General features: G+C 44.4%; 2 protein-coding genes across 2 annotated transcripts; one reads left to right on the top strand and one right to left on the bottom strand.

The window, feature by feature from the left end:
- Positions 1–9,832: 9,832 nt before the first annotated feature.
- SHC4 (SHC adaptor protein 4) lies at positions 9,833–122,520 on the top strand. The gene is made up of 12 exons (XM_036300798.1): positions 9,833–10,417; positions 43,040–43,110; positions 65,440–65,503; positions 69,768–69,887; positions 80,850–80,903; positions 85,001–85,052; positions 95,513–95,636; positions 97,162–97,333; positions 99,342–99,402; positions 106,202–106,381; positions 118,179–118,432; positions 119,725–122,520. The coding sequence occupies exons 1-12, from the start codon at positions 9,833–9,835 to the stop codon at positions 119,878–119,880; spliced, it is 1,893 nt and encodes a 630-aa protein (XP_036156691.1). The 3' UTR covers positions 119,881–122,520.
- Positions 75,137–76,874, bottom strand: EID1 (EP300 interacting inhibitor of differentiation 1). Its single transcript, XM_036300808.1, has one exon. It carries the CDS (start codon positions 76,784–76,786, stop codon positions 76,220–76,222), a length of 567 nt encoding a protein of 188 aa, XP_036156701.1. The 5' UTR covers positions 76,787–76,874; the 3' UTR covers positions 75,137–76,219.
- Positions 122,521–122,959: the final 439 nt, after the last annotated feature.

Here is a 122,959-nt window from a genome sequence, read left to right as displayed (position 1 = left end):
AGAGACCTTGGTTAAAACACATAGTGCCAAGAAGGTGAACAAACATTAAGAACAGTATGCCATATATGCCAGGTCCCTTGAAACAGCAAGCATGGACCGGCTCCCGGTAGCAATGGTTGCACATCAGCCCTGCCCTGGATAGGTCCCTGGGTCTTTGTGTCCCTCGGCCCCACGCAGGAACAATGAACTCTGCAAGCACCTCAAGCCGCCCTTGTGTTCCGGCCTGATGCTAGACAGTCCAGTTTCTCCCCATATGGGTCTGGGCCCCAGAGTCTCACCCGGAACTGGAGTTCAGAGCAATCGGGAGTTTATATCTCCCTCCCAATTGAAAAAGACCACAGCGTACCCAGTTGCCAGCCTGTTTTGCATGCCTCCGTACCTCCACTCTTCTGCACCTCTGCACCTCCTCCCAGTCTAGATGTGCTTTTCTCTTTCCCTCTAGTTGTCAGACTTCCACCCAGCCAGCCTTCCTGTGGTTCTGGATGATGTCTGTTTTGTTGTTTAGTTGTAGTTTGGATGTGGTTGTGCAAGGCAGCAAGTTCAGGTGTTTACCTATGCCACCATCTTGGTTCCTCCCCTGCTAGATTATTTTAAAGTAAATCTCAATAATCACATCATTGCTTCACTAAGTACTGCCATATGTATCTCTAAAAGATAAGGGTTCTTTTAAAAATGCAATTTAGGGAAGTTTTTAAGTTGTTCTAGATTAGAATGTAAGAACACAATATCCATTCAACCTTGCTATTTTTTGGTTCTGCTCCTTCTTTGGATCTTGCTCCACCCATTTAGTCCTTACAGTAATGCCATATATAAGGTAGCATTGTTATCTTTCTTTTTAAATATATTTTTATTGATTTCAGAGAGGAAGGGAGAGGGAGAGAGAGAGAGATAGAAACATCAATGATGAGAGAAAATCCCCCATTGGCTGCCTCCAGAATGCCCTCTACTGGTGATTGAGCCTGCTACCTGGGCATAAGCCCTGACTGGGAATGGAACCAGTGACCTCCACAGATACTGTGAAAGGAAGACTCAGAGGCAGCATTTTGAACAGGACAATTGCTTACTGTCTAAGGAGGTTCTGTAGGGAACCAAACCTTTAGAAAGATTTGCCTGCAACATGGAAAATACAATGGTGATTTAAAGGAAAACACACACAGAATCACCAAGGCTACTGAGTTCTCAGCTAGCCTATTCAGGGAGGAAGAACAGCAGTGATTATCACATCTGCAGGGCCCCCATCATACCTCTCCACTCCCAGCACCTCCCAGGCTGTGCAGTGGGGAGTCCTTACGTTACAAGAAAGGCTCCAGCTATCATTTATTTGGGGACTGGAATTAGATGGGGCAAACCTTTACCCCCGTTTAATTATTTACTTTGGTTGTTGATGCTTATTTATCTCAGGGTGCAAAGATTCTTTTTCCTCAGCTCACAGTACAAAGTGTCTGTATTAGTTTCTAGTGTTGCCAAAAACAAACAAATAAACAAACAAAAATAAAACCACGAACTCAGCAGCTTAAACAACACAAATTTAATATTTTAACTTCCTATAGGTAAGTTCACCCTCAGGCCACCAAAGTTCACATCTGTCCCACGTGCAAAATACATTCACCTCATCCCAAGGTCCCCAGTGATGTTATAGCATCAACTCAGAGTCCCAAATCGCATCAGCTCAAAAGTCCCAAATCCATCATCTGTGTCAGGCATGGACCAAGTTGTGGGAAGGACCCATTCTGGGGGTATAGTGTCTTTCCATCTGTGGGCCTGTGAATGAAAGGAACAACATATAATGGTAGGACAAGCATAGGATAACAAATATAGGTATTCCAGAGCAAACAGGAAGAAAATTGAAAGCAAAAAAAGAGGCATTGGTCTCAAGTGGTTTCTAAATATAGCTGAGCGAATTCCGCTGGGTTTCATGGTCTTGGAATAATCCCTTTTGACCTGTGCCTCTGTCCCCTGGGCAGTGTTCTGCTGGCATGGCATTCTCAAGAACCTTGTGTGTCTCTCCTTTGTGTCATGGGGATTTACTTCATTAGACAAGAGTCTCATTCACAGACCTTCCCGAGATAATCCCAGCCCTATTTTTGGCTTTTGTTGACATGGCTGAGAGAACAGACCTTAAGCTCTCTGGTGTGATTGAGGGCATTTGTGAGGCACGTGCTTCATCTAAGAGCCTTTTCCATTGACTTTATTCTCCGACCTTTTGATCTTTCAGGTGGCACACCTTCAGCTCTTCTCGTAGCTCACACATTCCTGACAGTGGGTCTTTTCATTTTAGCATCTTTTGAAATCCAGATGGTCTGAGAGTCTTCAAAACTATCAAATCCTGGTTCTTCTTTTTTTGTTTGTTTCTTTAACGGTTCTTTCCTCAATTTATCTCTTTCCTCTCACATTTTACTCCCCCCTGCAGTTGCAAGGAAGCCTGAGAAATTAAGTATTTAGCTTTTCATGGTAGAGGTGGGCAAATGAACAGAGGATTGGAAATGAAGTTTGGATTAGCCAACTCATAGTGCTCGGGTTTAAACCTGTCCAGGGCCCTGCCTTTGTCTTTTGCTCTTGCCAGTCCACAGTTAGAATTGGAGTCCAGCTCCTGAGTCAGACACCTCCTGATGACTGTGCTCTGACCCCCTGTCCGACACCCACTCACGCCTTCTTGTATGCCATCCCTGAGCCCCTGAACCACTTGCAGGGCCATCTGCAGCACTGGCTGCCTGGGGCTGACCCTGGAAGTGTCTGACCCCTTTCAGAGGCCTACAGACTCCACCCGTCCCATTGCTATGCAGGGGAAAGCTGCGGTTCTGACAGCGGTTTTCACATGGGTCATTTGTCAGCTTCGTGTGTGTGTGTGTGTGTGTGTGTGTGTGTGTGTGTGTGAAAAAGAGGAAAATGGACCACACTGATCAAGGCCATGTTTATCCTATGCTAGCTTTACTACACTTAATCTTAGCCAAAAGGCTGAGAAGCGATATCTTATGCTAGCTTTGGAGTCTAGGTAGAAGCTCTTCTGAAAATATTACTATGGCAGAGCTGTTGTTGTCTACCACAATATCCATTGTCCGCTCCTTCCCCAGAAGCAGACTATGATTTTGTGTGCAGCAGCCACGCACTCAAACAAAAGACTTCATTCTCAGGTGAAGCGTTCATGTTCTCTTACAGCCAGGTGCAGCCCTGTGACTAAGTTCTGGCTAATGCGATGTACTGGAAACATTCTATTGCGCTTCCAGGATGTCTCATTAAAGAGAGCAGGCATGTCCTTGTTTGTCCTTTCATCCACTTTGTTGCCTGGAATGCAGATTGAGTGGCTGGAGTTCCATCCGCCACTATGGACTGTGAGGAGAAGAGATATACGTTCAGGATGGCCCAGAGTTGATGCTATGCCTGGACTTTCCACTTCCAGGGAAGTAAATATTTTGTTTAAGCCACTGTTCTTTTGATTTTTATGTTATTTGCAACTGAAGGTCACCCTAAGTAACTCATCTATTCTTTTTTATTTTTTTAATATACTTTTATTGATTTCAGAGAGGACAGGAGGGGGGGGGAGAGAGAGAGAGAGAAACATTAGTTATGAGAGAGAATCATTGATTGGCTGCTTCCTTCATGCCCCACACTGGGGATCAAGCCCACAACCCAGGCATATGCCCTAACCAGGAATCCTGGTTCATACGTCAACGCTCAACCACTAAGCCAAGCTTGCCAGGCTATTATTTATCTTCATGATGTCTAACTCTTTACACAGTGCTTCCAGGGACATTGTCTCATTTTCAACAGCTAGGAAAATATTGGGTTTCCTATGCCGTTTCTAGCTGGTCCTGGTTCCAGGAGAGCCAGTCAGGGCCAATAGCAACCATCATAGAGCTGTTTACCTACCAAGGTTGAAGAGTGGTAAAACTGTAAATGTTTTGATTAGGAGGCAAAAGGAAGATGTTGCTTTAATGGCAAATCTGGGGTGAATGGACCTGCTCCATTTTTGTGATACTAGGCCCTAACTCTCAGACTCAACTCTTCCACACCTCTCACATCCCCACCCTTAAAATGGTATTTTGATCTCTGGTATGAGCTTTATATAAATACTAGAGGCCCGGTGCATGAAATTCGTGCACTGGAGGGGGGGGGGTTCCCCTCAGCCTGGCCTGCGCCCTCTCACAGTTCAGGAGCCCTTGGGGGATGTCCGACTAACTGCTTAGGCCCACTCCTAAGCCGGCAGTTGGACATCCTTAGTGCTGCAGAGGTTCCTGCCACCTCCACTGTGCTCACCAGCCATGAGCCTGGTTTCTGGCTGAGCAGCACTTCTCCTGTGGGAGCGCACTGACCACCAGGGGGCAACTCCTGCATTGAGTGTCTGCCCCCTGGTGGTCAGTGAGCATCATAGTGACTGGTTGTTCTGCCGTCGGGCTGAAACTGGCTCTCTGACATCCCCTAAGGCAGCGGCTCTCAACCTGTGAGTCGCAAACAATGAAAATACATCCTGCATATCAGATATTTACATTATGATTCTTAACAGTAGCAAAATTACAGTTATGAAGTAGCAACGAAAATAATTTTATGGTTGGGGGTCACCATAACATGAGGAACTGTATTAAAGGGTCGCGGCATTAGGAAGGTTGAGAACCACTGCAGGGGTCCTGGATTGAGAGAGAGTGCAGGCCAGGCCGAGAGATCCCACCGGTGCACAATAGGGGCCAGGGAGGGACCACGGGAGGGCTCCAGGGCGTGACCAGCATGTCTTGCTCAGTCCCAATCAGCTGGACCCCAGCAGCAAGCTAACCTCACAGTCAGAGTGTCTGCCTCCTGGTGGTCAGTGCATGTCATAGCGAGCAGTTGAGTGGCCTTAGCATATCATTAGCATATTACACTTTGATTGGTTGAATGGCCAACCGGATGACTGGACACTTAGTATATTGGGTTTTATTATATAAGATTGTATTGCGGATTCCCCCCTGAAATAGAGCTTCCACAGTGTTTTCATTTCTCACTGATGGGCTGTTGGACTCATCCTCAGTGAAATTCTTTAGGAGTAGGTCTTGCCCAGTTACAGTTCTTCAGGAGTGGTCTGCTCTGTGATAGAGATGGATTTGGTGTCTGGAGTAGGAGTCTTTGTGCTTTAACACTCTGATCCTATCTGCTCCACTTGGTTCCAAAGAAGCAATTGGCCTATATTCCCTCAGAGTTATTTCTGTCTTGTTCTGTTTCCACCTCCTTACACTCCCTAGCACACCCTTTCCTTCACCCCAAATCCCACCTTGGGCAACCTTCCAAAGCTGGGCAGGCAATTCTGCCCAGGTCCTCTTCCCCCTTACTCCTCTGAGAAATCCTGGCGGGACCTGGCTAATTCTATGGTGGCCCAGCCTGACCCAACTCTTCCATGAACCTGCCTGTGCCACCCAAGAAGCTCAGCCACGGCAGGCTGTCCCTTAAAAAGCTGGCATTTTGACTCATAGCAGGTGCCCTTGGCATGGGGATGTCTCAAAGCAAAGGAGGCATACTGCAGTGGTCTGAGCAGAACCCTGAGTTCTGGGGCAGAGATGTGGGTTTATGGTACTCTGATGGTTTATTGACACTAATGGCTTTTCTTCTCTATTATTCATGCTTTTACTCTGGGCAATCCCGGGAAGTATTTAGGGTGAATGTTATAGATATAATCTCCAAGGATTCGGAGAGGGAGCAAGCACTAACATTTAGTGGGTGCTGAGTGGGAGGTAGGTTCTTGCTTGGCTGGCTGGTATCACAACGAGCAGGGACATGGCTGTTGGAGCGAATCAGCACTTGGTTCTACCCTAGATCCACCTCTAACTGGCTGTGGGGCTTAGATGAGCCAGTAAACCAGGGTGGCTTACTGTACACTCGGAGCCTAGGGTTCTGCAACGTGGAGGTGACAGGCCTGGGATGTAGGCTTGGGCTCCCTGGTGTCCATGAGGCAGCGAGTGCAGTGGCTACAGCACAGGCCTCGCAGCCAAGCAGAGCTGCTGGAGGGCCCCTGCATCATCGTTCAACCAGCAGGGACCCTGGTCCAGTCACTGAACCTGCTCTGAGACTCTTTTCCACATGTGTAAGATGGCGATGAAAGTAGTCCCAGCCCCCAAAAGTTATTATAATGATTAAATGAGAACGCAGGTGTTAAAGGGAAAAAAACCACAGGCCCCAAATGGCGTCACTCGAGTTAAAAGCCCATGATACCAAACCTAGATTTAAGACCTGATCTAATTGCAGTTTCAACCTCTCCCAGAAACAATCTTAATCAACCAGTAGGGAATTTTTTGGTCAAGGACCAGTAAGGTAATATGTCACATAGGCCCTCTCCATCCCCCATAGAAAGAAGAGGCTCCCTATATAATAAAGCCCTTCCCCTTCTCTTTCCTCCAAGGAAAAGGTGCCCCTCCCCCAAAGTAATCCTTCCTTTTCTTTCTGGCTAATAGCTCTCTTGCCCCCGACCCAGCTTCCTAAAAAGACCCTCCATTTTGTACAACCCCTTGGAGCACCCTTCCAATTGCTAGTTGGGATGCTTCCTGAATTGTTCAATAAAATCAACTAGGTATCCAGATTTACTTGGTTAAATTTTGCGGTTTTCTTTAAATATGTTTTTATAAATTGATATTTAGAGAGAGAGAGAGGAAGGGAGAGGGATAGAGAGATAGAAATACTGGGGATCTAGCCCGCAACCTCGGTATGTGCCATGACGGGGAATTGAACTGGTGACCTCTTGGTTCCTGGGTCTACACTGAACTGCTGAGCCACACCAGCTGGGCAAGTGCTGTGTGTTTTGTTTGTTGTTGTTTTAACACCAGTAGACTGCCTTGTGTTCCAAATAGTAGCGCTTCTTTTTTTTTTTTAAATATATTTTATTGATTTTTTACAGAGAGGAAGGGAGAGAGATAGAGAGTTAGAAACATCGATGAGAGAGAAACATCGATCAGCTGCCTCCAGCACATCTCCCACTGGGGATGTGCCCGCAACCCAGGTACATGCCCTTGACCGGAATCGAACCTGGGACCCTTCAGTCCACAGGCCGACACTCTATCCACTGAGCCAAACCGGTTTTGGCAATAGTAGCGCTTCTTAATATTAGTTTCATCATTATTGTTTGAAAAGGATATTCTAATGTCCTGGGAAAGAGGGAACGGTATGCTTTGCCTACGCACCTACCTGGAATGGAAATCCACTCAACTAATGAGCCTTTTCTTGGGCTGTTGGGGCAGCTTCTCAGCCCTGCCTTTGTGCTGAGAGCAGCCCAGCTGGGCTGGTGTGGTCTCTGAGGAGGTTCCCCCACCCCCAGTTGCCGGTCTGGTTTCTTTCACCCTCACAAAAGGCCTGGCAGAGCTGCCTAGCGGAGTCAGTATCTCCAGGGTCCCGTGGGACAGAAGCAGCCCACGGTGGCCATGGCTGCTTGTCCAGTCCCACCTGATGCCCCTCCCCTCCAACTCTCTCCTAGGACTCACTCCTCCTGAGCCATGTGGCTGGTCTGAGGCCCTGGAGTCTGACTGGCGAGGTGCGCACCTGGCCACCTGGCTCTCCTCCAGTCTGAAAGACCTCAGCAAGGGCCCACACAGCCAGGCGGGCTGCTATTGTTCTGGCCCACACCATTGTGAGGAAGCTGTTTCTTTGGACAGCGTTGGCTTTCTTGGCTTCCAATGTGTGCTAGTTTTTCTTCCCATTGCCCAGAAGGGAGTAGAGTGTAGGGGGAAGAGTACCAGCTTCAGGGGCAGGTGGCCTGGCGGGTACTCCTGGGCCAGGCACTGTATGAAGCATGGTGCCAAGTGCTTTGCAGAAATTAGAATTATCTCAGGAGCCCTCATAACATTGCCATTAGAGGCTCCTCCTAACACATGAGGGCACAGAGTGGTAAAGTAACTTTCTCAAGCAGCATAGCAAAAGGGGGCTGGGATAGCAAGGAGGGAGTCCGCGGGAGGGGAGGAGAGAAGGGGGAAAAGGAGAGAGGGAGATTGCTTCACAATCTTGCCCAGAGCCTGACTTACAACGGATTTAGCCACACCCTTCCCAGGGAGGAGGTCAGCAAGGACTGAATGGAAGGTTTAGGAAGATACAAGGGGGCCTTCCCAAGGAAAAACACATCCTAACGGGAGATGTGAAGAGGCATTATTTCCGTGGGGGAGCAGGAAGCCAGTGAGCATGCCTTTTTGGGTGGTCACAGCAACCATTTAATTCAGAGCCTGTGTTTGGATCCCAAAGGACCCCAGGCCTCTGAAGTCATGCACACCTGAGCCGAACGCAGCCTTATGAGCAATAAGACCATGAAGGGGGCGTCCCTGATTCCTGTGGTTGCCAGTGAGATTTATTTTTTAATTTTTGAATGAGTGAATGAACAGTTTCACACGCAAGAGCCTTGGCCCACCAGCAAATGTCACCTTCAGCAGAGGTTTTCTTGTTTCTTCTGGCCTGTGATTTCCACATCCTCCCAGTGTTTCAGCAGCTTCCTCTTCCCCATTCCTGAAAGAGCCAGCGTTTCCCTCCCCGGGCTTCCTTCCTGGCTTCCTGTGTTGCTAAGCCTCTTGCAGTTGTCATCATGTCTTCAGCAAGCAGTTGATAGGTACAGGAAGTTGCACCAGACGGGAGATGAAACCAGCAATCAATAAAAAAGGACTATGTTTCTAAGAAAAATGCATCACTGGCTTCCCGCAGGAGTTGTGTACCATATGTCCTAATATCCGTGGAACAATGCATCTCGTTTTTAGCTCTTCTGCTTGGTTTTCCTGACCATCTCAGCAAGAAAGAAACCGGACCTTTTAACCTGCTGCTGCCCAGCTTACCGGTGACTGATAGTAAACGATGGCCTCTCCTTTTAACCCTTTCATCAGAGATGGCAACAGAGACTCTCTCCCTCCAGCCTGCTTTCTCCTGGCTACTAGCTTTAGTATATTTATGGTGCATGAGTCACCAAGCTGCCGCCTGATTGGATAAAAACCAAGCACCCCTGAGACCATCAGTCAATTACAGCTATTCTCAGCCCCATTCACAGATTTATTAGCTTGCACACACAGAGAAATTCATTCAGCAAAGTTCATTCATAAAAATTTCAACACTCTGCGTACCATCCCGCACATCTCAGCCTTCCGCCGCCGCCGCCGCCGCGCTCCCGAAAGAAGCTCTGAGAGGGACGGATGCTCTGGGCCAGGGCGGGCCGGCAGGAGGGGATGCGAGGAACTCGGAGGGACCACAAGTCCCTGAAATAATGCCGAGCAGCTCCGGCCACTAGTTCTCCTGGCTTGTGGCCCAGACGGAATGCAAGACAAGATCTTCCAAGAGAGGGCAGCCATTAGAATCAAGAAACTCAGGCAGAAAGCCCTTTGGCTCCTATAGACCTTTTCTTTTTCTTTTTTAAATGGACAATCACTGGAACAAAGGGTTAATAGGCCAGTCATTGCCCCGCCCTGTGGGAGCCGGAGGGAGCAGGTTTGAAAGTTCCTGTGTGCCGCGGGGCGGCTGGGGGTGGGGGTGGGGGTGGGGGCGCTGAATATTTCTGCAACCTCCAGCACCGCAGGCGAGGCTGCGGGACCCGCGGGCCGGTGCGGGGCCGGGTTCTGCTCCCAAGAGTTGGCCTTGAGTGGTCCCCGCCGCCGCGAGCCGGGACCCAACCGAGGCTGACCCGGCGAGGAATCCAGGCGAGGACACCGGGTGCTGCCGCCCGGACCGGGGGAGGGCTGGGAGCTGGGGAGCCGTCTTCCCTCTCGGCTGTCACCCCCAAGGGCTCGGCCGCCCAGCCGAAGAGGTGGCCGCCGCGAGCCGCACGGGGCGTGGAGACATTTGCTTTCCGCACCGGTTATCTAGCAGACGAGCGGCGATTGATGCCACAGTGTCCAGTCTCAGCGCTGCCAAGGCTATGCGAGAACGCAGCCCGGACGGCTTGGCAGGACTCGCGCTGCATGTAGGACTCTTCGGGCACCCCGGGATGCTGCACAGGGCCAAGTACAGCCGCTTTCGGAACGAGTCCGTCACGTCCTTGGACGAAGGCAGCCCCGGAGGCTCCGTCGGGAACAAGGGCTCCCCGCAGCCTCCCTACCCCGCCCTGGCCCCTCACTTGCCGGCTGAAGATGCTCCCTCGCCGTCCCAGGAGAGCCCCACCCCACTGTGCACCTTGATCCCGCGGATGGCCAGCGTGAAGCTGGCCAACCCAGCCGCCTTGCTGAGTCTGAAAAACTTTTGCTTGGGGACCAAAGAGGTGCCCCGGCTGAAGCTCCAGGAAAGCCAGGATCCGGCTCCCAGCAGCCCGGCTTCACCCGAAAACAGTCTAAATAGGTCCGGGTCTGCACCTCCGCAGCAGCAGGACGTGGTGGGGCGCAGGGCAAGCGCCCTAACTCCCGATGCCTGCCCCCTCCCGGGCCCTGGGGACCCGACCCCCGGGAGCCGGCAGGACAGGCACTTCCTGCAGCACCTGTTGGGGATGGGCATGACCTACTGTGTGAAGGTGAGTCCGTTTCCGTCTCCCTCTCTGCACGCCCGAGGGCTCCTGGGCACAGACAGGGGCCTCTTCTCTGCTTTCTGCGGGGTGCCGCACATCACCGGGCTGTGGGCTAGGTTTGGACAGGACATTGTGCAACTGGACCCAGGGCAGGAGGGGAGCCGGGCTTACCCGCTCTGCAAATACCTGACTTGTGCTGGAGTCGCACAACTTTGGTTCAAGGGCATGAACTAGTGCTAACTTAGGGTAGTTGCCAGGTGTGGGGGCAACTTCTGATCGGGACAGGGAGATAGCGCCTTCTTGTCCCCACTGGACCTAGCATTCTGGCCAAGAAGAGTCCAGAATTTCAAATCTGATTAGTGATTGAGACCCGGTAGGTTATACCGGCCATTGTACTTCGGGAGAGATTTCTGTGCTAGAGGAATACATGCTGTGTAAGGAACTTGAATTATACTTTAAATTTCAATTTAGCATTTAACAAACATGTCTCAAAACATGGCCAAGTCTCTAGTCTTGTATGAGGAGCCAGTCTTAGGTCTTTGGTGCGCATTTTTGCATTTATTGCCTGCACTGAGGCAAGTGCGACTTGTCCAGGAGCTGTGTGCAAAGCCAAGGTCCTTGCTGGCTTTGCATCTGCTCTTGCCCAGTCCAGGTCTGGGTGAAAGAAGTAGATTTGGTCCTTGCCCTTCTGGAGCTCACCTTTCAATTGAGGAGATCAACGAGTGCATGTGAAATAAAAAGAGAGAGATACCTAGTAATAGATATCTAGTGTGAGAAGGCTGAGGGAAATCAGAAAGATGGACGGTTGTGATCTGGGATTTATTCATGAGGCCCCTTCAGGGGAAGGTGCATCTTGGAAGAGAGAACACATCTGGATTGGCAGAGGGGAGGAGATTCCTAGCAGGGCAAGAATATGAGCACAGCCTAAAGGTAGGCATGACTGTGGTGGCTGCAGGCCAGCATCACAGAGGCTGGGCTTTCCTGAGAGAAGGGGCTGTTAGGTCGGAGAGAGCCCAGGATCAGATACATGCAGACATGACAAGATAATGGACTTCCAGGCATGCTGTAATGAGGGGTGGTACATAGCTGGGGCTCAAACAAATACGAGTCAGAAAGAGGCCAGTATAGATCATGGATAGCTTAGGAAGAAGGGAGCAGTTGACCAAAGAAAGCTCTTAGATGTCGAATGAGGAGTTTTTAAACAATGACTAGATCCCTTGTAGGTTTGTAGGTAAACTGTGACTTCACCAAAATGGTTTCAAAAAGATCAACCTGTGGATTGTGATGAATTGAAGCCAGGAGAAATTGGAGATTGGAAGGTCAATAAGAAAGAAAGTTCAGGAAAGAAGGATGAAAACATGGGTGAAGGTAGCGATGAGAGAAAGGAGATGAGTGTGAGAGAAACTGTGAGAAACCTTCGCAGCTTTGGGTGATGGGTCAGATCATTTCAGGTCATAATACAAATCACGGAATGGTCAACATTTATTGAGCAGTGGGCAGATTGGTGAGTTTGTGCTTGCTGTTTATGGAAGTTGGGGGAAAGGCTGATGAAGGGGATTGTGAGGAGTGAAAAATACCTTCAGACTTAAGTCTCAGAATAAGAGTAGTGAAGCCAGTGATAGAAGCCGAGTGAATTGGGGAGACTCATGCTACGTTTGCCCTTGACATGTTACATTTAAAGTGATGTTATCCAAGTGGAACTTATTTGTAAGTAGGCTGTCACTTAAGACTAGCACTCAGGTGAGGAGTCTCATGTGAAGGTGTAAATTTCAGAGCTAGCCCGATCACTGTATTATAAATAGGCAATTAAAATCTCTAGGAAGACCAATAACGAACATTGAGGGGGTTACAAAGAGAGCAGGCTTGGGGCAGCCTTGGAAGATGGATAATTAAAACCTCTAAGGAAGATGAACTTATGGGACACTCAGCTCTTGCTCTCCTCCACAATGACATGACTCATACTGGAAATAGCTTCATGTATCTACTGAAAGTTCATGGGCACAGTCTCATTTGCCAAGCGTAAGTGTCTGCTCGGTCCTAAAAGGAAAATGACTGCCTCTCCAAACCCATGGTCTTGGCACCTGCCTTCCCATCACCGAGACATCCCCTACCTTCTGCTGTGCCTTTCCTCCCCTCTGGTACTGCCTTCCACCTCCCCACACCCAGGCACCACCTGTACCATTTTAAATGGCAAGAGTTGCTGTGTGCTCTCCATTGTCCCTGGTGAGTGCCTCCACTGGCATTTTGCATTTTTAATGAGAAGCCCATCTGTCTTTCCCTGGGATGACAACAGACCCCAGGAAGAGTGCTGACCCATGACCCATCCTATTTTGCCATTAGACAGTGATGTGAGGTACCAGTTGACACCTCTCTTAAGAAGTCGAAACACACAGAAGAGCTTACTTTAATAATTTTTATAGAATCCTAACTTTGAAAGATGGCAGGGGCTCAGAAGTGATCAAGTTCAATGTCCCTACAGAGAAACTGAAGCCCAGATAAGTGATTTTTTAAAGGTCACACAGAAGTTAAAAGGACAGATCCAGAACCCCAGTCCCTTGCGTGCCATTCTGGGCTCTTTTCACCACAGGTTTTCCTCGTGGTTGAGATTCTGTTCCTCAGGATTCTTTGAGATGTGAACCAATTTAAAAAAAAAAAATGAAATGGAAACCTATTAATTTACAGTGAAAAATACCGAACCAAAATTGTGATCCCTATATAGGAACAGGTACATAGGAAGACTTAAACCAAAGGTTACTCGGTGATGGTGGAAGCAAGGCATAGAAGTGACAGGGATATTCTTAATGGTGAGTCGCATAGGGACAGATTTTATAGACAAGAGGCGGCCACATATTTCACTTCCTCATCCGCATCATATGACTGCTCCCCTCCCCCCCAAAACTTACTTGTTTATTCATTCACTCATGTATTCAACGAATATGTATTGTGAACCAATTTATGTGACAGGCCCTGGGGATACATATGTGAATAAAAGAGACCAGGTCTGGGCCTTGGTGGGACTTACATTCTAGGAAGCAGAGATGGGCTCTGGTTGAATATTGAATAAACAAGTCAGTAGAATATGTCATGTGCAGTAGGTGTTAGGAGAGCAATACAGCAGGGGAAGTAAGAAAGGCAGTGGCCTGGGTGGGGATGGCAGGTATATTGTGCGGGGGCTAAAAATGGCATAGTTCATTATGTTTCCTTGCACATTTTATCTTTCCAATAGGAACTGTATTTGCCCTCTAAGTTACAGCTGACTTTGGGTTAAATATCCTTTTTAAAAATGACTCTTCTTTTGGTCTCTTGACGTAGACTCAGTTAGACAGCTGAAAATACTTAGAAATCCTGAGCACCTAATTTCGAGTCACTTTCATTTAAGCTCAGGCCTTGCACACCCTGGAGGTCACTCAAGGGAGATGGCCAGCAAGTCATCCTTTGAGAGGTGCTGGGCCAGAAACAGCCAGCCAGGTCTGAGCAAAGTAGTGAGGTGAGTAAAGTCTGCCCCACGATGCCAAATGGTTTATTTTCGCCGTAAGATTAAGTCTCATTTTTTCCTGAGGTCTCCCCACGTCACTTCACCCATCAGCAGACATCCACCTGGAGGCCTCCCAGGTGCCCCCCATGTCTGTGGTGAGTGTGGAAAACATACAACGTGACGGGTGTGCTCACCTCTGAAATGAGCGGCTTGGTCTTCATGGCCTTCGCGGTGCCCCCCAGCACCAGCGTTGAATGACTCCAGGCTCCTTTCTCCAGTGGGAAGTGTTTAAACTTTCCCGTCCCCAACCCCCCAAATTGCCTGTAATTTAGTTCAAAGACTACATAAAGCAAAGACAGAGAAACCCTGCTGCGACAGGTGAACATATTAGTTCTCACACTGACCCTCGGAGGGAGGCTGCCTTCTCCAAGTGAGGGCACTGAGACCCCAGAAGTCAGTTATCTGCCCTTTACAACCCAAGTAGCAGACAGGATTCAAACCCAGGCTTGTCTCCCTCCATTGCTCGTCTCCTTCCAGGCGTCCTGGAAGTGTGCGAGTGGAGTAGTGTGTGTGGAGGACCACACTGTGCAGGGGAGCTTTATTACAGGAACGACCCTTAGAGCTTGCTGGGTCGCATTCATTTGCATGATTTCAGTCTCCTCACTTCAGCCCAGCCCAGCCCAACCAATTCCTTAGACCGTGTTAGTGTCCTAGGGCGGTGGTGACAAATATCACAAACTGGGTGGCTTACAACAACAGATAGTTATTCTCTTGCAATTCCGGAGACTAGAACTCTGAAATCAGCAGTCCTTGGCATTCCTTGACTTGTGGATACATGACTCTAATCTCTGCCTCCTCTTCACGTGGCTTTCTCTCCTGTGTGTCCACGTTCAAATTTCCCTCATCTTATAAGGACACCAGACCCTGGGGTAGGGCCCATATGAATTCAGCATGACTGCATCTTAACCTGATTACATCTGCAAAGACTCTACCTCCAAATAAGGTTGCATTCACGGGTTCTTGGGGTTGACTTCAACCTACCTTTTTGGGCGATGTAATTCAATCATAACAGTTCCCCAGAACATTAACTGCGATGTGTTTGCCCACATAGACGTCCTTGGGTATTGGGCTCATCAGCTTTGTATGCAAATACAAATTTGTATTGAGGTATTTTCTTTACTTCCTTTGTAAATATCACAGCATACTCTTATTGTCTATCCTTCTGTGTCTAATATTGTGTCTTAACACTGAGCTACTAGGTTAGTGCTGTCTGTTGTCTAGATTAGATGTAGTCCACAGAGCTACAATGTTCTGTCTGCCCAAGTATCTTTTTCACAGGAGTGCACAGGTCTAGGTGTGACAAGATCTGGGTTAGAGTAATGGCCCTCACATTAAATAGCTGTGTGACCTTGGGTGAGTCACCTTACCTCTCTGCTTTTCTCAGATTTAAAACAAGAAGTTTGAACAAAATGCTGCCTGAGATCCGGAGACGCCAGGTCTCCTTTCCCACTGGTCTTAAGTATCCTTCTCTTAGGATCTCTTTTGGTTAGGAAACAGATTCAGGGCAGTTTCCTGAAGGAAATAACTTTTTACGTTTCTTTGTTAATAGAGAGGAGAAGGAATGCCCTTGGCACCCTCTTACTAACACTGAGCTGGCTTCACTAGTCAAGCAGAAAGGGGTATGTTATACTGGCATGGGCGCAGGTGGTCAATTTCAGAGAAATAGTGAGAGAGGAGTCAGGTTGTAGAATAGCATCTGCGTGTAGGATTATGGGGGGTGTAGGTGGGGGGCAGAGGGCAGGCTGGTCCAGGGCAGGCCAGGGTGAATGATGGTGGCTGGGATCCTGAGAACTTAGCATCACTCACGTGGTCTAATCAGCCAGGCCAGGTTGGGGCTCGGTGTTCAACCTGAGGACTGTAGAAGCAGCCGGAGTGAGTTAACCTTTCTCTATTTTCTATAGACAAAGTGCTAAGAGAAAAAGGCCCTGCTACACCACAGGCAGTCTGGTAACTCTAACCTTGAAAGAGGGAGATTTGTAACTCCAGGAAATCCCTGAAGAGACAGTCCCACGGTCCATGCAAAATAAAGGCAGACCTGAGAGGTGTGGGTCAGGCACGCACAGCCCACTGCTAATTTCTCTCTGTTCTAAGTCATTGGTGGTTAAAAAGGAGGTAGAAGGGGTGGGAGGAAATAATTCCAGCTAAAACTGACAATTTGGCCTTGAGAATATTGTGTTGTTTTTCCTCTTTCTTTCTTGGAGTAGATGTAGGACTTGATTTTGCTAGAGCTTAGGAAAACCCTGGCAGATTTGACCTGTTGTTCCTGTTATTCTCTCTCTTTAAAAAAAACCAAAAACATTTTTTTTTTTATTTCAGAGAGGAAGGGAGAGGGAGAGAGAGATAGAAACATCAATGATGAGAGAGAATCATTGATCGGCTGCCTCCTGCAAGCCCCACACTGGGGATTGAGCCCACATCCCAGGCATGTGCCCTGGCTGGGAATCGAACCGTGACCTCCTGGTTCATAGGTTGACACTGAGCCATGCCAGCCAGTCCTGTTATTCTCTTTAAACCCTCACACATGGTTTGATCTGTCCAGTCCTTGACCACCCCTGGCCACTAGAATGTTAACTAGAAGAAAAGAGTCTTAGAGATGACCAAGTTCAGAACCTTAGTTTTAGTTGAGGAAACAGGGTCAGAGATGTAAAGCGACTTGCCCCATGCACACAGCAGCTTAGTGGTGGAGCCCAGACATGAACTGTGTACAATGCTCTATTTTCTACCCGTATCTTGCTTCACCTTCCCCCACTCCCTGAACATGCAATGCAGATGTGTCTGCTTGATTAAAATGCTGCGCGTGTGCTTTTTAAAAGACCAGAATGAAAACATTTTTTCTAATAGGAAAACTGTATTTAAAAATCAGTGAGAAGGGAAAAGAGAGCAAGGAGGGAGCGGCAAGGAGCCCAAAGGGCATTGCTTTTACCAAGTCCACCTTTTTGTTTATGGGTGGTAACATGTCCTTGTTGGACCAGTACTTGTACAACATTTCATTCATCTTCCACAACCCTTTGGGCTTGTCTTCTCAGTATGGCTTGTCGTCTCATTTCCATTTTCATACCACTTTAAAGCCAATATCATGTCTCTGTGATTATATTGAATCAACCCTGTTCCCAATACAGTTCCCAATGTGACAGCCCCATCTCGAGGACAGTGATAAAATGTTGCACACAGCTCATGAAGCAAGGTGACTCCTCACCCCTTCCCACCAGCTGCAGGCATGTGAGGTAGCTGGCGTTTCCTCCCCTCTCCTAAAAGATACAAGCTTTGGGGCTCAGGGATCTGGTCATATTTGCATTGACATATTAAGATCATGGAGACCAAAAGATACAGGCCTCACTGCTGCCCACATATAGCTGGTACATGCGATGGGAGGGTTTTGCAAGGAGGTATTTGGAAAAGTCGACAGGTCTCAAAGAGCTGGAATGTTGATTGAGAACATTGGTTGAGGTCGGAATAACAGAAATTTATTGATATCATAGCAATGATGATAAGTATGTATAAATTTGCAACCATAAACTTAGGTGTACAAGATGACATTAAAAAAATATATATTTTTGTGTTAATCCTCACCTGAGCATATTTTTCCATTGATTGTTTTTTTAGAGAGAGTGGAAGGGAGGGAGAAAGACAGAGAGAGAAACATCTCTCACATCTCTCCCACTTACACCGCAGCAAGGGCTAGTGATCAAGCCTCCAACCAAGGTATGTCCCCTTGACTGGAATCAAACTCAGGACCCTTTGGTTCATGGGCTGGTGCTCTATCCACTGAGCCAAACCGGCTAGGGCCATTAAAAATATTATGAAATCTAACACCAAGTCATTTCCTGCTTTAATTTTGGTCATTATTCACCTCCAAACCTCTAACCGGTATCACATAGTGAACAGGGGGCTCATTTTATGTCCCCAAATGGGAAAATGGCCTCTGGCCATCAGTTCATTGTTGTTTTTTTTGTTTGTTTGTTTGTTTTTTTTTTTAAAGCTATCTGTTGCCTTCTGAGTTAAGAACCAATTTTTTTATATATATATTTTATTGATTTTTTACAGAGAGGAAGGGAGAGAGATAGAGAGAAACATCGATGAGAGAGAAACATCGATCAGCTGCCTCCTGCACATCTCCTATTGGGGATGTGCCCGCAACCCAGGTACATGCCCTTGACCGGAATCGAACCTGGGACCTTTCAGTCCGCAGGCCGACGCTCTATCCACTGAGCCAAACCGGTTTCGGCCAGTTCATTGTTAAGAATGTTGATAGTTACATGGGAGGCACCCCTGGATCTAGGCTCCATTTTCACACTAGAATCTCTCCCAATTCTGGGAGCCCTTTGCTGAGAATTTAGCCTGGCTAGCTGCCTCTCCAGCCCCTCCCCTTAGGAGGCCTGGCCACTTGCCTGGGACCTGGCCCCAGGGTACATACAGGTTGAGAGTTCATCATGGTCAGACACCACCAGTATCAGCTAGCCATCTTCTTCCCACTTCCTGCCCCTGAAGTTAGGGAGGACAGATGGCTTAAGCAAGTTAATGGGAAATCCAGAAGCAGCTGGCAAACAAAAGAAGTGACAATGGTAGGAGGACACAACAGGAAGACACAAAGGAAAGGACAGCCCACTCATGGAGACAGAACACAGAATTCTCAGGCCCAAAGTGTCAGTAGTACTACTGAGGCCGAGAAGCCCCGAGTCCGCGGGACGAAGTGCATAAGCCTGGGATGTGCATTAGGAGGAAACAATGAATAGAAGAATAGACAATTGATTAGTCTGAAAAATAAACCTAAGCTCCTTCTAATTTTCTCAAATTTTCTTCTTTAAACCCACAGATTCTCTAAATATTATAGTTCACTCTCTTACCCTGATCCAAACAATACTCCTCAGGCTTCCACATGGGGATCTCAAGTGATGGGAATGACCATGGGGCTAATTAGCCATGTGCTACTAGTGCTTACTTGTAGATCAGGTACTGGCAGCAGTTTCGACCTCAGGTGCTCTCTGGGCTAAAGGTCGTTTCCAGGCTAACTTGGTATCCTAACCATGGCATCCTACCATTGTCCAGACCTTCATTTCATAGGAAATGCATTAAGATTTTTAACAACTAACGTATAAGTAACTTTTTAGAAGGGTTTGTTTGGGGATTGGAAACGCCCTCTAGTTAGAAGGGAAGAAGTGATGGAAGGCAAGCAACCTGAGGAAAAAGCCCAAGGGCAATAAGGACAACCTCAGAAATTGGATTTTCCCCTCAGTGTCGTCAGATCATAATTTCTATGAATCATTCATTAGGAAATGGCGAGATGTATAATTCAAACTTGATTTTTTTTTTTTTTTTTTTTTTTTTTTTTTTTTTTTTTACCTCTGCCAACTCTAGGGCCTTGAAAAACATTGCCTCCTCCTTCCCCTCTCCTCAGCATGGTTCCTTTAACCCTGGACTTGGGACACAGACTGATATATTAGACTGCAAAGTTCTGTTTCATGGCAAGCTAAGCTATCCAAGGTCACAGGGCTCATCAGCGGCAGAGCAAGGACTAAGACTCAGGTCTCCTGACTCCCAGGCCAGGCTCTTTTAGTACCTTTTCTGAATAAGACATAATTCTTACATGAGGAGGTTCTAATATGAAAGGTGAGAGGAGAACAAAGATGGCCACACACATGTCTATGATATTGGCCAGTGTATAATAAATGACGCCAAAATGATGCAAGTAAAGCATGTGGGAGTTGAGGGAGGAAAGTGAACTCCTTCCATTTGAGGTGGTTAGAGAGGGTTTCATGAAGGAGGCGGCATCTTCACTGAGTCTTAACTAAATCATTTGTGTTTTCACAGGCAGAGATGGAGGAAGAGCATTCTGGGCAAAGACACTGACAGGAGGGGAGGCACGGAGGTGGGAAGTGGAGGATGCGTTTGGGAAGGAGTGAGCAATTTGACTTGGTGGGAGAGGGCATGGGGTATCTGTAGGAGGTCTGAGAAAAAATAAGATGAACGGATGCTATTACAAAGTTGTATAGCCGAAACCGGTTTGGCTCAGTGGATAGAGCGTTGGCTTGCGGACTGAAAGGTCCCAGGTTCGATTCCGGTCAAGGGCATGTACCTGGGTTGCAGGCACATCCCCAGTAGGAGATGTGCAGGAGGCAGCTGATCGATGTTCCTCTCTCATCGATGTTTCTAACTCTCTATCTCTCTCCCTTCCTCTCTGTAAAAATTCAATAAAATATATTTTTTTAAAAAAAGTTGTATAATGTCTGAAAAGTTGGGTTTTCCAACAGAAAACTATGGATTTTTTTTTTTTTAAATAGGGGAATGACAAACCAGAGGTATGTTTTAGAAAGATTATATGGGCTTCAGTGCTCAGAGAGGACCCAAAAGGAGAGTGACTGGGAAAAGGGAGCTCAGGGGCGAAGCCTTTGGGAACAAAGGCAGTGGCAATAACAATGGGGAAAGATGTGCGACCCATCAGAGGAGGGAGTGGGGAGCAGGAAGCATTTGGAGGTGAGTTCCGTTTTGCATGTGTTGCATTCAAGGTGACTTCAAAGCATCCAGGTGGGAATCTCCTGGAGGATGTCGAATAGGTAGGGCTGAAGAGAGATCATTTTTTGCTGCTGTGATCATCAAGACACCGGGAATGAACAAGGCTACCCAAATGAGGGTGTGGAGCAAGAAGAGGAGAGGCTTAGAGTGTGCCACCTTTAGGTATTTCATGGAGGCAGAGGAATAAAAGGCTTCAGGGACAGAACTAGCAGCGTGAGGAGCAGGATGGAGAGAAGATGGGGAAGGAGGGGAGAGTTTCGAGGAGAAAGAGGTTGGACAAAACTGTCAGAACTCGGGGATTATTCAAGGAAGATGAGAACCAAGAAAGCCATGGGTTTGGCCTTTTATCTTCTGACTGCCACTCTCCACTAAGATATTCAATTTAACTGTTGCAAGCCAGACATCATTAGACACTGGCACCTCCGCTCCCTCCTTTTGAGTTCTCAGTGAATGGCAGTTCCCAGCTGTTCAGGTCAGAAATCCAAATGTCATTCTAGACCAGCGGTCGCCCACCGGTGGTCAGCAGACCACTGGTGGTCTGTGAAGTCTGAAAGGTTGGCGACCGCTGTTCTAGACCACTCATTCTGTCTTACCCTCACAGCCTCCAGTTTTCAAGTCCTGCTAATTCCACCTTTAGACATTTATCATACACATTCATTTTTCTTCATCCTCACTGAAATTCCTAAGGTGGGCACTAGAGCAGGCAGCATTTTCAAATTTATTGTTCAGCTTCTGTCTGGAACTACTGTTTTGTCAAACACACTTTGTGAGACTCTCAGTTGAAACTGGGAGATGAGTAATCATAACACATGGTAGAAAATGATGTATACCTACAGCAAATAGTCAAATCCATCAGTGTAATAAACTCCAAGAGGTAGAGACAGCTTCTAGCTGGGCAATGAGAAAAGGCTTTCAGAGCAGATTATGGCATTTGAGATGGTCCCTGAAAATGGACAGCAGTTACACCAAAGGAAATATCTCTCTATATAAAAGCCTAAATGACCAGAATGACTGGAACGACTGGTCACTATGGTACGCACTGACCACCAGGGGGCAGACGCTCAATGCAGGAGCTGCCCCCTTGTGGTCAGTGGGTTCCCACAGCCAACCTCCCCTGGCTGGCCGACCTTCTGCGGTCCCTCCCCCCAGCCAAGAGCCCAGGGGTCCAAGGGCTGGCTGCCTCCTTGGGGCCAGCAGCCAACCTCCTGTGCCCCATCCTTCCCCGTGGCTGGCAGGCCCTGATCAGCCCACCACCTGCCTGTCACAGTGGCGGCATGGCAGCGAGGGAAGGAGGAGAGGGTGAGGCAGGGAATCGCATGGTAGTGGGTGTGCTGATGATGGTGGCATTAGTGTCTGTTCCTTCCGCGCCCGGCCCAGCCCTGATCAGCCTGGCCCTGATTGGCCCTGATCTCCAGTCAGGCCTAGGGACCCCACCCATGCACAAATTTTGTGCAGTGGGCCTCTAGTATATTTATAAAAGGGCATTCCACATGGAGGAAATATGGTTAACATACAAGGGAGAGCACTGATTTTAGTTTGGTTAGGGTAGAAGCTGCTTGGGAAAAAATGGTAGATAATAAACTAAGATATGAGCCAGATTATAGCAAGAAGTTTATTAGATATTTGAGAAGAGGCATCAGGATTCATTTGTGTAGAGAAGGGAGTGAGTGACTGGAGGTGGGGAATCTGTTCAAAGGCTGTTACAGCTATAGTCAAGTTGACAAGTGTCTATATCAGGGTCTTCATAGAGGAAGTGAAGTTAAGAAACATTGGTAGAGATATTAAGGAAGAAAAATTTGATGAAGAGGGCAAAGAGGAAGGGCAGATTCCAATCCAACCTGCCTGAGATTTTGAGTAAAAGGCCTGGGTTGGGGTGAGGAAACATGCCAGTAAAAGACCTGGAGGACCACAGGAGGAGAACAGTGTTGAGAAGATAAGATGTTTGATTTCTGATACATTGAACTTGATGTCGCAGAGAGTCACTGAAGAGAGGATGGTGTCCAGCAGGCCCGCAGAGTTAGGAGAGCCTTAGGCCTGTGTGCACTTTGTGCGCCAAGCCAGGCGATTGGGCATCTTTCCTAACCTGACAACTGTCCCAGTAAGGCAGGTAGATGTTAGGTGATTTTCGAGGGTAGAAGAATGGAACGTTACTTAATACAATATAGTGGAGGCCTCTTCTCTGATGAAGTTGTTCCATATGTTCTTTTGACACTTCAACGTATATAAATGTGCTTTTGTTTTGTAAAGTCAAGGCCTTTCTCTCAGTTTTGTAAATACAATGATTAATATCCCCTTTCATTGCTCTTGCACAAATTCTACCCATAGTTTCTTATCAACATTCCTCCTTTTAGTTTTTTTAAGGTGAGATCTTGGAGACATCCTCAAAGCAACCTGAGTGCAGAATCAGTTTTATTTTAAAAATCATTTTAGAGTCGTCTTATCCACACCTAACATTATTTTTTAAAGCAACTTGCCTTCATAAAGTCTTTCCAAAGTTTTTGACTTAATTTTTATGGAAATGACTACCTTTAAGAAATCCACACTCCTATTTTATCAGTTTGTTGAATATCTACCTAAATCATGTCATTTCATTGGCCATTACAATTGCCATATACTGGTACTGGTGTGGCACCAATACAGTGGGGTTCCTGGTACGTCCACAATTCAAATGGTGGCAGCAGAAGGTGTGGACATTCTAGCCGCCTGGTGGCCGAAGCAAATTGGTTAAATGGAAACCCAATCACAGCTTTTGTAGTATTGGGTGCTAACAGTTCAGCAACTTGGTTCTGTTGACATGTCTCACAATACATTTCTGATTTTTGGCATCACGTACAAAAGCTTTGCTGCATAGTTGTAATCAATGAGTGTGTTTTACATTCTACATATTTCCCCCGACTAAACTTGACAACAGCATCTAGCCCTTCAAGAGCAGACAGTGTTTAATGAATACTCTTGTTCTTAGTCTCCAGTTTCTGTTTGGAGAAAGTGCTATATAGAGTGTCCCCAGGCAAACTGGAAAATACAAAACACAGTTAGGGATACAGCAGGTATCCGACTGCCCTGCAGAATCCTGTCCAAGGCCCTGTTTTCAGAAGATGAAACTGAATCAGCTACTAGAGAGGTTTAAATTTAGAAACTCATCGATGACCCTAAGCCTTTCCCTTTGCAAAGAAAACCCACAGCCAACATAGTTCTACCAGCTTCGGACTAAGTGAAGACCCTCTGCTTTTTGTTTCTTTTAACACAGTCTGCGTTTTATAGGGTGCCATTTGTATCTTCACAACATTTTGTAAACATTAAACGAATAGATCAAGTTTGTTACAGGAGTAGATGTAGTGTGTTATCAGCAGCTTTTATTTGTCATTTGGAAAAAAATGCACATCTTTCTCAGATGGGATAACATTAACAATTGGAAATATGCTCTAGCCAAAACCGATTTTTACATATCGTCTGCCAAAAACCAAGGTACTTTACTCAAAAAAATGCATCCTCTCTCCCGCCCACTGACCTGCATGGCTTTGCCGGAGAGAACACAGGCGGGTGCTGCGGCCAAGATGGGACCTGTGGGTGGGATGGAGGAGAATGCTGACCAGAAGCGCGTCTATTTTCATTCTGTTTTCTTTTGGTTTCTGAAATGATGTTAAAGATACTAATTCTGGCTAGATGAAGAGATGCTTGGAAAGAGTGTTTGTTTTGAAAAGAAAATATTTTAAGCGTACTGAACGTTTTAAATAAATACCTAAAACTTTTCAGAATAGCTTTAACTGCACCCCACCCCCATTCCCCAGCATACACATCCTGGGTAGACAGCCCACGGGAGCTAATACCTGTCTGCATAATGCTGAACTCTCAGGACCTAAGTTATCTCACGGATCTCTTCGAAATCCCTTCAAATACAGAGATACGTTTTAAAAAATATGTTAACCTATCAGGAGTAGCTGTGAGCTGTTCACTTAGAAACAAAGAAACCCTTATTCAGCACCAGATCTTCAATTCTTTATCTCGTATGACAAGCAGTAATAAGTTGCAAAGTTCTGTGAAAAGAAAGATGAAGACTGCAAGCACCGTACTGCTGCACCAAGTTCAGTGACAGGGCTTTGAGGAGGGAATGTTCAGAAAGTATTGCACAGAGAGCAAAGATGATCATTGAGGAGGGAGAGCGCCAGGCAGCAAACCCCAACGGGAAACCAAGGAGAGATTCTGGGGAGGGAAGGAGGAGAGGGGGTGGGGGAAGGAAGAGGAAGGGTGGGTAGGATGTCGGCATTGCTGCCGGAGGCCCCTGGGTCTTGGCAAGGAGTGAGTATTGATCCTGGAGGCCTCCAGGAAGCGTAATGTACACACTCACGGATAATATATTTATTTATGATTTATAGCCTGCTGACTTCCAGAAAGGTTTGATGTGGCTCACCGGCTAGTGAGTTAATGTTTCCTGTACACACTGAGCAACTCTGAAAAAAGTGAAAGGGCAGAAGCTCTGTGAGTCATCACCCAACTGTTTAAGTGAGCTGAGAGGGCTGTTTCTCCTGAATGATGTGCCCACAGATGCTGTCAATACCCACTGGTAGGAATCCTGATGCAGTCAAGCTCATTGAGCTGACATCGCCAGGACATCATGGGGTTTCTCAGGTAATGGAAGCTTCCCCCTTTAGAAGTCAATCTTCTACAACTTAAATTTTTTACTGACATGGAAACCTCTGTGTAATGAAGATTATAGACTTCTTTCTCTTCAAAGATGTTTGATAACTGATTGGAAGGGAAATGCCAATTTTTTCTCTAGATCAGCGGTTCTCAACCTGTGGGTTGCGACCCCTTTGGCGGGCGAATGACCCTTTCACAGGGGTCGCCTAAGACCATCCTGCATATCAGATATTTACATTATGATTCATAACAGTAGCAACATTACAGTTATGAAGTAGCAACGAAAATAATTTTATGGTTGGGTCCCAACATGAGGAACTGTATTTAAAGGGCCGGAAGGTTGAGAACCACTGTAAATCTAGATCTATGTTTTATTTTTGTAACAGTTTTATTGAGATATAATTCACACACCATAAAATTCACCCTTATGGCTCTAACTGGTTTGGCTCAGTGGCTAGAGCGTCGGCCTGCGGACTCAAGGGTCCCAGGTTCGATTCCAGTCAAGGGCATGTACCTTGATTGTGGTCACATACACAGTAGGGAGTGTGCAGGAGGCAGCTGATCGATGTTTCTCTCTCATCGATGTTTCGGACTCTATACCCCTCTCCCTCTCTGTAAAAAATCAATAAAATATATTTAAAAAAAAATAAATAAAAAATATTCACCCTTACGGTGTATCATTTAGTGGTTTTAAGTATATTCTCAGAGTAGGGCAACCATAACCCCTAATTTTGGAACATCCTCAGCACTCCAAAAAGTAGCCAAGTACCCAATAGCAGTCACTCTCTAAGACTTACCCCTTCCACCCCTGGAAGCTACTAATCAACTTTCTGTCTCTGTGGATTCAATTATTTGGGACATTTTATATAAATGTAGTCATATAATATGTTGTTCTTTGGGCCTGGCTTCTTTTATTTAGCATAAATATTTCCAAGAACGATCCATGTGGTAGCATGTGTTATACTTCATTTCTTTTTTTTTTTTTTTAATATACTTTATTGATTTCAGAGAGGAAGGGAACGGGAGAGAGAGATGATGAGAGAGAATCATTGATCGACTGCCTCCTGCATGCCCCTTACTGGGGATCAAGCCCGAAATCCTTGCATGTGTCCTGAATCATGACCTCCTGGTCCATAGGTTGATGCTCAACCGCTGGGACCTTCATTTCTTTTTATGGCCGAATAATGGTCCATTGGGTGGATATCCCACATTTTGTTGATCCATTCACCAGTTGATAGACATTTGGGTTGTTTCTACTTTGGGGTTTTTATAAATAATGCTGCTCTGAACATTCATGTATAAGATTTTGTGTGGATGCATGCTCTCAACTTTCTTGGGTCTAGGAACTGCCTTTGAGTGAATACAGATTGAATGAGCTTTCACTCTTCAATGGTCATGGTGCTGTGCTGAGAGCAGGGCAGACTTTTGGGAGCTAATGAGTACGATGGGCTAGTTGCCCCTGAACTCTGGGTCCCCAAATAGGAGAGCTTGAAAAATGTATATGTCTATATTTGTGTAATTTTTTGTATTCCTTCTGCTCAGTCAGCTATCACTCCTTGCTTTTGACAGCGAGCCTATCCCAAGGAGAACCCAAAACTTCAATTTGGGCTTCTGAGTCCTGAGAAGACAACCTGTTAAAACCATATCTAAGTCTAGAGTGCATGGGCTCTGAATGAAGGACCAAGGTGCTCTCCTAGGGAAAAACACACGCATTCGCGTTAGTTAGAAAATCTGTTTGCGCAGTTACTTCTGAATTCTCAGTCATGGTTAGGACACTTGAAGTTGTCAAGTAGGAGACCTCCAGTTAAGGTGTTATGATATAAAATCTCTCTTTCAGGTAAAAGAGATTACTACTTTTAAGATGTTACTTTTGCTGGCATATAGGAAAATCAATGGAAGAACTGCTGAACTGATCCTAGTCTTAAACCTTTTCACAAAACTCATTTGGTAGGAAGGGAGCCACAGAGGAGCCCTGACTCCCAGACCATCATCTGCAAAACACAGGTTAAAAGGCCTCTGTATCCCTTCGGAATAGGTTTTTACAAAGACTCAAATAACTGGAGTTTAAACAAGACAGAGGTTTACTTTTTGGCTCACGTAAAAGAGGTCCATAGGTAGGTAGGCCAGAGCTACATTGTGGTGCCACAGTTATCAATAACCCAGGCTCCTCCCATCTTTTTGTTTGGCCATCCTTAACCCATAGCTCCCATCCTCAAGCTCACTCAAGATTGCAACCGGCCACTGGAGCTTCATCCCCCATCATGCCCGTTTTCCAGGCAGCAGGGGATGAGCAAGGACAAAAATGGTGCACTTCAGGGCTGAGTTAGCCCTGTTATGTGGCTTTCCTGGAATCCAGCGACATTCTTTACATCCCATTGGTCTCCTGGCTTCACGGGAAGCTAGGAAATGGTAGTTTTTAAGCTGGGTACATTGGAGATTCTATTAGTAAGGAACAAAAGAGGAAAGGAAATACAGGGAAAGAATAGAGGTAGGCAACCCAGAGCCTCTGCCCCGACCTCCTAGGAGCTCATGGTTTAAGATGGATGAGGCAAAGGCAGGTCATCACACAGTGTTACATCCCAGAGCTGTGCAGAGCCTTACAACAGCCCACCCCTGGACCACTAAAGCCCGCCAGCCTAGGTTGTGGAAAGGATGATTTTTGGTGATGGTTGAATTGTCTACCTCATTTCTTCAGTGGGAGGATCAGAGGAGTTTCTGGAGGATATGGAGTTTCAGAAGGATGTTAAAGGAAATGATGCTATGAGCAGAAACCATTAAATAGGATGGGAATGGCTGGTTCAGAGCCATCTGCGTGGTGTTACCTACTCTTGGTTTCCATTTGTGTTTTCAATGAATGCCATCGGTCAGGGGTATTCAGGGCAATGGTTGGAGGTATGGAGTATAGTCAGTGGCTGGAAAAGGAAAGAAGCTTATTAATTTCCATGAGAATCTCAAACCTGAGCTAGACTCCCATTAGTAGCTGTTACCACCAATTGACCTCTTCCTACCTTTGGCATTGTTCTTCACATGCCTGTCTTTCTGATTGCTTACATTAAACTACACATCCTTGTAGAAAGTCATTATTTAATGTAATAACCAAGAGTACTAATAACTTACCTCATGCAAATGGACTTTAAAGGAAATAGAGATCCTCCTTGTACTCTATTCCTTGCATTCAGTTAAAAATGCTGAGATTTTGAAAAAAGACTACAAGCTACAAAACTAGCAAATTAAACCTAAGATTCTATTTAAGTTGTTTTCTGAAGGTGTCACTTTAAGTAATGTACAGGCATCATTTGAGTTTGACTCACAAACCTAGGTTAGAATTCATTGACAACTTGAGGTCTGTGATAACGGGAACAGGTTAGCAATTTTCTACACTTTTTTAGAGCTTTGTGACGTTGCATGAACTTGTGAAAATATCATAAATGCTTCAAAAATAAGGGGGTTGGGGCAGATAGACCTTTCCAATGCAAAGGTTTTATGAGCAGGGTTTTGTATTTAAATATTGACTAGCAGGTCATTTCTTTCTAGCTCTGATCATTATGCCTCTTCGATTCAATTCTAAAGCAGCCCTGTGGTTGCTGAAGCCATAGGACTTTGCTGCTATTCACCATAACGTTTCCATTTGCACAGGTGATGATAAGAATATTTAAGAATCCCTAAATAGTATCCAGACAAAGGAAAAGGGCAAATGTTCCTTCCAACGTTGAAAGCTATTTGATTTGGGCACTTGGGAGAATCTGATTCATGATTAAAAGCATTTATTTGAATCAGGCCTTACACATTTCATGAACAGTGTCCACTTCTGCCTCCCCAGGGGCTGCGATCTCTCCATTCTCTCCCTCTCCTGTCATTGTCAACCTTTGTATCGTAGGAGCACGTGTAAGTCGGTTCCGTCCTTAAAGTAACCTCCTCCCCTTAGCTTTTCTTCCCTCTTTTGTTAAAATGTAAGTTCCTCAAAAGAAAAAGTAAAACAAAGCACTATGCTCACTGGTTTACTTCCTTGCCTGTATCGTACGCTCTAAACCACCGCTCTCTGGTTCTGCTCCCCTGCTCTACTGCCATTGCTCCACGAACTCCCATAGTCAAACTCAGCAGTTGCCAAATGCCAGTGGTCATTGTCTAGCCCTTCAGTACATTGATTCTCTCTGCTGCCCTCAATTCAGTTAACAACCTGTTCTCTTTGAAGCTCTGTGTGCCCTTGTCTTCCACTTCATCATACTCTCTGGTTCCCTTGTACATTTTTTTTCTTAAAAAAATGTTTTTATTGATTTCAGAGAGAGGAAGGGAGAGGAAGAGAGATAGAAACATCAATGATGAGAGAGAATCATTCATGGGCTGCCTCCTGGACGCTCCATACTGGGGATTGAGCCCACCACCCAGGCATGTGCCCTAACCGAGAATTGAACTGTGACCCCTTGGTTCATGGGTTGATGCTCAACCACTGAGCCACATTGGCCAGCCTCTCCGTGTACATTTCTGACTTCTGTTTCATGTCTTTAGTGGCTCTACTCTGCTTGCCCTTTAAGGGCCAAATGACATCAGACAAGCCACTTGATTCTTTAATCCATGAAAAGTAGACGGGTTGGACTGGATAATCTCCAGGGCCCTTCCAAGTCATAATAGGAGTCAGAATGCACTGACTTGAGCTACAGTAAACTCTTGTGTTTCATGTAAAAAGAAGTGTAATGAGAGATGAGTAACATTTGGACTGCAATTCTGCAAAGGCATATTGTTGGCCGCTTCTTTCAGAGATGTCATAGACGCTGAAAACCAGTACGACATCATTCAGCAGTTTATCACCAGTGGGAGACTGACTAATGTGAGTTGTGGTTTTAGTGTAACACAGAACAACGGACCATTCACGTAAAGCTCCAGTGCTGTGACTTGGAGGGGGGAGCGGTGTAAATGAGGTTCTTTGGCCACCATGACCTCCAGATATGACCACACACTGGGCATAATTACTGCCTTAGAGAGCAAAAGTTTAGAGGTGAAGTGATTGGCCCAGAGAGCTGGGAAGATTGAAACCACCATCATACAGATGTTCTCACTGGGACCTAGTGTTTGACTAAACATGGCAATGGCTGACAAAATGGCCCTTTCCAATTGGTCTTCTTCAGTGACAATGAAATGGTACCCAGTTTGTAATAGTAATTTAGTTCTATATACTGCTATCCAAGATTTCAGATTATTCCCAGAGAGTGGGATTTAACTTGACAGGCAGGGGCAGGAGCAAAAGTTTAAGGGTATTTGAATTTCCGAAGTGGGATGGGTGCAGACACTGCTGGTGGGGAGGGAAGAGAAGAGACAGATTGATGGAGCTGCTTGGTGTGCAGAAGCACTTGCCCACGCCCTCCTGTGTGATGCATGCTGGTCCTCCAATAAGTGTTTCATTCAACCAAAACCTTTAGGTCGTGGAACAACCCAAAATTCTGGGTACTCAAGGCTGAGTCAGATTTGTGTTATTTTGGGATGAAGGGTGTAATTTTATTTAATATTTTTGAGGATCTCAAATCTGAGAAGTAAGGTCATAGAACCCCAAAGATGTAGGATTTTAATTGCATTATGGGTTGGCAGGAGAGACTGACACACACCATCACTATTAGATTAGATTAAGTTTCCAACTTAATTAGACAAGGATACAAAATATAATTGGTAGGTCATCTGCGAAGCCATTCTGCAAAGGTGTTGCCTTGGCTACAGCAGTAACCAAATTAAGGTCATAGTCAACACGGTGGTGGATACAGTAGGCAGGGCTCTTTGCCCTGCTCTTCAGCACACACCCAGGGCACCCCTGTTAGCCTCTGTGGGGATGCACAGGGCTGCTGCCCCTGGCCCCTCTGGATACCAGGTGGGCACCAATGGCAAGCCTGGGAATTGCATTAGCTTTACCTGCGTAGCAGTCGTGCTGGCGTTTTGCCTTACCTTTCAGAGCAACGGACATCCGGTAATACTCTCCTGGGAAGCCGGTTAACTTCTGTGAGTCACTGCTTTTCCATCTCATTTATGATTCATGACCTGGGCTATATTTTTAGCTTATATTTATTTGGATCTGAGAAGTGGGCTGGGTGGAAGTGTTGTTTGGAAACTTATGGAAAAACGAGGAGAAATTGGCATCATGCTAAAGCTTACGTGGTCTGAAACGTGGTTATAGTCCTCTGACAGTCTGTGATCATTTACTGAGAGCCTACTGTGTGCCACATACTGTGCCAGACGCTAAGGATGCAAGGTAAATGGCCCCCTGAGAGCTCATTGAATTGTGTGGACAGACAGTTAACTAGATAACGAATGTACTGTAGCCCCTGCCTGTAACCCCAGTTGTATCTCTGGACTCCAGTCATATGGAAGTTTTGGAGCGCCCCTCATTCTTGCCTCACCTCTTGCACATGCGGTTCTCCTTGCCCAGTCTTTCCTTAGTTGCCCTTCATGACTCAAAGCAGGATCCCTCCTTCTGAAACATCTTCACTGATTCCCAGAGGCTAGGTGGAGACCCTCCTATCTCCTCCCATAGTGCCTTGTGTCCCTGCGTTTGTCACACTCCTGTCAAGAGGGCTCTGGATTGAGCTCCCTCCACGGTAGAGGCCCATCCATCAGCTCCCCAAACTAGGAGCCAGGTGAAACTGATCTGGATAAAAGCATTGTCATCCCAGGGTAGTCGCTGCCATTTGCTGAGCCTCTTCCACGTGCCAGGCACTGTGCTCAGCACCACACCACGCATTACCTCCTCTGCACCTCGTAATAGCCCTATGAAGCAGGAAATGGAGGCCTTAGAGGTGAAGTGATTTGCCCAGGGTTCTTTCCCAGCTGGTGCATGCAGAGCTGAGATTCACACCCAGGCCCGCCTCTCCGAGCTCCTGCTCCTACACTATGGCACGGCCCTGCTTCCCTGTCATGTTACTGCACCAGTCAGGGTAGACTGGGTCCTGCTGTGTTGATAAGCAACCCCAGCATCCCAGTGGCTTAGACAAAAATGGTTTATTTCTTGCTTATGCCATGCATCCACAGCAAGTTGGCTGGCGGGGGGGGGGGGGGAAGGGGGGGGAGGGGGGGCTCTAATCTGTGTTATTCTCCCTCAGGACTGGGCTGAGGGAGGCTCAGGCTCTGTGCTTCCCAATGACAAGAGACAGGAAATGTGAACCATCACTCCCAATGGGATAGGCCACTTGAGTATCACTGACTAAATCACGAGCCGCGCCCAACCTCAAAGGAGCAGTGGAAGTGCCCCTACTATGTGCTGGGAAGGGGAAATATTGGAAATATTTGTAGAGCAGCACTAATAATGCCCACATTGGATTATATAAAGAAAGGATTGGGGTAAGTGTACAGATGAAAATAAGAGAAAAATAAAGTGAATAGATGGAGCAATGAGCACCTTTCAGGGAATAAGAGAAAGCTCTTGCCTTTTTACCCCTAGGTCTCTAGTTAAACGGCTGTTGGGATCAATTATTCAGTGGTTCTTCCTGTAAGCAGCACCGTTAAGGCTTCTCCTCTGGATGCATTAACGCTTTGACACAACCTGGGGTTTCGCTGGGCCCATCAGGAGAGAGGGGTCCATTGCTATTACAAAAGCAACTTAGTCTGAGCAGGGCCAGCCTCCCACGTCTCACTTTCACCATGGGGAGCAAGTCCCACCAGGTTAGAGACTTTCTCCAAGAAACACAGAAGACAGCCCTCTTGGTCTCCTAGGATTGTGCCTGCCCAGGGATAAAAATCCCTTCTGAGTAGGCTGGGACACAGTGTCAACGCTTGTTACTCCCCAAAAAGGACTTTGCTTAAAGCTGTTGGTTGTGGCTTTTGAAACTCAACATTAAAATTGAATGTAAGATACAAGGTCCCTAAGGAATTTCTGCAAAAAGTGCACTTGGTCAAGGAGAATTCACCCTTGTACCATACAACCCTGGTCTCAGAAAACAAAGGGTGACCGATGGAGTGCAGAACAGAGTGTGGCACTGACTGTCTCAGGTGGTGGCTGCAGCAGCTGTACCTAAGTTCCTCTTAGTTTTATAGAACCCAACAGGCTACCTAGAGTGGATGCCTAGAGCGGATGCCTGCCTTTACCACTTTTATTTTTCAATTCTTCATGGGGAAAATACATATACATACATATACACACACACACACACACACACACACACACACACACACACACACACACACACGAGAAAGATGCAAATTGACTGTACCTTCATGATGCCCACCAGCCAATCAGGAGTGAGTATGCAAATTAACCCAACAAAGATGGAAGGTTAATTTGCATATGCAGGTGCAGAGCAGCCAGGGGTGGGATGCTTGCGTCATTGCCATGGTGACGATGCAGGCATTCTGCACCGCCCCAGCTGCTCCGGGCCTCTGGACAGTGTGGGAAGGCGGAAAGGCAGCTCCGGCCAGAGCGAAGGCGGTGCGGCAGCCAGGGAAAGGAAGGCCCATTCTTGCACAAATCTTCATGCATCGGGCCTCTAGTATATATATATATATATATATATATATATATATATATATATATAGAGAGAGAGAGAGAGAGAGAGAGAGAGAGAGAGAGAGGAGAGAAAAGAAAGAGAGAGATGGTTTGGGTGGGTAGAGGAGAGACACAATGCATTATCTTTAATCCAGAAGTTTTTAGTTTCTTGAATTCATTTTCATTTTAAATATCTCCACCAACTCTACCATGGTGGAGCATGGGGCACTGCAGGGGGTAAGCATCAGGGGAAACTCCTCCTGCCTCACCCAGGTACCGTGAGGGAGTTGCTGTCAGCACATCGCGTCCATAGGATGAAACACACTTGTGTCTGTTAAGCCAGTGTTCAACATCACTGCGTGCTAGTTTGTATATTTCATAGAAGCAGGGCTTGGTGTCTCCCCTAGGTGGTAAACTTCTCCAAGACAGGTACATGACATGGAATAGCACAGCCGTAAGCATTGAAACATCTGGGTTCTTCTCCATTAACCAGGCCTGTGGCCTTTGAGCAGACCACTGTATCTCTGGGAGTCAGTTTTCCCATCTGTAAAAAGGGTATTATACGCCTGTTCAGGTTCTGTCACAGTTTCACTGTGATAACACTCGTGAGAACAGTATAAATCTCTGTTTGGGCAAAAGCTCATGACCACAGAGGCTGACTTTTCTGCTGTGCTCAGCAACAGAAAGAGCCACCCGTGTCTCCCAGCACAAGGGTGTAGAGTTGTTCCTCACAGAAGTCACAGCTTTCCAAATGCTGTCAGGGTGGTTTTGCCACTGGAATGACCTCCATCTGAGTGACTATGTCTGTCCAGTGGTTCTCAACCTTCCTAATGCCGCAACCCTTTAGTACAGTTCCTCATGTTGTGGTGACCCCCAACCATAAAATTATTATTTTAAAAATATATTTTATTGATTTTTTACAGAGAGGAAGGGAGAGGGATAGAGAGTTAGAAACATCGATGAGAGAGAAATATTGACCAACTGCCTCCTGCACACCCCCCACTGGGGATGTGCCCACAACCAAGGTACATGCCCTTGACTGGAATCGAACCCGGGACCCTTCAGTCTGCAGGCAGACGCTCTAGCCACTGAGCCAAACCGGTCAGGGCCATAAAATTATTTTTGTTGCTACTTCATAACTGTAATTTTGCTACTGTTATGAATCGTAATGTAAATATCTGATATGCAGGATGTATTTTCAGGGGTCGCGACCCACAGGTTGAGAACCGCTGTGTAGGCAGAAATGAAACCTCTCTCGGTTCAAACAATCCCCCGTGTGTCAGGGCTTTTCAATGGGAGTAGGACTGTTGGTATGAGACACCACATAGCCGCCTCATGGGATGCAGATGGGTGTCATACTTTTCTCGCCCACAGATAGCCAGTATGTTTTTTTCAGATTAATTAGGTGGGTTTTTTGGACACTCGTAGACAGCCTGTATCCTAGTATATTCGAGTGTCTCCAAGGTGTCAACCAGACCAAGATCTTTACTGTTTAGCTGGGCTTCTGATACTCAATACTCACCATGTGTGGGATCCTGGGGTGCCCACTGTCAAAGAGAAACTTTTCTTCTGAATCAACTTAAAACTTCCCTCATTTAATTCTAAAGTTCCCCAGGAGATATGCTGACATGTTACCAGTTCTGCTGGCCTTCAAGGGACTAGGAATGGGCTGTGGCCCAAGGGGTCCGCTTAGCAGGGACAGCGCATCCAGGTGAGGGCTTGGGCCAGCGGGGCAGGCGAGCTCCCTTCCCAGCCCTGCCTTGGCTTGCTCAGGCACCTGGGGGGTCGGGGGGAGGAGAGCTGCTTGTGGAAGAACCAGCAGAGCACACGACTTACATTTAGAAGGTTCCACCTTTGTGAGCATGAAGGACTCAGAGGGTTGAAATTCCCTGGGTGCCAAGACCTCAAATGTGAGTGAATGAACAAATCCAGATTTCCAGGCTTTTGAACCTGGAGTACAAGGAGCTTTCAGCAGAGTAGATGTATGTTTGGATTTAAAAAAACAACAACATGTTCAGTCTGGCCAGTGTGGCTCAGGGGTGAGCATCAACCTATGAACCAGGAGATTGTGGTTTGATTCCCAGTCAGGATGCATGCCCAGGTTGCAGGCTCGATCCTCCATGTGGGGCATGCAGGAGGCAGCCAATCAATGATTCTCTCTCGTCATTGATGTTTCTCACTCCCTCTCCCTTCCTCTCTGAAATCAATAAAAATATATTATAAATAAATAAATAAATAAATAAAATGTTCAATTTGATCAACCAAAGCTTATTTTGAGGGGCTACCGTGTGCCACGCAGTATTCTAGGTGTTGGGGCTAGTGCAGTGCAGCTGTCTGCTACTAACCTTACAGTGCGGGAGACAGCAAACACAAATGCACAGTACAATCAACACCAGGCCCTCTGAAGAAACACACCAGGGGACAGAGAACAGCGAGGAGAGGGAAGTGTCAGCAGCCCTGCTCTCTTGGATGGCCAGTTTCAAAGGTGCTGTCCAATCACTCCACGAAAAATCAGCATTTGGCAAGACACCCACCTGTGCCTCTTCCACAGAGGCCTGCCTCCTGTTAGTCTCACTGAACGCCCCCTAAACTTGCTGTCCCACAGAGCTCCCGTTCCAGAGGTGGGTCCCCGCCCCCACTGCCCGCCTGCCCAGGCTTTCATGAGGTCAGTGTGGCACTAAAGGGGAAGGACTTTCCACTCCCTCCCCGCACCGTGCACATTCTGACCCAAACCTGGCACGAGGAGGGCTTTGACCAGCTTCACGTCAGGGTTATTTTAACTGGCAAGGTATCCCTTTAAGAAGGATCACATTACAGATGGTCCAGTTGGGATGCAGGTTATTTCGAGACTTCCTGAACATCATTTCTTGGCTACTTCATTCAGATAAATCATTGATTGCCCTGGAAGAGGCGCCGGGGGTAATGATGACTAAGACTCATGCCCTGCCCTTGAGCAGCCCACAGTCCAGCAGTGGGCAGAGGCATTTGAACAGATCAATTGCAGCACCACTGGGCTTGTGCAACTTTGGCAAGTGCAAGATGCTCTGGGAGCCCAAAGGGAGAGCAATGAACTCTGCCTCAAGGGTGCTGAAGATTTCCAACACCTGTCATGATTCCTGATGCCTCACTCATTTATTCCTCATCCATCCATTCACACATATTTCCTGAGCAGTTTCTATCAGGGCCACACCCTGCCTGCAGATATTATTTGTGTGGCCTGTTATTGCTGCTGCTGTCATTGTCTGATAATAGTTGCCTTCCACTATTCCGAATAATGCTGCTATGAACATTGGTGTGCAAGTGTTTTGGGTGGACATATGTTTTCAGTTTTCATGGGTATATATCTAGACGTGGAATTGCTGGGTCATATGACAATTACAAGCTATACTTTTGAGGACCTGCTAACCTATTTTCCTACTGACGCCACCATTTTACATTCCCCTCAGCAACATAGGAGAGTTCTAGTTTATCCACATCTTTGCTAACACTTGCTATTTTCAGCTTGTGGGTTTGTTTTTTTAAATTATAGTTAGCCCAGAGGGTGTGAATTAATATCTCATTGTGGTTTTGATGTTCAGTTCCCTGGTGATGGACAATACTGAGCAGTTTTTATGTGCTTATTGGCCATATGAATATGTTCTTGGGAGAACTGTCTATTCAGGTCATTTGTTCATTTAAAAATTGGGTTACTTTTTAACCTAAAATGCTCTAGAGGTTCAGAGGAAAGGGCAGGTGGCTAGAGGTCGGCAGCGGTGGATGCCCTGGAGTCGAGGGTGAGCCGAAGAACAGAAGCAGCAGGTCCCTGGAGTGGACGATGTGGGGCGGTTGGTGAGCTCAGGCAGTGCCGGTAGAGTCTGGAGGCAGAAACTCCTGGAGTAAGTTGATGCCTGAGTGGAAAGTAACTCACTGAACAAATGAGACAATGTTTCACGATTATGAAGAGAACATTCTCTCCCTTCTCCTCCCCCTTCCCCCATTTTTTTTTTTTTTTTAATGAGAAGGACTAGAAGTTTTAAAGGTGGCAGAAACGTCTTGCAGTGTCTTCGGGCCACATTGTCGGCCTCTATCATTCTGAACATTTATTGCATGAAGGTCAGACCCTTGTCGTATCGTCCTTGGTGATATACTGTTCTCAGTGTTCTGATGGCTTCAAAGTGCCCTTCCTCCTTGTCTTATCAAGCACAGGGCCTCGGTCTTAAACCTTCTCTTGAACAATATTCCTCCATTCTCCCAGGGCAGGGGCAGGCACTCTCTAAGGACGGGGCTGTGCCACTGGAACATAAAGGGACTTAACCCCACTAGTAACTCATAAACTCTGGTTCCTAGAGATTAATTTAATTTTTAGGCTGTATTTAATTGTTTCACTCCAAATAATACTACCTACTTATTTTTAATAATATAAACAATACAAAAATATTAAATAAAGAGTGAAAGGCTGCCTCTCTCCCAGGCCCAGAGGTAACCACTGTGAGCAGTGCCTATGTGTCCTGCAGACACCCTTTCTGAGGCTATGAGAACATATTGTTCGAAAGAGTCAGGATGAGAGGTTCCCATAAACTAGCTCTCATTCCTCTTCTCCGAAAACCCCAATAATTCCTTTTCTGGCATGCAGAGCCCAAGATACACACGGTCATGAATAGGCTGTTCATCTCTCCCTGGGAGCTGCGGGTGGAGGCTCAGACAGTACAACAATATTATGACTGCCCGGGGCACGAGGAGAGTGAGCTGGGAGTTAGGAGGGCGTTAGCCAGGTGCTGAATGGGGAGGTTGTCTGAGCTGTGCTGAGACCCGCCCCTTTCTCATCACCCAGTGTGTCTCTAATAAAGGTCTTCAGTGTCCTCCCCTCATCCCCTGGTCAGGAGTTAGGGAGTGTCTTGTCTCCTGTGCCGCCTCCTGTTGTCCCCAGGGGAGCCTGGTTCATGCCTGTTCTTACCAGGTGGCCCCAGGCTCGTCCCCTCCTTATCCACCTGGGTGCCCTAACGCGGAGTGCGCGGGGCCGGCTGGAGGAGCCCTCTCGTTTGGATGGTTCTGTTATACAGACTTACACACAGAGCCCAGAAGTGGACTTGGGCTCTAGAAGAAACCCTGATTTCATCTCACTGAACAAATGAAATGGAGCCAGGCACTGTCCCTTCCTAGGCCTTAATTTCCTCATCTACTCAATGGAATGAACAACAGTGACTAACCTCACAGAAAGAAAAGTCATCCCTTTCACAGTTGTTCTATCCTTATGGGGCCGATTTTCCTAAGAACAGAGACTGTGTCCGGCGCACATCTGCCTTTAATAAATGATTGAGAGGTATTGTCATCCCTAGTTTATATCTAAATCAACAAACTGAACTTCTTCAGCCACCATCCACTTATGCAGCCAGCAGGTACTTAAACAAAGGGAGGAGGTTATTTTTATGTGCGCTCGCTCCCTGCTTCCTCACAGCCATGGTTTCTGAGTGAAATGGACTGTGTGAGCCAATGGGGAGGCCAACCCCATTCTGGTTTTTGGGGTAATTGTGGCAACAATCAGGCATTGATTTCCCCCCTTCGCTCTCCTCAGAGTGGCTTCCTCACAGTTCTTAGGGTGGAGAGGATGTACTCATTGTCTTGGTCACCACAGGCCTCCCACCCTCCCTTCCTTCCTTCCTTCCTTCCTTCCTTCCTTCCTTCCTTCCTTCCTTCCTTCCTTCTTTCCTTCCTTCTCCTCACAAGGATATTTTTCCCATTGATTTTTTAGAGAGAGTGGAAGGGAGGAAGAGGGGGGGGGGAGAGAGAGAGAGAGAGAGAGAGAGAGAGAGATGCCAGAGAGATACATCGATTGGTTGCCTCCCACACACGCCCCACCGGGTCTGGGGATCAAACCTGAAACCCAGGTATGTGCCCTAGACTGGGAATGGAACCCACGACCCTTTGGTGCACAGGCCGATGCTCTAACCACCGGCCAGGGCACCTCGGGCCTTGCTGGGAGGCCTACGGGGTACCTTCCCTTCAGCACCTCATGAATCACGTTTCTTCAGAGACTTCAGTTTATCTCACTGAGGCTGCAGAAGGTGTCACCTATGCTGTTGCCAACAGACAAGTGTGTGAAGCAAAACGGGTTTCAGTGGAGGGGCGCGGGGTGATCAGACCATACCATGGTCTGCCTTAGAAGGAAGGAGATGAGGTGGTCAGCACCCTGAAATGTGACTAAGAACCAAACCCTGGAAGGCCCACTCTCTCCCGGCCCTCCACCCCCACTCTGCACTAACCGCCCGCCCCCCCCCCCCCCTTGGAATTGCCCCGTTTAGACACCGTCCCACACATGGGAGCTCATTATCATTGTGGGCTTCTCCCCACAACACCTGAGGGTAGAGCACTGTTCTCCCCCATCCATGTCACTGCAAAACCCTCTCAGTTTAGGTGGATGCCAATCTCTGAGGTGGGGGGATAACAAAACACACAGAGAGGAAGGAACAAAGACATCTAGAAACCCTCCAAAGGCTATCCTCCTGGCCTACAGTTCCTGAGTCCTCAGTTCTCCTGTGCTCCTCGCTAATTCTGGGTCAAACCTTCACCTCCCTCCCTCTGCTCACTTGAAAGATACTGCTGGAGTTGAACAGTAAAAGCCGGATTCATTCTTTCATCAGCATCTACCTGTCCCAGGTGATGCGGACACAGTGGTGGTCGTGGTCCTTACCCTTATGGTGCTTACAGCCAAGGGAAGGGAGACAGGGAACAAGCAAATTAACAGGTAACCCTGACAGTCGGTCAGTGGCATGAAGGGGACAAATAGGGGCTGTGATGCAGGGCGAGGGGAGGGGCTTCTGGGGCAGTGACATCTGCACTAAAACCTGAGGGATGAGGAGGAGTCAGTCCTGCAGAGCAGCAGGGGAAGAGCTGGCAGTGCGGGGCGAGGAGCTGCAAAGAGTGGGTGCATTCGAGGACTAGAGAGAAGGCCCGTGTGGCAGCAAAGAGCATGGGAGGCGGGGGCGGGGGAGGGGGATGGAGTGGAAGGGCAAGCAGGGCCAGAAACCCCGGGGTCTAGGTTTATAGGATTGCAGTTGTTTTCAGAATTCGTGCCAGGGGTTTTAAGCAGTGCAGGGGCCTGTTCCGCTCCTCACTTTGGAAAATCACACTGGCAGAGTGTGAAGCATGTAGGTGCTTGGTCACGGTTTCAAAAACTGTACCCTGACAGGTGGCGTCACCTCATCTCGAATAGATTCACACGGAAGGGGAAATGACCTGGGCACTGGCCAGGGCCTGGAGCCGTAGCCCAGACCCGTCTCCCAACCTCCGTGGGGAGGCCATTCTTTCCAGCGTGAGGCGTGCAGGAAATAGGGAAGCGGGAGGAAAGTTCTGGAATAGAAAGAGACACCGGAAGGCAGGAACAGCAGGAGCAGCCAGTGAGGTTAGGAAAACCGTCTTTTCGGTTCACCTTGGCAGGGAGCTTAGAAACCTTGGAGCTTAGAAACATTTCACAACAATTCTGAGATGGGCTTTCTACCACACCCCCTGACCTAGCGGTCCTTCCCTGCCTCATCTTATGGTTCATTGACCTGGAATTTCTAGACACTACTCACTTCCCTGAGATGCTCAAGCCTTGGGAAGCTAAGTGTGATGGGGACAGAATAAGACATTCAAAAAAGATGTGTGTGTCAGTTCTAGAGACCCCCAGCGAAGCGTGATGGACAGGAACCTGGCCGAGAATCGCCAGGCGATTGTCCAGGCCAGCACGCCCTCCCCAGCCCTAGGCTTTCTCTCGGCAACCCCGGGAGACCGACCAGCTCTTAGGATGCTAAATCTACAGAATTTGTTCAGAAATGATACGCAAAGTGTTGGAGAGGCACCCCTGGCCCCCGCCACCTTTCCACAGGGTTTTCCAAGCAGAGGGAGGCTGGACGGTTTCCAAAGGAAAGCTAACAGGAAGCATGTAATTTTCAAGGAGCCGACAGATCACTTGCAGTCAGACCACGTGGCTCTCCTAACATTTCTGAGCTCATTCTCTGAGAACCACTCTTCCTCAGCACCTAAGGCTCTGCTAAGAGGACTCACTCCCCCGGCCTCACCTGGCAAAGCTACCCAGCCGGCTACGGAGTCTGCACCCCAGGCTTCATTCCTCTCCTCGCTCCCCGAGCCCAGCTTTCATCCGCCAGCTTGTCATTTCCTGGATGCCCCACCAGGGCCTTCCAGCCAATGGGTCCCCAACCAGCTCATCTTCCCGGCCCCGGCTTTCCTGTTTCCGTGGATGGAAGCACTGCTCCCTCTGCTTCCCCGCTGGAAATGTCTGAGTCATCCTTGACTCATCCTTCTCATTCTCCAGATCAAACCAGCTCCCGAATCACGTAGTACCTATTTCCGTGATGCCACTTGACTCTGTCCCCTCCTTCCGACGGCTGGCCCCCATCCCATTTCGGTGTGGGCTGTCATTGCTTCCCTCCGGCAGGCACAGCCTCCCTTGTTCCCTCACCATGTCCCACCCCCACACTGCTGCTGACATCGGCTGCTCACACTGATCGCCTCGCTCTCTCACAGCAGCCTGACGTGGCTCCCTCTGCTACCACATTCAATGTAAACCAGCTTTGAGCTTGCTAAGTCACCATGCCTTTCCTAATACTGCGTGTTCAAGTTCAATTCACTTATTCTCGGTGTAGGACATAATGCTTTGTCGTTTCTCACACCTTCTTATATGATTCTGAAAAAATAAGGTCTCCTGTTACGAAATCCTATATTCTCTGCATTTATAGGCTTGCTTTACCTCCTTAGAACAGCGGTTCTCAACCTGTGGGTCGCGACCCCTTTGGTGGTCGAACGACCCTTTCACAGGGGTCGCCCAAGACCATCCTGCATATCAGATATTTACATGACGATTCATAACAGTAGCAACATGACAGTTATGAAGTAGCAACGAAAATAATTTTATGGTTGGGTCCCAGCATGAGGAACTGTATTTAAAGGGCCAGAAGGTTGAGAACCACTGCCTGAGAAGATTCAGTGTTTCTGTATTACTAGTCTCACATTTGCTTATACTTCCTCTACTATGTGAGCACATGCGTGTGCCACACACTGCTCTTAGGACACCTGCATGCAATAACGTACTCTCACAACAACTCTGATTGTGTCCCCATTTCACTGGTGACAAAAAAAACCGAGACGCAGAGATGTTGAGTAACTTGCTGAGGCCCCAGACCTAACATGTGGCAGCGCCTGGATTCTAAATCACATGGTCTGGCCCCAGAGCTCAAGCTGTTAACCAGTGAATTCATATTTGTCTCTGTTACCTGCATTCCTGATATTATAGTTTGACTTTAGCTGATGTTTTATAGCTGAACTGAAGTTTAAGGCGTGTGTCCATTATTGGTCAGAAATATCAATGGCAGGCCGAGTGTGTAAATGTAATTTGATAGCAGGAGCTGATTTAAGGTGTCTCCCAGGAAATCACTCTAAAGTTAAGAGACATCTTTGTGCTATTTTTTTTTTTCCTACCTGTTCTTCTTTTTTTTCCCTTTTCTTATTCCAGTACATGGGCTGTATTGAAGTGCTGCAGTCGATGAGGTCACTGGATTTTGGAATGAGAACTCAAGTTACAAGGTAAGAGAACTAGATTGAGGACCATGTTTTATTTTTCACTTTGTTATTTTTTTAATAAGAGAAAGTGTATTTAGAAAGTCACAGAGGTAGAAAAATCAGCCAGCTGAGCTACGTGGGTTCAGGAAATAAGTTACAGAGAGGCAAAAGAAGAGGACAATTTTTGTTTGTTTGTTGTTGTTTTAAAGAGAACTGTTTTTAAAGTCACAACAGTTTTTCCCCACAGAAATGTCATGCAAGCCTTTAAAGTCCCCATGGGTTGTTATTCAGATGCCTGGAAGCTGGAACACAGTCCAGTGACCGGGGATAAGTCCCCTTATCACGTCATGTGAAAGATTTCCCAGTTCTGTGGCAGAGCACCTGCATTGTGTATGAGAACTGGGAAGATGATGCAGTCATAGAAATAGCTGGTTTCCCAGGTACCAACAGTTTTTAAAATTCTGCCTAGAAATAGGGCCTTACAGTAGAATCTGAGACCTGTGGAGGAAGTAGCTGAAAAGAAGACGAGAACTGTTTCATCTTCCCAATTTGAAACTCTGTATTCATTAAACCTAACTCCCCAGTCCCCATTCCCCACCCGGCCCCAGCCCTGGCAGCCATCATTCTATTTCATGTCTATGAATTTGACTACTCTAGGCACCTCATATATGTGGAATCGTACAGTGTTGGTCTTTTTTTAAAAAATATATTTTATTTATTTTTTTTATTTTTTATTTTTTTACAGAGAGGAAGGGAGAGGGATAGAGAGTTAGAAACATCAATGAGAGAGAAACATCAATCAGCTGCCTCCTGCACCCATCCCCGTCCCCCCCCCGCCCCCCCCCCACTGGGGATGTGCCCGCAACCAAGGTACATATCCTTGACTGGAATCGAACCTGGGACCCTTCAGTCTGCAGGCGACGCTCTATCCACTGAGCCAAACCAGTTAGGGTGGTCTTTTTTTTTTTTGGATAGCATAATGTCCTCAATGTTTATCACTAGGCCAAACACTGTAACTATTTTGAAGGCTGCTGCTGTGTATTGCTAGATTGTTCTACAGAAGAACTGCACTAGATGGTGCTCCTCCCTCCCAGCCATGTGTCTGTCTTTTGTTAGGGCCTATTTTTTAAATCGTTGTAAACTTGTAAGTGCATATTTTCCCATTGTTTCATAACTGGTACAACACTATGTTTTTTCTATGCCATGACATTTCAGTGTGTGACTAAGGTACAAACCCAAGGAAGTGGCTGCTGTGGTTTCTGGATGGTATTCCTTGCAGATGTGTCTGTATGTGATTTGGGCATGGCCGACTATGCTCTGGGCAGATTCGCAGAGGCTCGAGGGCGGTGGGTTGTTGTTAGATTTGGTGGTGGGGAAGGCCTCTCTGAGGAGAAGATATTTGAGCTAATCTCTGAATAAAATGAGGGATCCAGCATGGGAGTGTCTGGGGGAAGAGAGCTCAGGCAGAGGGAAGGCGGTGTGTGCACCATTGGTCCATAGCGTCAACCCTGACAAGGCCCCAAACCTGGGCAGTTGGCCTGTCCGGTAAGAGTGTGAAGAAAGTGCATCTTCTTCCAAGAGTGGATACCAGGCAGTGACCAGTGGGCTCCAACTCAGGGGAGGGAGAGGCTGGATGGGAGATTCAGGGTTTAAGATGCCCTATGGTGCAAGTGGTCTGCCTTGAAGTCAGGAGACTCCAGCCACGTTAGCCCACATTGTCTGTGGTTTGGCTTAAAGGCCATGAAGCCGATTTCCATGTACCAGGGCTGAAGCATATGTTCCAGGCTGCCCTCCCCAGCTCTCGAACCCATTCTCTGGGGCTTGTAGAGTTTGAGGTGCTGTATCTTATAGCTACCTGGGCTCAGCAGCAGTCCTGAGACTCCCTGATCCAGATGGGAGAAGGAGAGAAGCCACCAGGAAAGTGAGGTAGAAGACAAAGGAGAAGAGATAAAAGAGGTATGTCCCACTTTAAGGAATGAACAAAAATTGAAATTTACTGAACAGAACAGTTACCATGCAGAGTGCACCCCTGGATTCCTTTACATAATGAATTCCTTGCTGGTATTTCGAAGGAAATTCAATGTAGGAAAGAAAGTGTTTTTACTTTTTTCCCCAGGAGCTCACATATTGCTGAAAGTGGGAGTGATCTTTGAAACTCTACGGTAGGTCCGATAGGACATTCTACAAGAGGATGTAAGCATAGCCGTGGGTATTAGTGCACAGCCATAGAGCTCCCTGTATGTTACCTGGGTGGGAACATTCTACTTGGGCCCGGGATCATTTCTTTGGTCCCCCTCGCCCCTCGCTATTAGACGGTGCATTCTATGAAGTGTGGACCTCAAAGCCACATGCATGTTGCTGAGCACAGTGTTCTCATGTGACCAGCATAAGAAAATGGCTCACTTTCCTCCAAACCTCTAATTTCCACCCTACTTCCCAAATATTTACTCTTCTTCTGTCTCTTTTAATTTTTCCTCCTTTATCTCATTCTCCTTTCCTCTCTCAACTTCTGTGTATTTTGACATTCACCTACTATTCGAGTTGCTTTATTACCAGTTGTCCTAGATGTTATCATTAAAACATTACTCTGGAATCAGGCTTCAAATGGTTTTAAATTTAACTTTCACATATTCACAAAGTTTCACTTTGCTCATATCTTACTGAATGCAAGAAAATAATTTTCAGTGCACCAGTTAGAATTCCAAGAGAAAAGATCTTTGCTTCTCATGGCCAATGTCCCACCCTGATAAATGGTGTTACCATGTCTATCCTAGTTCACACCTTATTCCAGATAACAGGGCGACAGCAACAAGAAATTCCTGGTAATCAAGGGGGAGCGAGGATTAAGACACAGGGACTGGGTCAGCATTTGAAACAGGAGCAGCGTGGGGCACAGTTCTTGTCTTTCTGAGGGACCTGCCTGCCCCTTGTTTGGGGGCTGAGTCCACAGGGTCTGGAACACAGAAAGGACTCAAGTAGAGCCGCAGAGAAAAAGAAGAGGACAGGAGGCACCCACTTCATAGCCCCACTGAACTCCGCCCCTCAGTCCAGACTTAGTCCCCGAGGGAGCCCTGTGGTGGCTGTTACTGGTGTTCCTCTGCGAATTCTCACCCACAGATCTTGACTGATTCAGGACCAGATCTCAATCGTTAGTAACTGAGTATTCATGCAAAAGGGCAAAGGAAGAGGTTTTCCACCACAGAAACGAGAAACACAATCATTAGGAAAACAAAGGCTCGCAGCCACAGTTGTCTTCAAATGTCTGGAAAACAATACCAAGGAAGTAAAGGAAAGAGAGGGGCTGAAAATCATGCTAAGGATGATATAGTCATTTGTTCTCTCCCGTAAAAATGTTCTCATCATGAGTTTAAAAATAAAACACCTCATTTAATCTGAAACACACACACACACACACACACACACACACACACACACACACACAGAATCAGGTCACTAAACCCTAAAGCCCAACTTCCATCCCTTGAATAAGCACCCACATCATGCACAGAAGAAATCGTCCCTCTCCCCCTAAGATGCCACCTTCCTTGTGTTTGGGTGCCTGAGGCAGGCAGGAGGAATAAGCCCATCAAGGGCAATCACCTAAGTGGAGCTGGTGGGACAGGGCCTGGCTTCCAGGCCCAAAGAACAGAACTTCATAAGAAACTGTCATTGGTCACATTTAGTTCATCACCACAGAACATAATACAGGGTGGGCAAACGTAGGTTTACAGTTGTATGGAAAATAATACAATGATTAATAAATAATAATACAAGAATAAACTGTACTTCGTGTACTCACAATTGTAAACCTACTTTTGCCCCACCCCATATATCCCAAGGGGCAAGGCATACTGCTGGTGGGAGGGACTTACAGATCACTGGCTTACTATTCTGGCACCCTCCTGCATTTTTCACATTATATTTGTAACTCCTATTTGGGAAAGAAAGAAAAAAAGAAAGGAAGAAAGAAAGAAAGAAAGAAAGAAAGAAAGGAAGGAAGGAAGGAAGGAAGGAAGGAAGGAAGGAAGGAAGGAAGGAAAGGAAAGGAAAGGAAAGGAAAGTAAAGGAAAGTAAAGGAAAGGAAAGGGAAAGGAAAGGAAAAGGGAAAGGGAAAGGAAAGGAGGCAAGGAAAGGAAAGGAACCTGACAGAAGCGTCCCTGCCAAGTACAGGCCAGTGAAATTCCGGGCGACTGCCCTGAACGGGAAGCCCAAGCATAGCCCGTCCCCGTCACGTACCGGCCCTGTCCCTCCCGTCACCCTCCCTGCCCAGGCCATCTGGCCCTTTGCAGCGTCCTTCTTTCACTTCGCTACATTCGCCCTTCTCTTCCCCTCCCTTGCCCGCCACTCTCCGTCCCTACCACTCCGCATCCCTTCCGGGCCCTGAATTAAATTCCGCGGATGCAGTTCCGTTCCCGCCGCCTGGCCCATTAACTTTCGCTTCCTTGCCGTTCCGTTCCCTTTTCCCTTCCGTGCCTTCCCTTCCCTTCCCTTCCTTCCACTCCGCTTCCTGTTCCCTTACCTTTCCTTCCCCTCCCTCCCCACCCCTCTCCTTCCTCCCCTCACTCTCGCCCTCGCGAAAAGAAAAAAGAATCAGCTAGACAAAGTGCAAGGCAACCTAGCACAGGATCTGCCCATGCCACGCTCCAGGACAGCTGAGGGGCGGGGGTGGGGGGGTGGGACGTCTGTGTAGGGAAATGGGGAGCTGTTAGAGAATGAGTGGGTCCTGGTCTAAGACTCATTTTCTCTAGCGGATCCTAAGGGGCTGCATGTTGTGGATTATTTATCTGCCCCATCCCATCCCATGGGGAGGAAAACCCTGACCCACATTTTTCTGAACTGCTGCTGCAGACAGTTGGCAAGCTGTTCGGGTGATTTGGTACCAGGTAAAGCAACAAGGATGCAGAGATCATAATTCAGAGGACATTGTAACTGGACTAATTTCCTGTTTGGAACGTTATTGCTCCTGAGCAGTGATTAGCTTACTAGCTTGAAGGTTTGATTCTTTGGCTTCAGCAGGACATTAAAGGCAGTTCTTCAGAGGCAAATGCATACTTCCCGTGTGTGTGTGTGTGTGTGTGTGTGTGTGTGTGTGTGTGTGTAAGAAATGTGGACATTAGGAGGGAAAGTATTCTATAGAGGTCAAATATTTTCATGTTGGGGAGCTAAGTTAATATATCTTTGAGTACAGGTTGGCATTTATCTAAATTTCCTGAGAATTGCAGGGATGGGATTGGTGCAGCTCTGTGTGGATAAGTGTGTGCATCTCACCTAAGACTTGGAGTAACTGTATGGCACCAGGTGTGTGTGTTGAGCTTTGAGGAAGCCGTGGAGGTAGGAGTAGGATTGCAGCCCACATGACATGCCAAAGGAAGACCATGAGAAGAGGCCAAGTCTATCAGCTTGCCAGGCAAGGGAACGCTCCCAATGAGGAAATTACTGAGAAGAGTGGAAAGGAGGTTTAAGGTTCACAGTGGTTATGCTACGGATGGAAACACGAGCACTCTGGCTGAGACAGATGTACGTGATTGGATAAAAAAAAAGTTTCATTATTCATTGGTCAGGAAAGAATGTTAAGATGCCAGTAAGGACCTGGTGTTCCAAGGTCAAGGTTTATGACCTTTACCAGCTAGTAAGAATAGCTACAATAAAACATAAGAGTGAAGCCTGGCTGGTGTTGCTCAGTGGTTGAGTGTTGACCTATGAACCAGGAGGTCGTGGTTCGATTCCCAGTCAGGGCACATGCCTGGGTTGCAGGCTCGATCCCCATTAGGGGGCGTGCAGGAGGCAGCCAATCAGTGATTCTCTCTCAGCATTGATGTTTTCATCTCTCTCTCCCTCTTCCTTCCTCTCTGACATCAATAAAAATATATAGAAAAAAAATAACAGTCAAATGCTCCTAGACACATTTGATGTAGTGGAAGTACTTCCTTTCACACATGTAGATGTCAGGAAGCCCTTGCAGGAGGTTTTGATGTGTGTGTGTGTGTGTGTAACCACCACTTCTTCTAGCTTCAAGTTCTGCTGCTCCTCAGTTCCTCACAATCTATTTTGGACTGAGATCTCACTTCTCAGATATCTGAGATGAAATTGCCAATTAAATTCCTTTTAGAAGACTTCAAAAGTCTAGTTAATAAAAAAAAATGTTTCCAAGCAATTGGGAAGAGTTTTGAGAGCATGTCAGAGTCAGGTGAAGAGAGAGAGGGCATGAAAGTCAACAGTAGTACGTTTTTGCTCAGTCATTTAGCACGTCTTTCACATCCAGGTGCACAGTTACTATTTGAATGAACAGGTGTAAGGTCCAGCAGTATAGTTCCTAAAGCAACACACAGAATGTGCAAATCATATATACAATAAAGGATTAGTATCCAAAACATATAAAGAACTCTTACAACTCAATAATAAAAACAAAAACCCTATTAAAAACTGGGAAAAAGCCTTGGTCAGGTAGCACAGATGGTTAGAGTGTCATCCCAATATACCAATATTTCGGGTTCAATTCCTGTTCAGGTCACATGTAAGAATCAACCAATGAATGTATAGATAGGAAGGACAACACATCTCTCTCTCTCTCTCTCTCTCTCTCTCTCTCCAATCAATAAATTTTAAAAAACTGGGCAAAGGAATTGTATGGACACTTCTCTAAAGAAGGTATACAAATGGGCAATAAGCACAAGAAAAGATTCTTAACAATACTAATCATTAGGGAAATGCAAATCAAAACCACAATGAGATAGTACTCCACACTCATTAGAATGGATATCATTTTTTTAAAAAAAACACCATAAAATAACAAAAGTTTGTGAGGATGTGGAGAAGTTGGGACCTCTTGTGCATTACTGGTGGCAATGTAAAATGGAGTAGCCACTGTGGAAAACAGTATGGGATTTCCTAAAAAAAATTAAAAATAAAATTACCATTTGATCCAACAGTTCCACTTCTGGGTATATATCTAAAAAAATTGAAAGCAGGGACTCGAACAGATATTTGTATACCTATGTTCATAGAAATGTTATTCACGATAGCCAAAAGATGGAAACAGCCCAAGTATTGATTGACAAATGAATGGATAAACAAAATATGGTATACACACACACACACACACACACACACACACACACACACACACACACATATTAATCAGCCTTTAAAAAGAAGGAAATTCTGCCCTGGCCAGTTAGGCTCCGTGACTAGAGCATCAGCCCATGGGCCAAAGGGTTGGGGGTTTGATTCCTGGTCAAGGGCACAGGTTTGATCCCCTGGTTTGGGTGGGGGGGTGTACGAGGTGGGGCAACCAATCGATGTGTCTCTCTCACGTTGATGTGTGTGTGTTTTTCTCTTCCTCCCCTCCCACTCTTCCACTCTCTCTAAAAATCAATGGAAAAAGGGTATCCTCTGGTGAGGCTTAACAATAACAACAACAAATAAATAAAAGAAGGAAATTCGCCAGAGCTGGTTTTGCTCAGTGGATAGAGCGTCGGCCTGCGGACTCAAGGGTCCCGGGTTTGATTCAGGTCAAGGTCATGTACCTTGGTTGCGGGCACATCCCCAGTGGGGGGCATGCAGGAGGCAGCTGATCGATGTTTCTCTCTCATCGATGTTTCTGGCTCTCTATCCCTCTCCCTTCCTCTCTGTAAAAAATCAATAAAATATATTAAAAAAAAAAAAAAGAAGGAAATTCTACCAGTTGTAACAACCTGAATGAAACTGTAGGGCATCATGCTAAGTGAAGTAAGCCAGACAATGCACGGCATCACGTATACGTGGAATCTAAAAGAGGTTTGACAAAAAAGAAATAAAGTTGAACTTATAGCAACAGAAAGTAGAATGGTGGTTGCCAGGGGCTGAGGGTTGAGGGTTGGAGGATATGGGAAGATGTTGGTAAAAGGGTACCATCTCTCAGTTACCTGATGATTAAGGTCTGAGGATCTAATGTAGACCATGGTGACTATGGTTGATAATACTGTATTGTATAATTGAAAGTTGCTAAGATACTACATCTGAAGTGTTTTCACTGCAAAAAAAAAAAAGTAAATATGTTAGGTGATGGTGGTGTTAAGTAATCTGATTGTGGGAATCCTTTTGCAATGTATACGTATATCAAGTCATCATGTTGCACACTTTAAATATATTGCAACTTTATTTGCAATATATTTAAAGAGGAAAGAGGCTTGTGAAATGGATGTAGTAGATACAGTACAAAATGGACTTCTACCTCAAAGGGAAATGAAGACATTAGATCACTTTCTTTGGACACCTTAAAAGAGAGCGAGAGAGGAAGAAAGAGAGAGGGGTGTGTGTGTGGGAAGAGAGAGAGAGAGAGAGAGAGAGAGAGAGAGAGAGAGAGAGGGAGTTTGGGACTATTTAATTCATCACTAAAATCTAAGGTTTGCAAAATTATTAATTCATCACTTAAAATCTAAGGTTTGCAAAATTGTTAATGTTTTATGTTATTATAGCTAGTGCATTAATTTAAGAACATAATTCAAAGGAGCTGTATTTTTATGGAGTGAAGAAACTTAGAGACTACATGGATAGGTATTGTATATGCATATGCTCCTTTTCTAGGACTTAGAGCATTGTTTTAATACTTTGGATATTTATAAAGGTTTGTAAAATGGTTATTATTTTTGTTCCACGGCAGGCTGTTTACAGTGTCTATATTTTATTTGCCAAAAAGCCCTTGGTCAGGAGTGAAACTCCAAATTATAGTGTCTTTTCCATGAAAATATGATTTACTCTATGGAGTGGTTTCTAAAAATATGTGGTAGATAAAATCAGGGCCTGCTTATTCATCATATCTATATATCTATGAGTATATATAAACTTACAGATGTGTAGATACTATCACACAAATACATACACTCACAAACACACACTCTCAAGTAGACAATATACATACATTCACTGACCCAAGCGAGAACAGTTAGCTATCTGTCCATGTCCAATATGCATGGTAGTGAACTGGCCTCAAGTGTTTGAGGAGAAGCAAATTAATTCAGTGCTTAAAAATGCATGAATGTTGAAGCCTATGGGGAGACCACAGTATTTTTAGCTCTGATTTTAGAGTGAAATAGCTTTTTCTGGTAATCCCCCCACCCCAACCCAAGCTTTCTTTACAACTTGTAGAGCTAGATGAGAATGCATTCAGGTATCTCCCTTTTGTGGCCCTCTTTTGTTTCCTTTAGGAGTTAGTACTAAATGTTTGTGGCACCCCAAGCATTCTCGATTATACTCTGCAGATGTTCAACAGGAGCAAGAGAGTGGGTTTCTAATTTTTGTTTTGATGGACACAATGGTCATCCGCGGTCTGAATAATTTAATAAGGCAAGTAGAAAAGGCCTTTGGAACCATTGTTCTTGGAAACATTCTTACTGTAGTGGTATGAGAGCCTCTTGAGAAAGCTCAGAGGGTACCCCAGAGTGGGTCTGGCCTAGAAGGAATTGGGTCAATCATAGGGAGTGATGCTTCAATGGAGCAATCATAAGGGCTCCATCATCCATCATCTTTGGGCTTGAAAGTTCTCTCTGATTCATGGGCCTAGTCCATGGGTCTGGCAGTTTTCAGAGCTACAGTCCCTGGGGCATGGTTGAATTAATAAATATTTATTAACAGAAAGGAGTCAGGGCTTCTAAGAGATTTTGAGATGATTCTGGAGGTCTTGAAAGCTCCATGGTCACTGCTGGGAGTCAGAGAAAATATGCAGACGGTCTATACACATGGACTCTGGTATCTTGAATGAGGCCAGATTCTAGAATGAGGAGCTCTAGACAAGTGGGTCAGGTCCCTGCTTCCATGATAGAACGCTGGCACATGGACACCATCTACACCAGTGGTTCTCAACCTTCTGGCCATTTAAATACAGTTCCTCATGTTGTGACCCAACCATAAAATTATTTTCGTTGCTACTTCATAACTGTAATGTTGCTACTGTTATGAATCGTAATGTGACTATCTGATATACAGGATGGTCTTAGGTGACCCCTTGTGAAAGGGTCGTTCGACCGCCAAGGGGGTCGCGACCCACAGGTTGAGAACCACTGATCTACACTAATAAAAGAGAAACATGCAAAAAAGAGAGAGAGAAACATGCAAATTGGTGTCATTCCTCTACGCCCACCAATCAGAGTGACTATGCAAATTAACCCAACAAAGATGGCGGTTAATTTGCATATGCAGGCACGGAACGAAGACTGGAGGCTCCGGCCAGAGTGAAGACTGAAGAGACTTGGCTTCTCCGCTGCAGCCGGACCAAAGGCCTGGGTCCCGGGTGCCGGAGGAAAACCGGTGCTGGCAGCCAGGGGAAGGGAGGCCTATTGCGTGAATCTTCGTGCAATGGGCTTCTAGTTTGTATATATTACTGAACACAGGAATAAAAATACATTCACCGAAGATACTCATTTTGGTTCAGAGAGCGTTGGGGTCCAATGAGTTGGTTCAGATAAAAAGTAGAATTTCTCAAAGAATTTGCTAAACTTCAACTCTTTCTAGTTTCAGGGAGTCAAACATGATTTTCAACTATTAACACACAGTCTATAGAGAGAAGTTTATTATTAATTAATAGCTACTATCATCAGCATTGTCCTCATCACAAAAGTTAACATTTATAAAATAGATACTACTATTAACCCTATTGTGCCCATGCGAATACTTAGACTTACAGGAATTACAGAACTCACCGTGGTTGTCACCTAGCAAGTGTTGGAACCAGAAATCATATCTGCTTGGCTCTTGTGTACCATGTCTCAATTAGAATGAGAGAATATTAAGGAAATGTTTAATCCATCTGGATTCAAGATGCCAGATTCCTGGTTTGTGAGTTCCCTCTGAGAGACCTTCATTCAGATGCTCATAAATCTGTAGGTGAGGATAGTTTCACTGTCCTTTGCTCAGCTCTCCTGAGGAACAAAAGAGATTGTGTCAGACAGTGGTTCTCAAATTTTAGCATGCAGGAGAATCAGTCACCTGGAGGGCTTCTTAAAACACAGCATGTGTGTGTCTAACAAGTTCCCAGATGTTGCTGATGCTGCTGGTCCATGGGCCACACTTTGGGAACCACAGATGTAAAGGAGGCCTACCTAGTGGTTTCAAAATGAGGTCTCCTGTTAGACCACAAATCATATGGGAGCCCCTAGTTTTAAAAAAGTGGTTCCCCAGAAAATCCCCCAAAGCATGAGGTTTTTATTGTTTTGGTTTTGAAAAGTTGAGGGCAAAGCCTAGGGAAAGCCAGAGCAGTGAGTTTTAATTCTGCTATATGTTTATATATATGTATATATGTATATATGTATGTAGAGCCAGAGAAGTCAATATTACATTTCTTCTGGGGAAGAGTGGAGTTAGAGGGGAGGCGCTCAAAATTCCTTACAGGCTAATCCAGCCTGGGAGAGCCCTTTCTTAGACAAAAAGGGAGCTTTTGGCCAAAGGAAATGTAGGACAGTTGGTGCATCTCTTCACCTGCATGCAGATCTCTCCGTTCTCATTGGCATTCTCCTTCGGAAACCTGAGAAGTGCCGTGTGGAGTAAGTGCTCAGCTCTGACCCCTCTACTTAGACATGAGTTGTAGCTTGTGAGAGCTGCACCCACTCTAGGAAAATGTGTATGTTCACACATGCTTGAACAGGAAGAAGGTGGATCTTTTTGATCCAGATCATCTGAACTACTTATGAGAATTTCTCTGAAAATGATTTTTTCACAGTCACCTGTGACAACACAGACTCTTAAAAGGAACGTTTTGATCATTAAACTTCCTGCTTAAGTTGAACTATAAAAAAGAGAAAGACATCCTCTACTGAAGTGTTTATGCCAATGTAAAGTAGCATAGTTCTGGCAGCAGCTCCTTAGCAGGAATTAGGCTGGATCTAGAAACAGACTCTGAGATGGAGAGTGAAAGGCAGAAGATTTGCTAGGAGGGCTCTCGAGATGCTGAGGGAGTGAGAATGCAACCCTGGGCAGCGGGAGGTTGACTAGTGGTGCCATGTCAACAGAGGCCTCAGCAGATGTCATGGGCAAACAGACCAGGCCTTCAAACCTGTATTGACTTGTCACAGGTTGCCTGCTGCCTCTGGGGAGGGGCATATCTATAGTCAGGGTAACTGCTTTAAAGAGAGGACAATTTCTGGGAACTCAGCTGTGAGCCTTTAGTCCTGACCATTCCAACAACTGGAGCAACAAACATCTCTGTTCTGCAGGGGGATATGGGTTACACAGGGGGACAAGGATCATACTTTGTTTCATGCCACAGAGCTGTCTAAAGGCCTACTAGGTGCTCTGGGTCATCCAAAGAAGATCAGAGAGGCATTCTACCTTTCTAGAAACGTGTATGATCCATTACTATTTGCATGATAGACATAATCAGACCTTTACAGCATATTGTCTATAGCATTCCTGTTATAACACACAAGAGGACTCTGCTAGGTCCTAGGCATTGTAAAAAGTAGGCTAAACCCAGTTCTGAAAGCAGATGGAAATGATAAGGATTAAGCAATGATAATGGCTAGCATTTCCTGAGGCCTTGTTTAAAGCTCTATTATTATTCCCATTTTGTAGACTTAAGGGACGGAGACAGAGAGCTTTACAGACTTGCTCAAGGTCACAGAGCTGGTAAGAAGCAGCTAGATTTTCAACTCTGACTGTCAGGTTGCAGAGCCCACTTAACCACTCTGTTATCCTAGAGGAGTTATAGAGAAATTACAGCCCTCAACTTTTTAAAAAAATATATTTTATTGATTTTTTAGAGAGGAAGGGAGAGAGAGTTAGAAACATCAATGAGAGAGAAACATCGATCAGCTGCTTCCTGCACACCTCCCACTGGGGATGTGCCCGCAACCAAGGTACATGCCCTTGACCGGAATCGAACCTGTGACCTTTCAGTCCGCAGGCCAACGCTCTATCCACTGAGCCAAAACCAGTTAGGGCACAGCCCTCAACTTTTTTTCCTTTTCTCATTTACTATAATTTTGCACTTTTGCTTATTTCTGTATCCCCCAAGCACTTTGTACTGGATTATGCACATAATGAAGCTTAGTTGATATTTTTAAAAAGAGTTTTAGTTCCCCTCTCCCTCCACTGAGTGTTGGTGGGAGGGACAAAGGATGAAAGATAATAATTTGCAGTTTGTAAAAGGAATTTTAGTAGGAGACTCATTTCTTATAAAATCCAGCTTCTTGTACCAAGGTACTGAACAAGACCAGGTCCAAAAGGCATAGAAATAATCTTTGTCTGTAAAGATTAAAGGTGGAATTCTAGTAGTTTTTTTCTGCTGCACACAAGCTAATAGCAGACCTGACCCCACAGTCGCTCACATCACTTTCTAGTCTGCTCCAGAGGGGGGTCAGCAAGCCACAGCCTGCCCGCCAACCCAGGCTGCTACATTGGAGTTTGAGTCTGCCACCTTTTGAGCCAGGAATGGCTTTTGACATTTTTTTAATTGTTGGCGGGGGGTTGGGGAGGGGGGGGGTCAAAAGAAGAATATTTTGTGAATGTGGACATTATCTGAGTTCAAATTTCAGTATCCATACGTCTTACCAGCACGTGAGCATGCCCATTCGCTTATGTAATATCTGTGGCTGCTTTTCGAGGTACAAGTGCAGAGATCAGTAGTTGAACAGAGACTGTATGGCCCTCAAAACGTAACATTTTTACTACCTCGCCCTTTACAACAAACACCTGCCAAGTGCTGCTTTGAGTGGTTCTCAATCTTAGCTCTGTTGGAAACACTTGGGGGAGCGCTGGGAACGCCCAAGCCCCAGCCTGTACCAGCTAAATCAGCATGTCTAGAGGTGAGACCCAGTCTTCTGGATTTGTTAAAGCTCCTCCGTGTTTCCCCGATGTCCAGCCAGGGTTCAGAACCACTGCCCTGAGCATGAGTGCCTTTTGAGGGGCAGGTGGACTCGGCCTCTCACCATCCAGGCTGCCAGATGGAGGGCAAATGCAGATCACTCATCACCACCTGTGTGTGCCAGGGGTGATGTGAGCAAAGAGGTTCCGGACCTCCAGACACCCTCTGGTGAGAGCTCTTCCCAAGAAGGGGATGGCAGGGATGAAGGGAACCAAGGAGAGAGGAAAGGATGGGTTATACCAGATACCTATTGCAGCACATTAAGTGACTACGTTGAAGACAGATTTTCGTCCAAATGGAGCATCATCAAATGTACAGGTGGTGTAGCCTTCCTCCCCTCCCTTCGCCACGAGAAACAGGTGACCTGATTCCTTAGCATGCACTAATGCAGTGGTTCTCAACCTTGGCTACACATTAGAATCACCTGGGAATCTTTTTAAAATCCTGATTTCTGGGCCTCATCCTCCGGAAATTCTGTTTCTTTGTTATGGGGTGGGGCCACAACATTAGTAACCACTGCTCTAATACAACCATCTGCTCAACTCTGCAGGGCACAGAGCCAGGCCTCCTGGGCAGTGAGTCCAAGTAGAAGTTTTAATCAGCTGTGTGGTCCATGAACTGATCTGCTTCCCATCCCAGACCTATAGAATCAGAATCCGTAGGAACAGCCCAGGAACCTGCATTTTAACCAGCATCCCAGTTGCTTCTTAAAAACTTTCAAGTTTGATCATCACTTATCTAAATGGTTAGCTTAGAAAGTGATTGAACTTTGAAGTGAGTGCATAGCAGATGCGCAGGCACGGTTTTCCTACCTTGTTTCCCACAGTGGACTCGACTGGTTAGGCCAGCTGTGATTCCTTCCAGACAGGACACTGTAGCACACCCACAATGAAAAGAGATGGAATTACCACATCAAATCTATCATATGCACATAGGCCAACCGGCCTTTTAAAATGTTGTTTGTTTTTTTAACAACAACAACAAAAAAAAACAGTAGTGGAAGTCATACACTCATCCCACCAACTGCTGTCTTCCTCAGTATGATGGGACCTCCATGGCAAACTTAAATATCTAAATAGTGCTAATCTTACTTTTTAGAAGACAGGCTTAACTTTTGTAAGTCGATAAGCATCGTTTGTGGTGAAATGTGGTGACTACAGTGGGTGATTCTGTTGGATCTGTTTTCCTTCACGAGCTTTGGCTTTGACCACGCTGAACGAGCAGTAAGTACACTCTCCAACTCCAAAAGATATGCCTTCTTAAGGTTTTGAATACTTTGTCTAAAACAGAGTTTTTTTTAGAAGATTCCAGCTTACCCTAAAATAAAGGAGAACAGTCTTTTGGATTTACAAATTCCAGTGTCTTTGGTATGAAATCAACTCCATTTCTCCAGTGTGATTTTCACAGGGCTTCGGTATTGTGAAGGTGTATAAGCCATCAGTTTGTGGGGACAGGTGTTTGAATTTTGAAATACGTGTGATTCTATTACAGCAAATCGTTGTGGGGAATGGAGAAACTTTTATTTCTGTTCATTAGGGGGGACTTGTAGGGAGGTGCCGTACTGGGGGCAGGGTGGTCTTTTACTTCACTGAAGTGCAATGGATGGGTCAACATTTGCATCAGAGCCAAAGGGCAGAAGGGGGAGCAGACAGAACCACCTGTGTTTGGCGGCAGCTGGAGCTGGGTAGAATTGCAAATGTACTTTAGCTTCAGGTTTTAACTCTGAGTCAGGTCGAATGGAGTGGTGCCAAAAGTCAGTGTGAGAGCCAGTGCTGAGGGCAGTGCTGAGAGCCTTTACTCGACCACCCTGGGACCAAAGTGCCTGTTTCTGAAATGAAAGGCTAGATTTTATGGGCTGAGCCTACCCTCCCAGAGTGCCTGGGCGATGCCCCTTGATGATAGCAGGAAGGGAGTTTGAAGCTTTCCCTTCTCAGCCGGCCTCTGGCATTGACTGCATCCATTGTGTGCTTATCGCCACGGAGACAGGCTCCTGTTCTAAAGTGTCCTGTCTGCTGGCTCGCACAAGTTCTTGGATGTCTTTGATTTCACCAAACTGAACAAAATTGAACACACAGATCACTGAGCCTTGATGTTCTAAAGACAGAAATTTAAAAAAAAAAAAAAAAGGTACTCGTTTCCCTAGAACAATTGGAACAACATAATACCCCACTGACGTGGAGTCTGAATTGCAGGTCCCTTCCTTCATGGATATGACACATTCAGGCGACAACTTGTCCCTTCTCCACCGATCACTGGTTTCTGTAAGGATTCATGTTGGAGGTGATAAGTAAGGGAAAGTCCCTTGGGAAAGGGGTAGCTTTGTTTGCCTGAGTCTTTTTGAATATTATTTTGGAAAGGCTCTTTTCTGGGATTAAAATGTATTCTCATTTCTGTTAGCCTGGACGAAACTGAAACCACTCCGTCCCTCCGTGTGTGTGTGTGTGTGTGTGTGTGTGTGTGTGTGTGTGTGCGCGCGCGCGCGCATGTGTGCTGGGAGCTGGAGGGAGCTGCCTTAACCGGTTCCAGGGGGCCATTTGCTTGGTTTCATGTTACACATTTTCTGGCTTTCCTCTTTACTGGAGAACTGCATTTTGACATTCACTGGAAACGATCTGTCCCACAGCCCCTCCCCCATGAAATGCTCCACTCGGTCCTGGATTGTGCTGTTGCCTTCCAAACTTAAACATAAAGCGGGGTGGGGTGGGGTTGGGGGCGCGGTTAGGCAACGATGCTTCTCGGGCAGCTTAACTGTTTAAGGGTTAAAGACACAGAAAAGTTATAACTTGAGGACTGTAGCCACCAAGGGTTGGTGAAGAAAGGTGCCTTTGTGTGCATGATTAGTTTGGACTCCGTTAAGACAAAATATCTTTTTTTGGTCCTATGGTGTAGGCAGGGTTTTATAGGCTTAAAAGCAAATCTTCAACTGCATTCTCATTCTCTTACATCAGCCCACTTCTCCCCTTCCTTCTCATGTGGCAAAAACAATAAACAAAGTGGCCACTGTTGGTACTGTGGGGCGTTTCCCCTCTTCCCTTCTCGTGCAGTGCAGGCTCCCAGGGTGGAAATCTTCAGCCATTTCAACTCCAAAAATTCTGCTCCTCTCACAGCAGGTCAGCCCCAAAATGGGTTATGCAGAAATGCAGGCTGCCTGGGCAGCTGGGGTGGCGGCGGCGGCACCCAGCCCTGCGACCGACCCCTGCTTGGGGTTCTCTGTTTTCTTTTTCCTCAGCATTTGTCAAGTCAGCGCTTTAGGTCAAAGGGTATAGCTGAAACTTCAGAAAAGCGTTGGAAGTACTATTTGTTCTGGAAAATGTTACAGTTAATCTCTCAGCCCCAGTCAGAGGGGAAGAAAAGATCTTTGTAAAGAAAGGCAACAAAATGCAGGCATCTATCTGTCTTCCCTGGTGGGAGTTTCAAGAGATTTGTTAACACTGATATCAGCGAAGAAAGCAGAATCTGAGAGGTTGTTTTAAAGCAGGGACCTGTGGTTCCCAAGAGGCCCACAGATGGTTTTCTGGGGGTGCTGGTGAGGGGGGCCCTCTCAAATTAAATAGGAAAGTTTGTGCAAACAGGCACAAACTTTATTGGAGAGAGAGTGTGACTCTCTTTAAAGTCTCAAATTAATAAGTACTTTTGTTGGTTTTTTTTGTGGTAAGATACACATAACAAAAGTTACCATCATAACACGTTTTTACATGTATATTCAGTGCTATTAAATACATTCTTAGTGCTTTGCAGCCGTCATTACCATCTAACCCCATTATTCTTTTCACCTTGTAAAACTGAAAGTCTATACCCATTAAACAATAACCCCTCATCCTCCTCTCCCCCTCAGACTCCTGGCCGCCCCCGTTCTACTTTCTGCTTTTGACCAACTACCTCACATAGGTGGAATCATGTAGTATTTGTCTTTTTGTTACCACCTTATTTCACTTAGCACAGTGTCCTCAAGGTTCATCCATGTTGTAGCATGTTGCAGAATTTCCTCCCTTTGTAAAAGGCTGAATAATATTCCATTGTATATATATAATCACATTTTGCTTTTCCATTTATCTGCAGATCGGCACTTGGGTTGCTTCTATGTTTAGCTATTGTGAATAATACTGCTATGAACATGGTGTACAATATAACTACTTCTTAAAAGCAAGTTCATAGGCAAAAGTGTCCTCTTTTTTTTTCTGAGCAAAGTTGTATGTCAAGAGATTTTCAGAATCTGTGAAACTTCCTGTGCCTCAACTGACTTTAAAGTTCTGAGTGAGGGTGCCAGTGCACACACGTATGTGCTGCCCACTTGGGCATATGGACAGGCTCTGAATAACATAAGTTGGTAACAGCCAATGTATGGAAAGCAGAGGGCTGGGAAAGGGTAGGAGCATCCATGTGAGCCATTTCCAGAGTTGACCCCTGCCTCTGTGCCCTGTTTCCGTGGCAGTTTACCTTGTAATAGAAGACAGGAGAAAAACCAAGCAACCCTAGAGAAATGGAGTTACACAGCTTTATTACACTGGCAGACACAGAGGAGGTTGCCTCTCAAATTCTGAGCAAACCAATATGGTGGAAGCCCCTCTTTTATCCCCTTTTGGTGTCTTTGTTCCCCAAATATGGATTGTACTTCCGGATCTTTCTCAGGCTTTGCAAACAGCGCCAGGTGTTGGGGGTCTTGAGACCATACCTGAGGGCCTGGCCTGGCGCCAGCGCTGATAAACCCCCGCCGGGGGCTGTCTCATGGTTTATGGCCTCTGTACGATGTGAGCATTTAGGTAACAGGTTTTGCAAGACCAGTTTCTGGGAAAGGGGCAGTGACTTAATTATAGGTTTTCAAGAATGTACATTAGGTTACTGGCATAAATTCAGATTGCTAGTCCCCCCCGCCCCCCCAAAAAAGAAATGTCTTATTTTCCCCATCAACCTCAGCCACATTGGCATAAGGATTGGTTAAAAAGAAGCCCTTGTGACCCTGGCTGGGTAGCGCAGTTGGTTAGAGCACTGTCCTGTTACACTAAGGTTGCGGGTTTTATCCCCAATCAGGGCACGTACAAGAATCAACCAATGAATGCATAAACAAGTGGAACAACAAATCCATGTTTTCTCTCCCCTCCCCCTCTCTTTCTCAGATCAATAATTTGTTTAAAATAAAGGAACCCTCTATACGTTGGGAAGTGAGCAAGGGAAGGACACCAATATATTTTCTCCTGTAGACCCAGGATCCTAGGACTCTGTCCTTTCCATGCACGTCCCCCCCCCCCCCCCCCCCGCCCCGCCCCATGCCTTCAGGCTTTGAATTCAGAGCTGGATTTGCATGTTGTCTCTCCCAGTATCAGCTGCATTTTTTGGAGTCAGGTATTTAAATTCTTTGACCTTTAGTATACTCATTTGTAAAAGGGGTAAAGTACCTACCTGAAAATGACATTGCTAAGACTGAATGAGATGCTTCCAGCCGGGCCTGGCCATGTACATAGGAGCTGCTCCTTCCTTAAAACCCTGGCTTCCTGCTGCAGCATTCTGAAGTAGGCATTTCTAATGTGAAAGGGTGGCTGAACCTGGTCAAGATTCCTTTTTCTTCATGAACATTTGGGAAATGGAAACAGGCAAGTCTACCAAATAAACTGAAAAGATAGATCTGGATGTAGTGAGCTACCCGGCCACGGCCACGAGGGCTTCTTTTTGACCAATCCTTATGCCCATGTGGCTGAGGTAAACTGCCAAAGAAATAGGGAGGAGTTAAAGGCTAAGGTGGGACGCGAGCAGCGAGGGAAATAAAGGTCTGTTACTATCGGTAGCATGAAGGTTGTCCCACCTCTCTGTATAATTTTGCTAACCAGTGTCACACCAATAAGTTCAATAAAAGGGAAAAGAAAGCTAAAATGCAGGGTTTTTGGTTTTTTTTAAAAAAATAAAGCATTTTCTTTAATTCAAAGTCACAACTTTACATTTTGTTAGAGGGTATTGGAATTTTTGGACTGGAACCTGGATTCTTTGTCCGTTGGAGTCGAAGAATGAATCCACAGACAGAGGGTAGTATAGCAAAGGTGGAAATTTATTAAAGAACAAGTACGGACTCCCCTGTGGGGAGGGGAAAGGGTCCCACTGAGTTCCTTTTCCTTAGGCTTATAAAGGCTGCAGATCTTGGTGCCTTGATATCCCCTCTGATTGGTCACTATTTCCTTAGACTGGCTACTATAGTAACTCCTGGGCTCAAAGGTTGAGCCTCACATGGGACATGTGTGGTTCTCCCCCCTCCTTCCTTATTGTTTTCCTATTCCCTTTGGGCTTTCTTCTTCTGAATGAAGGGCTTCCTTCCCTTTATTTTGTAAATATAGACCTTTTGCTGTTCCCAGCTCCCTCGTTCTATGGAAATGTGCCTCTTGCTGCTCTGCAGCCCTGTGCTTCTTCCATGGTTCTCTTAATTTCTAAAATTTCCTAAAACCTATCTTTTTCACCCCCCAAAATTCCTGTTTCAGTGTTGACAGTTGGTATGAGAATAAAAAACAAAACAAAAACACAACCCAATGTCTGGGAAAGCACTTTGTAAAACTACAGGGTCCTATGTAAAAAGTAACAACTTCGAATAATTACTATTATTATACGCAGCAGCAGCACTGCTCATCTTTGTTTTTACTTCTATTTCAAACCATTTACAAGGAGCTTTTTAGACCCAAGCACTCCAGGGGACCAGTAGGCTCTCACGGAGTAAAGGATCTGATAATGCCTTTCTTATAATACATCGTTATTAAATACCAACACCCTAGTGGGGTGCCTGCACTAGTTATTTTGGCAACACCAGAGGCCAATTTGGATCAATTATATGTGTCTCATCAATTATTGATTAATCATTAAGATGATTCAAACATCAATCAACCAAACAAAAGAGCCCAACCCTCTATGTTATCCTTCTATTTGACTCCAGAGACAAAGTTTGAAATCCTAGGAAAACAATAAATATGAAATCCTGAGAAAATACGCTAAGCCCAAAAGCCATTCTATCTTTTGGTGGCAGGTATTTATGCAAAAATCAGACAAGATAATACCTTGGAGAAGAAGCACTTTGTAAAACTACAAGGTCCTATATAAAAAGTAACAACTTCGAATAATTACTTATCCAGAAAAAAAAAAAAATCATCCAGAAACACAAAAGAATCGGAACTAAAACCTACATTATAAATCCAAAGTAATATCTAAAATCTTTGGAAATTCTTTTATTCTTCTTCTGTCTAAAGTGTCTACTAGAATTGTTCTGCCTCTCTTGCTCTCTGTCTGTCTCTCTCTACCTCTATCTCTGTCTCTCCTCTCTCTAACTGCTCCTCCTTTTGAAAACATCTCAGAGAAAATATTTTCATGAAATAGAATAATAGATATAAAAACTGTATTGTGCGTGTTAATATAGTTTACTAATTTGAACAGTGATCTCCGGGGAATCCGGGGAAGAGCTTAGAGATTTCCATTTGCTTTGTGAAAAGTTTACTATAAGTATTGAAAGCCACATGGCGAGGGCTCAGATTACGCGAGTGAAAGCTTGGGCGGTTGTGAATGCGGAGGCCGGAGACAGAAGCTCTTAGTTCTAACTGCATTTCTGGGGAGGAGGGCGCCAGTGCGTTCACCACTTCCATTAAGGAGCAGCTACTTGTTTTAGTGGAGCCTTTCTCTCAGGAAGTGCAATATATAGAAAGGGCAGAAAAATAAGCAAAGGAGGAAATTTGTTATTGATTTTCCTTTCTTCTGTGAAATTACGTGAGAGCTCAATGGCTCGTAGCAGTAGCTTGGTCAATAAGGCTCCATTTGAGACCATGTTGAAGTTCAGTCTCTCCCTTTCCTTTCAAACTTCCTCTAGTGTCAGGTTCTTTTGTATTTAATTGTCTTCGGTGCTGAGCTACCATGAAGCTTTTTATTCATAGCACCACAGAGAAGGTTATGCTAAAGGTAAACTGTGAAATAGTCTCAGACAATAAAGTTCTGCCCTTCCTTGTTGGTTAAAAAACAACAACACTAAAAACCAAACCTGGCCCTAGCCGGTTTGGCTCAGTGGATAGAGCATTGGCCTGTGGACCAAAGGGTCCCAGGTTAGATTCCAGTCAAGGGCATGTACCTTGGTTGCTGACTCTTACCGGGCCTGGGTCCTGGGCGAGGCTCATGCAGGAGCAACCAATCGATGTGTTTCTCTCCCATTGATGTTTCTCTGTCTTCCCTCTTCCACCCTCCCTAAAAATCAATGGGGAAAAATATCCTTGGGCAAGGATTAACAGCAACAACAACAAAACACACACACAAAAAAAAACAAACCTGAAAAGCCTAGAAAAAAAAAATGAGACGAAGGTGATGGGTAGGACTGCTTATTATAAAGCAGTTTTTCAGCATTAGGGAGTTGCTGGAAGTACCAAGCGTGTTTTCCCCTATGGGAGTGGGGAAGGTTGCTTATGTCAGACTCGCCACGATGTGTGTAGTATAATACTTGCTAACATTAATTGAGCATTTACTGCGCACTAGACAGTACGCTAAGTCTTCATATGGTTTCTGTTCCATAGGGAAGCAATAAGCCGTCTGTGCGAAGCTGTCCCTGGGGCAAACGGAGCCACTAAAAAGCGAAAGGTAAATAAATATTGGTGTGGTTTTCTTCTTTTATGTTTCCCCAACTATGAGAACGATGATATCAAAATAGTTGTTAGGTCATTCCACCATATGACTTAAGGTCCCGAATGGCCTTTATTAGTTGGCATGGTAGTAGAGATACAACTCAAAGTCACTCTGGCCCCTCAGATTTTCCGACTTGTCTTAAATGGTGTTGCCTGGAAGGACAGAGCAGAGAAAGCTCCTGGGGTTCAAGTGAGACCGTCTGGGTTCCAGGCCTGGGTCCTTACCTTCTTTCGAACGCAGTATCTTCTGTGTCTGAGACTCTTTCTTATTCCTGTAAAGTGAAGTTGTTGAACCAGATGGCCAGTTTGGTACCTTCCAATTTGAATATGATCTAATATCTGTATTTTTAACATTTTAGACGTTTTAAACTCCTTGGCTGATTTCAAATGCAAACACGGGTGCTGGCAGAGATGAGATAATAACACATGGGGAGAAGGAACTTTTCATGCTGAAAGAGCACAAGTTTTGGTGTTAGATAGACTTGGGTTTAAATCCTGCCTCTGCCTCCTACTTTTAAAGAACAAAAGTTCAGTTGAGTAAATTTGAAGATCTAATTGGCTTTATTAAACCGGCCAACATCCCGTCGAATAAATAGAGAGGTGCTCCGAGAAACTGTGCAGTATAGAAGGCCTTTCTAGGCAGAAACTGCCAGACAAGGAAATGATTAGCAAAAGAAAAAAAGGATTGTTTCAGGCAAGCTTACCTTCCCTTTGGGAAAGGTGGGGGCCTTACCAGGCAAATTGCCTCAGTTTCCTTTCGGATGCAGAAGGCCCATGTGAGAGGTTACCTCACGGGTACTGACCGGAACATTCCAGATTGACTGATTAAGATTACATTCCTGGAAAAAGTTGAAACAGCAATTGGGTCAGGTATTAAGAGTAGGTTCAGCCCTGGCTGGTTTAGCTCAGTGGATAGAGTGTCGGCCTGCTGGACTAAGGGGTCCCAGGTTCGATTTCACTTCAGGGCACATGCCCAAGTTGGGGGCTCAATCATCGGTGGGGGGTGTGCAGGAGGCAGTCAATCATTGTTTCTCTCTCATCGTTGATGTTTCTCTCTCTTCCTCTCTGAAATCAATAAAAATATAAAATAAAATAAAAGAGTAGGTTCAGTGACATGGGCTTTAGTGCAAGTGCCTCCATTTGGAGCCTGCGGTTTTCTCCTTAACACTACCAACTGTGTGATCTTGGACAAGTCACTTCACCTTTTAGACCCTTGGTTTCCTCATCTGTAAAACGGGAGAAAATTGCACTTACTTTACAGAGTTATATAAGAATTAAGTGAAATGATGTCTACAGAGTGCTTAACACGGCGTCTGACACCTATTAGACTTTCAACAATAATGGTAATTAGTATTATTGTTATTAAGCTATTAACTCTAGGATGTATAGTTGCTTTGAAAAGTCCAAAGGGGACATAAAGGCTCTTAAGATAACTGTCTAAGTCTTAGAAATGGAAACTGTTTAAAAGGGAAGGAATGTTTGGGTATCCTCCGGGCTGACCCTCTCATTTTGCCAGTTACTAAACTGTGGCTCAGAGAAGAGATTTATCTTGAGTCACTAGGATCATGAAGATCAGAGCCAGCTATAGAAGCCAGGTCTTCAGATTCCCACCTTAGAGCTCTATTTCCATACCACCCTGCCTCATTTGTCATCATTCTTCATCATTTTGCCTAGAGCTGAACCCGGTGTAACCCAGGATGACTCAGATGAGCCACATGGTATGGAAAACTCTGATGCATGACTTTGAATTCTATTAGAAAAGCATCCTCCTACTTCTCAGAACCTCTGTGAATAGGATGCTGCAACTGGATGGTCCCAACAAACAGGCCCATTCATTTAAGGTTTTCTCATTTCAGGAGTAGGGAGTCCATACCCCCAAACAAAACAAACCAGGCTATTATTGTTCCAGAAAGTACACCTTTAACAAAAAAGGAAAATTTTGAGTTAAATTTCCTTTGACAGCTAGCATTTACTGAATACTTAGTACATGCCAGGGACTCTTCTAAGCACTTTGTATTTTTTATACTCTTTCCCCCACAACTTAAAAAATTGTGGTGAAATATACATAATATCAAGTTTACCTATTAACCATTTTAAGTGTGCCGTTTAGTGATATTAAGTACATTCATGTTGTGCAATCATTACCACCATCCATCTCCACAACTCTTTTCATCTTCTAAAAACCAAAACTCCACTACCCATTAAACAATAACTTCCCATTCCTCTCTCCATTCTAGTGTGTGTGTGTGTGTGTAACTCTCAAGTCCTTTTGAACATCACAAATATTTAAAGATGGCATCTTAAGACCTGGCTTCCACAGCTTTATGGGAATAAAGATAATAGGCAATGGGAATCACATTGCATCCACCGCCATACTTCCTATCGCCATGATTTGGACTACTCTAAGTACTTCATTTAAGTGGAATCATACGGTATTTGTCTTTTTCACTTAGCATAATATACTCAGAGTTCATCCATGTTGCAGCATGTGTCAGAATTCCTTACCTTTTTAAGGCTGAATAATATCCCATTGTCTGTATATAATGCATTTTGCTTGTCCATGTATCTGTCAGTGGACACTGGGTTGCTTCCACATTTTAGCTATGAAAATGGGAGTCCAAATATCTGGTCAAGTCTCTGCTTTCAATTTTGTGGGGATATATATCAAGAAGTGGGATTGCTGGATCATACAGTAATTCTATTTTTAATTTTTTGAGGACTGTCATATTGTTTTCTATAGTGGTTGTGCCATTTTACATTCCTACTAATGGTGCACAGGCTTTTATTTTCTCCATGTCCTTGTCAACACTTAAAAAATTGTGGTAAAATATATTATGTCCTGTGTGTGTGTGTGTGTGTGTGTGTGTGTGTGTGTGTGTGTGTTTTGTGTTTTGTTTCTGACTAGTTGTAGATCTATCCAGATTTTCTATTTGTCCATGATTAGTCTTGGTAGGTCTAATGTTTCTAGAAATTTATCTATCTTGTCTAGGTAATCCAATTTGTTGGAATTCAATTGTTTATAGTACTCTTATAATCCTTTTATTTCTGTTGAGTCAGTAGTAATGTCCCCACTTTCATTTCTGATCTTAATAACATGAGTCTTATCGTTTTCTTAGTATATCTAACTAAAGGTTTGTCAAGTTTGATCTTCTTGAAGAACCAACTTTTGTTTTTGTTGATTTTCTCTTTTGTTTTCTAATCTCTATATCACTTATTTATGCTCTCATCTTCATTTTTTCCTCCCTTCTGCTAGTTTTGGGTTTAGTTTTTTTTTTTTCAAGTTCTTTAAGCTGTAAAGCTAGGTTGTTGATTTGAGGCCTTTCTTTTTTAATGTGTTTATAGCTATAAATGCTGCTTCCCATAAGTTTTGCTACATTGTGTTTTTCATATTCTTAATCATCACAAAAAAAAACACTTAGACAGCAACTTTTTATATTTTTAATACTTGTGATGTTCAAAAGGACTTGAGAGTTCAGTTAATCCAAACTCTCTCAGGAATTCCTTTTATATAAACCAGGCCTCTACTCCAAATACTTGGGGAGAAGGGAATGTGTGAGAAAAGTTCTGAGGGCTCAGATTTAACTGCTGCATTCCATTTTTAAAATCCTCACTTGTGGATATGTTATTATTGATTTAAATATATATTATTGATTTCAGAGAGGAAGGAGAGGGAGAGAGAGAAAGAAACATCAGTGATGAGAGAGAATCATTCATTGGCTGCCTCCTGCATGCTCCCCACTCAAGACTGAGCCTGCAACCCGGCATGTGGCCTACCCGGGATAAAACCGTGACCTTCTGGTTCATAGGTTGATGCCCAACCACTGAGCCACACCAGCTTGGCTTATTGATTTTAGAGAGAGAAGAAGGGAGAGGGAGAGAGAGAGAAACATGGATGAGAGAAACATCAATCTCTTGCCTCCCATAGGCACCCTAACCTGGGCTCAAACCTGCAGCCTGGGCATGTGCCCTGACTGGGAACCGAACCTCCTACTTTTCGGTGTGCAGGACGACACTCAGCCAACTGAACCACAACAGCCAGGGTGCATTCCAATTTTTAAAAAGGTTTTTATTTAAAAGATCATTTCATCTCATTTGATTTATGTAGAGTGAAATAAAGAAGAAGGGTATGTCTGGGCTTTGACCCATTTTTAACATGAAAAGAAACAAACATTCATTCTGTAACAGAATTCATAACTTAGAGTGTTTTGTTCTTTTTAAAGCCTCCAGTTAAGTTCCTATCAACAGTTCTTGGCAAAAGTAATCTTCAGTTTTCGGGAATGAATATAAAACTGACCATCTCAACATGCAGCCTTACATTAATGAATCTTGACAACCACCAGGTAAGATCATGAATGTCATTTATGGCTTAACATATTATCTATTTCTCTGGAAAGCCTGAGCATAATGAAGAGAATAAAGTTTCAGGCAGTGTGCCTAAAATTTACTAAGGCATAGGGGAGGAAATCTGCCCAGGATTTATACATAATAAGAATTAGAACAGCATTTCTAATCCATCACTGGGGCATTTAACTGCTTGCATACTTGCCCCTTACCTAATTGGCTTTGTAATAAGACCAAAGTGCAAAGAATATAAAAAAATACCATTTGGTAACACCTATTTTTTATATTTTTAAATATGTTTCTATTGAGAGAGAAAGAGGGAGAGAGAGAAACATTGATGAGAGAAAAACATTGATCAGCTGCCTCCTGCACACCCACCCGCTCCTGGGGATAGAGCTCGAAACCGGGATGTGCCCTGACTGGGAATTGAACTGGTGACCTCTTGGTGCATGAGGCAGCACCCAATCTACTGAGCCACACCGGCGGGGCAACACCTAGTTTTGAATCAGTCATTTATTATGCTCCACCAACCCATCCTGAAGAAAAAGCAGTTTCAGCCTGGCCCGAATCGTGAACATTGTTCCATGCACCAAAAGGTTGCTGGTGAAATACCCTGTCAAAACACATACTTGGGTTGTGGGTTTGATCCCCAATTGGGGAGCATACAGAAGGGCAACCGGCTGACTGCAGGTGAGGATTAAAAAACAGAACAAGCAATTTCATTATCAGAATTAAGCACAGAGGAGGGGTGATGTTAGGGTTAATGTTCTAGCTAAGGGAAATTTAAGCAGAAAACATTTTCTTACAAACCTTGAGGTTGAAAGCTTTCTAAAACGTTATTGTGTAAACATAATTTTTTCAACTTTGATGACTTATGATACTGAGTTTTTATTGTTAACCTTATTTCTTAAAGAACAGCATTGCTTGTGTCCTAGTCAGTTTGGCTCAGTGGATAGAGCATCCACCTGCGGACTGAAGGGTCTCAGATTTGATTCCGGTCAAGGGCACATGCCCAGGTTGCTGGCTCGGTCCCCAGTACAGGGTGTGCAGGAGGCAGCCAATCAATGATTCTCTGTCATCATTGATGTTTCCATCTCTCTCTCTCCCTCTCCCTTCCTCTCTGATATCAATAAAAATATATATTTAAAAAAAGAACAGCATTGCTGAAGCAAATGTAAAAGACAGGCATTGAGCTAAATGTGTACCTTAAAATAGGGCACTTTTTACTTGCTTTATATTTTTTAAACTAAATTCCTTGTATCAGGTTATTTTTGTGTGTTAAAGTCTAGTTTTTTTGAGGTCACATATAGGTTGAAATCCTGGCTTGGCTATGAATGAGCAAGTTACCCTACCACTCAATTGTCCTCATCAGTGAAAGAGGTGTAGAGTACCTTTTCACAGTTTCTGAGGGGATGGATTTAGCAATAGTATGGCTCATGGGGTTACTTAGGGGACTAGGTGAGATCATGGATGTCAATCACTTAGCACAGTGCCAGTCACATGGTATCTATTATTATTTACTCAAACATTCTTCTTTGAGACCTTTACATATACTCAGTACTTAATAGGGGAAGCATATTATATAAAATTATAGAATTGTCAGTAACATATAAGTACAGTTATGTACATTTTGATTTCCTTTTTTTTTTTTTTGCCAAAAAAACTCACTTGTGTTTTTGAGGGCTGTTTTATTTTTTAAATTCAAAAGCAGAATTAAATACATTGATCACACAGTAGTATAAACCATCATAGAGGAAAATGCAGACTATGAAGCAGTTCAAAACAGATTCCTGTATCCTTGGGTCCTCAATGGTTATCCAAGAGAGGTGACACCGCTGTTATAATGACAGCAGAACCCTTGGGGCTGCACTTGGGAGATGCAACATATCTGGGTGAAAGGTAAAACATTCTTTCAGTCCTTCAGATGCTTTGTCTTCAAGACATTTGTAGATTTAAAATTTATTTTTAGTTTTCAACCTCGTGTATGGTACCAGGGATGCTCCCTGCTTTTAGTTATGAGATTTCATGGAGTATAGGAGCCCTCGAATTATCTCAGAGTTTTGTAGGGAAGGAAGAGTGGGCAGAGCCGAGCCAATCTGGTGACAGCCTTATGTGCAGAGTCCAAAGAGCATTTTTAAAACGACTTGTTCCACAGGGTGACGGAGGAATGGGGAATTGAGGAAGCATAGGGTCGTGTTGTGTGTGGCAGGGGTTCTAGTTTATTCTCAGCATTTCCTCATCCTCCACTGCCTTTTTTCCCCCAGGCCACTGCAATTAGCGATGATATTGCCACACACCCATCATCTTTCTGGCAGAACCGAAGTAGGGACCATGGGCGTGGGCAGCTTCCACTATCAGTGGTTACGGCAATGAGGTACCTTTGGGAGTGAACCACGTCTTTTCTGCAGTGGTGCCATGGACTGGGGTTGTGTTCAGCTCAGTGCTGGAATGCTGACCAAAGTTAGGATCTCACTGATACACCACCGTTCAAATAATTTTGAACTATTCTGCAGGCCTGGGGGAAATGGCTTGGGGGCAGTGTACAAAAAGATGTGCCTCACTCCAGATGCTTAACCTCGAGAAGCTTTATACATTCCATCAAAAGGGCAACTTAAATGTTCCAGGCATGAAGGCAGCAAAGAAGCAAACTTATGGATATAGCGTGAGAAAAAGATTTTGTAATTACATTCTCCTTTTAAAAAGCTACCCTTTGAAGTTCTAACATAAATACAGAGATATACTAATGCCTCCCCCTCCCTTAACTTCTAAGATATACTTTGGACTGAAAACATAAACAGGTTCAAGCTTACAGATACAGTCATAGATGACAGAGTTTTTATGGGTCAGATGGTTCACATTTATTTTCAGCCACTGAAACTTTAAAAATATAACTAGCCATTCACTTCCAGAAAATGTGTCATAGAACTTCAGAGGCAGGAAATAAAACTATATTAAACACGTAATGCTTGCAGTTTTTAAAACTTACCATATTTTGGGATGACAAAGTATATTTTGGAAAAGCAAGTCATAGGGTTTGAAAATGGTTTTTGTATATTCCGTGTTTTAAAAATTCTAACAACAGACCTCATTGACATACTTTAATATACAGTATTTTAGGGCCTTAAGCAAAAATGTCAGTCTCAGTAGTTTCCATTCTTAGTGTTTCTTTATTCATTTTTACATCTCCTACCACCAACCAGCTCTAACAGCTACTGAAATTGAGAAGAGTAATAAAGAGGTAACGAGGGTTAAAACAAACAAACAGGAAATAGAGACATTCTTTAGTCTCAAATATTTACAGAGTCCAGGCAGGTAATGCAGTGTTTAGCACAAGGAAAACCAGTGTTGTGCCAGGCAGGTGCGGCTCAATGGTTGAGCATCGACCTATGAAACAGGAGGTCAGGGCACATGCCCAGGTTGCAGGCTCCATCCCCAGTAGGGAGTGTGCAGGAGGCAGCAAATCAATGATGCTCTCTCATCATTGATGTTTCTATCTCTTCCTTTCCCTTCCTCTCTGAAATCAATATAAATATATTTTTTAAAAAATTTTTAAGTGGTGCAAGCACAATAAACAGTGAGTGCCACTTTGACTCCTGTTAGAGAGACAACACTGGGGGACATGGCAAACAGAATACCTTCCCCATGTAAAGGTGAGACAGGTGCTTTCTCCATGTCACTGTAGTTCAAGGACTGCCAGGTCTTCTAATTTTGAAGAGGAAAAAAGATGGAAATCTGGGAGTTTTACTGCTCTCTCTAGTATGAAGTATTGGTCTTTAATTAAGAAATTAAAATTATAAGTATGAGCCAAACAAAACAGATCTGTCCCTAGGGCAGCCAATGTGGGATATCTGATTTAAGCAAGCATTTGTAATGTTTATGAACAGATGCAGAAAATGCTCCCCAAATCTCACACTACATACTCATAAGCTTAAATTCCCTCTCCCCACACAAAACCAGGACCAGAATTTTCCCAGAATCCTTTGTTTAGTACCTATTAAATGAAGAGATATATTGTTTTTCCTAATCTCTATTACAATGTATCTCTTTAGTTTCCATTAAATGATTATATATATATAATTATATATATGATTACATATATAATTATATATAAATATATAAATATAAATAAATAAATAAATAAATAAATAAATAAATATATATAAATTATCCCTATTTTCAATTCAGGACTGAGGCAGAAATATTAAGTAATTTGTCTACTTAGAAAGCTAGTAAGTAGTGGAGCCTAAATTTGAATCAGGTGGGTTGGGTCCAGTCTGTGATAAGGTTTATAATAGAAACACAAGTGATTTTACACTCCTAACAGGGGTGTTAAAAATGGTAACATTTTATACCTTCAGTAAAGTAACAAGTATTAATTTCAGTGATCTCTCAGTTCACTGCCTATGTTTAAGACCAACAGACAACCACTAGGAGTCAGTTGCAGAATGCAGGTCTTTCTCCCCCATACAAGCCTTCAAACCCAACAGGGATTGGTTTTCCCTCCCCCTCCTCTTGCTCCCCAGTCAGTCCCAGAGAAATAGAATCACATCTCTGGGTTTGTGAACCTGTTTTTTTCTGTGTCTATTTCCTATCGCCTATTGGCATCCTCCCCCTCCCCCCTCCCAGTACTGTTCATTCACATCACACAGGCAATTGATTACTTACCCACAGACTCACCTAACTGCAGCTATGAGCTGTCTGAAAATGCAGTGAAAGTGAGGCACGCAGGAGGCAGGATTAAGAAGTTGAAATTTTCCCCCCATCTCTCTCTTCCTGCCCACCAAGCTAGTGTTACTTTGATCATCCTTGTCAGCCCCATGTTTTACAGAAAACCACCCCCCTCCCTAAGGCCCCGAGCTGTCATGTTGTATTAGATGTGTCTTTTATTGCCATAATGGAGCAGGAACATCTAGTATCTCTTTATTGGTCATAAGACCTGCCGATACACTGTTTCACTGGCCACAGCCTTCTGACAGAATTATCACAGAACTTTAGAACCTTAATAAAATAACCACAGTAACATGCTCACCTATAGGGCAGGTTTTCCCAGGTTGGCACATTCTCTTATAGGAATTTACTAAATTTAGTTTCCCCAAATTAATTTGCAAATCACATATTTGAAGCTGGAACACTTTCCCTTGCAGTGGTTAAATTTAAATCATAAGTGGCTGCAATAATGAAATGATATAGAATACAGTAAAAATAGTATATAAAGTGTGTATGCATACTAATTATTAGTCAAACAAAATACACAGAACAAGAAATTTTATTATCTCAAATGCTGGTGCATAACCAATGACAAGCTTAATTAGAGGAGGAGACAGAGGGAAACTTCAGAAATTTCTGGATAGGCTTGAAATCTTTAAAGGTTGACGGCTTAACTGTCCATAAAGTCTTTTTTAAATGTAGGGCCTTTCTTTTACTTGACAATTTTCACTTAACAGTTCTTTCATGATGAAGTCCCACCAGTCTTTTCCCTGTAAAGTTAAAGGTAAAACAAAATTCCTCTAGGATATGAAGGTATTAGAAATAGTTTTCTTTATACTTTCACATACATTTTAATGTCTGAATTTGAAAATTTACTGAGGATTTCTTCATTTTTTACTTTTAAAAATAATGGTCAAGATAATGAATTTTCTTGAATTACAGATCACAATAGCTTTATAAATGATCAAGATACATGTACAAATAAAATTTCAGATGCCCTTGGAAACATGTTAAGATGTAATACACATGATACATATTTCTTCTGGGGTTTGCTTATACTTCTGGGATACTAAGAATATTCACCTTATTATTAATACACAAAAAATTTAGCCTTTGCTACCTACAGCTTGAACAGATCACAAAGTGGAATCTTCAAAGTTTTCTCAATAGGCTTTCTGTCCAATAAACTCAAAAGACATCTGGTGTCCACGTTGGATACGTTACTTTTTCTCACGTAATTAGCATCAGTGGGCTCTTGCACTGGCTGGCAGTGTGTCTTGGTCACGATGCATCCTTGCAGAAGCATTCCTCACAGTGGATGTGGAAGTAATTTTTCCCAATGCAAAGAAGATAATCTGGATCAATCGCGAAGTCAAAGCCATAGGTGTTTCAGGATAAACCGGTTTCAACAGTCCTAAGATCCTTTTTCCTTTAACAGCTTTTTTTCCCTTTTTCACAACTGTGCAGTCACTGCCCTATTCTATTCTGAAAAACAAAACCAAAAAAAATTTTTTTTTTGAAGATCAAGTTTTTCATTGGCACGGAACCATTTGGAATAAACCCAAGAGACAGTGGAATGCTGGGTGTCTCCTCAAGTGGCTTCCTCCTCTTTCACCGCATTTGACTAATCTTTGTCAATAATCTCATCACAGCCGAGCTCTTCGGTCAGGCGATTGACCACCATCAGTGAAAAAAGCTCTTCGATAAAAGCCAGCTGATCAAACGGGGTCTTCTCGTAATGCATCTGAAAACCGCCGTCCCCGGCCGCCTCTCCGGCGCTGGATGTTCTCAGAAAGATCTTGTTGGCTTCGTCCAGCGCCACGGAGGCCCCCCGGTAGCCGGGCCCGCGCCGCTGCGCCTCCTCGGGGTAGTCGTAGTCGTCCTCCCAGTCATCGAATTCCTCGGCCTCGAACTCGGGGCCGGCGAACACGGCTGGCAGCTCCCCGGGGTCGGGCCGGCCTGCAAGGCCTCGGTCGCCCGCGGCCGCCGCCATGGCCTGGGCCCCCTCCTCCTCCATCGGGCCTTCCTCCTCGGGCCCAGGCGGGCCCCGGTGGCGGGGGTGGTTCGGGGACGGCTCCCGGTTCCCGCCGCCTACCTCCATCTGCGGAAGGTCGCCCTCGCCGGGCATCACATCCATCTGCAGGTCATTGCTCTCTCGGTACAGCTCGGACAGCTCGTGCATTGCGGCCATGGCGCCAGCGGCTCAAGCTCGGGCAGGGCGTGTGCTGCAGGCTCGGAGCGGCGGGCGTGCGGGTGTGCGCGTGCACCGGCGGCGTGCGCGCCCCCTGCGTCAGGGTGACCCCCAGACGCCGCCCCCCGCCCCGCGCGCCGCTCGGCCCGGCCGCCCGCTGTTTCACGGGGGGGTGCCTGCGTGGCTTGGAGGTCTGTGTTTCGTCCGATCAAACGAATGTTTAGAAAGACTGCGCTTGCAAGAGCGTTACTTTGTCTCCGTGTCACCTAACAGTGTTGCTGCTTATGATGCTACAAACTGGGAAAGACGCGCCTCTGTAGCCACGCATCCTCCTCCTCCTCCTTCCCGCTTCCTTCCCGGCTCCTCGGGCTCCTCCTCCTGCTCCACCCCAGGCCATCGCGCCTGCTCCGGGGTTCCAACTACCTTTTGTCTGCGCAGATGACGCCTGAGTCCACGCCTGCAAACCGCACAGTGTTCTCAACCACAAAGCAGCATGCTAAGAATGGGTCCTTTTTTCTTTTCTTTCGATGTTCCTCATTAGGAAAAGTTAAATTCACAAATAAGCATATATTTTCCGTGCTCTTTTAAAGAAGTTCTAGTGAGGATATACTCGGTCCCATTTCTTTTTGCAAGAGGTAACGCCCCATTATTATAAATCTGATGTGTATGCTTTAAATTCTTTTTCTTTGCATTTACATGGGTCTTAGGTCCTCGTGGGAAATGTCTTTTTTTTTAATGTCTCACATAACTGTCTTCAATTTACAAGCCCAAACCCTCAGCAATGTCTTAAAGATTTAGCTTAATAGCATTTCCTTTGTATAACTATACTATGGTTGACCTAGCTATGCAAAAATAATTTTCCAATTTTTTAATGTTATAAACTGGCTAAATGAACATCCACATATGCCAGTTTCTCTAGAATAAATACAGTATTTGGAAATGGAAAGGTGGAATCACAGGGTATGCATACTGTAGTCTTAATAAATACTGTCAAATTGCTTTCTAAAGTTGCTATACAAATTTAAGTCCTGGCCAGCAGTGTTTGAGAATATCCACACCCTTGCCACACATGATTTTGCTGAACTTGGACAGTTTTATCAATTTAATGTCTCTTGTTTTATTTTGAATAGTCTTGATTTCTTAGACATCGATTATTTTTTCAATGTTTATTGAATATTTGTATTACTTCTGAAAATTAACTGGCCTTACTTTGGGTTTGTTTCTTTTTCGTATTGGTACATAAGAACTCCTTATAAACTCTGACTACATGAATACTTTGGTTTTACATGTTGTAAATATATTCTCTCTTCCTGTTGTTTGTCCTGTTTCAGGGGTCTTTTCTAATACAAAGTTTTAAAATGAGTTTTTATGTAATCTAATTTGAGGGGATTTTTGGTTTGTCTTCTATTAAGATGGGGTTTTCCTATCTCAAAGATCACAAGCATAACCTTTTATCTGCCTTCTGATGTATTTGTAGATTTTTAATGAATCAAACATTTATTTATATAGATAGTATGACGACAGGACTTATTTATATATTTTTCCATATAAGCCAGCCACTCCACTAATTTAATCACTTATCCTTTTGTCTGTTAGATGCCACATTTATCATAGATTAAAAGTCCATGAATATGTGTCTGTTTTTAGACTTTGTATTCTAATGAAATCCGTAGTTTTATAATATGCCTTGCTTATAAGGAAAATCTAGTCTCTTTGTTCTTTTTAAAAAAACACATTTCCATTGATTTCAGAGAGGAAGGGAAAGATAGAAACATCAATGAGGGAGAATCATTGATCGACTGCCTCCTGCACGCCCCTCTATTGGGGATCGAGCCCACAACTTCAGTGTGTGGCATGTGCCTGTGCCTTGATTGGGAAAACCATGACCTCCTGGTTCATTGGTCGATGCTCAACCTCCGAGCCGCACCGGCCAGGCTAGTCTCTTTGTTCTTTAAAAATGTTCTTTAGCTTTTTTTTGCATATTCTTCCATGTGAATTTTAGAAGCAGCATGAAAAGTTTCCTGATTGACACTGGTGGAATTTTTAGTGGAATTGCATGGAAATTACAGATTAATTTGGGGAAGAATTGGCATCTATCTGTACAATATTATCTTCTCATCCATAAAGGTGATATGTATCTTTTTTACTTTTTACTTATTCAGGTAGTATTTATACCTTCCAATGAAGTTTAAAAAAAAAACAAACTTTACACAGTTCTTTTTAGTTTATCTGTAGTTACTTTTGTAAATGTACCTCCTCTACCCCCAAATACAGTGTCTAATTGGCTATTGCTGATATAAAGGAATGACATTGATCTTTGTATGTTGATTTTATTTTTAGTAATCATTTTAACTGAAATGTGAATATCTATAATAATAAAAGTGTAATATGCTAATTAGACCAGACAGCCGAATGACCGTCCAGAAGTCCTTCTGGACAAAGCTGGGGCTGTGAGGTCTGAGCCCCTTGCATAATTTTGTGCATCGGGGCCTCTAGTAGAAAGCATAAATATAGAAAAGTTGCACACATAATAATGATTTTCACAAAATGAACATACTTGTGTAACTATTATCCAGATAAAGAAACACAGTATAATTCCAGAAAACCATTTTCTCTCTCTTCCTTTGCGCCAGAAGTAACCAATATCATGACTTCAAACAGTATAAAATAATTTTGGCTATTTTGAACTTTATATAAATGAAATAATTCAGCTTATATTTCTTTGTGTCTGGCTTCTTTTGCCCAAGAAACATGTTGTTGCTGTGTAGTAGTTCATTGCTTGAATATCACTATAGTCATCATTGTGACTGGTTCCAGTTGTGGGCTATTACGAAAAGGGCAGTGCTTATGTTTTTAGCACACATTTTTGGTGCACACATTTACACAATCCTGTTGCATATACATTTAGGAGTAGAATCACTTGGTCATTTTATATAAGCTACTTGAGTATATTCTGTTAAACACTTTTGAAGACAGGACTAGTTAATAGGTGCACAGTTGATATTTTAATGAACCCGCAAAACAGTATGACAAATACATTTCTCCAAATAGGTCATTTCACCCTGGAGATTATGAACAAGTGATCCTAGAATGTCAAGTAAAGAGATAATCTTCTTAGTTAAATAATGCAGTTCACTTGAATAATGTTACTTCATATTGGAAATCTTAGTGTTAATTTCTTAGGATACTTTTGGTGGTGAATGACTGAAAATTCAATTCAAACCAATTTATATAAAAATAAATTAGAAAAATGATAAAGGGGGACAGGAATTGTATTGGTTTTAATGATGAAACAAATGTTACAACCAGAGTATTTATTTATTTTTATTGAATTTATTGGGGTGACATTGGTTAATACAGTTTTGTAGGTTTTAGGTATACAGTTCTATTATACATCATCTGTACATTGTATTGTGTGTTCACTGCCCCAAGTCAATTCTCCCTCCACCCCATTTATGCCCCCTTTACCCTCTTTTACCTCCCCCACCCCCTTTCCCTCGGGTAATCACCATACTGTGGTCTATGAGGTGTTTGTTTTGTTTTTTGCCTTAATCTCTTCACCTTTTTTACCCAGCCTCCCCACCCCCACCCCTCTGACAGCTGTCCGTCTTATTTTTTTCTATTTTCCAATTGTCAGCTGATTTTCTCCAGAGGGAGAGCTTCATTTTTCCAGTAGGATTTTCCCACCTGCCAGCAAAAGATGGCTCACCGAAGCTTTGGGCTGACATGGTCCCTAATGGCAGAGAGATGTTTCCTTTCCTGTTGTCCATATCAGTTTCTCCCCAAAGACTTAGATTGGCGCTGCTGCATCCAGATGTTTCCCGATTGGCGAGGCCTGGGTCATGTGTCCACCTGTAAGGAGAGAGGCAATGCGATAGGCATGTCGAAACCACCTGAAATCTCATGGTCTGAGTGAGATTATTATAAAATGTGGGTGGAGTGGATTCCACGGGGATGCTGTCCAGGCAAAAACCAAGCAAATGCATGTCCATTACTGTTAGGTTGGATGTAACTAGGAGTAATAAATTTATAGCATCATACATGTTTAATTTATGTTTTCCAGATTATTGCCAATCATCATATGCAGTCTATTTCATTTGCCTCTGGAGGGGATCCTGTAAGTATGAATTCATTAAAGCCTTTTTTTGTAAGAGTTATAAGAACTTCCATGTAAAGCATGTTAACCACTACATGTCCTTTCCAAATATCTTATTAGAATTTGTGAATAGCTACATGTAACAGGTAATTAAAAAGTTGGGTTTGACAAAATATATCCTACCACTGATTTTTTAAATAGTTGGATTAGTAGGCGAGTGAATAGCCAGGGAGTTATCATCTGAGAAGCTTCTTGCAGGTAACATCAAAGTCATGAAACACAAACGTGTCATACATGTGTTGCCCCTCCTCCCTCAGAATTCTTCTCCACATAGAGTTCCAGGCAAATGCTACTCATCAGTTGGATTTGGCATATGAGGGGAAGCCTATCTGTCATCCATGGCAGCTAAGTGCAATCTAGAATGAGCAGCCAGGTTCCCAGAAGCTTATGGAGGTAACGCTCAGGTGAGGAGTGAGAACTGCCATTTCTTGCTACCAGGAGGCCACATGGTGCTCATTTCCCGTGAAGGTCGCAGGGCTGAGCCAGCAGTGCTCTCTGTAAGCCTACGGTGCAGCGGGGAGAGTCATGCCCTGATTTGGTACTGCGCCATTTCTGGACTACGGCAGAAGGAGAAGGGCATTAAAGCTAAGAAGCCTGTGGCTGAACAGAAAACAAATCTGTTCAACTGAGAGAGTAGAAGGAGGACTTTGCTTCTCTTGGCATCGTGACGTTTTTCTACCTGCACACATGTAGAAGGCTCGAGGAGGGCAGAGTCTGACTTTCATGATGACTGACCATCAGGCATGTCAGGAAAGTATGGGACCATATGAAGACCTGGTCCTTAACCGACAATACGTTATCTTCTTCTCTGCATTTATTATTAAAGAGCATAGCCTTCAGAAATGAGGCAATACATCCACTTGAACAGATGATTTTTTCCTCTCCACCACATTTACCTTCTCTCTTCAACTGAGGAATAAAATTTAGGGTCATAAATGATAGGACACATAACCCAGAAACCCAAGAGAGGTATCGAATGGTAGTAAACACTGAATCTGGCAGCTGTTGTCACTGCAGAGTTTTGATTGATTTTAATGTCGAGGTCAAATATTTAAAGAAAAAATAAGTCTCTCCTGAAAGGAAATGAAGTTCTGAAGATTCTGTGTAGAATCATTGCTTCCTGTACTGGCATCTCATGTATTTAAGCAAGTTCCTCCTCTTGAGTGTTGGCATAACATTTTATGTATAAAAATACATAGTTAAATGCTATTTAAATCAGCCCATTCTTTAAAACATCTCAATAACTACTTGTTTCCCCATTGGCTACCAGTGATTCCAAGTATTTAACCATGTCAAATGTAGACAACTTGCCTTCACAGCATCCTTGAAGCATATGGAAGAAAAGCAATCTTTACAGGATTTTAAATCACTGCTTCTTTTCTTTTACTGAAGAAGTACTTAATTTCCCCATTAGGCCTCATTACTTCCTCACCTTTTAGCTTTGGGTGTAGTTATTTTCAAATGAATATTTTAGTTCCGTGGTGCCACCATTTAAAAATAAACCGAATGGTAAGAGTACCACCTTTTCCCCAAGAGATTTCACAAAGGGGCTCACAGCAGATTCACGAGCAAGCAGGGGACATGCAGGGTGCCTGCCACCTACCAGCTGCAGTGTGACCCCCGATCCTGAATCTGAAGCCCCATCTACCCAACCTTATCATCTGGCCTCCCAGCGACACGAAGGGACACGTTTGGTACTGAATCCAGCCTGGAAAAGCCAGCCCCGTCTCTTCTCTCTCACACCCATGAAAGAACTCCAATACGTTCCTTAAGATACTTAAAGTAATGAGTTCTATAGGTGCCGTGTGAAAAACAAGCGCATTGCTGTTTGCCTTAAGTTTCCCCTTTTGAAAGGGTTCCTGTCACTTTTAGGATTTCCCATAAGCATTTACCGTAAGCATGCCCTGCGGGTGCTGATCGTGGTTCTCCAGGATCCCCATTACTTTTAGACCATCTGCATGTGCCTTTAGTTCTGCAGCTCTTTCAGCCCACCAAGGGGCGTGGCCCTACCGAAAACAAGCAGCAAAGAACTTGTAGCCCCTGGGACAGCCTTTACCTACCGAATGGCGTGGGACTTCTGAGCTCCCTACAGCGGGGGCCGCAGCCTGCTGGTTGGAAATTAAAACTGGAGCCTTTATAAACACCGGCACGAGAGGTGAAGTCTTCCCTCCCAGTGAAGTTTACCCTCAGTCAGGGGAGTAGAGGAGTAGAGGCTCTGGAGTCAAGTAGACTTGACCCATTTATCCTCTCTAAGCTGCAGGGCCCTCACCCGTAAAATGGGGAGGATCACCCTTACCCAGAAGGGTGGGAACTGACTGAAATGACGCATGTAAACTGCCGGTGCTTGGCACAGGGTGATGCGAGAGAGCTATCACCAATATTGCTAACACACATCCATATTTGTTTAGGATACTCACTGAGATAACGTACAGCTTCACAGCTGACTGGGCACAAGGGGTAGAAGCTAAGTCGCCATGGCCTAATGTAGTGCCCTTCTTTCTACCTTATTTTCTCCAAAGTTTAACAAATACTGGGTGTTCTTCCTTCCTTCCCGACCTTTGCTCACCCTCACCTTTACTCTCTTCTCAAAAACGGCTTACTTGTCTTCCTTCTGTCCGCCCTGGAGACATTTCTCCGGGATGCTTCTGTAGCTACATACACTTTCTCCATTTCAAAAATGCGTTAACGAGCATGACCAGGTTAAATACATTTTCTCATCGTGCCCCCTGCTATTTGTGCTTTACTTTTCACATGCTTTAAGTGCTCCCGGATAGTCACAGTTACTGAATCCTAGAGCTCTGAGACTGTTGGACACTCCGTTGAAGATGAGGAAACGGGTCTGCAGAGGTCCCAAGGCCTCGACCCCCTCATCCAATATGCCAGACACCATTGTCGGCACCACAGTGCCTCTTTAACTTTCAAAAGAGCAGCTGAGCCCCCGGCAATTGTGGCCTTCCTTCTAAATTATATTAAAACAAAGCCTGGAGATACGAACTTCCATATTTACAAGACAGTTCAAACCTTTTATCTGTTTGCATAAGAGAACTTTACCTAGAAGTGTGTTGTTTTTTAAAATGACTCAAGAAACGTTATGTAGATCCTGAGATCCGCTTCCTGTATGATTCACTGCGGGTTATTAAATGATTGTCTTTGGTGGAATTACAGACACGGGCTTTTATTTCCTGCCAGTTGATTGCATCTTCCCTCCAGAGAGTCATGCTTCTAATCTTCAAATGGCAGTGTGTATTTTTTCCCTGAGAACCGAGATAACAAAAAGCATCTTTAATTATTCAAATGTTACCATTCATCAGCTTGCTGTTTTCAATAAAAATCAGAATTACCAAGTGGCTTTTTGTTTGTTAGTTTTTAAAAAGCCAGCAACACACACCTCTCTCTCTCTCTCTCTCTCTCTCTCTCTCTCTCTCTCTCTCTCTCTCTCTCTGTCTCTCTCTCTCCTTAGGTTTTAATGGGTTCTCTTTTTTAATAAATGACTTTTCCTTCCTCTATCTTGATCAAAGAAATGCTTGTATTTCTGCTTTATTGTTCCTTAAGTTAATGTGCACTGCACGCAAGCAAGCTAACAATCACAAAATGCAAGGTGTTTCTTTAATGGAATTATTTTCTGATGCTCATGGTGTCTGTTTGGACAACTGGGACATCATGATGCCACCCACATCCAAGTTTATGACACCTTTGTGATTGGGTAACCCCTGGTATTGACTCAACACAGGATAGAGTCACAGCCCCTAATCATTTTTTAAGAATATATGCCCTAGCATATTACCTACCTACATCCTCTTTTATTCTTAGTGACATGGTCTGCCTCTAAATTTTCAATCTTCAGATTCTCTCCACAAGGGGCAGAGAAAGTGCACCCCACAATGTCTAAATCATATAAGTGTATATTTATGTTCCCTCCTAAGATGCTTTCCTTTTTTCTTTAACAAAGAAACCTTAATATTTAAGTCCTTGACTTAGTATCATGTCCTAAATGTACTCTTATCTTTCAACAGTACAATCCATTTGTTTTAAATGCAATCATTTTCCCTTTTTTATAGGATACTACAGACTATGTTGCCTACGTAGCTAAAGATCCAGTTAATCAACGAGGTATGGAAAGCAACTTCTAGATTTTCTTAAGAGCTGCTGTATACCAACTTTAAAGAGCAATAAGCCTCTATTTTCAATATACAGAGTGATGAGGATCACTAGAGTGCTGTACTGGGTTCTGGAAATACTATGTAAATTTGAGTTGGAAATAAATAGTAGAGCAAAGTAGAAAAAATATATATATACATAGGTCATTTGAGAGACCCATAAACCAAAAGTCTTATCTATTTTTTTAATCAAAAGAAAAGCTGTTTTGACTATGATAGAAAGAGCTGGACATCTTCAGTGGACAAATGAATTACCGATAATTAGCCCCAGTGTGGCTGTGTGCATGTGTGTGTGATGAACCTATGCACTTGCTGTTCAAGAGCCTGGCATGTCACTTTGAGTGCCTGGCTTCTCCTCTTTTGGATCTTAGTTTAAATGTCTCTCCATCAGAGGGACTTTGGTTGAGTGCCTCCTCTCCCCAGTCAGCCTATCCCACTCTGCAGCACTTTATTTCTCTTTTTATTAACACTTCTCCCACATTTTTATTCCTTTATTTTCTCACTTATTGATGTGTTTTATGTCTGTGTCTCCTACTAAAGGCTCAATGAGGGCAAGAACTATTTTTTCCCCTGAGCATTCATCGCAATGCTTAGCACATAGGTGGTACCCACTAACTATTTTGTTGAATGGCTGAGTGAATGGAAGAATGAGTTGATTGGATGTCTTGTCTCAGAATTTAGCAAGGGATCCAAGAAACTCAGATCCTAGCAGCACCTTGGGTCAAGGGCCTGCTGTTCCTTAGGTCATGGGACTTCTCTAGACAGAATGGTTAGTACTGCTTCTCATCCCTCACTCTGGATCATTCAGACTCCGCGTAGGGATGGGTGTGATGAGGACGCTTCTCTTCCTTAACCAGAACCCATTAGTTGGGCAGCATCCCCTGCCATCCCAGCGCTAAGTTTGCCCCAAGATGTTTATTAAATACATATGGAGTGGAATTTGGAAATTCAAAGAGCTGTGAGACTCAGAGGTGGAAATCTATATGGCATGCTGGGGAGCAAGTGAATAGGAGACAGTAGAATGTAGATTGTAAGTGAAGAAACATGTCTAAAAGGCATCGAGAGGGCACATAGAAGAGAGTTAATGAGCAGGACTTAATCCTGCGGGCGCATGGGTGGAGAAGGCTGTTGACAAAGCAGAGTTTCAGGAAGATTGGGCAGCAGGATGCAGTAGGTGGCGTCAGAGTGAAACCTCCAGGCAGGGGGATCCTACCGCAGGAAGCTGTTGTGATGGTCAGAAATGATAGTGTGGGGACCAGCTGCTGGCACTGAACCTGGCAGCCGGGAGATGCTCAGTAAATACTTGCCAGAAGAACAAGGCCCGGATAAGATGGAGAGGAAGGAACAGGTGGTGAGTACTATGCAGCACTTCATTGAAATGGGCTTGCTAACTCTGAATGATATAATGAAGAACAGATAAGTGGGCAGGAGAGACAGGAACCAGCGAAAGAAGACGGGGGTGTAGGAAGGGAGCACAACAAAGGATACCAGAAAAGAGCAACCTCTTTGAACTAAGCCCTGACTTCCCAGCGAAGAACGGCCTCCTATTTTTAGGAAGGCCTCTGAACAACAAGGCCTTTGATCTTCAGCTAAAAAGGACAGAGTGAAAGGAAGAACAAATCAGGAAATCTAGATGTTGAGTAACTTTGCCATCTGGCACCAAATATCTCTGGGCAGGTCATTGCTCCTCAGTAAATGGTGAGAGAAATGCAGGGATTAATGCTGGTTGCTGAGGGCAATGGCTAAAGAGGACCTGCCTGCTTGTGGATATCCCCTGTGCTTAAATGAGACAAGAGAGGCAGAGACAATGGCGATGTGGCTCATTCACTCGGAGAGAGCCTGCTTTGGTGTTTGAGTAACTCATCAGCGCCCCGCTGCTTAAATGGGACCCACAGGGACCCTGGCTGGGGATTCTGAAAAGGCGTTTGTGGGAGCTGTTGACTGAGTTCATGGCTGGGGTTTGAGAGACAGTCCAAATAGGGTTCAGTTTTTTCTTTCTTTAGCCTCAGACTATATAGAAAATAAGAAAGATGCTAGGTAGGAATCCTAGTTCTTCCATCGTCTCACCATAGGACCTTAGTCAAGTGGTTTGGCATCCTTGGACCTCAGTTCCTTTAAGTGGGAATAGCACATCTACTTGCTGGTGGTGTTGGGAGGAGTGACTGAGATACCACACAGAGGCGTCCTTTTCTTTCCGTCCTCACCTCATCATTCCTGTTTAGGGAAACGGGTCTATCTAGTAGATAAATGACTAAAAAACGTAGGGTAATTTTCTTGGATTGAAAGTTAGTACCTCTCCATCACTTAGTGCTCCTTTTCCTATCCCTTTGCCCCTTCTCTTATCTTGGTTATAGAACCTCTGTGAGTAGCCATTCTGTTCTCTACCTACCCCTGCTCGCAAACCCCTGCAGGTTAAATCCTGTCCCCTCACCTGAGCCTCTGGGCTTGACTTTCTGCCCAGAGATACTGACAGTTACTGATTACATACAAATACACAAGAAGCTGAGCTAATCACTGTGCAAGAAAGACAATTCCTGGCCACCATGGGCTCAGCATGTAGTGGGAGAGGGAAACATAACCGGTAGGATGTGCACAGAGAATGGGATGGGGCGCGCCTAAAGGACAGTGCCTGGAACATAGAGGTGCTGTCAGGATGTGTGGGAGAAATGAATAAAACACAGGCCACAGAGCCGGGTAGCGAGAACTTGGGATTATGTGTTCGGATGGTGTGCGTGTGCGTGTGCGTGTGCGTGTGCGTGTGTGTGTGTGTGTGTGTGTGTGTGTGTGTGTCAAGGTGGGGTTGCAGAGAAAAGGTAGAAGGAGGGGAGCCATGGCTGAGCAGATAGGCCAGAAACAGATTATGGAGGGGTTAGAATGCTGGGTCATTCAGAATGTTGCAGATTCCGAACTTTATAAAAATTACTCTGGCTTTTGTCATCCTATTGCAATGGTAAAATGATAATTTTTCTGGCGTTTATATCTGTAACAGTGATCTTGGGCAGAAAAGCAGTCTGGAACCGTAGAGTCTAGTTCAGAGGCTATCTCACTAGTTCTAAACTGCCCTGGGGAGGAAGGGCCTGTTTGGGCAAATTGGTAAACTAATACTGTAGTACTTGGGAACTGTTCAGATATGAGGGCCGATGAAGAAATAGAAATCAGGCCCGGCCAGCATGGCTCAGTGGTTGAGCCTCGACCTATGAACCAGGAGGTTGCAGTTCGATTCCCGGTCAGGGCACATGCCCGGGTTGCGGGCTCAATCCCCAGGGTGGGGCGTGCAAGAGGCAGCCAATCAATGATTCTCTCTCATCATTGATGTTTCTATCTCCCTCTCCCTTCCTCTCTGAAATCAATAAAAACATATGTGTGTGTATATATATACACTAGTATATATATATATATATATATATATATATATATATATATATATATATAAAAGAAATAGAAATCAGATAGCCCTGAGGATTTAATGAGCTACTGTATGCAGTGCAAGTATCTCAGTGCCAGGCTTATAGTAAGTATTAAACGAATGTTAGTTATTATTACTATCCTGTGTGGTCTGGAGTGCCATTGCCACTAAAGAAACAGGGATTTTTACAAATAGAAAAAAGACAAAAACCCAGTGAAAATAGGGCCCCCCAAAAGGGAAAGAAACCTACCATTTCTTGCGTGCTCTCATATGCCAGGAGCATTTTATCTGCACTGTCTCATTTCCTCCTCACAGCAACGCTGGAGGGTAGATATTACAATTATTCCTTTTTACAAATGCAAATACTGGAGCTGAGAAAAATGAGGCGGCTTTCCTAAGCTCACCAGCCAATAAGCACCGACCGACTCCAGTTCCTGAGCACAGCTTTATACAAGGACATTGCGTGGGTCCAAGAAACATTTAAAAATTTTAAAAATTTTAGCCTCGTTAGCAAGCAAAGGCACACAAATTATAATTTGATATCATATTTCATCTTCAAATTTCAAACATCGCTAAAAGGTAAAATGTGGCGTAGAGGAGCAGTTACTCCTGAACACCTGTAGCAGGAGTGTGGGTGCATATGTTTTGCAGAGCAATTTGACAATTTGCATCAAAACTTTAAAAAAATAGTTTTGAACCATCAATTTCACTTCTAAGGGAAGAATGAGGGCATGCACAAAGATTAAGCAGTAAAGATCATTGGCATATATTATTTATGTAATGGGAAAAATTCAATATTAATGAATAGCAAATTATTTAAATGAATTCATAGACTGTCCTACTGTACTGCAATTAAAGCTAGTGTTATATAAGAATAAATAATGACATGGGGAAATATTCACAATATTAAGTGCACAAAGCAGATTATGAGACAATGTGTATAATATGAGCCCCGGTAAATTTTTGGAAGTAAATACACATAGAAAAGAGATTGGAAAGGCACACGCCAAAATATTAGTTGTAGTTATCTCTGAATAGTAAGACTTTATGTAATTTTAATTTATTCTTGGTGCCTTTTTATCTAAAACAACTACAATGAATATTTTTTACATTTATAAAAGGTAAAGTGTTTTGAATTCTTAGTTAAATACAAAAATAATGGGAACAGAAAGACAATGTTAAGAAATTACCCAGTGGGTTTGGTTCATCCAGGGGGAAATGTTTAGCAGACAGGAGAATCCTGGGGGTGAGAGGGTGATAGTGGTGGGTAGAAGCAGGCAGAAAGAGAGAGAGAGAGAGAGAGAGAGAGAGAGAGAGAGAGAGAAAGAAAACACCATAGAGAGAATATGAGTTATGCCTTCTGTAGGAGCTTGGAAAAACTACAACTTCTTTGCTCTAAGGATGAGTGAGGTCACCAAAGGAAGAACCAGGAAGAAGAGGCACAGGGTGTCAGGGAGTGGGAGAAGGCAGAGGTTACAGTGGAGAGTCAGAGGAGTAGTCAGGGGAGGGGAGAAACCAGGGGAGGAATAGCAATGAAGAAGGAGGAAGAGCAAGGTTCTCTGGGAGAGGACACTCTGGAATGTCTCATACTGAAAAGGCGTTTAAAGTGGATGAAGGTGGAAAATGCCATTCAGGCCAGCATTAACAGGCCATGGTCACCTGGGAAGCATGATGTCAGTGGACTGGTAGCAGCAGGAGCCAGGCCTCAGGGATGAGCACGTGGCTGATAGGAAGTGGAGCCGGGCAGAGGAGACTGGCTTCATGCTCATAATCTGGAATGTCCCCACTGTCTCCTGCTTGCGTGGTTCACTTTTAGCATTAGTGCATGCAAGTTGGGGCAGTTGCCACTTTTTTTCTGTCTTGGTAGGACCCTTCGGTTAGCTCCTCATTTTATTTATTTTTTTTAAAAAATATTTTTTATTGATTTTTTTACAGAGAGGAAGGAAGAGGGATAGAGAGTTAGAAACACCGATGAGAGAGAAACATCGATCAGCTGCCTCCTGCACACTCCCCACCAGGAATGTGCCCGCAACCAAGGTACATGCCCTTGACCGGAATCGAACCTGGGACCCTTCAGTCCACAGGCCGACACTCTATCCACTGAGCCAAACCGGTTAGGGCAAGCTCCTCATTTTATAAAAGGCCTTTTCTGTAGAAAAGGTAAGTTCCAGTAAGAATGTTTTGAGTTTGCTTAGTGACTAATACAACCTGCCCCTGTAATTGCCACAAATGAGGAAGTCTCTTCCCCTCTTATCCAGGGAGAGCTAACATTTTCTCTGGATCTAGTTTGTGAAGAGGCCCCAGTTTACCTGGAGTACCTGCCCATATAGTAAGGCCATGGTTCTGAGTCTCTGAAGAAAGTTAAAGAAAGAAAGATAGTAAAACCAATTTAACTTAACCCAGTTATTTAGGTTTATGTTTATAGTTACAAAAATACATGCACTACTGCCCTGCTCACATTAGTTGAGTACGGACTGACTGGCTTGCTTCTGCAGGCTGGTTTCTTCCGTAGAGATGGTGGACTCCATGCTTCGACCCCACAGCACCATCTGGTGGTTAATCTGAGAATCTGCACTTTTCAATTTCTTGTTTTCTAGTAACAACAAAAAACCCCCAAAACAACCTCCAAAACCTTGTGTACTAAAAACAAATATAAATCAGGAAAGAATGCCCTGCTATCCTCGAAGAATAGCATCAGCCTTTTGTTCATGACTATCTCATTAGGAAACCCAAAGTAAAAGACAAAAGAAAATGAACCTAAGATTCTTTTAAATTTTACTTAATATAGTACCTGATACCCCAGCGTCTATCTGGCTGCCAGTGGAGTGAAAAGAACCCAGGTTTGCATCTGATTCCAGTCAAGGAGATCAAAGCTCAGGCCTCCAAGCAAAGTTATCAGATCACTGGAAAATTCTTTTCTGGGAATTGGGACTTTTTATAGGCTTGCCTTTCTTCCTTCCATTAGCTAAAGACTGGGCAATTCTTGGCCAAACTGGCCGCTTATCTGAGCTTTTGGAGGCCTCTCTCACCCTGGAAAGTGGGCATATTTGTTTTTTGTGTTTTTTTTAATATTTTTTAAAAAATATATTTTATTGATTTTTTACAGAGAGGAAGGGAGAGGGATAGAGAGCCAGAAACATCGATGAGAGAGAAACATCGACCAGCTGCCTCCTGCACACCCCCTACTGGGGATGTGCCTGCAACCCAGGTACATGCCCTTGACCGGAATCGAACCTGGGACCTTTCAGTCCGCAGGCCGATGCTCTATTCACTGAGCCAAACCGGTTAGGGCAAGTGGGCATATTTGTATGTGATTTAAAGCCCATCCCTATTCTGGCCCATGACCAGCTTTAAAAAGAGCCAAGACCATATCCACAGAGCAGCATGTCCTGTCAGCAGGAGCGCCACCAAGACGTGTGTGTGCCCTGAAGTGCTGAGGCGGCACCGGACTTCTGCACAGGCCAGCCTCTTGGTCCAGTGCTGTTTCTCTCATGGAGACAGGCACCACTGGTTTTCTTTCTTTCTGTTTAATCTTCTCAAAAAAGTAATATGGCCACAGCAAGGTTATCCAAAGTGAAGCAGACACTTAGGTTGATAGGCTTAGCCTGGGAACAGGACCAAACCCTCACCGTATCAGAACGAGAAAAGTTGAGAGACATGAACCATGTTAGCGGTATAAGAGAAGTGGTGGAGGACACGGTGGGGTTGGTTGATGCATTCATTCCTGAGTGCCCCACGTGCTCGCCCTGCTCCGTCCGCAGAGGTGTAAGGGACTGCGTCCCAGGAAGGGTGCAATTCCTATAAAGCAGCAGGGACTTCAGAGATCCCCCAGCGCCCTGCCTCAGCAGGTGAGGGCCTTGCTGTAGAGCAGCTTATTTGGGGTCACACAGATTGTAGTGTAATCGGAACCTGAACTTGGATCTGAATCTTTTCGTAGAGTTCTTTTAACCATCCTTGTTCTCTCATCCTCTCATGGGAGGCATGTTTTAGTCACCCTCCTTTCCTTCCTCCCTTCCTCCCTCCCTCCCTCCCTCCCTCCTCCCTCCCTCCCTCCCTCCCTCCCTCCTCCTTCCTTCCTTCCTTCCTTCCTTCCTTCCTTCCTTCCTTCCTTCCTTCCTTCCTTCCTTCCTTCCTTCCTTCCTTCCTTCCCCCTTTCATTAATTCGTTCATTTATGTTTGAATTTTCTGCCTCTCTCATTATCTTCCCCATGTTTATCTCTAGATATCTGCTTGATTCTAAGAAATAATAAAATTACAAAAATTGTTGTCTCCATTTCCATATGATTTCTGGTCTTCATGTTTAATTGGACAAAGAATTTATGAGGTGAAAAACAAAAAAAAATTCAAATGAATTACTTTTTTTTTTTTTAAATCACAATGTAACACACATTTTTTTTTGGCTCAGCTAGAGGCTACATCTCCAAGGGCACTTTGTAGGTTTGAGGCTGTGAGGCCTGACCAGGAAGGAGAGAGCATTCCCCAAAGATCATGCAGTCACTTGCACCACTCCATGCTGGAAGGACCTGCCCCACTATTGGGGCTCATTGTAGGTCTTATTTTAATAAAAGTGGAGACAGTTTCTCACAGTAGAATTATTTATGTGATTCAGAGAAATCAGAATTTATTCCATCAAAACATATTTTTGAAACACTTCCTCATTGGTCGCTATGTGAAGCTACTGTAGAGAAAAAGAAGGGGCCATAAAATGTCAGTCTAAAGATAGATCAAACGTTTTCCTTTGGTAGAAAGGATATAAATTTATAGATATTCTCAATTGTGTTTTCAAAATTGTAAATAGCTCCTAGTCTACTTCAGGATCCAGGTTGCTCTTTAAAGGGACAACTTTATAAGAAATGATCAGTAACTCTTGGGGGTTTGACACCTGAGCGTTGTTTGATTTTGTAATAGCACCCTGCCCCCATCCCTTCCAGAAGTATTCAGAGACATAAATCCTTTAAGTAAATGTTCAACTAATCTAAAATGACAATTATCTGACATTCCTCTTTTTAAAAAATATATTTTTATTGATTTCAGAGAGAAAAGGAGAGGGAGAGCGAGATAGAAACATCAATGATGAGAGAGAGTCATTCATCGACTGCCTCCTGCATGCCCCCCACTGGGGATCAAGCCCGCAACCTGGGCATGTGCTCTTGACCAGAATCGAACCCGGGACCCTTTAGACCGCAAGCCGATGCTCTATCCCAGTGATGGTGAACCTTTTGAGCTCTGTGTGTCAGCATTTTGAAAAACCCTAACTTAACTCTGGTGCCGTGTCACATATAGAAATTTTTTGGTATTTGCAACCATAGTAAAACAAAGGCTTATATTTTTGATATTTATTTTATATATTTAAATGCCATTTAACAAAGAAAAATCAACCAAAAAAATGAGTTTGCGTGTCACCTCTGACACATGTGTCATAGGTTCACCATCACTGCTCTATCCACTGAGCCAAAATGGCTAGGGCAACATCTGACATTTCTTGACATGATTATCAACGTTTCGCTAAGAAACACCAGTGTAGGTTCTACCATAACCTACTATTATAGACTCTGCAAGTTCAAACACAGGTGAATGAGTTGCCTCTTACTTTAAGTGAATTCAACATTCTTTCCAAGACATTGCAAAGCATAAAATCTGGCTTCCACGTCAACACAGTTAAGCCCTTCCATAAAGTCAGGCATCTCTCCTCTCCTCCCGTGTCCCCTTTAGTCATTCTCTCATTCTCCCAGGGTTGGTTTTAGGGTTCCCAGGACCTGTGATGCTTCCCCAGTATCTAACCTGATTCCCTGTGCACTCAATCCTTTCCCATTCTCAGAGAACAGCTGACAGTTTTTACAACATCCTTGTACCCATTTAACCGTTATCAAGCTTTTCCTCAATTGTTCCGACTATACTAACCAATATATATCTTAAAAAATTTCTCACGAGACATTGCCTCTATCTTAGAAAGAGTCATCCTTAGGACTCTTTCTAAGCCATTCTTATGAAACCTCAAATTCAATGAAACCTTCATATTGCAAGGCCTTAAGCATGACGCCGACCTCTCACCAAGGCTGGGGTGGTATTCCTGATGGAGGGGAGAGGGATTTCCAGCCCCTGATGGAGGGGAGAGGGATTTCCAGCCCCTGATGGAGGGGAAAGGGATTTCCAGCCCCTGATGGAGGGGAGAGGGATTTCCAGCCCCTGAACATGGGCTCCTTTGTTGGTGGCATTCCGGCAGCGGCCCCCTTCACGACTGACTTCTCTAATTTGCTTGTGAAAACTAGCCTTTCCCAGGAACTGCTTCTCAGGGAAGGTGTCTACTAAAACTTGTAATATATTCTAATAATGCCATCTTCACAAAATCTTAGTTCTGATGCTTATTGGAGGAAGTTTTTCCGTAGGGTTCAGTGATGGGGATTCCAGACCATCACTGGCAGCAGCAGGGCAAAGGGTTGGCTAGAGGAGGGGGTATTCTAAAGCCTCTGTCTTCACTAGTTGTTCATATCTCTTTTGGGGGAGAGGGGTGGGGCGGTTTGGAAAGTTACCTTTGGTCAATCTTCTGTGGCATCCCATGCCAGGACAAGGCTGAAAACCCCATCTTCCCTGCGGATTGCTGTCCTAAGCCTTTCCTGTATTGAATTCCAGAGCTAACACTGACCTTGAGTATTCGTCAAAATCGTCCTACTTTTATGAAAATGTGAGCCCAAAATACCTGCCTTGAGACCGAAATTTGTGTTTTGAGATATTTAGATATAGACTATGCAGTGTCAGCCTTTTGTTCATGACTATCTCATTAGGAGAGGCTAGGTTGGGAATTGAAATTTACTCCAATTCCAGACCTCATGTTTCTGCTCTCGGATGCGTATGAAATATGAGGTCTTGTTATACCACTTCAGAGCTGAAGAGAGATTGTACCTCCTCCTGTTTATTCAATTACCAGGCCATATTCTGGAAATATTTTGACTTTATATAATCTTCTCTTATTGAAAATCTGTTATAATTTTTTGTATATCCTTTTGCAGCCTGCCACATATTGGAATGCCGCAACGGAATGGCCCAAGATGTCATAACTACCATAGGGCAGGCTTTTGAGCTCCGGTTTAAACAGTATTTGAAAAATCCTTCTTTGAGTACTTCCTGTGAAAGGTCAGCCAACAGTTCTATAATTATTTGACTTACTATATTTTGTTTCATTTTAAAATGAAAAGGGCATTTTAAAATTGACTAATGGAATTAGTACATTTTTTTTTTCTTACAAATGGGCACAGTGTCAGTACAAACTACTAGTAACATTTTCCGTTTTTCTTCCATTCATATTTGTCCAGATATTTTTCCTTGGTTTCTAACAAAATGAAAGAAGAAACTAAAAGCGAGAAGGGATCAGCCATGTTTCTCTGATGTTACACAGCACTATGAATTAATTAAGTAGCATCATAAAATAATAAACATCCACAGATTTCTCAAATTTAGTTCAACCCCAAAGCCCTAGCATATCAGTAAAAACAAAATACATTGAGAAAGAAGAGCAAAATAGTAAGAGTCAAGTGTCTATTGCAGGAATTCCTGTTGGGTTGTTGGTTTGCAGTGTAAATAGGTCAGCTCCAGCTAAATGGTGGCTGGGGTGACATACACCGTGACCCAAGCAAGGGTCTGGTTGTTCTGTCTCAGGCACAGAAAGGCTGCAGTGAAAGCTGAATGCGTTCAGGCCGGTGGAATGTGAATGCGGTGCGGCCCCTAGCTCGCAGAATTCACACCTGAGAAACAAAACTCTTGGGCACTTTTAAATGCATCTCTCCCCCTAATTTGTCATTTTGGGTATCTACACACACTTTGTTTGGAGCTCACCCTTTATGAGTTGGTTGAGGGCAGCAAAGGAGAGATGGTTACCAGAAGGTACAGATGTTGAATTTCTCCCAGGGGAGCTCTTACAGCCTTAGTGCTGTCACTGTGTTGACATGTAAGGAGCCCAACAAAACTGTGTGTGTTGTCAGTGGAATCGGTTCAATGCAAAAGGACTTGATTTATTCTTTTCCATAAGAAACTTTTACTAATTCCAATTTGGAAGGAAAGTACATTTGTTTTCTTGCCCTGTTTCATTTTTTAAAACAATGCATGTTTACATCAATCTGCCCTCTTGCCACATATGGTTCTGATATTTATTTATGAATCCCACATACTCCTGCAGCCTTATGCAGACAAGGTAGCTGGCCAGAGCTTTTTAATTGTTTTCCTCTTAATTTACTAAACTGGGCCAGGCCCTCTGCCCAATATCTACATTTCCTTTGAGCAAAGCATTTGTGAAATGGTACAAAGCATGCTGGAGGTACCCGGGAAAACTTTGTATTTTTATATACCATTGACAAAAATGTCTTACATTCAGTGAGACAGATTATATATATATATATTTCCCCCTGGGCTGGAAGGGAGACATAAAAACATCACCCTTGTCACTTTGGTTGGCTTATCCCACTTTAATTGTCCATGGAAATCTAAACAACTCAGCCATCTGGTTGCTTCCATCCAGATGTTTGACATCGTTTAAGCACATCTGTAAAGTTACAACATGAATGCAGCGTTTTTCAGGATGATTTGCGTTGTTCTGACCCATCTGCATCCCCTACAGCATTTGAATTCCCGCCCAGCCTCTTGGGGATTCTTTTTTGCCTTACAGTGAGGAGGTCCATATTGACGGCCATGCGGATGAGAGAGACGATCATGAGTATTACAATGAAATACCAGGAAAGCAGCCACCCATGGGTGGTGTTTCAGACGTGCGGGTCAGAGTTCAAGCCACAGAACAGATGGCTTACTGCCCCATACGGTGTGAAAAGTTGTGCTATTTGGTAAGTAACGTTTTATTATGATTGGAACTAGCAAAGTGAGTCTGTCCTTATCACTAGAGAGTTTAATTTGTGGGTTTCCAAATGCTAATTTAGAGAAAGTATCAGCTTCCTCAGTACTGAGCCAGAGAGTGAATCATTGACAGGGCCTGGAGTAGATCATTTTTACTCCAATTCCCAACCTCAGCCTCAGCAGCTGACCTCACATCTCACTTCACTGGAACCCCAGGGCGGTCCAACACATTATCCTCAACTTCACCCTCTCCCGTCTCCAAGTCTTCCGACGTTCTCCTTGCCTCTCTTCCTTAGTTACCATCTCCACAGCTAGCCTTTCCCTTGGGCTCCTGATCCCACCCACCCATCCTACCAACTCTGTGTCCTTGTTCTGTCATCAACCTCTATCTCTCTCTGTCTACCAGTTCTTTCCCTTCTGTCTGCACATAAACTTGGACTCCTCCAACCCAACTAATAATGTCTCACCTCCTCCTCTTTCTTTAACCCACAAACTTCTAGAAAAAAAGAAAAACAGCTATCTTTACCTATACTTTTAATATCTGAACTCCACTTGACAACTTGAGAGAAATTACTTTTACAGTAGTCACCAATTATTTTTTTTTTAGTCACCAGTGGTTTAATTGCTAAATCTACTTCCTTCTCTAGTATTCTGAATTTGTCTCCAGCATTTGATACCTGTTGGCTGCCTTGTGTTTTCTTAGACCTCGTCTGTTAGCTTCTAAAACATTTCCATTGTGTGATACTGATCCCACATCTCTAGTTGCTGTTTTTCTTCCTTTTGTTTGGCTTTCCAAATTTTATTATGAATATTTTCAAACATACAGAAAAGTTGAAAGAATTATATGGCGAACACTCATCGACTCACCATCTAGATTCTATAATTAACATTTTACTATATTTGCTCTGTCATCCTATGTAGCCATCTATCCTCCACCCATCCATCCATCTTATTTTTGATGCATTTCCAAAGTAAGTTGCATCTTTTCTTTTTCTGTCTTGTGTTCTTGCATCCCCTCCCCTGGGAAGCCAAGCCCCTGCCTCACCACCAGGGAGGCGCTCTCCAATGCGCTGCCCTGGCCCGGTTTCTCCTGTGGCCTGACACCTATGTGTGTAGTCCTCCAGCCTCTTCTCCCAGCTCTTACCTCCCTCGGCTGTGATGCCACAGGCATGAAGTTGCTGGTTTATATCAAGACTGAACTGAGCGTTTTCTCCTGGACTCCAAACCAGAGTCCTCTACTGATTTACTCATGTTAAAGAATGGCATTGCCACTCTTCCAATAATCTACAGTTTTTTGTTTTCCTCACACATTGAGCCCTATATCGACTCATCTTAGAGACCTGGGATTCTATGTCTTTTGAATATACCCAGTCTTTTCCATTCCTTTCCTAAGTTCTGGTCCTCACTTGCCTGGATGATTCTGAAAGCCCCTTTATCTCTAATTTCATGCCCCCAAACGCTCCCACACGAAACGGCTGGGTTATCTTCCTAAAGCACAGACACCCCTTCTCGAAGGCATCCCTGGATCCCATCCCATTATGAAGCGAGCACGAGATGTTTAAGGATGAAAGTGAGCCTGGCACCAGCCCCAGCGGAGTAGGGCTGCAGTCTGCCATTCACGGTTAAATAGAGGTTTGCCAAGTGGCCGGTGTTTAGACAAGTGTCCTGGAAATCACACCTTCTCGCGGAGCTTTGGCCTGAGTCCTGGAATGTGACCTCCCAGCAGAAGCAGTGCCCCTCAGGGTGCGCCTGGTGGTGGCAGCTGTGACGACCCTCACCCCGTCTCTGCAGCTCCCAACAACGCACTATGGAAAGGAGTCTACACTCCTCACCCCAAGCCCCAGGTTCCTTTTTTCACCTGCCAGGCACTTCCTGTATCAGAAGGTGAAGTTGCCTGCTGTAGTCTGCTGGGAGTGTTATTCCTGCTTAGTTTATTTTGGGGAAGTTCAGGAACGGATGCTGTGATTGTAAATGTCTCACGATCTGTTGTCCCTGCAGCCTGGGAACTCCGACTGCAGCAGCGTCTATGAGAACTGTTTGGAGCAAAGCAGGGCAATCGGTAGGTACAGTCGCCCTTCCCCATCGGCCACTCTCCCTACTCCTTTATGTCACATGGTCATGTGTGGGCCTTGCTGTAACACTTGATGGGAAAGGCAGGTGCATATTCTGAACACATACTGCCTCGGCCACAGGCCTCCGCGTTCTGAGAGATCCAGGAGGCCGCAGGCGGGTCCCTGGGGAGGCTCGTGTTTCTCCCTCTACCGCACTGTCCTCCTCCCTCACGGGGCCTCTCACTGCTCTGGCACAAAGGCTCGCACTGGAAAGGTGCTTTCTCCAACTCCCACTTCAAAGGTCAGGCAGTAGGTGGATGTCAAAATTAGTGCTTGTCAAGTCCACCAGGATTAAGAGAAAACCTTTATTTCTGCTTGGCAAAGGGAACAAAGAGAAATCTGAAATGTGAGTCCTGATCCTGGTCTCACCCACCCCAGACTTGCCGGGGCGTTAAATGTCTGATGACTGCTTGTGGTTATGGACATAGGGCGCAGCTTTTCCACAGCACAGGTGCAGGGCATCCACTCTCAGATTGGAGACTATTTTCATAAAAACAAGGTATACTGACAGGTAGTCGTTTCATTCTTATAAATGGTTGAAAGTATTTATCCATCCATGTACTCATTTGGGAAGGAAAGTGTTGCAGCTTTACAGGGGGAGATAAGTGGACAGTGAAAATAGTACAGGGGAGGGTAGAGCTGGATGACCACACGTAGGGATGCTAAGAAAATTAGCAGGAGCTTGTCCTGTAGAAGGTAGTCACTCCCAAGGATACTTTGGTATTTCTGATGGAATTATGCCAATGTAATCTATTAGTTTTATTATTTTTATGCAGTGGGGAAAGCATGAGGATTTATTGTTTTGGGTACAGCTATGATTACCACCTTCCTCCAACCTGAAAAAATAATAGGAGTAGTAAGTAATGCAGTAATTAAAATTCTTCAAAAGTATGGCTTCTTTTGATAGAAATTAAAATTTCATGCTATTCTTTAAAGTTATTTAAATTTTTAAAGGAATTCTTAATGATCTGACTAAAACAAATTAAATGAATGGTAAATGTCTTTTTAAAACTATGCTCCCTGCTCCAACCAGTTTGGCTCAGTGGATAGAGCATCGGCCCATGGACTGAAGGGTTCAGGTTCAATTCCGGTCAAGGACATGTACCTTAGTTGCAGGCTCCATCCCTGGCTCTGGTTGGGGTGCATGTCTCTCTCACATAGATGTTTCTCTCTCTGTGTCTCTCCCCCTTCCTTCCACTCTCTCTAAAAATCAATGGGAAAAAATATCCTTGAGTGGAGATTTAAAAATAAATAAAACTATGCTCTCTGTGAGCTATAATTGCTCCCTCCTTCCCTCCTTTCCCTTTCTCTGGAAACCCCTCACCTAAGGACCCCATTTTCCACCTGTGCTGAAGCTCCCTGAAACTGTCTCCATGCTCTGCCTTGATCTCATTTTATAGTCTTCACTAGAGACCCAGTGCATGAACTTTGTGCACTCGGAGGGGCTAGGGGGAGTCCCTCAACCCGTCCTGCACCCTCTTGCAGTCCAGGAGACCTTGGGGGATGTCCGACTGATGGCTTAGGCTGCGTAAGCCATCAGTCCGACATCCTTAGCACTGCTGTGGAGATGCGAGAGGCTCTCGCCAGCCATGAGCCCAGCTTCTGGCTGAGCAGTGCTCCCCTTGTGGAAGCACACTGACCACCAGGGGGCAACTTCTGCATTGAGCGTCTCCCCCCTGGTGGTCAGTGCACATCATAGTGAACGGTTGTTCCGCTATCGGGCCAAATCTGGCTCTCCGACATCCCCTGAGAGGTCCCTATTGCAAGAGGGTGCAGGCCAGGCCAAGGGACCCCACCAGTGCATGGTACAGGCCAGGGAGGGACACGGGAAGTTGGCCAGCCGGGGAGGGACCACGGGAGGGCTCCAGGGTGTGTCTGGCCCATCTCACTCAGTCCCAATCACAGTCCCAATCGGCCGGACCCCAGCAGCAAGCTAATTTACCAGTCAAAGCGTCTGCCCCCTGGTGGTCAGTGCACATCATAGCGAGCAGTTGAGCAGCCTTAGCATATCATTAGCATATTATGCTTTGATTGGTTGAACAGATGACCAGTCACTTAGCATATTAGGCTTTTATTATATAGGATTTCTTCAACAATTCACTCAATGCCTCTTTACTGACCTGTGGGTCAAACACCGAGCTATAACATTGTTTCTTTTAAAAAGCAGGTTCCTCACTTCCAGTGGGAACCAGAACACTAGGCAGCTACTTCCCCAGACCTCAGCCACTGAGACCATGGGGCTAGAAAGAGTCAGCCCTGCTCCAGGGACCATGACAGGTGTGGTTCTTTCCATTGTGGCAGGAAGGACGTCCCTAACTCCATATCCTTTCATCCACAGACACACAGGAATCAGGTGTTCCTACCTTGGGGCCTGCATTGGACACATGTTAAAAAGTGATCTGAAATTCTTGACCAGTGAGCAAATTAATAGCAGTTGCCAGAATAGCAAATAGACATTTTTATGGTTTTTCCCAGAGATTCATACATAAGCATTTGGGAGACACCTATACAAATATTTTCAATAAGGTTTGGCTTTTTCCTCCCAAGACATTGATTTATTCAAATATTGACTTAAAACTTGAATCCCAGTGTATTATAAATACTGCAATAGGCTTCTGGTTGTTGAAGGAGTTAATTGTATTTATTGCCAGATGTATAAAATATCCCTATCCTTAATAATAAAGTCCCTTATGGAAAGAAATAGTTAGCAAAATAGAATAATGTTCCCCCAACCTTCAATTTAAAATGGGAATGTTGATATTTTTAATAAAAAAGATGTTAAATTCCCACAAACCCTACTTATAAACGTTGGTACTTACAGCGTACACACTGTGCATGTACTTACTAGTATATTCTGCCAGAAACCTCCTCTTGGGCTGGTTGGGTGATTCTCAGTCGTACTTGGCACAAAGGACTTTTGGCCTGCATAGCGGCTGGCAGGTGTGGGTAAGCTCTCATCAACCACACGCTTCTCCCTAAAAAGATTTTAAATTTGGGTAAAGGGTGAGATATCTTTTTTTTTTTTAAATTTAAGACAACATTGCTGACTTAAATATAATGGCACACTTGAAATAAAAAAAGGAATGGTAGTTTTCAGGAGAGACTGGGTGTGGACATGGGCGCTTTTGTGCCAGCCTGTGGAATGGCAGACTTGGTGTGGTCAGTGCATGCCAACGCGCCGTGAGGGGCAGACGAGCAGCACCCTGTGCCGAAGGCCGGCTCTGGGTCTTTAGATCATGGTGCGGTCAGCCTGGGTCAACACTCTGTCATCTGCTCATTCAGCTGACAGACATTTTTCTTTTGAGCATCTGCTTTCGACCAGACATTGAGGATGCAGAAGGTACACCGATAAGTGGATTCTAGTCTCTCCTCAAGGACTCAAGGAATTTGTAGTCTCAAGGGGAAGACAGACAAGTAAGCAGACGCCTTCAGTGTATCAGAGAGTGGCACCTTCCTTACCCAGCCTGGGGAAGGGAGGAACTTACCGGAAGGTTTCCTAAAGGAGGTGGATTCAGAGCAGAATCTTACTAGATAAATGGAAGTTAGGTCAAGAAAGGGATGGGGCCCAGCCAGCGTGGCTCAGTGGTTAAGCACTGACTTACGAATCAGGAAGTCACAGTTCGATTCTTGGTCAAGGCACATGCCTGGGTTGTGGGCTCCGTCCCCAGTAGAGGGCGTGCAGGAGGCATCCAGTCAATGATTCTCTCTCATCATTGAGGTTTCTATCTCTCTCTCTCCCTCTACCTTCCTCTCTGAAATAAATAAGAATGTATTTTAAAAACCATAGAAAGGGATGGGGTGGCTATTACAGCAGGAACTAAGTACTGTGTGCAGAGGCGCAGTATCAGTGAATAAATACACACTGAGCATTGACAGGGACCTGCTACTGAATGCCTACTGGGCGGCAGGCTCTATGCTCAGGGAGGGTCTCGGCCATATTCTTCCATTTAATCCTCACAGCCATATTTTAAGTGAGCCCCCCCCCCCCCCACATTTTACAAAAACGATAGTTGGAGAGGTTAAGTGGCATGCCTCACGCCACACAAATAGTAAGAGAGAACACAGGGATCTGAAGTCAGGCCCCTGTTCATTCAGAAGCACACTGCTTGCAGACACTTTTGATCATATTCCACTTTCAGTAAATTTTTATGAGCAGGCACTCCTAAATGTAATTTAATCATGTATGAGCTGTTGACACGTATACTAATATATTATGCATGTATAATAAAACACACAAAAATAGAAATTTTCGAAGTTAGAGTTAATGATAAACATTTCCTAAAAATGTCTTGCTAATTACATTGGCTAAATATTGTCATTAGATAATATCTCAAGGCCCAATATACATTTAAAGCATTTATTGATCAATAAAATTGATATAAATCCACATTTCAAATCTCAATAATTCCAACTTTTGGTAGATTAAACTTTGCATTTAATTATCGCCGAGACCGGTTTGGCTCAGTGGATAGAGCATCGGCCTGCGGACTGAAGGGTTCCAGGTTCGATTCCGGTCAAGGGCATGTACCTGGGTTGCGGGCACATCCCCAGTGGGAGATGTGCAGGAGGCAGCTGATCGATGTTTCTCTCTCATCGATGTTTCTAACTCTCAATCTCTCTCCCTTCCTCTCTGTAAAAAATCAATAAAATATATATATTAATTATATTACTCTTATAAGCTCTAATGCAGCCAAGGAGGAGCTTGTACTAAAAAGAATAATCTTCAATTCTTGATTTATTTGCAGTGATCTTTTAGCCACTTAAGCATTTGTGAAAGTAAGTTTAGATTAAACGAGATAACACACTTCATAAATCCACCTCACCAAGCAGATGCAGATTGTCATGTGCTGCAAACAAATGAGGTGCCTTGCCAACCTCTCCCTCTAGAAATCCCACTCCTCCTCAGGGTGGCCCATGTATAGAACATGACATGGCACAAGGTGACATGTGACACCGATAGACAGACAGGTGTAAAGGAGGAGCAGGTATTAAGAGCTGCTGTCTTCCGGTTGGGCTTCCCTGAGTCGGTGCACTCTTGGGTTTCCATGCTTTGCATTACATCATACAACTATTCACCATGATGTGAAGTCCAATATGAAGTTGGTCCCTTTTGGACCACATGGGAGGAGTTTAACGACTGAAACAATAGAAGGACTGATGTTGTTTTATGGTGGGACGATGGAATGCCACTGCCACCACTTCATGTGCGTTTTGGTGATCTCGTAGCACATGTGGCCAAAAACTATAAATGTACTGGTTTCAATAGCAAAGCAAAAAAACTCCATCCTGGCATTCTCAAGACAGAACCATCTGGATGGTACAAAGTATTGAACTACCTGACATCAGGTAGTGAACGATGGTGCTAATATCCATTCATCCAGTAACTGTTGTTGATGTCATTTTATGTGCCCGGCATGTGCTAGCAGCAGGAGTAGCAGCCGTGAACAAGACAGACAGGATCCCTGTCCTCATGGAACATGCAGTTCAGATGTAATACACACCTTAAAAAATAATAAGCAACAAAATATATTACTCTTTTTAAAAATATATATATTTTATTGATTTTTTTACAGAGAGGAAGGGAGAGGGATAGAGAGTTAGAAACATCGATGAGAGAAACATCGATCAGCTGCCTCCTGCACACCTCCCACTGGGGATGTGCCCGCAACCAAGGTACATGCCCTTGACCAGAATCGAACCCGGGACCCTTCAGTCCGCAGGCCGGTGCTCTATCCACTGAGCAAAACTGGCCAGGGCAAAATGTATTATTCTTGTGATATGGGCTTCAAAAGCCAAGTACAAACTGCTAGGAAAGCAGAGACTGCGCCTAGTCTGAGAAGGTCAGCGAAGGCTCTCTTGAGAAAGTGAGGTTTGAACTGACACCTGAAGGATGAGGATGATGGAGAAGGGGAGAGGAGAGCATGTCCATCAGAAGGTGGCCTTGCGGTGGGGATCATACTGCGAGAAGGCCAACGTGAGCCCAGGTGGGACAAGAGGGGTTACCAGGGAAGCTGGGTGGCCAGGAGGAGGGCCACGGGCTTGTTAAAGACTTTGAGCTTTATCTGAAGATGCAATGGAAGGAATTAAAGGGTTTTGAACCTCTGAGAAATACGATGAGATTTTCAGTGACCTTCTAAAAAGGTCATTTTGGCCATAATGTGCAGAATAGAATGGAGAGGAGAGGATGGAGTCAGGGAGGTGGAGGAGATAGTCAGGGGAGTGGAGGAACTGGCCTGAGGGGTGAGTCCTTTCTGATAAAAAACAGCGGAAACACCAGTCCTTGCTGCAAGGCTGAGCTGGGCAGAACAAAACTGAGCATAGAGAGAAGAGAGGCTTCCCACTCTAAATAATTTTAAAGCAAGGAATGAGTTTTTTGAAAAGGAGTTTGAATAATTGGTCTTCAGGTTCCATGTGGCACGTGTGTTTTCTTCGTTCTGGACTGCAGCTCTGAGCACTGTTGTCTGCCGGTTGGTCTGTTTGCTGGACAGTCGGCCCTTTTCCTGCCTGGCTGTTCTTCGGAATCTTCCTGCTCCTTTTCTGTCTGTTTGAAGCCGTGGGGCAGGGAGACGAATGAGAGGGAGCTTTTCCTCAAAGACCAGAGCTTATCTTATTTCTATAGGTCAATATTCAATCCTTGTAAGGGATGAGGGTGGCTTTTGGCTTCCTATCAATTCTAGACTCAAATATGATTTCATTTATTGTTTGCAAAGCAGAACATGACTCACTGATCTCAACTAATCACTACAGGTAATGCCCACGAGAGAGCAGTGCCGTCCCAAAGGGACACGGCGTTAATGAAGCACACGTGTCGAGTGGATCTCTTCGACGACCCCTGCTACATCAACACGCAGGCTCTTCACAGCGCACTGGGCTCTGCCCGGAATCCAAGCTCCGCCCAGCTGCTGGGGAGCCTGTGGCACCGTGAAAGTAGGTAGCTGTTTTCTGTCTGTATTAGTCTCCTGTAGGTGCTGTAACAAATAGCTGCAAACTGGGTGTCTTAACACAACAGAAATTCATTGTTTCACAGTTCTGGAGGCCAGGAATCCTAAATGAACATGTTAGCTGGGGTGGTGCCTTCTGAAAGCTCTGGAGAAGAATCTGTCCCAGGCCTCTCCTAGTTCCTTGGCTTGTCTTCACCTCAGTCTTCACCTGGCCTTCACCCTGCCTCTCAGATCTCCCTCTTCTCTCTCTTATAAGACAGCAGCTTCTGAATTTAGGGCCCACCTAAACCCAGGAAGAGGTCATCTCGAGAACTTCAGTGACATCTGCAAAGACCCTTTTCCCAAATGAGGTCACAGTCACCGGTATGGGGGGTTAGGACTTGAACCTAATCTTTTGGGGTTACTGTGGAGCTCACTACACTATCTCACATGAAAGAAGGCTATTTCCTTGGCCTCATTTCCAGGAAGCTAAAAGGATTCTTTCTGGCCTCAGCCCCTCACCACAATAACTGATAATAACAGTTATTAACAGAATTTTGTGGAGATAATGGATTTCAAAATGTGGGGACTTCGTGGAATGGGCTTCAAAGGGACAGTACAAACTGCTAGGAAAGCAGAGAGATGGAGCCTGGTCTGAGAAGGTCAGAGAAGGCTCTCCTGAGGAAGTGAGGTTTAAATCATCTTTTCACATACTTTCAATTTTGCTCTGTGCTCTTGCTGAAGGGAGGATGGTCAAAGCCAGGAGATAATTTTGAATTTGTTTGTTTGCATGAGAAACAATGGCCATGACTTCGGTTCTGTTTATTGATGATGTTAATTTTACTCTTTTCACAACCCCTTGGTAAGTCATCTATTCAGCACTAAAATAAGACGGCTCCTTTTTAAAACTGTAGACTGTGAGTAAAAACACTAAGACTTTACTTAATCTTAAAATACATCACTTTCTTGCCGATTGCTTCCAGGGATAAATGCAGAAACAGGAATATCTATAGTAATAAAAGCGTAATATGCTAATTAGACCAGACAGCTGAACAGCGGAATGACCTTCTGGACAAAGCCGGGGCTGCGAGGGCCGAGTCCCTTGCACCAATTTCATGCATCGGGCCTCTAGTAAATAAATAAAAGCAAAAACAAGCCAAAAGCATACAATCAACTGAAAAATAAACAAAACATGCTTCTCATAAAATGTTGACGCGTGTTGGGTTCAGAGGTTGGCTTGGTGTCAAATCTGGTTCATTCCAAGGATGGAGAACACGCTGCTGAGCAGGTCCTTTCACTGGCCCAGGAGGCCTTTCCCGAACTGCCAACGGAACCGCACAGCTGGCGTGGCCAGGTGGCCAGATGAAATGTAAATGGAGACTTTGCTGAGCCTTGGCTTAACCAGATCACCTGAACTCTCTCTAGACCAGTGGTTCTCAACCTTGGCTGCACATTAGAATCACCTGGGAATCTTTTTAGAATCCTGATTTCTGGGCCTCATCCTCCAAAAATTCTGTTTCTTTGTTACTAATGCTGTGGCCCCACCCCATAACAAAGAAACAGAATTTCTGGAGGATGAGGCCCAGAAATCAGGATTTTAAAAAGATTCCCAGGTGATTCTAATGTGCAGCCAAGGTTGAGAACCACTGTTCTAGACCAGTGGTCGGCAAACTCATTAGTCAACAGAGCCAAATATCAACAGTACAACGATTGAAATTTCTTTTGAGAGCCAAATTTTTTAAACTTAAACTATATAGGTAGGTACATTGTTATTAACTTAATTAGGGTACTCCTAAGGCTTAGGAAGAGCCACACTCAAGGGGCCAAAGAGCCACATGTGGTTCGAGAGCCGCAGTTTGCCGACCACAGCTCTAGACTAAGAAACAGACATCCTCGTGGCCAGACAGGTGGCGAATGGGCCGTCTTCTTACAAGCTTTCCAAGATCACTCTTGGCTCCCAAACATCCCTGCTGGGTTGGTTCTCTGGAAGCAGACACTGAGATGGGGCTTGTCATGCAGGGTCTTTATTGGGATCAGTTATCAGGAAAGGAGGGGCAGGAAGCAGGCTGGGGCTGGGAGGGATTGGCAAAGCCTCAGCCAACCCTGCAGAGAGCTTATGGGCCTGTGAGAGTGGCACACATTGGCCCCACTTATCTCAGTCTTTGGACGTGGGCCACATGAGGGCTTGCCTGAGGGTAGGACAGCTCCCTGCAGCTGAGGCAGACCCTGCGGGGATGGTTGGCTGGAGGCTGGCTGCTGACACCTGGGGCTCTTGGTCCTTCCCTGAAGGGGGATCTGGGTCATGTATCTCCACATCCATCACAGGGGGAAGCTTGTGCCCTAGGTAATGGGATATGCAGTGAATGCAGATTCCTGCAGTGAACTTAGCTACACTGGAGAGTACCCTGTTTGGATAAGGTAATATTTGTGAGAGGCACAGCTTTTTGAAAACAAGTTTGTGGACCTCAGATTTTAAAAGTCACTTTATAAGACTTTACATTGGTAGCTTCCACGTCATGGCCTGTTTAGAGCAGCAACCTATTATTAGAAATACTAGAGGCCCGGTCACAAAAATTTGTGCACTCGGGGGGAGGGGGGGTCCCTCATCCCGGCCTGTGCCCTCTCGCAGTCTGGGACCCTCAGGAGATAACGACCTGCTGGCTTAGGCCTGCTCCCGGGTGGCAGAGGGCAGGCCCAATCCCTAGGTGCAGCCCCTGGTCGGGCTCAGAGCAGGGCTGATTGGGGGGTTGGGGCACCGCCCCCCATCACACTCAAGGCAGGGTCGATGGGGAGGTTGCGGCGCCACCCCCTGTCATGCACAGAGCAGGGCCAATCAGAGGGTTGGGGCGCTGCCTCCTGTCACGCACAGAGCAGGGCCCATCAGGGGGGTTGGGGCTCCATACCCTGTCATGCACAGAGCAGGGTCAGTGGGGGTTGGGGAGCTCCCCCCTGTCATGCACAGAGCAGGGCCGGTCAGGGGATTGAGGAGCTCCCCCCTGTCACTCACAGAGTAGGGCCAATAGGGGAGTTGGGGCACCGTCCCCTGTCACACTCAGGGCAGGGAGGATAAGGAGATTGGGGCGCCACCACTGTCACACTCAGGGCAGGGCAGATGGGGAGGCTATGACTCTACCCCATCACACACAGAGCAGGGCCTGTCGGGGGGTCGGGGGGGGGTTGGGGCGCCGCCCTCTATCACCCACAGAGCAGGGCTGATCAGGGGGTTGGGGCGCCGCCACTGTCACACTCAGGGCAGGGCCAATGGGGAGGTTATAGCTCTATCCCGTCACACACAGAGCAGGGCCCGAGGGGGGCGGGGGGGGAGGGGTTGGGGCCCCGCCCCCTGTCACACACAGAGCTGCAGGGCGATCAGGGGGTTTGGGCACTGCCCCCTGTCATGCTGATCCCGGTTCTGGGAGGCATATTACCCTTTTACTATATAGGGTAGAGGCCTGGTGCATGGGTGGGGCTGGCTGGTTTGCCCTGAAGGGTGTCCTGGATCAGGGTGGGGGTCCCCACTGGGGTGCCTGGCCAGCCTGGGTGAGGGGATGATGGCTGTTTGCAGCTGGTCACACACCCTTCAGGGTGGGGGTTCCCCACTGGGGTGCCTGGCCAGTCTGGGTGAGGGGCTGAGGGCTGTTTTCAGGCTGGGACTGAAGCTCCCAACCGCTCCTTTTTTTCTTTTTTTTTCTTTTTTTTATTCTGGGCCAGCTTTAGCTCTGAGGCCTCGGCTGCTGAAAACAGGTTTCTGGCCTTTGTTTACCGTCTGTATTTGATACAATGTTGCGGTCCGGCTGGCTGAAGCCCCGCTGAGTAAAGCAGGTTTCTGGGGGTTTTTTAGCTTCTTTATTCGCAACATAGTTACTTAGAGTTGCAGCTGAGAGGCCGGCAAGTCAGGCGGGGAACATTGGAGTCCTCCGTCACTGAAGCAAGCAAGCCTCCCTGTTCACATCAGCTGCCTGGCTGCCGGCCGCCATCTTGGCTGCCAGTTAATTTGCATATCTCGCTGATTAGCCAATGGGAAGGGTAGCGGTCGTACGCCAATTACCATGTTTCTCTTTTATTAGTGTAGATGGCCTGAGTCAGGTGATCTGACCTAGTCCTTGATTCTCAACTGCAGTGCCTTTATAACCAAGTCTTTAATGTTAAAAATGCTCACAACTCAAGCAAAGAAACTTTGCCTTTTATCATAAACAATTTTATAATGTGAAAAGGCAAAATTAATCCATAACATCATCCTGACATTGGTGGAAAGTAAATGAGTCCTGCTATATCCAAAATAGTAATGTCACATGTGTTCTCGCTGACTTCAGCCTTCTTTATTCATCCTTTTCCCCTCTCTCTGCCTTGAAGGCAACAGTTTTAATAATTTAGGCCTCTAGTGCTCTCTTACTCTTTATTCCTATTAGGATTGGATGTACCATAACCCTCCTGGGCTTCTGCTACCCCCTCCAGGTTCATTTCATCTTATCGTTACTCCCTCCAAAAATTCAAATCCAGCTCCAAAAATATAAATAATGTTGAGTTAAGAAAATCTAGTAGAGATGGAGTAGTGATAACTTTGGACATACTTTTCTGCAAAATATCTTAAATACACCTTTTAACCTTTCTCCCCTAATGTTTCCTCCTATTTCTTTCTAGCTTCTTGAGGCATCCTTAGCCTCCCTTATTTGTACAAAAGCTCACTGATTAGCTCAGGAAAATGAGACAATGACCTAATAGCTCTCAAGCATAACATCAGGGCTCCTCAGTTCATCCTGGCATACAGCCAGCATAGGAGACCTCTGGCACAGTCCTTACTCTCATCACACACGGCAGAGGAATCATTAGTTCTCATACTGTTTAATTTTTGTACCAATTTATGTTAGTTTCAGTCTAAAGCTGCCATAACAAAGAAATATTATAGTGTAAAAAGGACTGAAGTTCATTCATTTTACCTATTAGCCCCCAAAATTGGTGGTTCAGGTCTGATAGGAAGTTTGTCATTCTTAATACCTGGCTCACTCTCTGGTCTAAAGTGGCTGCTTGGCCAGTCCCCATCATATGTGTATTCAGCCAGTGGGCAGAGAGAAAGGCAAGAGGCATACATACACATATATTCCTTTAAAGGACATGACTCAGGAGAGCAGGCATCATTTCTTCCCACCTGCTATTTGTGGGACTTGGTCATGTGGCCATACCTAGCTTCAAAGGGGCTAACAATGTTACTCTAACTGGGTGGCCATGTGCCCAGCTAAAACTAGCATGTAATGAAAGGGAGGAGAGGCATTGGTGAACAGCTATCCCTGCTACCTTTCTGCCACCCCAATGAGCTCTCTTCACAGAGAACCCATTTGCCCTCTCCCAAAGGAAAGCTTTGAAAATACCCCATCCGGTTAGAGCAGGCAGCTTAAAAGTCCATGACATCTGGGTGGCATGAGTCCCCTCAATCAAGATTGGGTAGGGATTCTTATACTTGCCAAGTTGTCTGCCCTCCTGCACAACCAGAATTGCTGGTGGAAATGGAATAAGATAACCGCAGTACAAACTCACACTTACAAAAGGGAAGCACGCAAAACACACCCCGGCCATTGGTTCTAGTGACTGCCTCATCCTGCCAGGGGTGATGTGCAGGCTCTCTGAGCTGAAGGTAGGAGATGATGATCTGCCTGGACTCCTCGTCTGTTGTTATCTGGGGGCTGGACCTGTGCCTTCCGTGATGTTTCTGCCATCATCCTCCATGTGTGCATTGAAAGGAGATGCTGGAGAATGTGTCTTTCTTGGGAGCTTCACAACTTTCACAGCCTATTCCTGTTGGCATGGGCTCAAGAGATTGGAGTTTGCTCAAGAGGCCAAACAGCCAGACCAGAAGAGGCTGTGGTTTCTTTGGCAGTGTAATTTACCGAAAAATTTAGTAGGATTGTGCTTTATTCACTTAGAATCAGTTCTACATGAAATGAACCATAATATTCCTTTATTATCCTCTTATTGCCTGAAGGATGCCTTCTCTCTTTCTTGTTATTGGTGTTTTCTGTCTTCTCTCTTCTTTTCTTGATCAGTGTTCATTAAGATTTATTAAGCTTAATTGATCTTTTCAAAGTACCTAAGTTTTGGTTTCATTTTCTCTATTGTTTTTTATTTTCTATTTCATTGATTTCCATTTTTATCTTTAGTATATCTTCCTTCTATTTGCTTTGGATTAAATTTTTCTCTTCTCTATCCAGCTCCTACTACATTTTCTTCTATCAGCTTTATTGTTTTATTTATATAATAAAATATTTATTCAACTTGAAATTTCTATTTTATGAGGAAGGGGGAGTCTAACAGTGTTATCTAACACTCTGCTCACACCTTGATATCCCTCTTCTAGTTTACCTTTCGTTATGTTGCTATCTGATATCCTGACTTTTGTATACATTTTTAATTCTGTAAACAGTTTTTCCAGTCCTTTGATAATATAATAGTCGATATTATCCAAACATCCTTTTACGTGTGCTTTTAAAAACTGACTGTATCAATAAGCTGTCTTCACAATTCGCATTAGTTTCATTTCTTTAAATGTCTCATCCCTCCTTTCTCATTGACATTACTTGCAATTGCTAATGCTAGACTTTGCATGTTAGATTTTTCTTTTAGACTCTATATATGTGAGTCTGTTTCTGAGCCTTTTATATACATGAATACTTTTTCTGATGGTTTATTTGTCTGTTCTATACCAGTATATTAATTACTATATACTAATTTCTGTGGCTTTGTAATATAGCTTAACTAGGGGCCGGTGCACAAAGATTCGTGCACTGGGGTGGGTTCCTCAGGCTGACCTGCACCCTCTCCAATCCGGGATCCCTCAGGGGAGCCCTCTCCAATCCAGGAGTTTCTGTCTGTCTTTGCAATCATATGAGCGAATTGTCTGAGACCCCCAACCCAGTTTGGTTTGTTGCTCACAGAATAATAGAGGCTTTTTTTTTCTTTGCTTCATTGGTGGAGATTTCCTGGAAGTTTTAGGATATCTTCCCTTTAATTCTTCCTAGACACTCTGATTTTACTTATGTCTCTCACCTTTGCTTTCCCTCCATCCCCCACCACAACAGTAACTTGCTCCAGGCTCACTTTGCTCTAGTGCCGTGATGGCGAACCTCTGACACGCAAACTCATTTTTTTGGTTGATTTTTTTTGGTTAAATGGCATTTAAATATATAAAATAAATATCAAAAATATAAGTTTTTGTTTTACTATGGTTTCAAATATCAAAAAATTTCTATTTGTGACACAGCACCAGAGTTAAGTTAGGATTTTTCAAAATGCTGACACGCCGAGCTCAAAAGGTTCGCCATCACTGCTCTAGTGTCTAGGAGATCCATCTGCCACCAGAACTATGATTCCCAGCATTCCTGGTGCTCCCCGAGCTCTGGGCTTCTGCTTCCGGTCCTGGGGCTGCCACCAGAACTACTATTCCCAGCATTCCTGGTGCTCCCTGCGCTCTTGGTTTTCCCTTCCTGCTCTGTCTCTGTCCCATGGCCTCCCACTCTGCCAAGTCCTCCAAGCCGCCAGCTCTCCCTCTCTGCTCTCCGTCTGGCAGCTTAGGGAGCCAAGTTCCCCAAGTTGCTCCACTCTCTGCCAGCTCTCCTGCTCTGCTCTCCGCCCAGTGCCTGTGTATGCAAATTAACCCACCATCTTTGTTATGTTAATTTGCATACTCCTGATTGGCTGGTGAACATAGCAGAGGGACTGTCAATTTACATGTTCCTCTTTTATTATATAGGATAGGCATGTGCATTTTCCTTTATATTACAGATAAGTTTTCTCTGGGTAGTATTTCAGCCCTTCATATATGCTTAACATTTTATGTTAACATATTTTACTAGCAACTTTTAGACATCTTATAGAATGAACATATTTTCCCCTCAAAATGCAAATAAGTCCCTATTTTATAATTTTCAGATGCCCAGTAATCCATATTAATAAACAATATACAGTTGATTCTCATTGTTCATGGATCCCGTATTTGAGAATTTTCTCACTCACTAAAATGTATCCATACCCCCAAATCAACAGTCATGGCACTTTTGTGGCCATTTGCAGGCGTGTGCAGAGCAATGAAAAATTAGAGTTGCCCAACGTGCACATTCCCAGCTGAGGTGGAACAAGGCAGTGCTCTGCCTTCTTGCTTCAGCTTTCATCTTGTAAGCAAGTGTCCTTTTCCTGTCTACATGGTGTCATGCTTTTCACAGTTTGTGATATTTCTCTATGGCTTTGCTGTTTCAAATGGCCTCTAAGTGTAGTGTTGAAGTTCTGTCAAGCATTCCTAAGCTCAAGAAGCTGTGATGTGCCTTACCAAGAAAATATGTGTTAGATAAGCTTCATTCAGGCTGTTGGCCATGCACTAAGGAATCAAAAATATATACTATGGAAGGTGTCTTTAAATAGAAGCATAGAAGCACGCATAAAGCAAGGTGTTGTATGACTGATGAACATGTGGTGATCTGAGGCCTGGAGGAACTTACCCCTGCATGACCCCCAGGGACAATGGCTCACTTTTCACTAATTCGGTGCTCGTGGTAACTTTATAAAATATAGCTACCCGAATGAAGAGAATTCACTACTTAGCGTCCACCTGAGTCAGAGATGGAGTCATTATAACACTTACGGGGAGACAAGGGTGGGCTTTGCCTCCCACAGCAGAAACCTGAGGATTGTCCCCAACTGGACACGCTTCTCACACCTTTATATCCCTCTTCTAGTTTACCTTTAGTTATGTTGCTATCCAATATCCTGACTTTTGTATACATTTTTAATTCCGTAAACAGCTTTTTTCCAGTCCTTTGATAATAGTCAACATTATCAAAACATCCTTTTACGTGTGCTTGTAAAAGCTGACTGCATCAGGATGCTGTCTTCACAGTTCACATTAGTTTCGTTTCTTTAGAGGTCTCATCCCACCTTTCTCATCGACATTACTTGCAATTGCTACTTCTAGACTTTGCATGTTAGACTTTTCTTTCTTAAGCTCTATTCCCCTTTTCAGAGGTTTGCCCGTCAGCTGCATATGGATGTGGAAATTCACATCTATCGTGTGCTTTCCTGAAGTTTTGATTGTGAACAATATGTCTCCAGTTACTATTGGGAACTCCAAGATGACATGATGACTTTCTTCCAGGATTCCTATCACTTTTTTTCTTTTTTGGTCTCAGCTAAGTCTAGAGTGGCTTTCCTTGTTGCTTCTTTAACCCTCACTACTTCTGGGGAAATATATCAAGTCAATAATTTATTAAATATTGTGTGGGAATTACATATAAAAAACTATATTGAAATTATGATTATCTTTCTCAAAGTTAACTTTATGTGAGGGAAGGGTCAAGATAATAGATAATGCACCACTATGTTAAGAGTGGTTGTATTTGGTGAGAGAGCCAGAGGTGATTCATCTTCTTTGTTTTTCCAAAATTTAAAAGAACTAGCCTGGGTAACTTTTAAAATCAAAACTAAAATTTACAAAAGTCTGTGAGATTTTCTCTTTCAGTAGAATTAGATTTTCAGCAAATGTTTGGATGACTGGAATCTCCTAGCACAGTGTATCTTGTGAGAAACTGAGTTGGGAAAATATTGTCCAGACCCTCTGGCTGGCCCATGATCTGTTGCCTCTTTTCACGATGATATAATGTCTCTTTTTCTTTTGTTGTGTCCTTGTCCAAAAGCTCTCCACCATACTCTCAGAAGAAACCAAAACCACCATGCACCAAGATGTGTGTGCTACACACATGCATGCTCCTCCTCTACTCTTGCACAAACACTTTTTCACAAACATAAACACACACACACAGCTACTCATCAGAAGTTCCCTGTTATGCCTCAAGCAGGCAGCACTAAGCCCAACTACAAGTATTATCAAATCTAGACACATTTCTTCAGGCTTCCCCCAGCAACAATAGAGGCGAATATTTATAGACACTAGATATAGACTAAAGATATTTTTTAAATAGTGCTGCATTATAATTGTGTTACGTAGAGAAGTTCTTAAGCAGGGACAAAGCTATAACATATTAACAGGAGAACTGGATTGTGTCTACAGGGCACTGATTTCCTACATCAGTGACTTCATAGGATTGTCTTGTGTAAGTTCTAAATCTCAGAAGCCAGAGGATTTTTCATGTGAGACCCTTGCATAAGGACATGTGAACACCCGCTTTGCATTTATAAAGGTGAAGGCTGGTTTCTATGCAAAACGACCTTTGAATTTAAAGACAAAGCCCGATTTCTATGGTTATTTTCCTGGTAAATTTGCCGTAAGGAATCGTATGACTCTTACCTGGATTCAGACCTAAGAATTTTATGTTATTCCTTCTGGTGTATATCATCCTGACAGCCTTGTTATCTTCTAAGAATCCTTGTGGGCACTACAGGAATGGAGTGGATAGACCTTGTGAAATGGAGAGATTTTCCCATCAAAGCAAGGAAGTCAGTCACCTCAGAGGAGTGGTTCTCAACCTTGGCTGCACATTAGAATCACCTGGGAATCTTTTTAAAATCCTGATTTCTGGGCCTCATCCTCCGGAAATTCTGTTTCTTTGTTACTAATGTGGCCTCACCCCATAACAAAGAAACAGAATTTCCAGAGGATGAGGCCCAGAAATCAGGATTTTAAAAAGATTCCCAGGTGATTCTAATGTGCAGCCAAGGTTGAGAACCACTGCCTTAGAGTGTGGTGATGAATAACCTGGGCTTTGGAGTCAGACCTTGTTTCAAATCTCAGACCTGCACCATATTAGCAGTGTGACTTTGCACAAGTCATCTAACCTTTGTAAAGATCCATTGCCTTGCCTACCTAATTTTGAGAGTGAAACCAAGTAGTATACTAGTATATAAAGCATGAGCAGTGCCTGTCATACTCGGTAAATGGAACTACACAGTAATTATTATCACTAAGAGTATCAATGGTATTATTAAGTGCTGCCTGGAGGTGCCTTGTCATCCCAGTGCTCTCGACTCTAAATAGGACTTATTCTGCAGAGGCGTGGGGCGCTGTCTCAGGCCATGCCTCCCTGATGTTTTGCCTTCTTTTACCCAACTGACTCTGTTTTGTCCAGGCCAGTGAATGACACAAACAGAGTAGTCATTTAATAGGAATACTCTGAGGTTCAGCACAGCTTAGATGTATTTGGTTAGAAGCATCTCTGAAGCACATTGGTAATTTGTTATGTGTTTTCTGAAAGATAAATGCTAAAAAAAATGGCATTGCCAAAGTTACCATAGGCATTTTCAAAGAGTTTGGAAAAATCTTAGAAGTTATCTGTAATCCAGACACAGCATAAGCCTCTTTCTCTTTGACCAGTGGTCGGCAAACTGCGGCCCCTTGAGTGTGGCTCTTCCACAAAATACCACGTGTGGGCGCGCACGTACAGTGCGATTGAAACTTTGTGGCCACACTCAAGGGGCCAAAGAGCCCCACCCATGTGGCTCGCGAGCCGCAGTTTGCCGACCACTGTCTTTGACAGACAGCCCCTGGGACATAACAAGCCTCTTGCGGCAGCTCTAAAAGCAGTTCTCGTGGGTCAGTTCCATTTCTCATCAGAAGGAAAAACTCCTGCACCTGGGCAAGCCTCTCTTGACAACAGAAGCCAAAGGCAGTGTTTGGATCTACCATTCAATTAGAGCCTGTTGGAAGTTCCCAGAACAAAACCCTCATTTGTTCCAGGAACAGCATTGTTCAAATAGCGCCTGGCACGTAGTAGGGGCTCACGTTGTATTTGCTGAATGAGTGAATGATCGAATAAGTGGATGGATGGGGAGTTAACTTGGTGATGTCTCCTTTTGTATTTTGACTTCAGAAGCACCTGAAACTGTTCAGCCAGGTGCCACGGCCCAGCGTGCCAGCTCCCAGTCTCTGCCGTACATTCAGCAGCAGCTGCGGAGTGAAGACTGCTACCACGGCAAGCTGAGCAGGAAGGCAGCAGAGAACCTCTTGGTGAAGGATGGGGACTTTCTGGTTCGAGAGAGTGCCACCTCTCCTGGCCAGTATGTGCTGAGTGGACTCCAGGGAGGCCAGGCAAAGCATCTTCTTCTGGTGGATCCCGAGGGCAAGGTATTATTGCCTTCTCTCTGTGGTCCTTACAGGATGTTGTGATTGGTTACTCTGAATGACAGGTCCCAAACCTATTGACATTGTTGAAGAGTGTTCAAGGCTAAGGGTTTACTTTTACTTGAACCCTCCAGCTGGGGCAGCAAGTCCTAAATAGAGGTTAGTGGAGGGATGTGAGTAGAAGGCACCTTATAGGATCAAGTAGAGGACAACCTCTTTCTGCCTCTCTCAATTCAATTCAGTGAATTAAATGAATACTTCCATGGAAGTTCACGGTTGACTATTCACAGTTGACTATTGCTCAGTATCAAATACTTAGTTCTTGCTGTCAGGGTGCTTATGATTTCATAAAATAGATGCTTAAATAATTATAAGGATGAATGACATAAGAATGGTTCAGCTAAAGCATTAGGTGTTCCTCAGGATAGAGGAGTTCTCTGGATGAGGCACACGGAAAGGGTCCCTGCAGGGTCTGGCATATAAGATGAACCTTGAAAGAGGGCAAAATCTTTAAAGGGGAGGGCATTTAGAGTGTAGGAAAGGAACCACAGGAGCAGAGCAGCAGCGTGGTGTTAAGCCAATACAAGATGTATGGCTGGAGCAGAGGCTGCCTGTAGACAGAAATGATCCTGGATTAAAATGAAAAACTGTCAAAAGAGACAAAGAATGATATTATCTATATATATATAAAAGCCTAAGCGACCATTATGACTAGACAAATGGATGACCGGCCAGTAGCTATGACCTGCACGGACCACCAGGGGGCATAAGCTCAACACAGGAGCTGCCCCTGGTGGTCAGTGCGCTTCCACAGCCAACCTCCCACGGCCTGCCAACCTCCTGCGGTCCCTTCCCCCAGCCAGCAGGCCCTGATCAACCCAATTAGGACTAGGAGAGATGGCCCCTATTGGCCCCGATCGCCGGCCAGGCCGAGGGTATCCCCCCAACCCCCCACCCCTGTGCACAAATTTGTGCACCAGGCCTTTAGTATAATGATAAAAGAATCAATTCACTATAAAGATATAACAGTTACCAATATATATGCACACAAACATTGATACAACTGAAGGGAAAAATAGATGACAAGTGCTTACCAGTTTCCAAACCGGGAGAGACAGTTGTTTTAAAAAGGTATTTTTACTAAGGGATATAGAGTTAAAAAGTATCTTTTCTTTTTTTCATTAAGCAAAATGTCTCTTTCAGGGTTATGTATCCTCCCCCCACACCCCCCCAGTTGTTTACATCTGTCAGGAGAACAATTATCATTTAACATACTTTTGTTCCTCTTTTTCAAGGTGAGGACCAAGGATCATGTATTTGATAATGTCGGCCACCTTATCAGATACCACATGGATAATAGTTTGCCAATCATCTCTTCTGGAAGTGAAGTAAGCCTTAAACAACCAGTGAGAAGAGATAATATTCCAGGATTTTTGCATTTAAACAAATGATAATATGGAAATACCATCACACTGGTGATTCAAGAAACTCCATTTTGTGTTAGGACACAAGGATGATTCAAACTTGGTTTCTAGATAAAATAGAACACAAACTGTGAAGTGCATCTTTCGAGACCATCATGGACTAATGAAAACTGATCTTCAGAAAGTGGAAGTCAGAAGAGGGGAAGAGGATTGGTCCATTTGAAAAGTTATACATATGCACGGATGTCACTTTTTAAGGCCATATTGCATTGATAACAAGCTAAAAGCACAATTAAAATCTCACATGCTAAAGACAACTTGAATGAACTGCTGGGGCAGTGGTATGTGCCTTTCAACTTGATCATTAGGGGACATTTTCATATTGGGGAAATTAGTTCTAAGTGTCTTCATATTCTATAACTACAGAACCATTTGCCAAAAAAAAAAAAAAAATCTTTCCTCGTTACAAAAATAAGGAGCAATTTGCTTGATGGATATTGACTTGCATTTTTCTGTTTATTAGCACTTTCACTGCAATGTTAAAATAAATTTGACATTGAATCTGGACTGTGTCTATGGCAGTGGAATCAAATCAAAAGCCACTGAAAGCATTGGTCTGTTGCATTGACTTGCCCATTTGCTGGTTAAAGGGTTGGGGCCCAAATTGTGTGGCCTAGTATTTCTCGATTTTTGCTATTTGGACTGTTTGTATGCAGCATGTGACAAGCTGAAGAGGCCAAATCTAGTAGTCATTTCTGATTTCATCATATTTCTCCCTCCATCTCTCTGCCCACCAAAAAAAGCTCATGAGTACATGGATTTAAAAGACGGCAAACAAACCAGTGTTCTTCATAATTAATATCCAAATTGGTTCTATTACTATTTAAAATGCTGAATTTATTTGAAAGGATGGGGAGATCTCCTCCTGATTGGCTGTGACTACATGATGGTCCCTCACCTTTTCTACATAAGATCAGGCCTAATGCAGAAGGGAGAAAACATAGTGAATGAAACAGTGGGAAAGGTTTGCCGTGTAAAGACACAGTGGTAAAGTGATGGTATAATTAAGCGCTGTGTAGGGGAAAGCGCTGGGCTGGCTGTCTTCAGGGTGACCACGAGCAAGTTGCTGAACCTGTCTGGATTCCCATTGCCATGTCTCTCATGTGAGAGAACTGGGTTAGGGTCCATTTCAGCCCTCACATAAGTCTATAAAAAGCAAAATTTCCATTTAATGGCAATGTTGATCGCCAGTCTGTATAGTTAAGGTGAAAACTTCAGTATTCTCTTTTAGTCTGTCTGTCTCTATACTCAGAATGAATGGCACTACTGAGATCAGCATTCAGATAGTGGACACCCAAGCCTTTCAGTAAAAAACATTGAAACTGTGGCATACCACAAGTAAATATGGTAGAAGTGGATTTGGTTATTTTGAGTAGCAAGAAAACTGCTTCAGTCCTCCACTTGCCTTTGCATGGAGACATATGGCCATTACTATAAAGTGTTTTTTTCATCCTCAATTATCTGGATAATAGTCTTAACTCCACTTCATTTTGGCTACGTAGATACAACTTAATATTTGTAATTGTGATATATTTGCTAAGTTTTAAATAAAGTATGGGAAACTTCTTTTGGATAGAAATAATCAGAAATCAAGCATAATGAACTCTAATATTTTTATGAAAAGGTTTATCATTTTACTTTATTCTATTAATTTCTTAGACAGGTTCGTTTCCTTCTATACAACTAGGAAAGAATGTATTTTTCATCAATTTTGCATACATCTTAGTTCTTGAGTATCTGTCCTCATAAAGGAAGGGGGTCAGGAGGGTATAGAATAGATCATAGAGACTTATGGGTGATCTAATCACCTTTATCAGAGACAGAGAAGGGCTGTGGTGTCAGACTGCAGAGCAGTGTTCCCTGGGTAGCAAGAAAGAGTTCCTGGTCCAAAAAATGCAGAGTATAAAGGATGTGAGCAGTGCACATGGAAAATCAGTATTTGACTGTGATGGTATCTTAGTTGGATGAGCTAATACCATACTTATAAACACCACAGACTCTGTGAAAACAGAAAGAAACAACAAAGGGAATGTTTGATTGCATGCTCGTTTACTGACACACTCTCATCTTCATCTGTCTTAAAGTGGAAGTCCATTTGACTATAAATACCTGTAAGTGACTTTTCAGAAAAATAAATGATTATTACTTTGTGACTATCGACAGTATATGTCTGATGTTTGGGATTTGGAAAATGTGTCATTTGCGGGCTGTGTCAGAGTCCCGACAGGAAACAGATGGCTCACCTAAAGTGGGTAATTTGAGATGTTAATAAAGGGACTCTGTTTTACAAAGGTGGGGCAGAGTGTGGGAAACCACAGGGGAGGACACAGCCTTGGGGCCAGGGAAGGGGGAGGGAGGAGACAGTAGCAGAAGGTGAGAGAGCTGTGGGAAGGCTGCTTTTTAGGAGCTATGGCTACGATGGAGGGACTCAACCAGTCTTGGTGGCTCCAAAACCAGGGTCATTATTCCACAAATGGTGTTGGAGAAATCGGACCTCTGGAGGCAAAAGAGTGAACCTCACATTTTACATAAACTTTAACTCAATGCATTATGAGCATGAATGTAAAACTTTTTTTTAAATTAATTAAAGCTTTATTGTTCAGATTATTACATGTATTCCTCTTTTTCCCCCCCATAACTCCCCTCCTCCCAGTTCCCACCCCACCCGCCTCCCTCACTCCCCATCTACTGTCCTCATCCATAGGTGCACGATTTTTGTCCAGTCTCTTCCTGCATTTCCCTCACCCCTTTCCCCCCCCAAAATAGCCAGTCCACTCACTTTCTATGACCCTGATTCTATTATAATCACCAGTTCATTCTGTTCATCAAATTATTCACTTGATTTTCAGGTTCACTTGTTGATAGATGTGTATTTGTTGTTCATAATTTGTATCTTTACCTTCTTCTTCTTCCTCTTCTTAAAGGATACCTTTCAGCATTTCATATAATACTAGTTTGGTGGTGATGAAGTCCTTTAGCTTTTTCTTATCTGTGAAGCTCTTTATCTGAACTTCAATTCTGAATGATAGCTTTGCTGGATAAAGTA

This window comes from Myotis myotis, unplaced genomic scaffold (genome assembly GCF_014108235.1).
Source record: "Myotis myotis isolate mMyoMyo1 unplaced genomic scaffold, mMyoMyo1.p scaffold_m19_p_1, whole genome shotgun sequence".
In the NCBI taxonomy this organism is placed as follows: Eukaryota; Metazoa; Chordata; class Mammalia; order Chiroptera; family Vespertilionidae; genus Myotis; species Myotis myotis.
Note: the sequence above shows the minus strand (reverse complement) of the source record. Positions and strands in the feature narration are given on the sequence as shown.

What these genes read in the sequence shown, in the direction of transcription:
- SHC4 (XM_036300798.1), top strand. Translation starts at nt 9,833, where the DNA reads ATGCGAGAACGCAGCCCGGACGGCTTGGCAGGACTCGCGCTGCATGTA. An exon ending in GAGCCACTAAAAAGCGAAAG is followed by an intron (nt 65,504 to 69,767) that starts GTAAATAAATAT and finishes TTCTTTTTAAAG; the next exon opens with CCTCCAGTTAAGTTCCTATC. An exon ending in AGATCCAGTTAATCAACGAG is followed by an intron (nt 85,053 to 95,512) that starts GTATGGAAAGCA and finishes ATCCTTTTGCAG; the next exon opens with CCTGCCACATATTGGAATGC.
- EID1 (XM_036300808.1), bottom strand. Translation starts at nt 76,786, where the DNA reads ATGGCCGCAATGCACGAGCTGTCCGAGCTGTACCGAGAGAGCAATGAC.